General features: G+C 51.4%; 4 protein-coding genes, 1 long non-coding RNA gene and 1 other non-coding gene across 11 annotated transcripts in view; 2 read left to right on the top strand and 4 right to left on the bottom strand.

Moving 5' to 3' along the window:
• Window positions 1-5,946: 5,946 nt before the first annotated feature.
• On the bottom strand, window positions 5,947-14,645 carry NOP53 (NOP53 ribosome biogenesis factor). Of its 2 annotated transcripts, XM_017640859.3 has the most exons (13): window positions 14,395-14,645; window positions 13,874-13,938; window positions 12,311-12,419; window positions 11,409-11,608; window positions 10,938-11,008; window positions 9,770-9,865; window positions 8,345-8,449; window positions 8,070-8,258; window positions 7,530-7,705; window positions 7,281-7,347; window positions 6,513-6,589; window positions 6,357-6,413; window positions 5,947-6,007 (listed from the first exon to the last, which is right to left on the bottom strand). In XM_017640859.3, exons 1-13 carry the CDS (start codon window positions 14,616-14,618, stop codon window positions 6,001-6,003), a joined length of 1,443 nt encoding a protein of 480 aa, XP_017496348.3. In that variant the 5' UTR covers window positions 14,619-14,645; the 3' UTR covers window positions 5,947-6,000. The 2 variants fall into 2 exon arrangements, with proteins under 2 accessions (XP_017496348.3, XP_017496349.3); XM_017640860.3 differs by lacking the exon at window positions 5,947-6,007 and having other exon boundaries at window positions 6,353-6,413.
• Window positions 7,123-7,234, bottom strand: LOC118970127 (small nucleolar RNA SNORD23). The gene has a single exon (XR_005057934.2). It is a non-coding gene; the product is annotated as a small nucleolar RNA SNORD23 (small nucleolar RNA).
• A 1,553-nt stretch (window positions 14,646-16,198) lies between the features above and the next one.
• EHD2 (EH domain containing 2) lies at window positions 16,199-32,531 on the bottom strand. 2 transcript variants are annotated; one of them, XM_037005912.2, is made up of 6 exons: window positions 32,407-32,531; window positions 30,089-30,545; window positions 29,464-29,561; window positions 25,541-25,953; window positions 20,084-20,248; window positions 16,199-17,935 (listed from the first exon to the last, which is right to left on the bottom strand). In XM_037005912.2, exons 2-6 carry the CDS (start codon window positions 30,490-30,492, stop codon window positions 17,384-17,386), a joined length of 1,632 nt encoding a protein of 543 aa, XP_036861807.2. In that variant the 5' UTR covers window positions 30,493-30,545; window positions 32,407-32,531; the 3' UTR covers window positions 16,199-17,383. The 2 variants fall into 2 exon arrangements, with proteins under 2 accessions (XP_036861807.2, XP_036861808.2); XM_037005913.2 differs by having other exon boundaries at window positions 30,089-30,579; window positions 32,407-32,519.
• Window positions 32,532-38,401: 5,870 nt separating this feature from the next.
• BICRA (BRD4 interacting chromatin remodeling complex associated protein) lies at window positions 38,402-109,696 on the bottom strand. 4 transcript variants are annotated; one of them, XM_037005922.2, is made up of 15 exons: window positions 109,491-109,695; window positions 62,857-62,957; window positions 60,837-60,882; window positions 60,705-60,747; window positions 58,683-58,748; window positions 54,818-56,773; window positions 54,079-54,255; window positions 44,281-44,910; window positions 43,953-44,133; window positions 43,568-43,677; window positions 42,549-42,610; window positions 41,444-41,592; window positions 41,251-41,345; window positions 40,964-41,066; window positions 38,402-40,416 (listed from the first exon to the last, which is right to left on the bottom strand). In XM_037005922.2, the coding sequence occupies exons 3-15, from the start codon at window positions 60,875-60,877 to the stop codon at window positions 39,320-39,322; spliced, it is 4,710 nt and encodes a 1,569-aa protein (XP_036861817.2). In that variant the 5' UTR covers window positions 60,878-60,882; window positions 62,857-62,957; window positions 109,491-109,695; the 3' UTR covers window positions 38,402-39,319. The 4 variants fall into 4 exon arrangements, with proteins under 4 accessions (XP_036861817.2, XP_036861818.2, XP_036861820.2 ...); XM_037005923.2 differs by lacking the exon at window positions 58,683-58,748 and having other exon boundaries at window positions 109,491-109,696; XM_037005925.2 differs by lacking the exon at window positions 54,079-54,255 and having other exon boundaries at window positions 109,491-109,696.
• On the top strand, window positions 101,654-110,730 carry LOC140847221 (uncharacterized). Its single transcript, XR_012126981.1, has 2 exons — window positions 101,654-108,675; window positions 109,425-110,730. It is a non-coding gene; the product is annotated as an uncharacterized lncRNA (long non-coding RNA).
• A 30,386-nt stretch (window positions 110,731-141,116) lies between these two features.
• ZNF541 (zinc finger protein 541) overlaps window positions 141,117-141,759 on the top strand; it is a 38,377-nt gene continuing 37,734 nt past the window's right edge. The window contains exon 1 of the mRNA XM_073225839.1: window positions 141,117-141,369. The gene's annotated coding sequence lies outside the window, so the exon portion shown is untranslated. The remainder of the gene's footprint in view (window positions 141,370-141,759) is intronic.

Genomic DNA, 141,759 nt, shown 5'->3' on the forward strand with positions numbered 1-141,759 from the left:
TCCCCTTCCCAGGGGGCCCGACTTCTCTTTTAGTCGGCTCCCTCATGTACAAGCCATGTCCGATAAACTCTGCCTGCTTTCTTTCCCTCGAGGTCAGTGTTCATTTCTGTAACATTGAAACTCAAGAACCTGGTCTTTGGGAGTCCCGGTAACGGATAGATCCATCCATTGATGGATGAATGGGTGAAATGATGCCTGCGCGCCCATAGGGGTTCTGGGTAAGGCCTCAGCTTGGCAAGATAAGGTCTGGGTAAGGTCTTTCTTGGGGGAAGGCATAAGGCAGTGAAGCCAGGGGGATGGATAAAGTGACCCTGACACCCCTTGTCTACTGCAAAGTGACAAGGACCTGGACAGCAACGGTCCCTGCATCTTCTAGCCTCGCCCCACAGTGACCTACACACGTCTCTCGGGGGATGGGATCCTTGGCCTCTTAACCCTCCCCGCTGACTCTCACCCTGTAATTCCCCCCTACCCCCCAACTCTCCAAATCCCAGTCCCCTGCTCTTCGCCGCTCCGCCACTCCACCAGGGCGAGGTCCTCGTCCAAGCTGAGAGGAGGGAGTTTGTCACCAGAGTGGGCATACTCATCAAGTCCCATCGACTGGCCTGGATCTTCAAGTACCATCCTGCAGCCCCCCGACCCCAGAAGCCCCTCAGACCAGGCCTAGAGAGGCTCCTCCTCAGATCTGCTCCGCCCCCCAGGTCTAGCTTTTGTCCTGCGTGCTGCAGGGTAGCCCTTCGAGAGGTCCCGAGCAGGGGTGGCTGCCAGTCAGGGTTGCGCGGGAACCCCTCCTCCTCCCCGCGCTGCCCGCACGTTCCGGGAGCGGCTCTCGGCGCCCCCTGGTGGCCACTGTCTCTCCCGCATCTCTCCCGCTTCCCCTTGAACTCGGGAGACGCTGCATTTGATGGTCCCCACGGCACACGCTCAGACTCACGGGGACATTAGTGTTCAAGCAGGACCACTCCAGGCACGGTCGCCAGGGGCGTCCGTGTCCTAGGTCCCCGGGAAGTTCCCAGCCATCCATGCCCGGACCCGCCCCCCTGGCCACCATTGCTTCTGGGGGTACTTCCCAGCCTTGCGGGATCAGGGTGGTTCATCCGCCCCCCGGCTGCTTCTGCTGAGACCCCTTTGCTGTCCTCCTTCCCGTCCTCCCTCTGCCACCTCCCTCTCTTTTCTCCTCCCGCTTGTGTCTACACTCCGCCAGCACCCACCCCTGCTGCTTCAACCACCACCGGCAGCCGCACAATGCCCACTCCAGTCCCTCCCCGACCGGTCCCGCGCTCCAGCTCCCGAGTCCAGCCACTTCCACCACGTCACCATTTAGAAGCCCAATAGGCAGTTCAGCCTTAATTCAGCCGAAGTCCTGTCGAAACTTCTCTGCCAGGCCCACTCCCGCTTGAGTTGTCTCCATCTCAGTTGACCTGATTTTGACTCTTGCGCCCTCCACTCTTTTATTCAGTTTTCACCCATTGTCTGCCTCCCTCTGTAGTTCCCCACCAGCCAAAGACGTTAGAGATTTACTTTCTGGAATTTGTTTCCAAAACCATCTATGCCCCGTCTCAGTAGAGGACACCTCCATCCATCCAAATGTTTTGCCCAGAGTATCCTTGGGGCCATCCTTGACCCCCGCCCCCAACCCACTCACACCCGCAGCGCTTAGCCTGTCTGTGCCCCACCCTCACAACGCCCCTCCCGCCCTGGTCCAGCACCACCACCACCCGCCTGGGCTGCTGCCCCGGCCTGCTTGCTGGGTTCCCCTCCTCATCTCTTACCCCCTACACTCTGTTCCCCACCTGCACCATCTGGTCCCAGGTTGCCTCCTGGGCCTCGCCTCCCACACTCTCACACTCTCTGATTCATTTGGCTGCAGGCACCCAGGTCTCCCTTGCTCTTCCTGAAGTTCTCAAACCCAGGGCCTTAGCGCTAGCTCACCTCTCTACCTGAAACATTTTTGCTGGGAGGAATACATGGTGTTGCCAGGTTCCAGCCTGGAGGACATATGGGAGCACCGTCTGGAGTTTGAGTCACTGGAGGATTTTCAATCCTCAGTCAGCATGCTCCCCCACCCCCACCTGGGAACACGTGGGGCAGGTAAGGCACAAGGGGTGGAAGCGTTCTCAGCCATCTGTCGTCTGTCTGTGCCTCCTTCATGGAAGGCTGGGCTCTCCGAGTGGAATGGAGAAAGTCCTGGCTGAACCCTAACTCTCAGCAAGTCTGTGTGGCCTTGGTTAAGCGTCTTGCCCTCTCTGGGTCATCTCTTTTGCTGACACAGCAAACATGTCAACTTTGCATGCAGACCTTGGAAAGCTCTTAGAATCTGTTTTTGAAACGATTTTTCTAAGTGTAAGAACAATGCATGATTACCTCCGGCAGGGACTGCAGACTGAGTAGAAACCTCTCCAGTTTTAAGCAGGAAGGGACTTAGGCTACATCCGGCATCCAGCTGCGAGGACGTCTGGGAGATGCAGCTGCTGCCTCCTGCCTGCGCTGCCTGCTCGGGGCGGTCAGCCGGGCCCACCCGGCACCTGCGCGGTGAACACGGGAGGCCGCGGGGAAGGCACAGAAAAGCGGACGTGGGGAAGGAAAGCAAGCTCCTCCGCGGCTCACCGCCCGAGGGCAGCCCCCTGCCCGGCGCTCCTCACACTGGGTCCTCCCTGAGGCTGACCCCAAGTGTTCCCCACATCCTCCAAAGTCCTGCCTAAAGCGGCCTTCTCAGAAACGGTGGTGAAAGATCCGAGTGTTGACAGCCCACTGGCAAAATCCCACTTTGTGTTCTACATTTGGACACTTTCTATTGCTGGTTTACGTATTCTGAGGAATCGTCCAATTTGAATTCCTATTTTAAAAAGTTCTCTCCATTATAGAAAATAAGGAGAAGTTGGAAAAAGCGAGAGAATCCTTTGGAATCCGCTGTCCAGGTGGCTGTGGTGGGCGCGGGGTTTGTGAGACAAGCTCCAGCGCGGATGGCGGCAGGTTCCTGTTTGCTGTTTTCCACAAAGGATCAGAACGCTAAACACGTCCCGGTTACCACACGTGCGTCCCACCCCTCGCTTGGCCGTGGAGGCCTCCCTACCCCGAGGCCAGGCCTGCCCACGTCCATTACCTCGTTTCCTCCCATTCTGCACAGACCCCAATGGGTCTGCCTTACATTATGCGCTTCCTCAAACTTCCGGCCATTTTCCTTAGCGCACATTCCCAAGGGTGCAATCCGTGGGTCAGAGGTAAGAGCAGTTGTGAGGAATCATTGGCACAGACTCCAAGTTTCCACACTTTTGTTTCAAAAAACCATTTTTGTTTTCCTAACATTGTTATACTAGCAAACTCTCATCTGGGGCTTACTCTGCGCCAGGACCCGTTCTGCGTACTCACATGTGCCGACTCAATCCCTGGAATAATTCAGTGAGGTAGGCGCTATCGCATGTCCACTTTGCCGATGGGAATTCTGAGGCACCAAGAGGTTGAGTAACCTTCACAAGGTCACGCCTAGTATGTATGCAACAGGGCTGGGATTTGAAATCAGGATACCAACTACCAAGCCAATGCTTTTAACAAATTTAGGCTGCTGCCTACAAATGGCCTCCAGCCTTCTGAACAGTCAAGTCATGCTCATTCGGTAGTACAGACATACATCATTTTTCAGCCATTACTTATCTGGTAAGTACATTTTAACCATCACAACCAGAGGCAGAGCTGCATTTTTTAGTGCTTGAAGCTTTTACAATTTGAGAGATCTGCCTTGGGGAAAATAGTAAATTAAAAACTCAAAAGGGTCTTGGAAGGGACCTTATTTACCACAGCAAATCCCAAATGTGCCATATTCCCCTTATTAGGAAAATTTTCAAACAGTGAAGTCAGTTTTCCACATGCCCCACCACCTAGATCCTACCACCCACATTCGCTGTATTTGTTTTGAGATGCATCTGGGCATCTGTCCATTAATCCACCCCATTGTTTACGCATTTCAAAGGAAGACGGAGACATCACTACACCACTTCAGCTTGCAAGTCCTCAGGGTTCAGCATTTCTTTTTCCCTTTTGATGTTAAAATTCAGATGTGAGACGTAATTTCTGTAAAAAATGTGCCTTTGCCAGACACCCTCCCCCCAACCTTTTGCACACTTGGGAAACTTGGAACAGACGCATTTCCCTAAGCAATGAAAGCAGCACAAACTTCCTGGGGGCTCCCGTGGTCCTGGCGGCAGGATTTGCCCTGGAGTAGCTGTGACTGCCCCCACCCCCTGGGAGCTGTGTATCTGAGAGGCGCTGACGGCCACCTCTGGGCATTACGTGTCCTGCTCTTCACGCAGGCTCCTTCAGGCGCTCGCCCCAGAATGGACTCAGTGGATCAGAGGCAGGGGCTTAGGGCTCTTCAGCAGGCTGTGGCTTTCCTTTTCACCTCCACCTACTGTGCCCTGCCCCCTCCCTCACACACATACACAAAGAGCCATTTTCTTGTCTGTACAACAATCCTTTTTAAGATGGGAGGAGGGAGGAAGATGAGGAGCAGTTCCTTAAAGTCATGATTTACCGGATGTGGGGGAAAGGGAGAGGCTCTGACGTGACTCTTTCCCTTCATCCACTTTTATAAACTGCCTGCTCTATTTTTTATAAATCCTTTGTCCTACAACAACTTTCCCAAAGGACACAATAAAAAATAGATAAAGACTAACACAGAATTAAAAACACTGAACTCTTCTGACAAAAGATACCATCTATCAAGTCAAAAAGTAACAACCTGGGAAGAACATTTGTATCATGTATGACAGACTTAAGAGCTATACAAAAATAAAGAGCTGCTACAAATAAACAAGAAAATGCTATACACAGCCCAAAGGAAAATGATCAAAAGGGTGGAACTGGCATATAAGAAATTAGCAGTCATCTCATGAACCAACCTCACTAGTAATCAGGCACAATAAAATAAAAACACATTTCGTAGGAAAGCTATGAGCAAACAAGTGGGCTCCCATGATGTTAGAGGGGAAACAGCAGAACCTACACGGAGTTTGGCTGAATACATCTAATGACCTTCTACATACACCTTCCCTTTGACCTAGACATTCACTTCCAGCTACTTGTCCCACCTGATACATGTGATTGACAGATAGATATTCCCTTCAGCTTCCTTAGAAGGACCACGATGGGACTACGTGAGATGACAGCACCCATATGGTGGATCTAATGAAGCTGTGAAAATGAGGGAATGAATGCCCTCCAAGATGCACTAAACAGCACCTTACAGAACTAATCCTTAGGCAGAGATCAATTCTCACATGTACCTGTGTATAATACAGACTCGCACACAGAACACAATGGAATCATTCTCACTGAGCTGCAGTGACAGCTACTCAATAGAGAAGGGAGTGGGTTTGAATGGAGGGCAAATGCCAAGGGGGACAGTAATGGTGTTTTGGTATCTTTCTGTACTGTATTCATGACTTTCGATGAGAACAAAGTCCTTCATTACTTCAGAATAAAGGTTTAAAAAATCCTTTTTAAATAGGTATGGGGGAGGAAAATTAACCTCCTTTGATGTCCCTGTCCCCTCCTCTTTTTAACACAATCCTAGCTCTCCTGAGGGCTCAATGCAAATCCACCTGCTTAAGAGCACAGTCAGTGCTCACCACCAATGTGACTTGGTCACACCACCGCTGTAACCAAGAACTGCGCCTGTCACCTGGGGCAGAAAGAAGGGGGCTCTTTTCCCTGGAGTTGACCCCCACCCCGCCCCAGCAATCAGTCCACAAGTATCTCCTCTGCCTGAGGGAGACCCTCCTCAGTCCGGGGATGGCCGCCCACCTTGCCACGGCCGGAAGGGGCCTCTGCCTCACCCTGTGTCCTCAGCAGGCTTTGGTGGAGATGAAGGTCCTGGTACCCACACCCTCGTGTGCTGGGGGAACAGAAAAGCTGTTTGCAGGAGGGAGAAAAGGCACACAGGGCTCAGGGTGTTGGTCAGAAGGTGCTTTATTGAAGGCTGGGGATTCCGGTGTCCCACAGTGGCTATAACCTGAGGACAGAGGAAAGGGGGCTGAGGGTGCAGGTGGGGAGTAGGGCCCAAGTCCTCACCCACCTGACACCCTCGTTCTGGTTTGGGCCCTTCCATTTCCCTATAGGGGCCTCCCCACCTAACTCTGGGTTCAGGTGACCTGGCTGGCTGCCCTTCTCCTGCATCTGGCCAAGGGAGCATCCATTGCTCAGCCGCTGGCCAGTTCCTGGGTTTGGGATGGGCCCTGGGACTGGCAGATACCACCAGGAAGAAGAGCTTGTTTCTTTTTGCTTAAGGTCAGAGTCGTGCTTCTGTCACAGCCAAAAGATCAACGCGCCTGGCAGGGGAAGGGGAAGGGAGGGCCACTCACTGGATCTCACGGAAGGCCCGCTTCTCCACAAGCTTCACTTTGTACTTGCGCTTGAACCTGGGGACGGGAATGCAGGGGTCAGCGACCAGCAAGCCCACGGTGGGCAGAAAGGCTCCCCATACCCTCACACCCACAGCAGCCCCAGGGGCCTCTTACTTGGCTCTCTCACGAGGCTCAATCATATTTCTCCTCTGGAAGCTCTTGAAACGGTCTCGAAGGACGTTGCCTTCAGGCTGTGGAACAGACGTGGAGGCCTCAGCAGGGCCCTAACTTCTCCAGGGGTCCAGCCAGGATCAAGCAGGAGCTCAGCCCCCTGCAGGCTCCCGGCCAGCCAAGCCCTCATGCGCACCAGGGGCTCAGCCTGGCACCAGGCTTGTGGGGGTGGTAGATAGTGACCCACAGGCCACTCTGGAGCTGGGTGTGGAGTGAACAGGAAGGAGGCTGGTGCAGAAGGGGCAAAGGGCCAAGGGAGCAGCAGAGGCAAGGGCCGGGGTCACAGGATGAAGGGTGCATGGCTGGCTCCCCAGTGAAGCACAGCTGGCTGGAGACCCTAGACCGGCCAGACCACACAGGGCCTGTGGCTGTGGTGAGGAGTGGGGCTTCCTGCCAGGAGTGCTCGGGAGCCACAGCAGGTCCTGAGCTTTAGGGAGACCCATTTGGGTCTGAGAGAGTAGATGGAGCTGGGATCTGGCAGCAGGGAAAGGCCTTCTGAGGGTCACAGGCTCCAACCACCACATCACCTGGCCCCTCACCCATGAGGACCCTGTGCCCTCAGCCCCCCAGGCATCAGCCCAACTGGCCAAGCCTGGAGGCAGCCATGATGTCGCCCATAGCCCCTAGGGGGCACGGGGTGCAAGGATGGAGGTCATCACTGGGCACCAGGCTCTCCCCAAAAGCATCACATCACCCTAGATGGGCAAGTACCTTCAGGGTCCTGAGTGAGTCGGACAGCTCTGAGCTCAGCTGCACGTCAATGTCGGGGGCCTGATACCTAGAGAACACAGGGGCAGTGCATTCAGGTCAGCTGGCCCAGGGCAGAGTTCAAAGGCCCCTCGTGCAGAAGAGCATGCTAAGCAGTGGGCCTTCGGGGGGAAGAGACGGTCCTCAGGAGGAGGCCAGGCTGAGTGAAGGTAGGAAGGGGCCAGATGGGGGACCCCTCCAGCTGGGCCTCACTTGAGTCGCCCCAGCCTGCGGGGCTTGTCTGCCTCGGCCAGCCGCCGTGCCTGCCGCCGCTCTCGCCGCCGCGCCAGCTCTGTCAGCCGCTGCGCCACCTGGGCCTTGATCCCTCGCAGCCTGAAGAGCTCCTGGTGCCGGAGCCGGGCGGCCCGCACTGCAGCCTGCTGTACTCGCTGCAGGGACAGGCAAGGCCAGGGCTCAGCCCGGCGCCACCCCTGGCCAATCCCATGCCACCACCTGGCAGCTGCTCGTCTTCACAGCAGCTGTTCTCTGAACTGACCTTCCTTATCCATTTGTCTTGGTCTGTGGTCCAGATGCCCACCCCCAAACACGAGCCCCCGGGCAGCAGGAACTTGACCTGGCGTGTTCCCTGCTGCATCCTCTGAGCCCAGAGGGCGGTGGACACAGGCCCCAGCTGACACAGCAGCTCCAAGGATCCCGACAGCGCAGAGCAGCAGGCCAGAGCAAAAGCAGCCGAAGAGGGGAGAAAGCAGGCTTCGGGAGCAGGGAAAGCGGGCCAGAGCCCGCGGTGCTCACCAGAGTCCTGGCGGCCTTTTCCCGCCTTCGCTGCTGCTCCGTCTTCTTCTCCACGGTGGCCAGGCGCACAGGCGTGGCAGAAGCCTTGGCTCCCCCAGCCTCGAGCCCCTCATCCTGGTCCTCGCCCGGCTCCTCCTCCACATCGGACTCCTCCAGCAGCCCCTGGCACTGCTCCCTGAAGGCAGACTCCTGGCGGGGAGGGGGCCAGGTGAGTGAGGGGCCAGGGCTGGGCAGGCCAGGGGGTGGGGCAGCCCGGAGGGCGGGGCGGGGCTCACCTGGGTGGCGACCTGCTCCACCGGAGGCAGGGCCAGCTGCCGCTCCAGCCTCCCGGCCTCCTTCTGCCTCTGCAGCTCCACCTCGTGGGCTGCACGGAGCAGGGTCTGGGAGGGGGTGGGGAAGGGGTGAGCAGCCAGGCCCAGGGTCGTCCCCTGGGGAGTTACAGCCTCGGCCCTCCTCCCTCCCATCTGCCCCCACCCCAGCGCCCAGTCCGGGCCCCTCTTCTCCCTGGCCTCCCAGCCACAGCCTCACCCCACCCACTGCAAAGCAGCCGGACAGGGCTTTCAAATCCTTAACCTCCTATCTGCTCTGCCAATTCTCTCAGGGGACAGTCTGGTCTTTACACAGACTGCTCAGCTTCATTTGCATAGAACATGCAGAAGCAGCAAATCCACTGAAACAGGAGAGTTATGGCTGCACACGACTAGGAGGGACGGGGAATCGGGGTGTGATGGCTGCTGGGCATGTAGTTCAGAGGTCATGGAAACACTCCGAGAGTGACGGTGGGGACGGCCGCACAGCTCTGAGGACACCATGAGCCATGCATGTAAATGGGAAAATCACATGACAAATCCTACCACCTCTGTAAAGCAAGTGAAAAAAAAAAGATAACTGGTCTTTCAGCACCCATGCTGCCCGCGCCAGTCCCGTGGGGACACACAGCAGCTAGCAGCCTCCTCTGCTGCAGCCAACCTCCCCCTCTGACACTCAGCATCCCAGCACCGCTGCTGCAGACCCTGGCTATCGGCTGCCTTCTCTTCCCGGGGGGCTCAGAGACCACCCATCCTAAACGGTGCCAAGCAGCACTCACTCAGGTGTCCTGCATCTACGCAATGACCTTGATTTCTCTCCAGGAACCTGGGCTTCATGAAGCAGGGAGCTTGTCCCCCTGTTCACACCTGTGCTTAACAGATGTCTGTGAAACAAACACAGGGACTCTCACAGCCAGGTCTTCCCACTGCTGAACTCTCTGCTGCCCTCACTTGGCCCGCTAAGAGTTCATTAAGGCCCTCTGCATATAGGTCCCATGGACTTCCTGAAAAGTAGCATGGTCTCATTCACCTCTGGGCCTTTGCACATACTGTTCCCCTGCCTAGAACATCTGCTCCCTTTTTCCCAGAGCACACTCCTCCTCACACCTTCAGTCTCAGCTCTGACGTCCCCTTCTCCAGGATGCCCTGACGACCAAGGCTGGGTTGGATGACCCCCGAGTTTCCCAGCCCAGCCCTGCCCACCCTGGTCATCTCTCTCTGGGAACGGGTCTATCTCCCCAACTGCACCACGAGCCCCAGAAGAGCAGGCCCAGGGCTGTCTCGGGTAGTGCTGAGTCTCCAGCACCGGGTGGGCGTGGAGGAAGTGCCTGGAGAAGACACGCCGACCAAGTGGCCAGGTGGCCACCGAGAGGCCTGCTCAGGGCCATGTACCTGGTGGTCCTCAAAGGATGGATTGTAGGAGGCTCCAGCAGGTGTCACCTCCACGGCTGGCACCTGGGAGGGCTTGGTGTGGAGATGCAGTGGCCGCTGGAAGAGGACAAGACCACAGCAGGGTGAGGCCCAGGAGCCCCACCATTCAGGCTCCCAGACTCAGTACCTGGACACCAGGACAGGGAGGCAGCAGAGGCCTGGGTGTAGCCCACATTCTTCCTGCTGGGAGGTGCCCCTGGGATCCAGCATTTGGAACAATGGCACCTGCTGGCCCCCCACCCCCACCCCGGGGCATGTCCAGGACAGGCAAGCTTCCTACAGGCAGGACTCAGCTGCCTTTCCTGAGAAGGGTCTCTGTGAGCCCACATGGGACAGTGGGTCTTGGTTTTAGTCACCAGCCTGTCCCTCTGAAGTCTGCAGTGTCTGGCAGAGGTTTTCTGTCTGGCAGAGCAGGACACAGATGACAAAGGGCTGACACATCACAGTGTGGCCCTCTATGCCCTTGGGAGTGCCCGAGAAACACAGAATCCCAGGTCCACCCGGGCCAACACATCAGCATGGGCATGTGAACAAGACCCTGGGGGATTCCAGCGCACGCTCAGGTCTGGGCGGCCCAGCCTGCAGCACCTCTGCTTCCGGCCTTTCCTCGTCCCTGCCCGGCTGGCCACCACCTCGGCAAAGGCCCTCAGTCTCCAGCAGAAGCCCAGGGGTCACCCAGGATGCCCCCTGCCACTCCCCACACCCAACACCTGCCAGTCCCAGAGCTTCTGCCCAAGGACTCTGTCCTGGGTCACCCACCTTCTGTCCCACGCTGCTGTGCCTGCCCCCCCCGTAATCCCACCTCTTCACCAGCAAGACCACATGGCTTGTCAGTGCAAACACACTCAGAATCAAACTCCAAAATCAGCTCTGTGGGGACTTCTCCCACCTCTCCCCCCGGGCCGGCCCCACACCACAGCCTTGCCCAGAGGGCTCTTTTGCCTGGAGGCTCTCCCTCCCATCTCTGAAGCCCAGCAGTTAAGTGCTTCTCTTCAGTAACGTGTCCTTGACCTCCCCAAAGCACGCCCACCAACCCGCTACCACCGGCTCTCTCTCCCTCCCCGGCACCAGCCGCTGCCTGGCCCCCACTCGTGTGGTCTGGGCCGCAGGCCCCCTGACTCAGTCTCACCTTCACGCCCTTCTTCTTGGTCTGCTCCAGGAAAAAGCTGTCCTGGCCAGCCAAGGGCCGGTCCAGAGGGTCTGTGACGGCAGAGAGGGCGGCTGCTGGGGGCTCCCCCGCACGGCCCGCAGGACCCTCGGCTCCCTCCCACTTTCATGGGCAGCACCGAAGCACAGGCGAGGGAAGGACTGACGCTTAGACCCCAAGGGGCTTTGAATGCCAGGCAACAGAGCACCTGGACGGGGTCCAGAAAGCAGAAGAGACCCTGGGCTGAGGGTCAGAAGCTGGCCCTCAGGAAAGCCCACTCGGAAAAGGGGGGCATGAAGGGGAAAGAGCCACTGCAAGATGCCTAACTGCCGAAGATCATCAAAGCAACATTCACGGGGCACCCCCCAGACACAGAGCTTGTGTAGTACGCGACAGGCACAACTGCCCGTGGCAGCCCTGTCCCCAGCCACAGGTGACAGCTAGAGCACTCACTGTCTTTGGCCCAGAGGTCATAGAAGGGCTGCTCAATGGTGTCCTGGGGTGTAGGCTTGGCTTTGGGTGGGGGAGGGTTGAGGAGCCGGACCTGTGCACGGCGCACCTCCCGGGGCAGCTCGCCCTGCTTTGCCAGCCTCTCCCATAGCTGCTTCTTCCGCCTGAGCTTCTTGGCATTGGGGACCTGGTGGGCAAGGATGCTGGGTCGGGGAGAAGCGGCACAGATGACGTGGGTGAGGGAGAGGCCTGAGAAAGCCCCCCGCTCCTCCCAGTCGGCTCCCCTCTCACGCATCCCCAGCACCTTCTCTCCCAAGCACCCCGGGCAAACTTCCTCCCAGCCCCGCCTGCTCCGCACTCGGTCCAACAGCCCAGCAACCACATCCCCAGGTCCATCGCCAACCCCGGCCTCTCCTGAGCCCCACACCCAACAATACAACAGCTCTGGGGCGCTTGCACCAAGCATCTCCCAGGCATCCCATGCACCACTTCAAAGCCAACCTCAGCTTCACCGTGAAAAGCCACTGCTCCTCCCATGTTTACCCCATCACCCACCTAACCTCCGCCCATCCGGGGGTCAGTCATTCAGCCCCCGCCTGACGGCAGCTCCTCCCCACCTCATCTCCATTGTCAGGGCTCAGGGTCAGGGCCAGGCCCAAGCCCCACGCCTGCAGGCCTCAGCCAGAACACCCTGGTCCCCCACTGCCCCCCACTGCTCTCCCTCCTGTCTGCTCCACAAAGCCGGGATCTGACCCCATCCCTCCCTTCTGAGCAACCCACACCTACCACGCTACCTCCCCAGAAACTCCATTAGGACCAAGAAATGAGTGGGGGCTGCCACAGAGAAAAGGCATGAGGCTGGCGTCCAGCAGAAAAGAAGGGGCCGGGGACGGCAGGACACTCACTCTTTGGGGACAGGGATTTTGGATGTATTCTCTAGGATGAGGTCAACCCGAAGGGGTTTCTTGAGAAGCAGTGACCTCTTCCGGCCTTTGGCCCTCTTCTTGCTCAGCCCTGGGAGTGGGACAAAGGAGAGGAATCAAGCCTCAGGCCTCCTCAGTTTCCAGGACTAAGTCCCAACCCCCTCACTTCAGACCCACAACCCAGGCTGCCCCCAGGTTCCTACCTGAAGGAAGAGGCCCCCAAAGTCCTGCGTCCAAGTGCCCCAGCCCCCACCCTCCCCCCCACACCCACTTCCTGGGCCAGCTGGAGGCAGCCCCGTGTGGGGGACAAAGTCAGACCCACACAGGCCTGCACATGAGGAGTTTCCAAAGCCAGAAAATGGCTACAGAACCAGTAACGCCAACAAGAAAGCAGGCATCTCGGCAACACGAGCCCCAGGATCTGCACTCAGGATCCAAGACAGCTGATTCGCAGAGGGTTTTCTGCTTTTTACTTCTAAAGCCTGATAGTAAACAGCAAGAACTTGAGGGCAAAACACCCCGGGACAGAATCTGTATCCTTCCATTTGCTATGGGGCCTCGCGAAAGTGACTCTGCTCCTCTGTGGGTCTGTGTTGAGAACATTAATGCCTAATCCACAGGTTCACAGTGAAGGTGGAATTTTTTCAAGTGCATAAAGCACCATGATCACACAGTCACTGTTACCTTTTCGCTTATGAGCAGAATCCATAAACTGCCTCTCTTCCACTCCCCAGGGGACTTCACGGAGGCGAAGAGGCCTTCACTTGTTCCTTACCTGCTCACTAAATAGGTCCCAGACTTCCCCTTTTGGCTTACATACCACATCTACTCACTTCTGTGAAAGTTGACCACTTTAATAATCAGGCCTTTCCTACTCCTCAAAGTCCCCTATTTCTCAAAGCAAGTTCTTTCACTCTTTTTCTGCTAAAACAGGTCCTCTCATTTTTGTTAGAACAGACTCAACTGATTTCAAACATGTTCCTTAAGGGTGTCCTGGTGTTGAAGCAATAACCTTTTCCACTAAAGCAGACCCCGTGGCTTTGTTGCTACCCCTCATTAAAGCAGACTGTCTATGTTTTTTTACATATCGACATAAATCCTGCTACTCACTGAAGCACTTCTTCACCCTGCATTTTAGTAAATTAAAGCAAGCAGGTTAAGATGAATTTACTACTCATTAAAGTGAACCACCTTGTTCTTATCAAAGCATATATTAACTAAAACAGATAAGACTTCTTAATGCATGCCCTTAACTTGTTTCTCTGCAAGTTATTAGGACACATGCTAATAATCTATGTCTAATCTACTCAAAGCAGAAGAACTAGTTGGTTCTAGCTTTTCTGTTCATTGAGATTTCTGATAACAAGAAAATCTGACTTCTTCAAATTCCTCTTTAGTCTGCTGTTTGTTCATTCCAAGCCCTCTTGCTTACAGTAAAGACCGTTTTTAGCAGGTATATGACATCCAAGCCTCGTCATTAATGCAGACCCTCTCCAAGCGTGAGGTGGGCTAGTGTCCAGTCCCACCACCACAAAAGCTCTTCACCTTTATTCTTGGAGCCTGTGTCCACGAAGAAGAGTTTCTCATTCGGGGCCTCTGATACCAAGCCACTGCAAGACGCAAATGCAGAACGTCAGCCTAAGATGTTGGGGAGGGTGCAAGATGCTGTGGAGCGAGATTTACCCGCTCGGAGCCCAACTTTCCTCTTATGCTCATTCGAGCACGCTCTACCCGCCATGGACCACTCCAGGTTACGGCCCCTCCCCGAAGGTTTACAAAGCTTAATACTTAAAATGCACTGAACTCGGGGGGCTGCGTGGGATGTATGGATACCAGAAGGGCATTCACTGTTTACCTTAACTTAATTTAACTGGAGCTCTACATCTGGTAACCTACCAAGTCCCCCAGCCTCCCACCCTGGGTCTCTAGCCTATCCTTCGGCTTCCCCGCCGGTGCCCGGGACAGGTGGTCCCGGCCGACCAGAAGCCCCCCGCCCCCAAGCATTCTCGGCTTCGCACCCGGCCCGACAGAACACGACCCGGCTGCCGGGAGTCCCGCCCACTCACCCGCTCGTGCGCTCCTGCAGCCGCACGTCCTCCAGGTACTGATCCACCTCCAGCCCCAGCGGCTCCTGAGCGAGGCGCCGCCAGCCTCTCTTCTTATTTCTTGGGCCTCGCCGTCGCCGCCTCAGCGCCGGGTCCACCGAAGTGGACCGCAGCCCCAGAAAGCCGGAATCGGCTTCGCTTTTCGAGCGGTCCTCGCCACCACCACTGCTGCTCCCCGCCGCCATCTTGCCAAAGAAAGTGTTCCGTCGCCGGCGCCTTGAGACCCAGTTTGAGGCATGCGCACGCAGATCCCCCGCCTTCTCCGTTACCCACTTCCGGTAGTCGCCATCTTGGTAAGGTGGCGGGAATCGCAAAGGGCCGGGAACTGCCATATTGATAAAGGGTAAACGTCCCCTCCTCTCTCTGCGGATTCCTCTCGGCTGCGGGTTGTGGGTTTTCTGCCCTAACCTTAGGCGAACACTTTTCCTGGCCACCCAGAAATTTTCTTTTAATCCGAGTATTATTTTTCATTTTTCATTTACTGATTATCTTTTAATTTGTTTTTTGTAGATAAATCAGAACCGATAGTGACAGATTCAGCAGACACGCTCCAATCTCATATAACGTTTAGCCCCTCAAAGTCACAATCCTAAAATCTTGGAAATCAGAGCTTTCCGAATATCTAGGTAGGAAGCACAGGACATTGTATGCGAGGAACGTTAGACGCACAGTATTAGAACCCTGGAGAAGCGCAGCCTCGGAATCATTAATCTTGGGCAAGCTACTTAGCTGTGCCTCAGTTTCCTCATCTGTAAAATGGGGATGACAATGGTACATATGCCTTATAAATTATTCAGAAGATTAAGAGGGATAATATACATAAAACATTTAAGATTGTGCCTGGCATCTAAATGTTAGCTATTGTAACTGCCTCGTTCCCCTGAGATTTCATACTAGAATCAACTCATCTTCGCTGTTTACAGATAAGGAAGTAAGCTCAGAGGCCCTCGAGAGCTGGCAACTATCCATAGGGATCCCACTTTCCACTCAAAAAAGAAAAAAGTAAAGAGGGACGGTGCCACGCAGGGTGACACCGCGCGGAACTCAGTTGGATCCTTGCGCAGAGCACTGGGAAGGTGACAGGCACTGGGGACCTGAGCACCGACCACCTCCCACAGAGGTTGCAGAGACCAGCTCGCTTAGTTCCTGAGTGCCCGCCAGGGGGCGCCGGGAGCCGCCGGTCCGACGCGCATGGGCGGGAAGAGCGCTGCCCTTGGTCCCGGGGCGCCGTGGGCGTGGCCGGTGGGACCGCGAGCGGGTCGCTGCAGAGCGTGGGTCGGGAGTTCCCGGGATGTGAGCGCGCGCGTGCGCACGCTTGGTGGTCCCTGTGGGCAGTGTCCCCTCCTCCCCTGGAGGAGCCCGTTCGTCCCTGGCGTTACGTGTGAGGAGTTGTGTGCCCCGGTTGTGTGGGGGTGCGTTGGCGGGCGGGGACACGTTGTGCCCGAGCCCGCACACACCACCCCACTTGGTTGGTTCCCAGGGCTTGGTTCCCAGGCCCCCGCGGCGGGAGGTGGGAGGGAGGGATGTCCCGGAGGGAGGGCCTCAGAGTAACTTTTCTTCGGAAAATATGTCGGTCTGGGCCCCAGCGCAGGCCTGAGTCATCAGGCTGCGCTACATTGAGTCATGCCACCCCCCCACCCCCCACCCCTGAGCTTGGAGGGGCCCCCCCCCACCAGTACTTCCCAGAGGTCCAGGGCAGAGTGGGACTGGGGAAGGGAGTGATTTCCCCCCCGAAAGCCCATCCCAAGACAGCCTGACTCCTATGTGGAAAGAAGCTTTGGCTTTATTTGCTCTGTGGGGACACTATTCCATTCACAGGCCCTCTGAGGTGGGGGATGGTGGGGGTGGGAATCCCAGCGAGCACCCTGGAGGGGGGCATGGTCCCCACCTGCTCACTCTTCCCCATCTTTTCCGTGGGGCCCCCCACCAGGGTTAGGCACTGATATGTGATGAAGGCAGGAAAAGGTGGGTGGGTGGGGTATGAGGTTCCTTTAGGGAAGAGGAGGGAGGGCTGTAGCACCAAGAACCCCTTCCCCCACGACATCCCTGAAAAGGGGACTAAAAGCCCTGAAGCCTTTATATCTGGTAGGCCCTCCACTTAAAAATACCACCTAATGGTGGGCAGAGGAGGCTGGGCTTCACTGTCTGCATATCACCAGCTGCTGGGAGCCTGGGGTGGAGGGCACAGGCTGGGCTTTCAATCCAGGGCAGGTGGGAGGACAGAAATACCTAAAAGTGGGTGCAGTTAGGAGGACCGAGGACCAAGGGACTTTTTTTCTAAGGAGACTTACTGAAGAAAGGGGTGTGGCCAGAGCTGGGGGAGATGCTGAGGAGGCGTCTATCTGAGGAAGCAGGGGGTTATACCCCCTCTAAGATCCCGAGTGGTCCTTAGACCTGAGAGTGTGATGGGGCGGGGCGTCCTGGCCTGGCTGGAGAAGAGGAAATAGGGCAAGGGTCCTGTCTGCTGGTTATTTCAACTGCATGGCCACTCACAGGGAGAGGCGAGGGGTCCTGCTCAGAGGGAGGGGCCAGCTGGTAGGGTAGGGTGTGTGTCTGTGTGTGTGTGACGACTGAATGTGGGCAGATAATGTGTCTCTTTTCCTCTTTGCTGTAATCCGCAGCGCCTAGAAAGAGCTCGAACATCCAAACATAGGAGGTGCTGAATAAATATTTGAATGACTCGTAAATGAACGGATGCCGCTGTGTTAGTGTCAGTGTGCTGTGCCTAAGTGTGCATGAGGGTAGAGGTGCAAGGAGGGGCAGCAAAGCCTTGCCTCGTCTCTGGTCCCCACTGTCTTGTGGTGGGGGGATGGAGAGACCCCCATCCATACAGCTGGGAGAGTGGGCAGATGGGGTGCAAGAGGACCAAAGTGGGAGCGTGCATGCAGTCAACCGAGCTGGGGAGCCACAGCAGGGCAATGGGAGGAAGGGCCAGCAGGCAATGGCTGGCTCACTCGGCGGAGCCCTTGTGACGCCGCTTGGAGGGTGGCACGAGGCGGCGGGGCAGGTTGGTGGGCAGCCCGTGGCCCTCGAGCTTGGCCTCGATGAGGTGGCTGGCCAGGGCAAACTCCTCGTCGTCCAGCATACCATCCCGGTCAACATCACTCAGCTTCCAGATGCGCCCCAGCACCGAGTTGGGGAGCTTGGTACCCACCATCCAGGTCTTGACCTTGGTGCCGCTCAGCTTGCCGTCGGCCGGCGCCAGGTTATAGAAGATCTCATCGTATTTGGATTTGTCCTTGGTCACCACCCACTCGGCCTCGTCATCTGAGCCCTCCTCCCCGTCCTCCAGGCTCTCGTCAGGCCCCCGCTCCACAAACGGGCCCATGTGGGTGCCTTCAAAAGCGCCCCCCTGCACGCCCGCCTCCGTGCTCTCCAGCTCCTCCTGCCGCAGCAGGGGCATGAGCTTGGCGATGTCGTGTGTCAGCATCTCGTCAAGCGCCTCCAGCAGCTTCGGCTTCAAGGAGTGGAACTTGGTGAAATCGTGAGCCATCAGCAGCTCCTGTCGGGGGGAGGGCAGAGAGGGGAGAGGTGAGGGGGCACCATCCCTGGGGCCTCCCATCTCCCTGGTGGCACCAGGCCACTTGGGCCACGCAAGGAGCAGTTCTTTACCCAGAGGTGCAGAAGTATGTGAGCATCTGCACAACCTGTTCCACAGGGACACCCACTGCTCAGAAGAGACCTGTCCAACACAGTTTCGGAGGCCCCCGCCCCGTGCCAGGCATGCCCTCAGAATCGCTGGGTGCTAAGGATGTTGGGGTCCCTCCAGTGACTCAGAGCAGCAGCCATTTACACGTGGTAGAGGAAGATTTCAGTATTTGGACATCAGCTACAGCTTTTCCAGAGCACACCCATCGGCCCCGGGCTCTGCACCTCTTCTATGGCACACCAGCTGCCCACAGCTGTGTGCTTCTCACACAGGCAGCTCTCAGTCGCCTGTGCCTGGAGAGTTACAGCAAAGATGGATCCATTTCACAGCCTCACATGAATTTCCAGAGTCAAGGCGAAGAGGCCCACTGATCAGGACATAAAAGGGCAGGGACTCCAGGTCCTGGCTGCCTGGGTTCCAACCCAGTGCTGCACTTAGGAGCTGTGTGTTCTTGGGCAAGTGACTTCACCTCTCTGGGCCTCGGTTTCCACATTTATAAAATGGATTAGTAACATTAGCACCTCCCATATTTGTTGGGGGGAGGGGTGGCAAGGCTAAATGAGTTCACCTGGTGAAGTGCTCAATAAACGTCAGCTTAGTATTAGCAGCTGCTTTTACCTAGCCTGGCAGTTCTCAGCCAGCCCAGTGAACCTTCAGCAAGATCGAGACATTTTTGATGGTCACAACTTGGGGGTGCTGCTGGCATCTAGTGCATAGCGTCCAGGGATGCTGCTGAACATGCTGTGGTCCACAGGACAGTCCCCCTACAACAAAGAAGCTGGCCCCCAGTGTCAGTAGTGCCAAGGTTGGGAACCCTCAAGCTCACCCGAGCTCTACACCACACACCGTTCTAAGGGCACTGCAAACGCTCCCTGAGGCAGCACCCAGGGAAGTCGGTCAATTCTATCATGATGCCTGTTTTCCCAGTTGAAGAAACTAAGGCTCAGAAAAGGTGAGTGACTTGACCAGATTCACAGAGCTATTAAGTGCCCAGTTGAAATTCACTCTATCATAGTCCCTCAGGCTAGAAACATCACAGACCCAAAGGGCACAGGCCTTGAGTATCAGCCTAATGCAATCTCAGGACAGGTCCCCACCTCCATGCCTGGGCCTGGACCTCAGTCCCCGTAGCCATTTGGTCACTACTACCAGAAGCTTTTCATTACCCCAGACTGCCACACCCAGACACAATGCTTTCCCCAGCACTGTCCTAGGCCTGGATGTGCAAGGAGCCTCCCAGCAGTCCCCCAGTATCCACTTGTCCCTTCTTCCTCACTACTGGACCCCTTGAACATTACCTGGGCACTTGGCCACTTAGAGAATAGACTACACTTCCCAGCTTGCCTTGCAGCTAACCCTAGCCACGTGGCTAATTTCTGGACAACTGGAGATCGGCACAAGTTGCGTGTGCAACTCAAACTGCCCATTCAATATAGTAGCCACATGTTGTGATTAAATTTAAATTAAACAAAACCTAAACTTTGCAGTCTTAATGTGGCTAGTGGCTACCATATTGGACAGCACATCATAGAACATTTCCATCATTGTAGGAAGTATGATTGGACAGCACTGCTTTAGAAAGTGTCCTTAAAGAGAGAGACTGTACCATCCCCCACACCCCCTTCTTGGTGGCTGGAATGCAGACACAATGGCTGGAGTTTCTGCAGCCATTTTATACCATGAGGGATTCTTGGGACTGGAAGCCAGACCTAGAGGAAAACTAAGACAGAAGGGGACTGGGTCCCTGGCTCTGTAAAGCACCAACCAGCCCTGGACCAACTTCCAAGGCTTTTATGGAGGCCATAAAAAATTTCCATCTTAATTAAACCATAGGTATTTGAGTTTTCTCTTCACTTCCTTATCCTAACCTATAAAACCATGGTCCCAGGGAACTATTTCAAGAGGTGCTTTCCAGGACCCACCATCCCTCCCGCTTGTGAGGCACCATCTAAGCACCCACCAAAGCTGACCCCCTCCACCTCCCTCCTGGCAGTCCCGCACCTGCATCTTCTGGCACTCCGGGAAGTCACCGGGAGATATGTGATGCTCCAGCTGAATCTTAGCAAAGATGACAGGCAGCTTGAGGATCAGCTGCTTCTTCTTGTTCTCCTTCCCAAACACAGAGGGCATCTCCTTCTTCAGGTAGCTGATGATGTATGCGTGAACCTGCGGGAGGCGAGGGCTTGCCTGAGCCTGTGTCAGTCAGCCTGCGGGCTGGTAAAACACAGGTTGTGCTCCCCATGCCCAGAGTTTCTGATTCATGTGGTCCAGGGTGGGGCCTAAGAATTTGCATTTCTAATAATTCCAGGTGCGCTGTTTCTGCAGCTGCTGCCAGGCTGGAAGGGCTCGGCCTCTCCTGGGCAATCTCAAATCCATGGCTTCCCTCTCCCAAGTCTCCATACCAGCCTAAGCCTCTCCTGCGAACTCGGACACGGAGCTGATCTCCTCCTCAACATTCCTGGACAGCCCCACCTTCCACCGCCCTCAGTGGAATTTGGCCTCAGCCCCCAGAGCCGCATCACTCTCCCTGCAAGCACCTCTGGACACAGATGGTACCTCCACCTCTGCCTCCCCATGTGAGGCCAGAAATCTGGAAATCCTGGTTTGCTCCTCTCACCCCCTAGCTGCATCCTATCCATCAGCGAGTCCTTTTCTTTGTGCCTCCTAAATCTCTCCCCTAACTTTTTCATTTCCCTCCACCTCGGTTGCCATCACCCCTATCCTGGTTGTCACCATCTCACCTGGGGAGACACATTAGTCACCCCACTGGTCTCCTGGTTTCCCCTCTGGCCTCTACAGTCCCATCTCCATGCGGCAGAGCCAGGTTTTTTGTTTGTCTGTTTAAGAGCAAACGCCAGCCTATGAGACACTGCTCCAAAGTCTCAGTTTTCTTCTTATCCAAGTACAAAATTCCTACCATAGTTGACAAAGCTCTACAGCAGCAATGCTCAAAGTGTGGTCCAGGGAACCCCAAGGGGTCCCAGAGACCCTTTCAGTTTGTACAATCAAAACTATTTTAATAATAATATTAAGGTGCTATTTGTCATTTTTCACCCTCACTTCCTCTTGAGTGGGCAGTGGAGTCTTTAGTCTACGAGACATGTGATACTGTAACTGACTGAATGCAGGAACAGATATGCAAATCCAGATGTCTCTTCTGAGACCAGACATTAGAGAGATTTGCAAAAATGTGAAACAATCATGTCTCTCCCTAATATTTTTTGTTTGGAAAATAGTTAATTTTCATAAAACATATGTGATGTAGGTTCTTGTTATTTTAAATGACAATTTAGTTATCAGTATTTATATAAATTATTGATAACTCATTGTAACATTTATCATTAGATGCTACATATTAAGTTATATAATTATTGTTGGTTAATTGATATTATGAGATAAATATTAAACATTTGCTCAGTTTTAACTGCTAGTATGGTTAATATAGACAGATTTAATCCATGTACAAATTCTTTGGGGTGCTCAATAATTTTTAAGAGTGTAATGAGGTCCTGAGACTGAAAGGTTTGAGAACCACCGCTCTACATGATTCAGTTCATCCAACTTTCTCTCTCCCCACCAACTCCTCCAGCTTCCTCTCCTGCCTTCCTTCTTCTACCAGCATGCCAACCTTCTTGGAACCTCAGGGCCTTTGCATGTGCCACTCTGCCCGGAACTCTGCCCAGGTCCCCTGAGAGCTACCTCAGTTCTTTGTATTGTCTCCTCCTCACAGAGCCCATCCTATGTGAAGCAGGTGCCCTAACCACCACCACCCAATTATTTTCTATCTTCACTTTTATTGTTTTGTTCACAATGTTTATCGCAATTCATCATTACTTTATTTAACACTTCTCCTGTCTCCGTCCATCGGAATGTGAGCTCTAGGAGGGCGGGGACCTTACCTCTTCCCTCTGTCCCCAGTTCTGGCACCACACACACAGAAAGCACTCAAGAAATATTTGTGGAATAAGCCAATGAACTTGGGAGCTAATATCCTAAATTATCAAAAAACAAAAGAAGGGGAGCAGAATAATGAGTATTTGTATGTCCTACTTTTTAATAGGAAGCTCAGTAATTCACTGTACATGATTAAGTAAAAACAGAAACATCTGGAAAAAAACAAAAGAAACTACAAATAGGGGTTGCCTCTAGGGAATAGGACCTGAGAGCTGCTGGGGTCAGGGCTGGGCGGGAGCGGGTTTGACAGAGCTTGAATGCTTTACCATGAGACGGTCTTAAATCTTCCATCAAAAGCACTCATTAAAAAGGTCTTTTCATGATTCATAGGTTTAGAATGCTAAAAATTCTGGTGACCACTGGCTGGTTCTGAATCTTCATCTCCTCCCACTTCCACCACCGTGAACTCCTTGTTCAAGCATATCCCTGCCTCAGGACCTTTGCACTTGCTGTTCCCTCTCTGCCTGGTAGTGTCTCCCCCAGAGCTCACTCCTTCAGGTCTCTTCTCGAATACAGCCTCCTCTAGGAGACCCTCCCTGATGTCCCTAAAATAGCTCCTCACCAGTCTCCCTTTCCTCTGCTTCATTTTTCTTCATAATCCTTACCACATAAAATATATTACTACAGATTCATTTCTTTAATACCCACTTCCCCCATTAAAAGTAATTCCACAAGGGAAGAAAATTTTACCTGGTTTGTTCCCTGCGGTATCCCCAGGGCCTAGGACAGCACAGGAGCGTGTTGTAGACACACAGTAACTGTTTGTTGAAGGAACGTCATTGTGCCGCCTCTAAGCAGCTCGGTGTGAAGGTTCAGGGCATCCTGGCCTCCTTAGAATCGGACCCTCCCAAGACCTTGGCCTCCAGCATTACAGCATGGTGAAATCGCCCCTTATGTCAGCTATCGCTTTCACAAAGGGCAGAGCCAAAAGACTCATCCACACCCTGCACTGTACAGACGGGGAAACTGAGGCACAGAAGGGCAGTTACAAGAATGCAGAAATGGCTGGTAGTTTGGGGGGAGAGCACATGGGGAGGTAAAGTGTGGGCTGTTGTTTGATGGCTGGACCAAGTGTGGCAGAGGTCATCGTGAGGGATGAGCAGGTGACAGGCAAAGGGCAGGGAGGCTGATCCCAGTGGACCATAGGCCTTGAGCGGTAATGGGGAGCCATAGATGGGTCTGCGAGAGGAAGGGGAAGGAGTGGTCTGTCAGCCTGAGGGGCCAATCAGTGCAGGGGTGTGGTCGGGCTTGTGGGCGGGGCGTGCGAGGGCAGACCAATGGGGCGAGAGGGCGGGGCCTGAGGGCTCCTCCGTGGGGACCCAGAAGAAGGGAGGCCGGAGGGCGCTGATGGCTTTTCCAGAGAGGAAGCGGGGGAAGGTGCCAGGAAGAGATAAGGTGGGAGGCGGGCTGGGCCGGGGCGCGGGTCCCGGACTCCGGGGTTTGTCCGGGTTTCCGGAGCCACCTCCTGCCGGGCGGGGGCTCCAGGTGTCCGGCCGCCGCCGCCCCCCGGCCCCGGGCCCCGGCTCCCGCCGCTGGCTGCCTCCTCCAAGGGGCCTGAGGAGCCGGGGTCCGTGGGGACCAGGGTGCGCCGGGGGTAGGCTGAGAGAGCCGGGGGGCGGGGTGGGGAGACAGAGAGGGAGGGACAGAGGTGGGGGAAGAGAGGGAGAAACGGAGGGACAGAGAGTAAGGGAGGGTGAACGGGCGTGCGGAGAGATGGAGAGATGGAGAGAGCGAGCGCAGGAAAGAACGGGAGGAGACGGGCGCCGAGGAAGGGGTGCAGGTGAGGGGACGGAGGCGCAGACAGGGACAGTCGGAGCCGGGCAGAGGTGGGTTCCTCTCTGAAGGCCTCAGAGAGGCCACTCCCTCGCACGGAGGGTGCCTGGCGGGGGGGGCTCTGACTCACCCCCTCTCGGCTGCTCCTTAAACAGACGCCCCAGGCTCCTCCACCCCGCACAGCCTTCTCGGCCCGCCCAGCTTCCTGCCCCACCTCCACGCTGGCAGCCTCCCCTGTGAATGTTCCGTTCGGCCTCCAAAACCGCTCTGAAACCAGTGCTGCCCTCCCCGCCCCGAGGCCCTGTCCCGGGCCCGGCTCCTCCTTGCCGCTCTGCCCTCGGCCTCCTCTCTGGTCTCCAGCCCCAGTCTCAAGGCCTTTGAATCCACCCAACGGAGGGTGGCTGCACTCTGTGACTCGGTCCCTCCCCTGCCCTGAACCCTTCCGTGGCTCCCCGTTCTCGAGACAAAACCCAGATTCCTGGCTGCACCTCTGGGTCTGACCCCAATGCACCTCCCCAGCCTAATCACACTGTCTACACGGGGTTCAACACTGACGTGTTTCCTCTTCCTTGAATTGGCCATGGCTTCACCTCCATTCCAGGCACTTGCTGGTCCCACTATCTAAAATCCCTTCCCCTCCTTGTTCTCTTCATCCTCCAGTTTGCAGCTCAGATGCCCTCTCCTCCAAGAAGCCCTCCCTGATTCCCCCTGGGCTCCCCAGTCCCAGCCCTTACCACCCTGGGTTATCACTGTCTGAGGATGGGTTTGTCTCCTCCCCTGGACTGCCTTGGTTGCTACTGTGTCCCCAGCACCACCTGGCACAGGGCCAGCCACAGAGATTTTGTTGAATGGGTGTGTTTGTTCAGTGTCATGTGTTCAGTAAATATTTACTGAGCACTAGCTCTGTTCCAGGTGCAGGAGATACAGCAATGAACAAATTCAAACAAACATCCCGGATTCTTTGGAACATAAATGAGAATGGAGACAGGCAGAAACACAGACACCCAGTGGATGGATAACATAAGGCCAGGCAGTGATGAAAGCGATGAAGAGAAGCACAACAGAGATGAAGCAGGGTACAGGTTCTGGAGTGCGGGTTGGTGGGGAATATAGTCACAAAAAGGGAGGATAGGGAAGCCTTTCTGATGGTTGACATTTGTATTAAGACATGAGGGAGGTGAGCAGTGAGCCCTGTGGATAGCCAGGTGGGAGAGGAGCCAAGAGGGGAAGTGTCCAGGGAGCGGGAACAGCAAGGGCAAAGGCCCTGAGGTAGGGCTGAGGAGGCCAGCTGTAAAGGCAGGGAGGGAAGGAAGAGGAAAGCAAGGAGGCAGATAGAGGATGGAAGGGGACGGCCATGGGCCACACGGAGGGCTTGGTTTCTGCTGAGTGAGCCAGGAGTCCTGCTTGGGGTGTGAGCAGAGGAGGACATGATACAGCCTGATTGGTGGTGGGAGATGAATGACAGAGTAACAGGACAGAAAAGAGACAGGGAGACGGGAACAGAAAGAAATGCAGCGGCAAAGGAACAATTTTCCATGTAATTCTGCTCCCCAGCCCCCCCACCTTCTGCCAGAATGGCCCAGCTTGGAGAACACTCTTAGATTAGAGAACGAACTAATCAGAGAGCTGATAAGTCAGTGACCGTAGCCAAGTAGCGGAGGCCCAGAGGACAGGCCAGAGCTGCCCTGCCTCCCACCCTGCATCATGCTGGGCTGCCCCACCCCTGCTCACCCGCACCAGCCGGGCCCTCTTCACCAGGTCGTTGAGCTTGCGCAGGGCAGCGTGGCGTGGCAGGCCCTGGATGTCACGAAAGAGGTCCTGCTCCTCCAGCTCAAAGAGGCGCCGGTTGTCGGGCACAAGGAGGGGCTGGGACCAGAAGGAGCCGATGTAGACGCGCAGCACCTCGGGCGTGCCCACCACCTTGCCTAGCGCCCACATGAGCGCCCCATAGACGCGCATCAGCTGCTGCGTCTCCACCATGTCTGCCTTGTTGAGCACCACGCGGATCTTGTCCTCATGGCCCCGCAGGGCGCCAATGGCCTCTGAGAATTCATCAGAGATCTCCAACTTGTGCGCATCGAAGAGCAGGATGATGAGGTCCACACGCTCCGCGAACCAGCGCAGCACGGCTGGGAAGTCATAGCCTGGACACGAAGAGCAGAGGTCAGCCCCCAGCCTCCTGCCCTCTGGAAGCAGCCAGTCCTTTGCACTGATATTGGACTGTATAGATGGGCAGGTTGTCCTATCGAAATCCTTGTCTATGCAGAATAGTCAAGACCCAAGTGTATCCACTGCTTTGGACCCCAACCCTCGGAATCCTTCCTCCCCTTTTCCATTCATTCACCAGGCAGGTATCAGCGGTGTGCATTATCCCGGATCTACAGCTTGTTAAAATACTGAAGTTTTCACAGACTCCTTGTGCTTCTATGGCTTCCCCAGTCCTCCAAATGCCTCCACCACCCTGGCCTCTCCCCAGGACCTGCGGGGTGTCCCCACAGTGCAGCAACTAAAGAGATCACATTGGCCCTGGCTATGCTTTTGACGTAGCAGGTGTTAAACATTTTTAGTTTATTTAACAATATTTACTGAGAGCTTTCTGTGCCCCAGGCCTCACCTCAGAGAACACAAATAAGGTCCTGGCCTTTGGGGAGCACCCATCCCAACAACTGGCTCCTGAATTCATTCATTCATTCCTTTCCTAATATATTCATGCATACAATTCACCCTTTTGCTTGTTTGTTCATTCATTCATTTATTCACTCATTAACGAGTGATGCCTGGGAGAGCACAGAGGAATGGTTGAGACCCCCTAACTTGGCAGTCTGGAAAACCTGGGTTTGAATCCCAGCTTTGTGACCCTAAGTAGGAAACCTCTCTGAACCTCTGTTTCCTCTTCTGTAAAACAGAAACCCTGACAGACCTACTTCCTAGAACAACTGTGAAGATTAAAATAATATAAATTGAGCTAATACATAAAGAGTTAAAACAGTCCCTGGACTCAACTATGCACACTTAAAATGAGTTTTAGGCATATAAATTATACCTCAATAAAACTGTTTAAAAAGAAAACAGTGCTGGGTGTGTGGTAAGTGCTCAAAGAGTATTAGTCATGGTGCAACCATCCACAGAGCAGCCTGCACTGTACTAGGACACATGGTGGCTCAGGCAGCCCAGTCCTGTCCTGACTGGGCTCACCTTCCTCTGGGGACACAGCCATCCCCAGAGTAGTCGGGCTGGGACTGCGGAGCCCAGGGCGCTGCAGGAGCTGAGACGGGGCACCTGCCCAGCCTGGGGGAGCAGGAAGGGCAACTGTGCGGAGGCAATGTAGAGTGGCTCCCGGGGGGGGAGGGGTTAGCTGGCTGATTCACCTGACATCACTGCATGCTCTCCCTGATGCAACTTGTTGAATCTTCAAAACAACCCCCAGGAAACAGGAACTTTTATTACCCCCATTTCCAGATGAGGAAACTGAGGCACAGAGTAGTCAAGGGATCCACTCAAGACACATCGGTGGGGGTGCTGGTGCTGGGCCTGTCCTGCCAAGGAGAAAGCAGGCTCCTTGTGGACCCTGGGGACTGGACGAGGAGGGGGTGAGGGACATTGTTTGGGGGGGACGAAGGGCTGCGTTACCAGGGGAACGGCAGCTGGGGCCTCTTCCTCACTCAGTGTCTACACAAACACACACACCAGCCAGGATTCGGAAAGTGTGTCTCATGCAGGGAGGGACTGAGGGAGGGAGCTTGAGTCAGCGTGGGGATGGGAACGTGGCAGAGAGGAACCCAGGTGCACGGAGGCACTCAGACAGGAAAAGTGGTCTTTGCTAGCAGTTACTTAGCTCCTACCATGTGCCACACGTTGTTTTGATTGCTTTGCAAGTCTTGACATTTAATTTTAACCCTCAGGGCAACCTATGGGGCTGATATTGTTATTCTCATTTTACAGATGAGGAAACTGAGGCACAGAGAAGTTCACTGGCTTGCCCAAAGTCAGGCAGTTTAAAAACAGCAGAGCCCAGATTTGAACCCTGCCAAAGGGCCCCACTATGCTACCATCACACACATGGCTGTCACAGATACTACCCAAGAAGACAGCCACACATTCCTCACACACACACACTCAGAGCCACACGTACAAGATGCAATGCACACTCCCAGACACACTTGCCACCTGGAGATATTGGCGGTCACACAATCACAAAGACACCAAGACCTACACAAAGTAACAGTCAGACACCAACATAAACACACAAGTTCAGAAGCACTCCTGCCCGCCTGCAGACACGATTTACACACACAACTCCAACCACCTTCCAGATCCAAGGGAGCCCACACAGACACAGTCACAATGCCACAGAAGATACACTCCTGCGTGTGCGCGCACTCTCTCACTTGCACACCAAGCGCACAACTGTACACAGAGTTCCAATCACATGCAGTCACACACACAATCCAACAAAATCCCCTCAATCCCATACAATCTGACATGGCCCCACGAAGCACACATAGGTACACCGCAAGCAGAGCCCCGACACACACAGACACATAGCTACAGAGTCACACCCACACTTACACACTTTCCCAGACACACACTGAATTACCCACACAGTTACACCAAGGACTCCCTTACACACACACACACATGCACATTTAACAATACAGCCGCACACAGAGACACAATGCACGGTTCTCCAGCCTACCGGGTCCTTCGGAGCCACACAGAATCCTCCCAGCCGCGACCCCAGGACAGACTCCCAGACGCCAGGCACAGGCCTCCTCTTCCTCTACCCCCACTGCCACGGAAGGAGAACCCGTTCTCCACTCCGTCCCCTCCGCACTGCCTTGGGGCCCCCTGCCCAGGCTTGGAGACCCGGTGCCCTCCTGCTCTCCCAGGCCCAGCCCTGGGGCTGCGTCCCGGGAACACCCACCCACAGCCTCCTGCCTCCCCGGGGCTGGAGCCGTCCCCCCACCAACCACTGCTTTTCTCCCAGCGGGGGCGCAGCCAGGGACACCGTCAGGCCCTGGCGCGCTTGCCCCGCGCGAGGCTCAGCCTCCAGTCCCCTCTGCCCCGCGCTGCAGTTTCCTTTGCCCCAGTAGCTGGCCTCGGAGGCCCTGCGGGGCGGGACGCAGTGCTGGCCTGGGGGTGGGGGTGGGGGCGCAGCTGCTGAGCGGGCTGGGCCAGCTCCCTCGGAGGCCCGCTGGAATTCACCCCCCACTGCTCCCCCTGCACGGCTGTTTATAAATTCCAGGCCAGCCTTGGCCCCCGCCCAGATTCCCTTCCCAACCCCTTCTCAGCCCCGTCTGTGGCCCAGACTTGGAGCTAGGAGCTCGCCTGGGGCCCGGGGCCTCCCTCTGGCCCAGCCTCCTCTCTGGGTCTCGCGTCTCTCAGTCTCGCTGTCTCTGACTTTGTGCATCTCTCTCTGTCTCTTTCCTGATCTCTCCTTCTCCAATCTTCAGACCTGCCCAGACATGCAGACGCGCAGCAGCGACCCACTCACACGTGTTTGCCCCCATGCCCCCCCATGCCCCCACCGGAATCACAGCTTCTATCACCTCCCTTCTGCTCCCAGGCAGCTCAGGGCCAGCTGACCCAGGGCCCGGCCAGAGCAGAGGCCTTGGGCTGCCCCCCTCCGGGCCCGGCAGTGGGGCCTCACTCACCGCGGCTCACTCTCTGTTTAGCGCCTGACAGGATGCCCGGCGTGTCGATGATACTAATGCTCTCCAAGACCTGATTGGGGAGCTGGGCACACATGAACCTGGGGCAGAGGGAAGGTCAGGGGTCAGTGCAGGGAGAGGCAGGGGGACAGGGCACATAGAAGGGAACAGGATGGAGAGGGTGAATCAGATACAGAGAAGGGAAGAACCCTGAAAGAGACAAGGAGCAATAGGACAGAGAATAATAACTATGAAAGTCAGAGCTGATGTTGACTGAGCACTTACTTTGTGCCATGTGCTATTCTAAGCACATTATACGGATTCATTTAGCTCTCAAATCCCTATGGAGTGGGGACTATGCTTATACCCATTTTCCAAATGAGGATAAGAGAGGCACAGAGAGGTTAGGTCATTTGCCCACGGCCACCCAGCTAGACAGGAGTTGAACCCAGGCAGGCCGGCTCAGGCTTACCTGCTCCCCTAGAGAAGGCAGGAGAGTAGAGGCAGGAAGGGGAAAGGTCAGGTAGACATAAGGGAACTGGGCTGAGAAAGAGAGAAACACAAGCCGGGATGAGACAGAGATGGGGTCCCGGGACAGGAAGATGCATCCCTGGCTGGCACCACACACCTGTTGAGGAAGGTGTTCCCGAAGGGGTTGAGTTTGCGGAAGGGCTTGTCTGGGTCAACAACAAGGGCGTTGCCTGGCACGGTGCCCTCCGTGTCCCCATGCATGACGGCCACGAAGCAGTCGGTGGTGGGCTCGGGTCCCACGCGGGAGCCTGGCACCTCCTGCTCCAGCAGGTACTGGATGAAGCTGGTCTTGCCTGTGCTGTACTGGCCGGCCACCAGCACCATGGGCTTGCCGTCAAAGTCGGCGTCCTCCAGGGCGGGCGAGTGGAAGGCCCCGAAGCGGTAGTGCTCCTCAAGAGGCAGCAGTTTGTCCCGGTACAGCTCCTTGAGGGCCGAGGTCACCGTGCGGATGGCCTCGGGCTGCTGGCCCTGGGCCCCGCCCCGCTTCAACCAGCTGAACATGGCTGCACGCGGCCTGCTGGGTTGGCTGGGGGAGATGCCAGGGGGAGAGGTGCCTGCAGGGGGACAGACAGTGTTGACAGGAACGGCCTGGCAGAAGAGGAGGAGGAGAAGGAAAAGAAGTGGCAGGTGGAACAGTGCGGCCAGAGGAGGGGCGAGAGCATCGATGGTGGGGGCCAGGAGGTGGGGACTCATGGGGGAGGAGGGGGATTATTCCCGCTAGAGGAAGAAGAGAAGGAGATGAACAGTGGAATGGTTGAGGAAGGGAGCCTAGTGGTGGAAGGCCACGGGATGGACAGACGAAAGGATGCAGAGGCCGCCTGTATTCCTTCATTCATGTCTTCATTCATTTCTCCCTCTTTTCCCTGCTTCCATCATTTCACACATTTTCACTGAAATCACTCCATGCATCAGGAGCAACAGACAGAGAAACGGGCCAGAGACCAGCCCTCACCCACTCAGAGCCCCCGGCGAGGAGAGGGCCTGGGCACCAAGCAGTCAGTCACGCCTGGAAAATGACACACAGTGAACCTGTGGGCACCAGTGGGAACATAATGAACTGACCACAGCATCAGCAAAGCTCCGGGTGGGTTAACTTTTGAGTTGCTCCCTGAATATTTGGCACAAAAAGGGCATTTAGGCAAAGTGGATGGTATGTGCAAATAATGCCTGGAGCTGTGAAATGTATGGATGAACACGGCTTAGACTCAGTTGACCTTAGTAACAACCCTGTAAGGTAGGGCTGGTATTACCCCCACTTTTCTGACAAGGAAATGGAGGCTCAAGAAGATGGCAGCAGTTTGCCCAAGATCACTTAGCTAGGAAATGCTCCCTCTGGGACTCCACAGCCTGTGCCCACATCATAGGTCTAAGGAGTTGGGGGGGGGGGACTCCCAGCACAGGCTGTGTTCTCTATGTCCCCTTACTAGTCTTTCATTTGCTGTAGGACCTGTAGTGATGTCCTCTCTCGTATTCCTGATGTCAATCATTTGTGTCTTTTTCTTTTTCTTCCTTGATCAGTCTAAGTAGATGCTTATAATTATATCCATCTTTTCATAGATCGAACTTTGGACAGCTAGAGTCTCTAAATGCCATTTTCCACTAAAAGAAACTGGGGCTTCTTGGAGAAATGGCTGGTTAGGTATGCAAGGCGGGGAAAGAACAAGTGAGCTTGGATTATTTAGTGGGGAAGTGCTCAGAGATGGATGGGGCATGCATGTCACAGGGACACAGGACCTGGCTTGAAGGGACTCCCACTGGTCAAAAATGCTTCTTTACGCATCAAAAATAACTGCAAATCAAATACGTTAAAATCTATAAAATCAAAATGGTAACTCTAAAAAAGAGGAAAAGATGAAACAGAGTGGGGAAGGAGTGCTGGAGTGGTAAAGGAGGGGTAAGAGGTGGGACCTGGGATGTATGAAGAGGGAGGGAGCCCTGGGTGGTGGCTTAGGCAGGGAGGGGTCGGGGTGACATCTGCAGAGAGGATGTTTGGGGGAACTGGGGTTGGTGAGCCAGGGGAGGAGCTCTTGGGTGGGAGAAAGAATGAAGCAGGCCAGAGATGTACAAGGGTGGTGGAGGGAAACCCCGAGGGGACCTCCTCTGGCTGGCAGACAGGAGGGGCAGAGGAGGGGTTGGGGGCTAGTGGTTCAGATTGGAGGAGTGTGGGGAACACGGCAGGCCTGTGGGGGACAAGGAGAGCGGAGGGCACAGCTGCGACTGGGGGGGGTGCCGGGAGCAGTGCGAGAGACAGGGAAGTTTGGGGAGTTACTGGGGACACCGGGGAGACCTTTACACATCGCAGGGGGTGAGGACTGAGGGTCTTCGGGAAGCAGGGGCATAGTCGGGAGCCAGGGCTGGCGCTAGGGCTCCGCGGGCGGGGGTTGGGAGGTGACAGCTGCGGTCGAGGCCACTCACCGGTGGGGCGTGCAGGCGGCTGGGTCGGGCTGGGCGGGGGTCCCGCGGGGATCCGTGGCACCCGCGGAGCGGCCTGTGCTCACGGTCTCGTCCGGAGCGCTGTGAGCCGGGTGGGGCCGGGAGCCGAGAAGAGGGAAGGGAGGGGCGGGGGGGCGGGACGAGGCCCCCCCACCCCCAAACCGGGCGCCCGGCCTCCGGCGCCCCCTGGTGGAGAGTGGCAGGACGCCTTCGAGAGATGGAGAGAACGCGGGCTTCCGAACCCCGGTGCAAATTCCGCCTCCACCTGGGGCATTGGGCCACGCCCCTCTCTCTTTTCCCTTTTTAACATGGGAATAATACTAGCAGAAACAAAAGCAATAATAATACTAATAATTTGAAAAATTAAGGGAGTTCATAAAATTCCTCCGCTCACAACACCCTGAACCCTCTCTAGAACTAAGTAAAAGCCAAAGCCCTTGCCAGGGCCCACCAGGCGCTGCCGGATCTGCCTTCCCTCTGCCCTCGCCTACCTCCTCCTTACCCTCGCTTACTCTGCTCTAGCCACACTGGCGCCCTTGCTGCTCCTCCAACGCACCAACAAACTTCCAGCCTCAGGGCCTTTGCACTTGCTGTCCCTCTGCCTAGAACACCCTCCCCCCAGACATCCAAATAGTTTGCTCCCTCCCCTCCTTCAGGTCTCTGCTCGAATGTCACCTCCTCGGAGAAGCCCTCCTTGACCTCCCTGTTTAATGCATCATCTATCCATTATTGCTGCTTTACCACAGTTCTTATCGGCACTCAACATACTCTGCATTTCTTGCTTAAGTGACTCATTTCCTCTCAAGAACAGGGTTTTCCCACTGGGTGGTTTCCCACTGTGTCCCCAGCCTAGCACAGTGTCTGTCACACCAAAGGGGCTGGAAAAAGATTTGTTGAATTAATCCTCAACGTTTTCCTATAGGCAGGCACCGTTCTAAGCGCTTTACACATATTAGCTTCCTGAGTTATAAGAATATCTCCGAGAAGTAGGTATTGTTATCCCCATTTTACACAGAGAGATTGTTCCAGGCTTAGCACCGCACCTAGCCCATAGCAGGTGCTTGCGAAACATACTCAGCATCCAGGTCCGAGCCAGGGTTTTTCCCCAGCAGGGGCCTCAGAGCTCACAAGGCCTTGAATATCAAACCCAGCCCTGCAACTAGCTTGCTAGAGAACCTCCGAGAAGCGACAGTGCCTCAGTTTCCTGATCTGTCTTGCTTCACAGAGCCACTCCCCTTGGGTCTTTGTGCCCTACCCCATGACCCTTCTGCCCTATCACTCCTCCCTCACTTCATTTTTGTTTTAGCCCTTATCACTGTCAGCCACAATACCTATGCCCCTTATTTTTACTTCTTTAAAAAATATATTTTTTTAGCATTTATTTTTAATGTAACTTGTCTGCAAGAATGTCAGCTCCTGGAGGGCAGGGACTCAGGACGGTTTTGTTCACTGTTGCTGCCCCGGTGCCCAGAACGGTGCCTGGTGGCACAACAGGCACTCAGAAAATATTTAATTGGTTGAATGCAACAGTGTCTGGAATTGGGTGATGAAAATGTTTTATGACAGAATGTGGTGATAGTTGTAAATATACCTCTGCAAATATACTGAAGCCATTGAATTGCACACCTTTCATGGGTGAACAGTATGGCTTGTGAAATACCTCCATAAAGCCAATATATATATATATATATAATTATTATATATATTATATATAAAGTGGTATATGTATATAATGTTTGGTATATGTAATTATAATATATAATGGCATATATAGTACATACACAATAAGAGGCTGAGAGCTTGGCGATAACTCATGTCATTACTGCTCGGAGCCAGGCCCTATTTTAAAAGCTTGCCATGTGTTGAAAGGAAGGAGCGACACACAGCAGCAATTCACCGGAGAATTCCACTTTATTGGGGAAAAGTACTAGGTTATATAGGGAGGGACATAAGCTGACTGAGGTATCACTTCAACGGGGCTGGTGGCTATTGGCCAGGTGCTGGGATTGGGTGGGGGGTCGAGAGGTGATTGGGCCTCAGGTGGCGCCGGTGGGAACCGAAGACCCAGAAGAGAAGCAGGGAGTTCTCCATCTTACGGGTGGGGGCTCTTCATGTATCACCTCCCTTTCCCCTAGGAGGCAAGGTCCTGTTATGATTGTTGTCACCGTTGTGAACCCCATTTCTTAGATGGGGAAGTTGAGGTACAGGGAAGCAGAGTCTCTCTGGCCCAAGGAGTGGAAGAACATGGAGTTGAGCTGGGCTGCCTGACAGCAGAGCTTTGCTGTCACTTCTACCCCGGGGCTCCTCAGCCTGCTGTGTGTCGTCACGAAAATCAGGAGGAACTGTGAACTTGGATGGAAAAAAAGTGACATCTGGATTTTCCACTGAGATTTCATTGTTTCTGTCAACCATGAACAGGAGCAACGAAACATGATAGTATCAGCAGGACTGTATCACTGTCACCAGGCAGGACTGTAGACGTTTTCAGCACATGGCTGTTGTTTGGAGATTTGCAGTGATTGTGTCCATACTGCTGGCCAGCCCACCACCTCTTTCTAATTAACACCTTGGAGCAGCAGGCCCTGTCCATTGTCAGAGACATGTGGGGGCTTTTTTAAGACATTGATAACTGTATTTAAATATCATTGGTTTCCTTTGTATTCCTGCGGGTTTAATTTGATGCATTTAAAAACATTATTCCAGGTAGGGGTCAGAGGACTGAAGAAGCTCCTGGTCGCCACTACCCTGCCGCACTAAATATGCTGTGAGCCCTTGGGAACTGGGGCTGCCGTCTCATCTCGCTGGCTTGCTGCTCCCAGAACCAGGAGTCTCTGTGATCTGTCCTCATGCCATCCAACCTCCCTAAGGCCCTCACAGTCCCTGGAGCTCCCTCCCCGAGGCAAAAGCTCAGATCCGCCTCGCCCCCCACCAGCTTCCTTCTTCCCCATTTGTCAAAACCGGATGGAGAAATTCTGGCACGTTCTACATCATGAATGAAACTTTGGAGACATGAAGCCAAGTGAAACAAGCCAGTCACAAACGAACAGATACTGTAGGATTCCACTCCTAGGAGGCGCTTAGAGCAGTCACACTCAGGGAGCCAGAAAGGGGAATGGTGGCTGGGGGAGGAGGGGCGGGCAGGGGGAGTTAGGGTGTCATGGGGACAGAGCTGCAGCTCTGCAAGATGAAAGAAGTTCTCAGGGTGGATGGTGGTGACGGCTGCACAATGTGAATGTCCTTAATGCCACTGAACTGTATACTTGAAAGCGGCTAAAATGGTAAATTTTATGTTATGTGTATTTTATCGCAGTTCTAAAAACCAAAAAGCAGATGGAGGTGGCGGCCAGTGGGCCTGGTCGTCAGTGGTGAGCTTTGGATGCTGTCCGTCTTGGGTTCCAGTCCTGCTCAGTGCCCAGGTGACTTGGGTCTCGAGGTAACCTCTGGGCCTCCCTCTTTTCCCAGATGCCTCAGCTGTGGAAAAGCCATTGCTTCCGAGGATCTGGGAGCTGGCATCTATGAAGTTTGGTCCTGAGGGCTAACTTTGCAGGAGGTGGAACAGTTTTGGTCTCCTCCCCAGCTTCCAGGGGCGTGGGAAAGAGGTGGAGGATCTCTGGCTCCCTCATGGCCCTTTAGGAAAAGCCTTGCTGTTGAGCCCCACTCCCTGGGAGCTGAGTGTGCAGAGGCCACCATCATGGACTGGCAGACAGACTGCCTGCCACTTACTGCATTCCTCCAGGCCTCAGTTTTCCCATCTTGCAGACGGGGTTATCAATTCCTGTACAGGGGCTTCTGTGAAGACCAAGTAAAATACGCCAGGGGAAGGGCTCGGAACAGTGCCCACGGTAAGTGTTCGGTAAACATTAATCATGGCTGTCCCTCTGCTCAGGCTGCACGCAGCCGGCCTCCCAGAACTGAGGCCTGAGCCCGCAGCGCAGCCGCGTGGGGTCTTCCAGCCTGGTCCGGGGTGCGGGGGCGGCCCCTCTCTCGGATACCCCACACATCAGCTTCCCCAACACAAATACCTCCAGAGGCCTGCAGAGATACAGGGAGCGTCACCCCGCTCCAGCCGCGGCTCGTTGCACGCAAGCAATGGCCGTCGCCTCCGCGTTGGGCTCGGTTCAGCACCCTCCGTCTGTTGCACCACAGGGCCGCCAGGGGGCACCCAGGAACCCTAAATCAGTTCAAGCCCTCTGCCCAGGGCCTACCTGTGGCTCCGCCTCACTCGGTAAGAGCGCTCCTCACCCGTGGAGCACGTGGGCCTAACCAGAGGCTCCCGTTATTCCCTCTGACCTCACCTTTTGTTCCCCACCCCAGACTCCAGCCACAGGGGCCTCCTTGCTGTCCCTGAACACTCCTGGCATGTTCCTGCCTCAGGGCCTTTGCATTGGCGGTACTTTCTGCCCTCCGTGCTTTTCTCCGATTTCCCTGTGGCTCCCTCCCTCATTTCATGCCCGTCTCTGCTCAGATGTCACCTCCTCAAAGAAGTCTACCCTTCTCACCTGATCCCAAGTGCCCTGACGTGCAGCCATACAGGTTGCTCACAGCACAAAGCGCTCACTGAATGGGTGAGAGGAAGCTGGAAACCAGCTCACACTCCGCTCTTCAAACTCTGGTGCCCAGGAGAAGAGGGTGCTGCTTTCTAGTCCACACAAAGGCGTCCTAGGGACTAGCAGTGCCTCATCCACTCCTCTATCCAGCGTTAGGGACTGAGTTGTGTCCCCACAAAAGACAAGCTGCTGTCCTACGGCAGGCCCAGCAGCGTATCTTATATGGAAATAGGATCATTGCAGATGTAAGCAAGTTAAGACAAGGTCAGACTGGAGCTGGGTGGACTTATAGTCCAAATGGTTTCCTTACAAAAACAGGAGAGACACGGGCTTGGAGGGAAAATGGCCATGTGAGGACAGAAGCAGGAAATGGAGAGATGGGGCTGCAGGCAGGGAGCACAGCTGGGAACACCACAAAGTGACGAGATCAGGAAGGAGACTCCCCAGGAGTCTCTGGAGGGTGCACAGCCCGGCCCCCACCTTTATTTGGGACTTCTAGGCTCCAGAGCTGTGAAGCTGTCCTTCTAAGCCACCTGACTTGTGGTGCTTTGTTACAGCAGCCATAGGAAACTAATACACTCTGCTTGATTTTTCTTCCTAGCTCCATCAGACACTGGGCCCATGGATAGGGAATCCTTTTTGTTTGCAGATTCCATGTTTGTGAATTTGTCTACTTGTTAAACTTTGTAAGTAACCCCAAAACTTGCAGCCATTTTGAGGACAGGTGCTGAGTGGCAAAACATTTCAAGTCACCCACCAGGCATGTTTTCAACTGAAGTTGAGCAAAGGCGACACTGCCTTGTTTCCGAGCTCATACTGACAAGTCAAGGTCTATTTGGCGGCACGTTTTCCACATGTCTGGACTTCCTTACTCAATTTAATATGCCCTGGGCGTGGCGTGGTGCTGACGTTCTGGCCAGTGTTCCTGGGATGTGCCTTACAGAGAGAATGTGTTAGAGCAGCTCTGTTCAGGCGTGAATTACGGTGCTCTTGGCCGTGATCTTGCGGGAATGAATCAGCAATACATATTAATAAGGTGTCTTTACAGGAACACACATATAACAAGGTTATGTACTGGTTAGTTGACAAAAACGTGATCAGAGGCTGGAAGGAAGCTAACCCTGTAGTTCCTCTAGAAGCAACGGCTCAGTAGGTGCTGATTCTGCTTGCTGGGTCCATGCAGCCTTACTGGGAATGACAGCAGTCACCTGCTTTAGCTTTTACTATCTGCGAGCGAGTCGGCGCCACTTCAGCAGGAGCTTCCACCTGCCTTGTTCAGCTGCACCCCTGTGCCTAGAACAGGGCCTGGCACCCAGTGGGCGCTCACCAAGTATATGTTGAATAAGCCCTCCCCATCCAGGTCTCACCCCAACGGCGTCTCCAAAGGGCCCCCCGAAGACCCAAAAGCAATAGGGCCAAGGGGGCATCAGTACAGTTTTAAAAAAAGGATCAATTTTTAATTTACAAGAGTTCTAAATGTACAGAATTCTCCTTTAAAAAAATTGTTATACACAATAAATACAGTACAAAAAAAATTATCTTACAGTACTAGTTTTGTCTCCGAGATTTCAAAATCTGGCGCGGGTGGCTGGCAGCAGGAAGAACAGAGGGAAGACTGGCGGGGGGAGAGGGGGGTGCAGTGGGTGTGGAGGGTTGGAAGGAAGACCCCGGTTTCCTGTTTTGGAGGTGCTCGGATTTCAGTCGAGGGACTAGAGGTTCGAAATCTTTCTCACTTGAGCACACCAACCGGGACATAGGACACGGGGCTGGACGTGCACACACACAGATGTGACACAGGTGCCCACAGGCACAGCTCTCCAAGTTGGGGGTCCTTGGGGACCCGCGAGATGCTAGCTCAGGCCGCCCCTTCCCTGCATTTCCTTCTACAGCCTGTGGGGAGAGGCTGAGTACGGCTCCCCAGGACCGTCCCAGCTCTGAGCCCTTGGCGCATGGATTGAAGCCACACACTCAAACCTGGAGCTGGACATGTGTGAGCAGTGGGACCGGCCTCCATCCCTGGCACGCGCACACACGGCCCCTGGACGGAGGGGTGGAGTGTGGCAGGAAGCGGGGAGAAATAGGAATTGACACACCAGGATTTCCCCCTCCTTTGTTGGGGGGACACTTTACATTACAGCCCCCTCCCCTAACCCACAAGCCCCACCCAACAACCCGGCTGAAGCAGGAGGCGGGAAAGGAGGCCTTCGTGACTCAAATAACTTAGGCAATAAAGACTGTCAGGGGATCCCTGGCTCGTGTCCCCTAGGAGGCTGAGGTTGGGCACCCCGCTGCCCCTCTGCCTCCACGTGGTGGAGCGAGGGGACCGGGAAGGGAAGACCAGCCCGGTGTTATCTGTTCAACGTCCTGGTGCTGAGGCCACCATTGTGACTGGAGGGCGGGTAGGCCTCTGGCCTGTGCAGGGGTGATGGGGAGGCGGGCGTGACGGCTGCCGGGGCAGCGTGGGCGTATGGGGGTGCAGGTGTCCGGCCTGGGGCCTGCTGGAGGTTCAGGATGCTGTCGATGGCGCTCTGCAGGTGTTCCGTGAGCGTGTCGTCCTGCGGGCTGTCGCTGGAGAAGCTGGCCTGGTCCACATCTGGCGATTCGGACTTGCGCCGCTTGGTGGGAGGCAGCGGGGGTGCCTCCCAGCCGGGATCCCTGCTGCCACCGCCCTGCCCAGCCCCGGCCCCGGGCTCCGGCGGGGCCCCCTTCAGCATGCGCTGGTACAGCTCGTCCTCCACCGCAGCCAGCTCGCGGATGAGCCCGCTGGTGGCCTCGTCCACCTTGGTGGGCAGCAGCACTGGGCTGCTGCCCCGGGCTCTGCCGGTCCCGGGCCCCTCTGCCGCCCCGCCGCCCAGGGCCTCCACGTTCTCGCGGTATGTCTTCCGCAGGGGCAGGCGGGGGCAGTGCGGGGCCAGTGCCGGCGGCTTGCGGTCGGTGGCGGCCGGGGGCGGGTGGTCCACAGTGCCGTTCATCTGGCCGGCGGCGGGGGGCAGCGGTGGTGGCCGGGGCGGGGGCTCGGCGGCCTTGAGCGCGGCGGGCGGCGGGGGCTGGTGCACAGGGTCCAGGGCCGTGTTGTGGACGACCTTGCTGAGCCCGGCTTCCTGCTTGATCTTGAGCTTGAGGCCAATGCGGCTTCGGGCCTCATAGGTCTTGATGGGTGGGCGGCTGCGGGAGGGCATCGGGCCGTCCTCGTCGGCATCGAGGGAGGCGGCGGCGGAGGACGAGGAGGAGGACAGTGAGGAAGACGACGCTCGGGCCCAGGTCACGGAGGGGGAGCCGCCCGCCCCGCCGTGCCGGATCACCAGCTTGGTGGGCAGGTGCAGCGGGGGCTGCGCGGGGGCCCCGGACGCCGAGGATGGTGGTGGGCCGTGGCCCGGCAGCCGGTGTCCCTCGGAAGAGGCGGCGACGGAGAGGCCGAGAGAGCGCGAGGAAGACACGTACTCATCTGCAGAACCGGGGAGCCAGGAAAACCCATGGGGGTCAGGGAAAGGCCAGCGGGGCAGCGCGAAGAGGAGCGGGCGTGCAGGGAACACCCGCTATCCGCCAGGCCCCGGGCTAAGCCCCTGACTCGTCAAACCCTCGGGACACACTGCTGGGTATGACCCTCCTCAGGAATTCCCACATCCCCCTAATGTGAAGGCAGGGATTAGAACCTGGGAGTCACCTTAAATTCTGCAACCCGGCCACCTTGCTGGTTTCCCCCTAGCCCTGGCTCTCTCTGCTCTCCTGCTTCCCCTAGGGGTGGCAGGGCGTTCCCTCCATGCCAGGGTGGAGGGGGTGAAATGGTACACGGTGATGGAGGGAGACAGTCTCAGTTCTCATGGTCTCCGAGCAGGAAGGCCAGGGGAGACCCAGCCACAGGACGGGGGGCTCGGGCGCCGCCTGGTGGTGGAGAAGGTAAGGCGAGGCACCGCTCTCCGCGCCCCCGCGTCTAATTCCGCGGCTGGGTAGGAGTTGGGGGCACCTTTCTTTCCCTTCTGGGCCCCTCTCACCAGGCTTCTCCTTGGCTAGCTGTTTGTCCAAGGCAAGGGTGGTCTTCTCCTCCTGAATGAACATTCGGTCTATCATGACCATCTCGGCGGAGGGGCTCACCCTCTGGGGGGGAGAAGGCGGGCAGGTGAAGCAGCAGGAGGGAGAGGAGAGAGCAACCGGGTGGACGCGGGGTGGATGGGGCCCGATGCAGACCGCCCCTGTCATTTGACCACCGGCCTCCCTCCGTCCCTCCGAGGCTTCTGAGGGTGGCAGGGTCCCCAGGGGAAGGAGGTGACGGCCAGCCTACCCGGGATTCCTCCAGGAGCAGGAGGCGGTATTTATTGAGCATGGCCTGGGTGCGTTTCAGCAGCTGAGTGGAGACTGTCTCGAACTCCTCGTCCACTGCAGAGGAAGAGAAGAGGGCCAGGGGCACAGACATTGAGGGTGGAAGGCTCGCGGGCACCTGCAGCTCCGGTGGGGAGATCCCGAGGAGGCCTCACCTTTGTGGTAGTCGCTGGGGGAGGGGAGGGCGCCCTGGTAGACGTGGTAGGGCAGGAGGCGGTGCAGGGCGTCCTCGAAGGAGGGGAAGGCTGTCTTGTAGTCAGGGTGCAGGACAGAGCCCTGATGTTTGTGCAAATGCTCCAGGAAACTGGGGTGGGGCGGGAGAGACCACACACTGAGAACTGGTGGTGAGGGCCGGAGAGCGGATCCCCGACCCCGGCCCCGGCCCCAAGGCAGACAACGGGAAGGCGAAGGCTAGCAGGGGGGCGGGAACGCGCTCGTTCCGGCTCACGGACGCGCTGGCGGCAGGCAAAGGAAGCAGGTGCTGCCGTCACCCCCGCGTTACAAGCCAGGGAACAGAGGCCCGGAGAGAAGCCCTCCAGCCCCAGGCCACCGAGCTGCGAGAGGGCGGGCAGGGCAGGCCCCATCCTGCTATCCTGCCTCCTGCCACCTGGGGTCAGCATGTCCCAGCCGACCCGGGCCCACCGCGACCCGCGGAAGGCGGGGAGGGAGGCTGCGCGGCCCTTCTGCTGGGAAGGTCCTGTTCTCTCAGCCAGCTGTTTTCTACCACAGCACGTGTCATCGTGGGTAACTCATGCGATCTTTATTGTGTGGCTGTCCCCTCCCCCAGACATGCTCGTCTCCACCCTGCGCTGAAGACCAGCGGCCCCCACGCAGTCTGGGGGGCGAGGACTAGGACTGTCTCATGTGTCCGGAACCCAGCACAGGACAGGGCACTGGGTGAGGACCGATAAACACTTGCAGTGGCGGGAGGGCAGGAGAGAGGGAGAGAAGGCAGGCAAGCTTCCAGCACGTAGCCATTTGCCCACCCAGGCATCCTTCTGCCCAGCCAGACCCCCAGACCCCTATTCGTCCATCCAATTATCTACCACCCACCCAGATCCCCAGCCTTTGTAACAGTCTAATCAAATCCTTGTCCTTCACTCTATTATCACTATTACCACCCCATTTTCTAGAGAGGGGAACAGAGGGTCCTTGAGGGAAACAGTATTGCCTCAAACCACACAGCTAATGAGGGGGAGCAGGGATTTGTACTCGGGCTGAAGGGTGGTCCCTGATCCCACTCCCGGGTGCTGAGCTCACCAGGCTTCTTTGCTGGGCTGAAGCGCCGGCACCTTCTTCAGGCCACTCAGCTTGTTCTCATACTGCAGGGGGGCAAGAGGCGAGGGACACTGACGGTGGGCGACGCAGAGGCCTCCCCCCAGCACCCGGGGCCTCCCAGCCCAGACAGAGATGGGAGGGTGCCGGCACGTCCCGATGGGGTCCTGGCCCCAGGCAGGGACACAGCGTGGGAGGGCGATGAACAGGCCTGAGCCCCGATGCCCTCCACCCGTGCCCCTCCCCTCTGCCGCGTGGGTCCGAGCCGCTGGCTGACTCCTGGTGTGGACACCGGGCGCTTCCAGAGTCTCTCTCCATGTCGTCAGCCGGCGGAGGGCCTCGGACTCCACACTCACCACCCAGGGACCCGGTCGGGTCTGCCTCCCATGCCCTCTCTGCTCGGCCTCTGCGAATCTCGTCCCTGAAGCCTCTTCCAACCCCTGGGTCCTGGTCTCCTACCTGCCTGTCACCTGCGGTGCCTTCCCTGATGTCCTCTCACCTCCCCGCTCCCCCACTCCCAGCAGGTCTCTGCCCCAGTCCCCGGACCCCACCACACTGCCCCTCTCCCAGTCTGGCTAGCTGGCCTACATCTCCCACACCAGCTCCCCTCCACCCTGTGTGACCATCACCCTGCCCCCACCTCTGTCCAGGGTCTCACCCCACCTGTCCTGACACCACACAGTCTCACCCTGCTCCTCTGCCTACGGTCTCAACCTCTCACTGGCTCCTGTCCCAGGTGCCCCTTTGGGGTCTCACTCAGACCCCCTCTCGTCACCCTATCCTTTTGGTGTCTGTGGATCTCTGTCCAGCTGCCTCTGTCTCTCCCGTGCCCCCTGCCTGGGCTGTCCTGGTGCTTCACCCACCGCTTGTCTCATTTGCCCATCTGACTGTGCCTGTCAGCCTCCGCTGCCCCTTTCTGCACCCACCTGCCCCCCACAGGCCCCTTGCCCAGCACTCTGGACACGCAGCTCTGGGCCCAGCCCCCTATTCTGGCGGCCTCTTACCTGCAGCCCGGAGGACTTCCCTGGCCCAGGCGCCGCGGCCTTGACCACACTCAGGGTGGGCAGGTTGCTGGCAAAAGCTTTGCTCTCGGCAGGAAGCAGAGGAGGGAGGCCTGGGGCGGGGGGTGGGGTCACTGGTCTAAAGGGCCCCCGAAAACATGACCCCCAAACTTGCACCTCACCCTCCTCTGGCCCAGCCTCATACTGAGTGCCGCTCAGCCCAGGGGAGACAGCCCTTCCTCCCCCACCCTCCCTGTCCCATGCCGTCCGGGTGACCCACCGGGCTCACACACCCACAGCTCCTCCCCACCCGTGCTCCCCAGTGCACAGCCCCCTCCTACCCACCTTCAGGCCCCCCGTTTTCCCGCGTGGGCTGCCTCTCCCCTACCTGCTGTGGCCATGGGTGCTGGGGCAGTGGGATGGCTGGGGACGGTGGGGGTCCCAGACGGGGCCTGCCCGCTGACCAGCACAGACGCAGTGGGGCTGCTGAGGGGCCCCAGGCTAGCAGAGGTCTGTGGGGCAGCAGGGGCCCCCCCAGCCTTGTTCTGGAGGATGATTCCGGATGGTACCTGAGGAGGGGGACAGGTGGTTGAGGTGGGGGAGACACACTAGGAGTGGGGGGCTACCAGGCCCCAGGGCTGGGGGTGAAGAGAAAGCCACAAAGGGGGAGGAAGGGACTCCCAATCAGACTGTAAGGGGCTTCTGCCTCTGCTCACCTGGTGAAACCTCTCAAGGAGAGCCTTCGGCTGGGGCAGCGCCGGGAAGGGAGTGGTCACCATCTGGAAGGTCCGAGGAGGCGCTGGAGGGGGCGCTGCGGGCTCAGGGACTAGGTGGAGGGTTGGGGGGGTTGTGGGGGACCTGTGGGGCCCCTGGCCAGGAGGGAACTGGAGCTGGAAGTCGGGTGGTGTGGGGGCTGGCAGCCTGCTGGACGTCTCGGAGGCCACCATGGAGGAGGTGGAGGCCGGAGGGAGGTGAGGGGCTTGGGGCAGCGGCCCCTCTGGGGGCTGGGACGGGGGCCGTAAAGAGGGCTGGGGTGGGCCTGAGACAGTGGGAGCTGGGGTGCTGGCAGGTGGGGGGATGCCTAGTTGGTTCTGGATGACGAAGATGCCAGGCAGAGTTGGGGGTGCCGGGGGGGGGGGGCACGGGTGCAGGGCAGGCTCTGAGGGTGGGCGGGACAAGCTCTGGGGCTGGGAGGGAGGGCGGGAGTGGGGCCGGGAGGGCGGCCGGGAAGGGGGCCGTGTGGGGTGTGGGGAGGGCAGGTGGGGGCTGTCTCCCAGAGGGGCCTGGTGAGGTAGCGAAGGGGACGAGGAGGGGCCTGGGCCCTTCAGCGGAGCCGCTGCCGGGATCTGGGCAGGGAGGGAGGGAGAGGGGTGGAGGCGGGGGTCAGACCGACTTTGGCTCCCACTGTGCCGAGGCACTGCAGACCCCCGTGGCTCCCACCACAAGCACCCCCTTTGAGCCACGCCTGGTCCGGAGAGAAAGGACCCCACCAGGGCCCTCCTTTCCACCTCTGGTTTCTGAACTCCCCACGTCATGCCTCAACCTCTGCCCCATCTCCCTTCACCCCTGCACCTGTCTACCCTTACCCCTCCCTGTCCCCAATGCCTGCACCCTCTGCCCCCCACCCACTCACCCTTCTATATCTCTGGCCTCTGATTTCAGCTCCTTCCCCATATGCCCCACCCCCCAATACCCCAGACAAAGTTGAGCTCTGCAGGGTTTGGGGGCAGCAGAGGAAGCGGGCGGGGGACACCACACCAGCTGCCCAGCGGGAGGTGGGGGGGCCAGGGAGCGCGAGCACAGCAGCAAGTGGGGAAGAGGTGGCCGGGTGGAGACCGCGTCCCAGCCGCCAGCCCTGGCCTCACTGTCCAGCTAACTGGGAGGACACCTGCGTGGATGTGCAGTTGCATACCGGGGGCTGATGGCTGCGGAGGGAACAGGGACGGAGGACCCCAGGGAAGCTGAGGGTAAGGATGGTAACTGAGGGGCAGGTCCAGGCCTGGGAGTCATAGGCCCCCTTCTAAGTACTGGACCTCTGCCTCCACACACCTGTCTGGCCGTGGCTATAGGCCTATCTGGGTGCCACGTGAGCCTACAGGTATGGGTGGTGTGTGCATGCATAAATCAGACTTGCACACGTGACGTGGGCACTAGTCTGTCACATGCCTGAAATATGCCTTAGTCGGAGCTCCTGGCCACTCAGCACTCTCCTCCTGGCGCATCACAGCCTCGGCAGCCAGTGACTAACCAGTGAGCACCGGCTATACACCAACAGTGTGCTGGGGCCTTCCCACTCATGGTCACAGAACCTGCAGCCCAGGGACAGCTCACACTGATCCAGCATGAACCTGTACCCATTCATGTGGCCTCTCCACAGCCCTGAGAACAGTGATAATAGTGGTCCCATTTCACAGATGAGAAACTGAGGCCAGGGAGCCGAAATGACTGGTCCGGAGTCTCCTGCCTTATCACCACCCAGTGACTTCAAGGTGACGAAGGAGGACTCAGGTTCAAGGGGCTTTGCCCAAGGCCACCCAACACAGCCACGCTCCAAAGCCAGGGGTTCTTTGTGTTGAGCCCCCAAAGTGGACCAACTCACAATTCAGAGTTATAACTTGTTTTATGGCTTTATGACAAGCCCCTGGACTCTGCTAACATCCATTCTGAGCTTGGCCCTGAATAACTTCTAACAATTCAACAACAAAAACCAAGGAAAAAATCAATCTACTCATCTATTCCCAAAGTCCTGCAGCCTCTAAGGAGAGATCAGAGAGGCCCTTGGCTCAGAAGGGGTTGGGGAGACTGTCACCTGGACACCCTATATGGAAGACAATTTGGTCTGGTGACTTCAAAAGGGCCACAACCTTTGGCCTGGTACTGCCCTTCCAGGAATCTGTGATAAGGAGCATTCAGGCACCTGTTCACAGGGCTACCTGCTGTGGGAGTATTTACAACAGAGAAAACAGAACCACCTAGATGGCTGGCAGCAGGTGAGCCGCCGAGTGAGCAGGGAAGCTGGCCACTCCACACTACCCCTACACACATGCTCTGCAGGCTCTGTGCCACGGCCAACACAGACATGCTAGAATGCCAGGTTAAATAAGGCGAGTAAGACCTGACCTGGTCGCTGGACAACTGGCTAATTGCATTACGGACAGTGGGTTTGATAATGGCATTGTCTCAAAGCTAAATTTGCTGAATTTGATAACTCTACTGTGGTCAAGTAAGAGAATGTTCTTGTTCTCAAAGGCTGAAATATTAAGGAGTAAAGGAGTATGTCTGCAGTGTACTTTCAGATAATTAAAAATAAAAAGTGTATATACCAAGAGCTAGGGATAAGGTGAATGTAACAAAATATTTATAGTGGGTAAATCTGGTGCAGCAGCCAGCTTCCAAGACAGCTGCCAGTGATTCCTACCTCATCATATTCGGTCTCTTCCACATTGTACCAGGGTTGGTCTCCGGGATCCACAGAATTTGGCAGAAGTGATCATATGCCACTTCCAAGATCAGTTTATCAAAAAGACTGTGGCTTTCATTGTGCATACACTTTCCTCTTTCCACTGGGTCATTCACCTTGGGAGAAGTGAACTTCAGAGCATGCTGTAAGGTGCCTTTTGGAGAGGCCCACATGGGCAGGAGCTGAGGCTGCCTGCCAACAGTCCCAGGAGTGAACCGCCTTGGAAGTGGATTCCCCAGCCCAGTCCAGCCTTCAGATGACTACGGCCCTGGGTGACATGTGAACTATTACCTCGTGAGGGATTCTGAACCAGAGCCCTCCAGCTAACTTGCCTCAAGACTTAGAAACTATGTAAGATAAGTTAAAGCTTGTTGTTTTAAGCTGCTAAATTTTAGGGTGATTTGTTACACAGCAAGATGTATTTGTTACTAATACATCTAGATAAAAAGTAAAGAACTCCCATGAGTTCTCTGTACTATTTTTACAACTCTGCTATATGTTTGAAATTATTTAAAAATGAAAAGTGTAAAACTAAAAAAAATTAAATTTTTTTATCTGATCCTTAAAAATACAGAGATAAACACACAAATACACACACACCAAGTCAAAAACCAAATGATTTTCTGGGGGGAAATATCTGCAATCCATAGCACAAAGCTCTTATCTCTCATATATAAAGAGCCTCTAGAAATCACTAAGAAATAACTTGAGACATGATGAGCCTCTAAGCGTAACAACCAGTCAGAAAAGGGGGCAAACGATATGATTAGACAGCACACAGAAAAGGAAACACTAAAGGCTTAAGTATTTCAAGAGATGTTCAACCTCACTTGTAAGAAAAGAAATGCAAACCAAAAGCACCCTATGGAACCATTTTTACTCATCACATTAGGAATAGCCCATGTCTCATAAAAACACTTGATATATTGTCCTTGAGGGTCTAAACTGGCACAATTTGCTACAATGCCAGAAGAACCCAATTCAGCAGTAGCTATGCAAATTATCACTGCACATTTGCTTTGATCCAGCAAAGAGGACTGCAGAAAGTGACAAGATATACCTGCAAATGTGGGAAATGACACATGACGAGTTGTTTACTACAGCTCTTTGTGGAGGGCCTCAGCCTGGACATGGTCTAATGTGCATCAATACTGAATTTACTGGGAAGATGAATGACAGCTCATCCCTATCTGTATGAAGGATCTAGGAAACTCTAGACTCTAACAGAGGACCAAGGAAGACTCCCCACGTGCTACCAAAATAAGCATATACTGAGCTACCTTCCAAGTAGGGACAACAGCAGAGGAACGTAAATCCATATTTGCACTAGGCTGTGTAATGCACAAAAAACTTGAAGAATACATAGAACATAAGTTACTGTCGCTATCTGGAGGGGTAACATGGGCTGGAAAGGAAGGCATGGGGAGGGGACGCTTTTTCTCTGTAGTTTTTAAAATGCTTTTTGATGGCTGAAGCAGATGAATACCCAACAAAAATCAATCACATCTGAATGGCTGGGAAGAAAAAAAAAAGGCTTAAAGAAAACTTCATACTAAAAAATGTCACCAGCGGCTTCTGCGTGGTGATATTTGAAGTGACCTATTTTTCCTCTTTGTTCTCTGTATTTTCTAAATTTGCTAAATGAGCATGGAATTATTTTCACATTCACCTTTGTAAAACTACCACAGGAATGGACTGTTCACCAGGAGATTCCAACTGCTCGAGTACGGATGGCAAGACCCCACGACTGCAAGCAGAATTAGGGGTGGGTGGGTGGCATTTTCCAGCCTAGTGGGGAACAAGCCCGTTGCTGGTCCAGGGCTGCTGAAGCTGCTGAAGGAAACCTACACTGGCACAAACTTCATGGAGATGCAACCAGTTTAGTGCCTTCCATAAAATGCTTGGAAAGCACATGTACCCTCTGACCCAGGAATTCTGTTTCTAGAAATCTTCCCTACTACAGGTATTTTCACACGTATGTGCAAACCTGGGTACATGAATATTTACAGGAGTGTTGTTTGCTAATAATTACACAGGAAACCACCTTGAGAATCCATGAATAGAGGACTGCTTAATAAATCATGGTGTGTCCATATAGTGCAACACAGTAAAAACACGACCAACTACAGCCCACAAGCTAGATCTGGCCTGCCGCCTGGCTCGGCCTACCGTTTCACATGGCCAACAAGGTAAAAACAGTTTTTACATTTTTAAATGGTTGACAAGATATCAAAACGGAGATTATTTCGTGACTTGTGAAAATGGTATGAAATACAAACTTCCCATGAAGTTTTATTAGAATATGCCTGTGTTCGTTCACTTATGCATGATCTCTAGTGGTTTTTGTGCTACAGCGACAGACAGACACCCACAAAGCCTACTGTGTTTACTGTCTGGCCCTTTATGGAACGCTTGCCTGGCTTCTGTTCCCTAGCAGCACTTTCAACACGCCGGACCCTCTTTGAACCCTTTAGGTATATTCATCTATTTATCCCTCACAAAACCCTACAAAACAGATGCTGTTATTACTATCCTCATTTTACAGGTAAGGCAACTGAGGCACAGAGAGGTAAGTGACTTGCCTAAGGTCACAGGGGCCTGTAAGGGGCTGAGTCAGGATTCTGGAGTCCCTGTTCCTGTCTGCTGCCCCACAACAATGCTCCTGCACAGCGGTTTTCAAACCACACCAAGTACCTGTTAGCAAGGGCTCAAGTCTGTCTGGTGGGCCGTGACCAATGTTTTAAAAAAAACAGAGGAAACAGACAATATCAGCACGCATCACCCACAGAGACACCCCAGGTATTATCCTGTGAAACTTTTGTTTCAGCAGCATGATCCGTATGTGTGTCCCGGACGGGGCTATAAAATTAATTCTTACTCAGGGTGGCGATCAAAAAATCGCCTGCAAGTCAGTGGTCCAAGAGATATTGTTAAATGAGCAAAGCCAAGATGCAGAAGAGCGAATATGCGTAAAACACAGGGCAGGGCGCACACACTCTGGCAATCAAATCCCTCCAGCGTGAGCTCAGGCAGTGAGGGATTCCCGCATATGCACAGAACAGTGTTCTCTACCCAGGAGATTCTGACTCCCATGCCACTCTTGGCGACCTCTGGAGATCTTGATGGCTGTCGTGACAGGGGCCTGGGTGCTGTCAGCATCTGGCGGGTAGAGGCGAGGTGCTGCCCATACGCCACGGCTGACAGGTTGGCCCAAAGGACCATGCACAAACCCAAATGGCAACAGTGCCAGAGCCGAGAAATCCCACTCAACAGTGATACCGTGGCGCTCAGCACAGAAACTGGGTGGTTGTCTCTGGGGAGAAGGCCAGAAAGTCCAGGAAAAGGGAGACTTACTTTACCTGTAGACCCTTTCCTCTTTGTAAACTGCAATTTTTTTTTCTAACCATAAAGTTCTTTTTAAGCTTACTGTGAACAATAGGTAGCAGGCCTGGAGTTTCCTCAGCACAGTGGTCAATGCTCTCCCTGGAAACCCGGTCAGAGCCTCCCGAGGGACAATTTTAAGAGCCAGGATATTGACAAAAATCAGTCCCCAGACTGTGAGGCCCATGAGGACAGGGCCAGGCGCTGGCTCGCCTGTGCCATCCTGCCCAAGGCTGGGCACAGCGCAGGCACCCGGGGGCTGGGGCTGAGTGCATGACCCACTTGCCTGCAGCCTCCTAGTCTGAGGGCGGCTCTCAGCACACACACAGACATCTGTTCCAAGACAGTATGTTTCTGATGTTCACGCCCGACATTCATCAAGAACCTCCCATCGTGCCACACACTGCTATGGCACAAAACCTGCAGAGGGCCTGCGGTGTGACCAGCCCTATGCTGGCCTGTGTATGTGACTAGGAGTCGGCCCGTGTGCACAGCTGCCTGTGAACAGTGACCTTCCTGCTCAAAGGTCATCCACAGTATCGTTACTATCACCGCTGATAAGTACCTACCCACTGAGCGCCTGCTCTGTGCAGAGCCGTTGCGTGAGGCTGGTGGCCTTATTCCATTTTGCAGATCAGCAAACTTTTTGAGAGCCTGATAGGTAAGCAGAGCTGGGATGCATGCTCAGGCCTATCTTTCTCAAGACCTCAGGTGTCTCTGGCAACAAAGAACGAGGGCTTGGCTCTAGGCCCTACCAGCTGGGTAGCCTTGGGCAAGCTACTTAATCTCTCTGTGCCTCCATTTTCTCACCTGTGAAATGGGATACCACCACCTACCCGATGGAAGTTTAAATGAGATAATGCCTGTGAAGTGCTTGGGACGGCACCCAGAAATAACAGAAATGTTCTCCTTCGAGAGATAATCCCCTCTTCTGCATGCCTCTAATCCTCAAGCAAGTCCCAAACTGTCTCCTGAATCCTTCCTGTGGCCATCCTGTCCCGTGAGAACCTCTGGACTTCCACTCTAGTCTCCCACTGAACCACTCTCCAATGGCAGCCAGAGGGTTCACTGGAAGTCACAGGATCAGACCATGCCACAGCCCAGCCCAAAGCCCTCTGATGGTCTCTAGGTCTGAACTCCTCACTGCGGGCCACAGGTCCTGCCACCCTCTCCGGCCGCATCTCCCTTCACTCTCCCAGGACTGCTTGCCGTTCGGTGAGCATCCCGAGCTCCTCCCCACTTCAGGGCCCTTGCATATACTCTTCTCACAACTTGGGAAGGCTCCGGGCCCATCCTGAAGCAAGGGTGTTTCCTCTTTCTTTAGGCCTCAGCTTCAGTAATCCCCCACCCCCAAGCCTCTCCTGCCTTCTCTCCCTACAGTGGGTCCCTGACCTCTGTCTCCTCGTGGGCATCCTCTGTCACACTGTCTGCCACCATCAGCGCTTTTATCTACCGGCTGTTTACCTGCGGCTGTACCGCAGATGCTCCTAGAATGTTCTCTCCCTTTGATGTCACGGTGGTGTACCCCACACTGAGTCAGCACAGGGCAGGTGCCTGACAAACATCTGTGGCATGTACGCTGAAGCTGGCAGAGGACAAAAATGCTCTGGCCCAGCTCTCAGCCACAGTGCTCAGAGGAAAGGATTCTACACACCCCACGGTACATCTGGCCAGGGCTGGACTGGAGAGGGGAAGCCACTGCCGAAGGGACCCAAGGCTCCGATCTGAGCCCCTCTCCCCTTGTCCCTCCCCCACTTCTGCCTGTTTTTCTTCCTGGTGTAGAGATGACCTGATGCCGTCCTGGCTCCATGTCCCTCTGGATTGTGACTCTGGACTGGACTTATGCTCTAAACCCTTAACAACAATAAAATAATAACAGCAAATATTTATTGAGCGCTGACTTTGTGCTAAGCATATAGTAACAACTTTACTCCTCCTAATAGACCTGTAAGAAACTATGGTTCCCATTTTCCAGAATCAAGGCTCAGCAGTTACTCAGGAGGGAACTTGCTCAGCGTCAGCTCAAGGCCTGGCACACACTAAGCATCCTGCTTTCCCAAACATCTGTTGATGGAATGAAGAGACTGATTGCTTAAGGTCACACGGAAAGTAGCAGAGAGAATGAAACCATGGCCATTTAAGGCCAAAGACCGTGCCCATTTCTGCCCCCCTGGACCCTGTTGACACTATCCCCTCCTCTGCCTATCCACTGGGCCTTTTTGAATGAGTGCAACATCCAGCCCCTCAGAATAAAAGGTGGCCCTGCCTAAACTCTCATGAACTTATGACTCATGTGAGACAAATTAATTTTCTTAATATGTAAAGAGTTTCTACAAAACAATAAGAAAATGACCACTAACCTAATTTTCAAAATGGCAAAGAATAGACAATTCCATAAAAAACAAAAATAGTTCTAAATCTATGAAAACCTCCCCAATGTCATTCACAGAAGAAATGCAAACTAAAACACAACAAGGTACTATTTTTTACCTAGTAGATTGGCCAAGTTCAGTATGTTGTTGAGGCTGTGGGAAAATAGGCACAGATCATATACTGCTGATAAAGGTTAAACCGACTTACACTCCAGAGAGCAATTTGGCCATATCTGTCAAAACTACAAATGCATATGCCCTCCAACAAACCCATCACTTTCCTTTTTAAGAAATTACCCTACCAAGTGACATACGTAGAGTCATTCTTTACAGTATTGGTCATAGTAGCTAAATACTGGAAATGACCTAAGTGCCCAACAAGTCCTGGTTGAGTAAATGCCACCATCCCCATAGGATGGAATACAAGGCAGTAATAAAAGACCAAGTACAACCTCCAAAATGCAAGGTGCAACTGCACGCACAGTATGTTTTCATCATTTTTGTAAAAATGGGAGGAAAAGAATCCAGGTATGATTTTGTTTGTCTATGCACAGAAAAGGACACAAGAAACCACCTCAGGGAGGGAAAGCAGCAGGCAACAGTTCAAGGGACGGGGCTTTTCATCTACACCGATGTGGAGGGCTGGAAGTGAGGTCACCAGATCTGGTTGCCGGAAGTGACGTCACCGGAGTAAGAACACCAGAACCAGAAATGATGCCACCAGATGAGATGAGCCCAGAAGTGACATCATTATGAGCCTGTATACCTAAGCTGTGCTCAGAAAATAAACTGTATCACTTGTCTGCCACCAGCCATCGGTGTACCTCCTGATCCAACTTTGGTTTCTGTGTCTTTTTTGTATCTATTTCTGCATTTTCTTAATCTCCCATCCACCCCTCTTAGGTTCAAGTTTAGCTGGATTGCGGAGCTGGCCTCCACAGACCTTAGGGTATCTTTTGAAATGTGAGCTATCTTTAAGCTAGCTGTAAATAATTATTACTTATCCAGATACAAAAATGATAATTTTAGGAAATAATCAGTTTCCTCCTGCATGTATCTTGTGTCCCTGACTAGAGTGTGGGTTTTCCCCTGGACTGGCCCTGGTCTCAGGAGGCCACACAATTGTGTGACTGTTAGGAGACCCTCAGGAAATAGCTGGGGAGCCAAGGCAGTGCCGTTTCCCAAGCCAGCAAGACAGAGAGGCAGGCAGGACAGCCAGAGAGCAAGGAGAGGGAGCAGGGGGAGGGGACGCAGGGGCGAGGCTGCTCTGAGCTAGGACAGAGGCTGACGGGTTCCTCTACCTGGGGGGCCGGTGCCGGGGTGGCCTGGCTGTCGGGGGCCTGAGGGCCGAGGCCAGCTCCTTTGGCGATGGGGGTAGTCGGGGCTGGGTCTTGGGCGGGAGGCGGGGCGCTGACTATGACCGAGGCGGGCACGGAGAGGTGGGGGCCCTCTGTGGAGAGGGGCTGCTGGCTCCTCTCCTGAAATGGGCAGCCCACACAGGGTCAGAAGGCCACCCTGTGGGCCCCCAGCCTCCCAACCCTGAGACCCCCCCCACCAATGCTCCAGAGAAAGGGAGTGGTGGGGACTGGTGGGGACTGGCAGAGGGCTACCAAACGGCTGGGCGCAGAGGCCCAGGAGCTGGAACCCCCGGTGCCAGAGAGGCCACAACCCAGGCAGCTGGCGCCACTCAGTCCCTGTCAGCTGTCTTCTAGCTCCACCTCCCCGTCCTGCCCGTCTGTCCATCCAGTCTTGCCCACTCTCTGCAATCCCTCTCCTGGCCCATCAGTGGGTCTCTCCCCTTGTCTGTCAGTCTCTCTCCTGTCAATCTGTCAGTGGTCCCTCTCCCTGTCCATCTGTCTCCCTGTGATCCTCGGGCCTCCTCCCAGGGGATGCCCATACCCGGAGCAGGGCTGCCATCCCTGAGAAGCTCTCCCTGACCCACGAGAGCCTCGCCAGTGGCTGCCTCAGCCCATCGGTTCAGCTCCCGCCCGTCCACAGCACCCCTGCCCACCCGCCCCTCCTTCCCTGCCACGTGGTTACCTGGGGCAGGAGCATCTGCAGGGGGTCCTGAGTGAGGATGGCTGCGGTGGCCGCAGAGGGTGGCTGCCCCAGGACAATCTTCTCTGGGCTGGATGCCAGGCCTGGGCTGGGCTGTGGGGGGGTGGCCTGAGGCGGGGCAGCAGCCTGAGGGGTGGGGGCCTGCTGTGGCGGCTGCTGCACCTGTGGCTGCTGGAGGCCCAAAGGCAGCGGGGTGCTGACTGCTGGGGGTGCCTGGGGGGCCGTCTGCACCGTGAGGACAGGTGTGGCCTCCCCCGCGGCAGCAGCGGGCGCTGGCTGCACCAGACCGTCTGGGGTGTTGAGCATGGCCACAGCACTGGGGGGCAGGGTGACACCCTGGAGGACAGTCGTGGCGGCGGGCCCGGTGGGTGCGGGCTGGCTCTGCGTGGGCAGGCTGCCTGCTGCCAGCGACACGGGCATTTGGAAGAGCGCTGGCTGGCCCACCTGGATAGGTGCCGAGAGAATGTGGGCTGCACTGTGGGCCCCGGAGTGGGGGGCCAGCACAGGGCCCAGGCTCAGTGGGCCTGCCAGGTTCTGGTTGGTGAGGATTGGGTTTGCGATGAGCTGTCCACCCGTGTGGGGGGCCGCGGCCGCCAGGATCTGCCCGCCCACATTGGCCGGCAGGGCGGAGAGCGGCTGGGGGAGCTGGACTGCAGAGGCGCCCGGCAGCAGGAACTGGTTCTGGCCCGGCAGCATGTGCTGGGCGGGGATGACAATGCTGCTGCCCTGATTCAAGAGGTGGACGCTCATGGGCTTGCTCAGGGCCCCAGGGGGCTGCGGCGGGGCAGCCCCCGTTGTCGTGGCGGGCGGCTGCTTGAAGACGTTCGCCTGCAGGGCAGGCGCCGGGAAGCCGGACAGCACAACGTTCTGGCCTGCCTTGCCTGCTGCCATGAAAGTCAGGTTCTGGGGGGCCTTGGGCTGCTGCGGGAGGCCCCCTGCCTCACCCTGGATGGTGAGCGTGGCGCCCGCGGGGGCAAATGGCTTGGGTGTCAGCTGGTAGAGTTTGGGGGGCAGCACGCCAGGAGGCTTGGGCTGGATGGGTGTGGGTGTGCGATGTAGGATCACGTTGGGTGCTGGAACCAGTGGTGATGTGCCGAGGCCTGGGGCTACCGCCAGCGGCTGCCCCGCGGGTGCCCCGCTGGCCGCTGCTGTGGCAGCTCCCGCCCCTCCGAACACCGAGTTCCCATTGAGCGTGGTGGCCACAGCTGTTGGGAGGTTCTTCTGGATGACCAGGCCAGCCCCCTGGGGTGAGACGCCAGCTGACGCCAGGGTCACCGGCTCTGAGGGGCCAGCTGCTGAGGCCAGATAGCCGCTGACAGGCACCTGCTTGGCCAGGAGCTGGGAGGTGGGTGGGTTGAGGGCCATGACAGGCTGGCCCACCACCTGGATGGGTGCCAGGCCTAGTGTGGCCGCTGTGGCACCCCCAGGGCTGCCATTGGGTAGGCCCTGGAGGCCCGGGATGGGCTGTAGGGTCACATTGCCCAGGCCCACTGGCTGCAGGAAGGGCTGGACACTCAGGGCTTTGTTGACCACATCCTGAGGCGGCACCAGGGCCTGGTGGGTCAGCACAGTAGGCGGGGCCTGTAGCCCTAGCAGATCAGTGCCTCCTGGGAAGAGGGCCTGGGGCCCCGTGGCCACTGTGGCAGCACCTCCAGCTCCCGCTGGCCCAGCCCCACCATCGGCAGGCTGCAGGGTGGGCAGCTGGAAAGGGCCCAGGTCCAGCTCGGCCTCGGCCTCAAGTGTCTGCTCGGTGATGTTGGCCTCTTGGAGGCTCTGTTGGAGGATGTCGCAGGGCTGGTCAGCGCCGGTGCCCCCACTGCCACCCCCTGCTGCGGGCGAGCCCAGGATGTCATCCTCCAGGAAGTCTAAGTCCACGCTGGGGGCCGGCTGGCTGGGCTCTGGGTTCAAGTGGTTGCCAGAAGCTTCTCGCACGTGGAGCTGGAGGCCAGGCAAGGTGGGAAGGAAAGAGCTGAGGTTAGCAAGGGCCTGGGCTCAGGGCACAGAGGAAGGGAAGGACCTGCATTCTACACATCAGTAGAATGTAACAGACGCTGTTCTTTTAAACAGTCATATATGGCCCAGAATACTTATCTGCATTCCCAAACCCACTGGCCCTGAAAATTCCACCTTTTTGTAACTCTTGTGGCAGCAAAACCTGACCACACCTGGTATGGTGCTCTTGGGGAAAGGCACAATTTAGACTCATAGCGTGGCTCTTCCTAAGTCTGACTACAGGAAGGTAGGCGACATGTTATGTTATATTCTACACAGCCTTCCCAGAATCTGAAAAATTATGAATTCTGAAACACTCCTGGCTCCAAAGGTTCACACAGGATACTGTGGTTCCCTACAGGACAGCAACAAAAGCCATATGAGAGGCTTGCTTTGTGCTGACAGCACAGTGAGTTGATGTTTCTTAAATGCTTTCCGCACTGTACCGGATGGCAATCCAGCACACCGTATGTAATCAAAACACATATGCACATTCAAGCAAATCTCCCACAAGCACTAACTATGCCTACAGCGATCCCCACTGATATCTGACCAGCTGATGGATCCAAACCTGCACTTTGCAAGATTCCGAGTTAATCCACGTGGAGGGCTTACAGCAACATCCAGCACCTACCAGCTGTACGAGAAACACCATCCCTCACTATCATTGTTGTTATTATTGTTCACATTGTTGTTGATATTAACAGCCCCAGGAGGGTGGGTGGCGCTGCTCCCATCCTTGTTTCCCAGGTGGGGAGACTGCCCGGCCACCTGGCTGCTGAGTGGAGGGGACGGCCTGGCCGCTGGGGGCGCCCATGCAGCCCCAACCCAGAACCAAGCAGTTCTGAGTTCCTAACCACTAAATAGTCATAACCAAACCCGCCTCCTAGGAAGGTCAGGGAGGCTTAGCACCCAGCTGGGGACCGTGTGGGTATGTATGATAGCAATGATAAGACTAATGGTCACAAAATAAGAACACAGGCTCATCATGACTGGGTCTATAAATGTAATCACAACATGATGTTTATTGGTTGGGTTCTGGATTTAATCATTTATATTATGAAAAATAATTTATTTTGAAATGTGAGAATTAAAAATTATTGTTAATTCTGTAATTTTCAGTATATAATGCTATTATATAATACATAAAAAGTGTTCAGTACATGGACACTTTTTATATATTAGGAAGTTATATTGATAGTGATATTATTAAAAATTATATTAAGATTAATGTTAATAGTTATGATATTATGGTAAATAAATGATAGTTGTGATGACAAAGTAGGAGGGAAGAGGGGAGGAGGGAGGGAGAAGAACAACTAGCATTTGGTACTGAACCCAGAAGAGTCAGGTGCACAGCAGATGCTCAATAAATGTCTCTACTCCCAGCTTTGCTGATCACCCCTGCCCTCCTGTTGCGGTTGGAGACTGAGATCTGCATCAGCCAGTCCCCTTCCCCGGGGTCACTCCTGCCCACAGCTGAGCAGGGATCAGCCCCAGGCCCCCACGCTCCCTGCTCCCCAGAGGAGGGTGCCCTGATGAACCCCAGAGCTGGCTTCTGCCTCAACTCCCCAGAAACCCCTGGCACCAGCTGACCCCCAGGGCCCAGGCCAGGGAGGCAGGACCCTCCCCTCCTTCTCTGAGGCAGCAGCCAGGACGGGGCAGCAGCTGCCATCCCCCCCTACCCCACAGTGCTTACAGTGACTGCTCCAGCCCTCCTTCCTGCAGGGCTTCAAGGGGACGAGTGTGATGCCGTCCCTCCTGCCTTCAGGGCCTCCCTCCCACGAGCTGCCACCTCGGGCAACTTGGGCCATGACTAGGAGCTTGTGGCCCTCCCCGAGCCCAGGCCACTTACCCCAGGACCTTCATAGAAGGCACTTTGGGCCTCCCCGGGATTATCCAGGAGGTCATCACTGTCGAGCTGCAACAAGACCCGCCCCCACCCAAGGTCTAAGGTCAGCTGGGCAGTAGACAGGCCCATGCTCTAGAACAAAAGCCAGTTAAGGGTTACACAGGACAAAAAGACAAGGTGCGGGGGGCAAGTGGCAGAGGAAACTCCACCTCCAGAAAAGAGGTCCCAAGGAGAGGGGCAGCATGTTCAAACCCAAGTGCTGAGTCTGAAGCTCTCCTGACGTGCCTGCCTTGAACTCCAGAATCCTGCGTCCACGCATTTGATCAAGCTATGCCCCTTGCTATTCACCCTTCATCTCTTTGGTAAATACATCCTTCAGAACCTGCCATATACGCTACCTCCTTCCCACGACCACCTGTCCCTTCTTACTGTCACTCCCTTCTCTGTATAGTCCAAGTACCTGGCACATCCCACCATCCGGGCATCTGCCCCGTGGGGCTGTGCCTGTCTCTGGGCGGCAGGGACCTGATCCCCAGGAGCATCTCTAGTGCCAAGCACAGGGCTGGGCAGCCACGTAAGCACCCACTGAATGACTGTCCACGGCCTCCCTCATCTCTCCAGCTGGCTGTCTTTCCAGAACTCCAGACTGGTATATCCAACAGGCCCCCTGGACTGTTAGCATCCGCCCCAAACTGGCAACCGCAGAAAACAGGAACCCACCCAGCTGCTCAGGCCAAAATCTAGGAGGCATTCTGGAAACTCTCTTCCTGGACATCGTACTGCCAGCAAGTCTAGTTGACTCTGCCTCCCGGACAAATCCTGAAGCCAGCGCCTGGCCCCCCGTCCACTGCCTGCCCCGCAGCCCAGGCCTGCATCTCCCACTGCACCAAGGAGTAGCGTATACTCCTTCTTGCTCCGCGCGCCTCCCAGTGGCTGGGGACTTGAGTGGCTGCTTCTAGGGAATGCAGCGTCACATGACAGAAGTGATGGTGTATGACTTCGGAGACTAGGTCGTAAAAGGCACTGAGCACCCCCTGCACTCTCTCCCTTGGGTCACTTGCTGTGGGGGAGCCAGATGCCATGTCACGAGGACCCTCAAGCAGCCCTACGGAGAGGCCCCCATGTGAGGAGCTAAGGCCTACCAGCCAAAGCCTCAGGAATGAGTCGCCATGGAAGCACATCCCCCCACCAGCGGCCCCAGCGTAACACCCTGACTGCAACCTCAGGAGGGTCCCTGAGCCAGAAGCACCTAGCTAAGTCACTCCCCAGTTCCTGACACACAGGCACTGTGAGAGCTCTAAACATGCTCCCTAAGTCACAAGTATCAGGATCACTGGTCACACAGCCCTAGTAACTGACACAGCCCCTCATGGCTCAGCGCACTGCCACTCTCCCCTGCTTCATTCCACGCTCTGAGGGGCACAGCGGGCATGGCATTCCCCTGCTCAACGACCCATCGGGGCTGCCCGCCACGTTCAGAATGGGACCTGAACTCCTTGCCCAGGGTCCTCCAGGCCTTCAGGGCCCGTGCCTCGTCCACTGGTCTCCACTGGGGTCCATCCCCACCTGCCTTCTCTCTGTCCCTCGGACATGCCCAACTGTCCCGCTCCTCCACCCGCTCTTCCCCTGCCCAGAGGACTGTGGCACCTCCCTTCGATCCTTCAGGCTCACCCTCAGTATCACCTCCCTACCCTCACTAGCCAAAGAAGCGACGGCTCCCCATCCCCACTGCCATTTTCTTTTAAACCTCTCTTGCTGTACAACTGACTCGTTATTTCTTTTCCTACTCTGCACGGTACTTTCCACCATCATCTTTATAATCACTGGTTGCTGCGTTTACCAAGGAAATGTATATGGCGTGAGGGCAGGCATTTGTCGTCTCCTTTGCTCGCTGCTGTAACCCTGGGGCCGAGCTCGAGAAGGCACAGAGCAGGCAGATGTGCACGGAGTCGGGGGACAAGACTCTCAGCCCCCCAACCGCACAGCCCCCGCCCCCGGGGATGCCTCCCCTGCCCTCGCACTTACCTTCTCGGATCCATGTAAGAAGTCATTGAGGGCCTGAGGGTCACTGAAAGAGAGAAGGGGAGACACACTGAGGAGGCGAGGGGTGGGGAAGACGAGGGAGGGTGGGCGGGGCCGGGCGAGCCTGTTACTCACCAAATCACGTCTAGTAAGCATCTCCCATCCTCATCATCCATCGCCACTGGACAGGGTGGGGCGGGAAGAGGGCAAGGGAGACAGGTTAGACTTTGGCAGTGTGCCAGGACCTTCCCTTCTGGGACCATTTCCTGGGGTCAAGACCCCAGGGGGGAATCAGGGCTTCTGTCTGTTTGAGCCCATGGGAAAAGGTGGGGTGGGGTGGGGGCACCAAGGTGCCCCCATTCCAGCCAAAACCTTCTGACCAGAGATAGCTGCCTTTTCTCCCCCCAACCCCCAGGTAGCATCTGATTGATGACAACCGAGCCTCAGTGAGCCTTACTGGGGTACACGCCCCGTGCTAAGTGTTTTGTACACACTTAACTCATGGGACCCTCACAGCGTCCTGAGATGGGTCCTGCCCCCACTCTGCAGATGAGCAGTGGGGGTGCAGGGACTGTCTCCTGTCCCCCACCTCCCGGCTGGCACATGGCAGAGCCAGTCTTAAAATCCAGGGGGCTGGGCCCCCAAGCCTGGCTCTTCACTACCACACTGCCCTGCCTCCGCGAGCCAGCTCAGGGCCAGCTCAGGGCGGGCATGGCAGGGGTCTGTCCTCCACCCAAATGGGTGAAGGCAGGACAGGGGACGTGGACACAGCTGAAGGGTCTTACAGCCAAGGTTCTGGGTCCCCCTTGGGAGACAAATGCAGTGTGGCTCTCAGGGAAGGGAAGGGAGGAGGATGGAGAGGGCAGGTGGGGAGGACAGGGGCCCGCAGTCAGAGGAGCGCGGGGCTAGGCTGAGCCCGTTGGAATGATGAGGATGAGGATGGCTAACGTTTGTTGAGCGTTTACCACACGCTGGGCATGGCCGGTAGTGCTTTACAAACATTAGCTTGTTCGACCCCCAGGGAAGGGAAGGGATGTAACAGGATGTTACAGTGAGGAAACTGAGGGTCCCTGTGCTTGCCCATCCACCCCTACCCCCTGACCTTTCATCCCACCATATATTCCTGCAAGCTTCATACGCCCATCTCTCCAAACTTCCTTGCAACCATCCACCTTTCCCTTCTTGCAAACACACAAATTGGCCCATCCTTCCACCCGTTCATCTTTCCGTCACCCGACACATCCTTCCCTGCCTGTGACGCACATAGGACATGACAAGAAATTATACATGGTCCCTCAATGGTGTGAATTTGCAGCTCCTAGCTGTGGAGTTTGTAGCCCCCATTTCTGACTCCCGAATCCGTGAGGTGTGAGGACTGTTGTGCATTCCAACCCCAAGCCACTGGCACCCCCCACAGTCCAGCAGGGGCCCTGGCTAGTTCCTAACGCCGCCTCCCCCAGGGGCATTTCCTGCCCTCCCCTGCCCCTCCACAGGTGTCCCTCCCGTGACCCTCAGATGCTCTGTGATAGACAGTCTTGGGCAGGAACCTCAGAACTGGTTCAGGGTCTGCTCTGAACAGGGCCTCAGAGAATCTGATGAAACAAAAGACCCTCTTGCCAGAAATACGCATGTGGGCAAAAAACGTACTTCTTTCACATGTACTTCCCTAAGGTTCATGGGACACAGATGTATGCCCTTCACGGGCCCTGGCTCAGGAGCCCAGTCTAGAACAGGGCAGGCGGTGTGGACAGAAACACACATCCCCAGAGCTTCACACACCGGTCACTCTCCTTTCCAAAGCTGGCCATGGGGACTGTCCATGTCATCAGGTCTGTGGCCTACAAGCACCTGCCCTTCCCAAACAGCCCACAGCGGGCAAGGCCCAGCCAGGAGGTGAAAGGGCAATAGCTGTAGAGAATCTGGAGAGAAGGGGAAGGGGACAGGAAGATCCTGCCTACAGCTGACGTGAAGGCAGGGGGATGGCCCACATGACCCAGGTTGCCCAGGCTGGAGAGGGAGGGGCTGAAGGATGTCACTAAGCCAGCCTCTGCCAAGAAGGTATATTCCTTCTCGTCCAGGGGCCAAGATGGGCCCAGGGAGGTGGGATAAGGGACAACCGTGCCTCTGGGAATGGACCAGGAGTCTCACTGGTTACCTGCGCTACGAACGAATCATGAAGGGAAGGAGGGGGTGTCCACTCCAGGTCTACGCGGGGCCCCCGGCTGGGGAGTTGGGGAGTGTCCTTCTGGGGGCCAGCTGTGGAGAGAGAATGAGAGGGAGGCTGTGAGAAAATCAGTGACAAGGAGAAAGAAGGATTGAGAGAGAGAGAGGAAGGGTAGAAGAGATGATGTTAAAAGAGAAGTCAGAAAGAGGTCAAATGCAAGTTAAAATATGCATGATCATATGTCCAGTATGTGCACGTAGTGCAGGGTATATGCACGTATGTATATGTACACACTGCACAACAGTACCTCACATTACATGATGAAACCCATTGGCACTTCAAACTAACTTTGTTACCCGAGGCACTTATATTCTAGAGGCACCGGGAATGCCCAGTGGCGAGTGCTGAGACCCTGGGGTGCTCCTGGGGGCTGTCCGGGGTCAGTTTCCTGCAAGCCTCCGGCCCGTTGTCAACAGCCCACCAACACACAGCTTTGGTTTATTTGAGAGTTGTCTGAAGATACCTTACTTAGTATAAACTGTTGATTGAGTAACAGCGAGCCCAGGCGGACAGCACTGCTAGCTTGTGGCTGAAGGGCACTCACCCACCAGGTTCCCTCTTTTGGGTGCACCCCAGCCTTCCTGCGCTTAGAACGCTGGCCAACACCTCAGGCCGACACGGAAGCCATTTGTCACATCAAAACCTTCAATGAGTACAAAACGGCAAAAAGCAGCGGCACCAAGTAGGTCACAAAAAGGACACTTGTTACCGGAGAGGCCAGACCGAGAAGGCAGCGCTGCTCTAACCTCAAGCGCACAGGGAACACCACAGGGAACACCGGCTTGGGGCAACTCAAGATTCACATTGCTCTGCACGCAGCGAAAAGGAAAGCGCCGTGACTGATTCGCAGCCCATGTGTGTTAGTGAGCAGGCAGGTTTGCAGGTATGAAATCCATGAATATGGGGTCGACTGTGATGGTAATGAGGATGACCACAGGCCCACTGCGTGCCAGCCCTGGTCTTAGGTCTTCTATGTATGTATGCATTTCACCATCTCTAAATCCCTCCTGGGCAGGTGCTTTTATCAGCCCATTCTGCAGATGAGGAAAGTGAAGCTCAGAACAGTCGGCAATCTGCCCCAGATCCCCCAGGTAAGTGGGCAGGCTGGGGCGTGAGCCCAGGCCCTTAGCCACTACACAGACAGTGCTCTCATAGTTAAAATCTGAAGTAAATATTACAAAAATGTCAAGATAAGGTGAAATGGGATAACGGCCTTTGTTATCCTTTTATGAATGCCTGGAATGGTTCAGATTTGAGAGAGTGCTAAGGAGAATGGCCTAGAAGAGACTGGAGGAATGGGGGCATGGTGGGGCTTCCTCTCGTCCTTGAGAGCCCCAAGCCCTGGAAAGGTCTAGAAAGCACATGTCACGAGACCCTAGAGCAGAGGCTCCTGCCGGGGCCTGTTTGGGGCCCATTCGTGAGCGCTGAGGCTTTGCCAGGGCGGCCGGCTTCGGGCTGGTCCTCCCCGCCTCCCTGCCTCGAGTTCTGGGTGTGGCCCAAGCTCTGTGAATCCCGGAGCAGCAGAATTGGAACCAGGGAGGGAGTGTTTCCAGAACAGGCCTCTCTGATGGGCGAATGCCCAGTGGGAGGCTCCAGACTTCTCTGTGAGAATTTTTCGTATTAGTGTGTTTTCATTCTAATGGTAACATTAGAGAAATGAATGGGTGGGGGGAGCTGTCTGGGGAGGGGGAAACGCCCTGCATTGTGATGGGGCATCAGTTACCTGAAGGTTTAAAATTTAACAGCTCAGATTTGTGTGTGTAAATGCATGTAATTTCAACACACAAAAATTTTACCTTAAAAAAACTGTAAAAAATAATCACCATCAAGTGGGTGGCGGGGAGAGGTGAACCAGGTGTAGCAGAATGTTCCAGAATGTTCACCGTGAAAACTGGACAATGGATACCCGGGGGGCATATTTCTATATACTACTTACTTTGTATAATTTTATATATAATAAAAAGACAACAGTATGTCAATGACAGTTGGTCTCCCACTGGGCTGATACAAAAGAGGTCCAGCATGAGGTGACAGTCCTGGGGCTGGTCAGGGGTTCAAATCCCTGCTCAAGGGACTTCACCTCTCTGGGCCTCAATGTCCTCATCTGTAAAATGGGCATAATTGTAGTCTCTCTCTGTCTCTCGTAGAACAAGGCCTGGCCTGTGGTTTGTGCACAGCAAGCTGGTGTCAGTATTATAGGCATCGCTGTTACTGTTTCGTGAGTCCCACTAAAAGTTGCCAGTTAACAAGAGAAGGTCAGAGAAGGTCAGAGGTGCAGAGGCCTCTGGCTTCTACCCTCTGCCCCGTAGTCTCGTCCCCACAGTCTCACACTGATTCCCAGGACCTATTCTGGATCTAAAAGGTCAGAAATTGGGAGAGGGGCCAGAGTTGCTGCATTTTTTATAAATGCCCCAGATTCCAGCGCAGCCTGCATCTATGAGTCGCACCCGCAGCCCTCTGGGTGCAGCAGGAATCGAGTGCGTCCTGACTAAGGCAGGGTGGTGTGCATAAGGGCAGGCTCTGCAGCAGGCCTGCCACTTCCCAGCTGTGTGCCCTACCACAAGCGACTGATCCTGCCATGCTTCGGTTTTCCCATCTGGTATATGGGGCCCCCACAGGGCTGTTATATAGGAACACCTTTAATCCTCACACGCGGTGAGGTATTTTGTAGGCAGAACACACTGTTGTAATCATTTTAGCGGCCATTGTGAATATTACCTAGTGTGGCAACTCCCGAAGCTTTTTGGCCACGGCCCCATCAGGTTGGACAAGGTCCCCAGGCCCCAGCTTTCCCACCTGGTGCCATTTGCCAAAGGTCGTCCTGAGCACATTCAGAAAGGTTTATATACTGTCTGCGTCGACCAACGGGTTACACACATGCTTCAACACCTGTTAGTGCCCCTCATTTTTCAGGTGAGAGAAACAAGGCTAAACAGAGCACCCACGGGGGACTCCAGGCCTCACAAAGTTGGTGAAATGTGCTCGGCCAGCCGCCCGCACAGGGTCGACCTGAAACCCAGGGCTCTCAAGCCAGCAGCCAGAAGGAGCCTTAATAAGCCCACCGATTGTTGACAGAGAGAATCTGAGCACTGTCTGGGTATTTGACAAGACTAAGAAATTGTGATTGAGATTCTAGGTGTAACAAGGGCATCCTGGTCTCGTTTCTCTTTAGGGTCCTTACCTTTTAGAAATACATCCTGAAATATATCAGGAGGAAACAATAAAACGCCTGTGCCTTAATGCAAAATAGTTCAGCTGTGGGTGTTCAGGGGGCGTAGAGACCTGCACTGTCCAATAGAGTAGGCATTAGCTACGTGTGGATAGGTAGATTTAATTTCAAGCTAACTAAATGCAATTAGGGCAAAGGATTTGAATAGTTATTTCTCCAAAGGAAACTTAGAAGCGGCCATAAGCACATAAAAAAGATGCTCAACATCACTGATTATGAGGGAAAATGCGACTGAGCCACAGACACCACCTCACAGGCATTCGGGTGGCTACTACCAAAAACCCAGAAAACACCAAATCTTGCCAAGAATGCAGTGAAACCGGAACCTTTGTGCACTGTTGGGGAGAACGTAAAATGGTGCAGCTGCTGTGGAGAACAGTTTGGCGGTTCCTTAAAAAATTTAAAAATAGAAGTACCGTACAATCCAGCAACTCCACTTCTGGGTATATCCACAAAAGAACTGAAAGCAGAGACTCAAAGAGATATGTGCACACCCACGATTGCAGCAGCATTATTCACAACAGCAAAAAGGTGGAAGCAACCCAGGGGTCCACCAACACAGCAATGGATGAGCAAAATGGGGTTTATACTTAATAGTGGATGATTATTTAGGAAAGGAACTCTGACACAGGCTACAACGTGGACAACCCTTGGGGACAGTACTCAAAGTGAAATGACCCAGGTGCAAACAGCCAAATCCTTCAGCCTTCCACTTCTGACGGACATAGAGACAGAAAGCAGAATGGTGGCTGCCGGGGGCTGGGGGCCAGGGGAACGGAGGATTAGTGTTTAATGGGGGCAGCTTCAGTTCTGCAAGACAATGCGCTCTGGGGATGGATGGTGGTGATGGCTGCACAGCAGGGTGAATGTATTTAATGCCGCTGATCTGCACCCTTAAGAGGGTACATTTTTAAGTTAACACGTATTTTACCACCATAAAAGAAAAAAAAAGGATAGTTATGAATATCAAAGTTTTAAATAAAAAATATTTACATAAAAAATGCAGTGACATTACACACTTAGTTCTCAGTCATGCTGGCCACATCTCAACTGCACAGTAGCCACCTGTGGCTGATGGCTACCTACACGACAATGCAGAGAACATTTCCAGTGTGGCAGAGCTGGTCTGTAAGAATGGTAGAAACTGAAAATTGGTGGAGTTGGTTGATGGGGAAGAGGTTCATGTTTTACTAGCCTCTCTACTTTGTGCACATTTGGAATTTTCCATCATGAAAAATTTTTACTTAAAGATATTTGATTACTGAATATCATATGTCTGTCTGATTGTTTATTATGTGTCTCCTCCACCAAGGGCAGGGATTTTTGTCTGTTTTGTTCCCTGTGGGATGCCTAGTTGACTGCGCAGTACATAGCACATAGTAGGAGCTCACTAAATACTTGTAGAGTAATGAATAAATTTGCAGGGGAAGTTAAACAAATCCATTCATTTGTTCCAAGAGCAGCCCAGTGCAAAGGGCATTCATTAAGTGCCCACTATGTGTCGGGGTGTGGGAGAGCTAAGGATACCATAACAAACAAAAGCAGTCTCAGTCCTTGACCTTAGAGACCTTGACCATGGTTCTTAACCAGAGATACAACTGGACACCCTTCTCCTCAACACACGCATACTCAAAAGTTTTTGAAAAAGTAACCAGGGGTACACAATTTGTGCACAAAGATGCCAAACCAAAATTGTCCACATGGGAGTGGACATACTGTGCTCCATCAGGGCAGAAGTTTTAAGAGCCATCGCATGGTTCTGCCTGAAGACTGGAACACAGTGAACACGTGGACAGAGCCACAGACGGCCCACAAAGGGTACACGCGTGAGCGAGAAACAAGCCCTTGTTATTGTAAGCCACTGAGACCTGGGCTCCTTTGTTACTGCACATCAACCAGCTGAAACTGACGCATGCACTTTGAAGAGCCCACACTGCCCAGAGCTTCCTTCCCCAATTCAGGCCTTGTGCTAATTAATGCCTTGCCCACAGGTTCCTCCCAGTCCCCGGTGAGGCAGGAAGAATGCTGACTCACATTTCAGAGCTCAGAAACAGAGAGTCAGAGGGGTCGGGACACTTGCCCCTAATCATGCTGTGGGGCCACAGTTCTAACCCAGACCCTGTGATTCAGAGGACCTCGTTCTTTACCACCATGCTATAGAAAGCAGGAAAAGCCGGGCCTGAAACCAACAACCAGCTCAAAGAAAGGCAGTGACGCAACAATGACACACTGTCCTTCCAGGAGACTGTGTGAATTCCTCCTGCACTTGTCATGCACCCAGAGTTTTGCGTTGTCATCAGGAGTTGTGCGGAAGCCAGGCTGCCTGGCACGATTCGGAATTAAAAGTCTCCACTAAGCTTCAGAAACAGGCTAATTTTAATTTCCCAGTATGAGTTTTAGTAATCCTTGGGTTATTTTCAAGTCATAAAAATGAAAAGTCTACAGAAGTGTATCATTTGCTGACAGGAAACGATAGGAAGAGGAGACGATGTGGCCAGGTGCTTTCCCAAATGCCGTGTCCTCAGCCTCCTCTCGCCGTGCCCACCAGAGCCTGATGCTGCTCAAGGTAACACTCCTCAGTTCCAAGATACAAACAAAGGCTGTTCTGAGTCAGTCTTTTTCAAATCATGCATGGGTCATGCCTTTGAGGGTTGTGAAATCAGATGAGCAGGTTGTGACCAGGAATGTTTAAAAAGATGTAATAGCATAGAGTAAACCAGAATGGAACAGAATAGGAAATATTAAAAGGCATCATAAGTGGTGAGTGTCATCACACGTGGTTAAGTGTCAGCTTGTGAAACTGGTTTCATTATGTGTATTTGTATGTGTACTTATTTCCTACTGTAGGTTGTGGTCAAAACAGCTTTAAAATAGTTAGACTAAGCCAGTGGCATTCCTATCCCCTTTATCAGACATTCACTTTCCCAGGCCTCCTTGCAGCCAGGGTAGCCATAGTTCTGCAAATGGTAAAAGCCAAAGGACATGGACTTGGGTTCTGCTCAATGAGACTTTTGGGGAAGACTGTGAGAAACTGTGGGAAAGTTTTTCTTACAGAATAGAAAGACAGAGCTCCTCTAAGGAAAAAGCCTTCCATTCCCTGCTTCCAGCTTTGAATACAGTTGAGGTGACTGGTGCTGCGGCAGCCCTTCTGCAATCATGAGGCAAAAAACCTAGATAAGCCCACCTGCAGAGGGAAGCTGTTGGAAGGACAGAAAAAGGCTGGATTCTTCATAACTCCTCCTGGGCTCCCTGCTTCCAGACTTCTTAATCCTTATAGCTTAAACCACTATTATATTTCCCACTATTTGCAGCCAAACACTACCACAAATGAGCTTGCTCTTCTGCGTATCTTTGCAACCCATAGAAAATGGGAGAGGGCTGGTGGAAAGGGGATCTGAAAAAAAGATCACCATGGTTGATTGCAAAAGTAGCTTTTCCTCACTAGTCCCATACTCTTTGCAACTCCTCCTGTCAAGACATGGGGTCAATTACCCCCACACATTGAACTTGGGGCTCACCTTTTGACTTGCTTTAGCTAACAGAATGTGGCAGAAGTGATGGTGTGGGTGTTTCTCAGGCTATGCCTCAAGAGACCTGGCACACTTCCACTCTTGTCCCAGCTGCCATGGGAAGAAGCCCAGGCTAACCTGTTGGAGGACAAGAGACAAGATGGTGCCCATCATCTTCACTAGCCCAGCTCACAGCCAGCCGAGGCCTACAAGCAGAACCACCTAGCTGACCTACACCTGACCACAGATGCCCAGGCAGGACCAGAAGTACCCAGCGGTGGCCAGTCTAAATTCCAACCACTAGGATCATGGTTTTGTTTTAAGCCACTGTGGCATATCGTGACATCCGAAGATGGCTGTGATGAAGTCTCTTACCCCCATGATCTTCCACAGTGGGATCTTGCTACTTCCCTTGAATTGGAGAGTTTGTGACTACTTAACTAGTGTGACAGAAGTGCCACTATGGGACTTTGGAGTCCAGGTTATAAAAGACATTCAGTTTCCACCTTGTCTACCAGGACATTGACCTTGGGAGCCCTAATCCACCTTAATACAAGTCTGACTACTCTGAGGCTGCCATGCTATGGGGAAGCCCAATCTGGCCTGTGGAGAAACCATGTGTGGGTTAGGCTGATAGTCTTATCTTCAAGTTATTCCAGCCCAGGTGCCAAACATGTGTGTGAATGGCCACCAGCCTGACTTGCCCCAACCTCCCCTCAGACAGGAAGGTGGTCCAGGTCTGTCCCAGTGGCTGCCACCACTTCCTGCTTCATCACTGTCTTCATCATAACCTTGATTTTAGACTTTTGGTTTCTAGAACTGTGAGGGAGTAAATTTCTGTTATTTTAACCCACCACGTCTGTGGCATTTTTTAGAGCAGTCACAGAAAATGAACACAGTATGTAATTTTAGAAGATACACACATGTAATCCATGGCGGGTATGTAATATATACACACAAGCTACCATGTACAGTTGTGCAGGTTGATCACTGCACAAATGAATCCAGTCATGGGGACAAGTACGGCCTTAAATCCAGCCAAGGTCCTGCTCACAGAGAGAGCAACATAATACCCAGAGAAGGGCAACATCCACCTGCAGAGAAAACTTTCTTCTCCTAATTCCTAGGACTGTGCTCTCACAGGAAAGACCTCTTTCAATTCCATGGAAAGGCCCAGCAGCAGCTAGCCCAGCCCTGGATATGTAGCCACTGGCATGCTGTGTCTATTTCAAAGCCAGAAGAAGAAAACAGAAAAATATGTTGATTCCTCGCCCACTCCCATTTCTTTGGGGAAGACAGAGAAAGAGCAATTAAAATCTACACCATCTTTATTTTCGGTGACCTTTAGAATTCTAAAATCACTGAATTAGTTTTACAACATAAAAGCATGCCCTATAAAACTCAGACTGCTCATAAAGTGAGTGGTGTCTAGCTCCTAAAAGCCTAGTTTATACAGGTTGTTACACATTAGAAATGTTTCGTGCATTTTCCTCCCTTTTCTCCAGGCAATGCTGTTCTAAATGCAGCTATAAAGCTGCAGCCTTGCCAAGAAAATCAGGTATCTCAAAAGGTTTGGGATTTTTTTCTTAACACTGCCTTATAAACAAGGGAAACTCCGGGAAGGAGTAACAGGCAATGGGGTCGGGGGATGGGAACAGGAGGAGTGATTGCGTTGACTGGACACAGGGACTCCCACGGCGTCAGGCAAGAGAGCAAGCTTCGAGGTCAGGAAAAAGGGGAGCTAAGAGAAGCAAAGGGGAAACAGAGCATGGACAGCAACCCCCACATGTTTCCAACCACTGGATCCTAAACTTGAAAATGCACCAGAATCCCCTAGGGCTTTAAAATAAAGATCGGATGTCCGAGCCCAAAGGTCTGGAGTGGGGCCTGAGAATTTGCATTTCTACCAAGTTCCCAGGTGATACCGGTACTGCTAGTCTGGAGACCACAGTCTGAGAACCACTACTCTAGAAGCTTCTGTCTGTCTAATTTTCCTTCTGGGGCTCTTACTCTCATATGGAACATAGGTCACCAATTCCTAGCAAGTGTCCAGGTCCCTGACAAGGTGGCTACACAGCATCCTCCCTGGGGCTCAGGAGGGCTGGAGAAATTAACGAGGGTCTGTCATTCTCAGCCTAGCTGAACTTGGATTTGGTTTCATTCAACTCTGTACTCACTCAAGAGTATGAATCATGATGAGCATAGGTCTGTGCCCCTTTGTCAGAAACTTCCTTTCTCAGGCTCTGTTGCAGCCAAGTGTGGACAAGGGAAAGATTTTTATATTTGGGTAAGAGCCTTACATTGGGGAGATTATTTGCCCCTGCTTCTTTCTGCTTGAAAAGCTGATGACAATGGCTGGTGCTGCAGCAGCTACTTTGTACTCCTGAGGGCCAAAGAGCTAGAGAATCAGAGAGACACAGATCCAGTAGCCTGGGAATACTGAGCTGCCAAACACCCCTGAAATGGCATTCTACTACACATCTTGTTCCAGAAGAGAATTAAAAGCCTGGATTAACCAGAGTTAAACATGCATCTTCTCTATGACCCAGCAAGTGCACTCTAAGGTATATACTTAACAGAAGTGAAGTGTGTCTACAAAAATATCTGTACAAGAATTTTCATAGCAGCCTTATTCATAAAAGCCCCTAACTGGAAAGAGTGCAGATATACACTGACTGGTAAATGAATGAAACAAATCATGTTACATCCACATGATGAACTACAGCTCAACAATAAAAGGGAATAAACTACTGATACATGCAGCAGCATGAATGAATCTCAAATGCTTCATGCTGAGCAAAGGAAGCCAGACGCAAAAGACTACCCACTGTGTGATCCCCTTTATGTGAAGTTCTAGAACAGATGAAACTGATGGAAAAAAATTAGAGGTGCAGTTGCCTCAAGGGAGTGGGAGGAGGGGCAGAGGGAGGGAAGGTCATACTGACTAAGGAGGGTCGTGAGGGGATCTTCTGGGATGATAGAAACATTCTGCACATAGATCTGGGTAATGGTCACACAGCTAATATTTGTCAAATTCATCAAGCTGTGCACTCAAGACTATGCATTTTACTGTACATAAATAACATCCCAGTAAGGCACAGCTAGTTATTCACGGTAGTTATGCTCTATAAAGTTACCAGTAACACTGAATTAGGAAACACTGAACCTTTGCTCCTGGGGGAAATACAGCACTAGCCACCTGGGAGCATCTGGTCACAACATTTTCATCAACCCATCAATACATAACCTTGTTTTCTGTGTGTTTCTATTTAAAGACAACTGATTGATACGTATTGCTGATTCGGTCCCATTGAACTCATGACAAACAGCACGATACCACACCCGTGAAGGAAGCTGTCTAAGACACATATATTTTCTCCATAAGGCACATCCCAACCTTCTGGTGCTTAGGAACATTGAGTGGACAGCGCTCACTGACAGGTAATAGCAGAAAGCACAGTGGACTATGCTTGGGTGTGGGGGAGGGGCATTTTAAACAGTAAAATCACGAACAAAATGCACAAAAATGTGAAAAACATGGCACTCAACAGACACAAAAAGGGTACCCGTTCACTGTACGAGAGCTCAAACAGGAATGCTGAGAATCTGCTTTTTTGATCTCGGCTAGAAACGAGCACATAGGGAGACTCAAATTTTTTGCTGCTCTGCCTGCAAATGACTGAGACAGTGCTGGGAGTACTGGTTTCGGGGTTACTATGAAACTCAGCAAGTGGAGGAATTCAGTTCACAAATATGACAACAGCAAACAAGTAGGCCCACCCACCTGCATGGGGCAATATCTATCAAGATTAGAATCCATTTACCCCTTACCCAGCGATTTCACTCAGGGGAATGTATCTTACAAGTACAAGCAAAAGATACGTGCCAAATGATATATTCAGGAGGTTTATTGGCAAGCTTATAAGAGCCAGATACTTGGAACAAGCCACGGGCCATCAGTAGAAAACAGGTGAAATAAACTGGTCCATCTAAATGGGAAGATTATGCAGTTGTAAAAATGGACGACATGTACAAATGGCCCATAGGTCCATGAAGAGCAGATGCTCAAGTGTCATTAGCCATCAGGGAAGTGCAAATCACCACTATAAGATACTATCTCACACCCACTAGGATGGCTATAATAAACAAACAGACAATAACAAGTATTGGCAAGGATATGGAGAAATCAGAACCCTCATGCACTACTGTGGGTTGGAATGGAAAATAGTGCGGCCGCCATGGAAAAACAGTGGCAGTTCCTCAAACAATTAAAAGAGAATTCCCATATGATACAGCAATTTCACTCCTACATATCTACCCAAGAGAAATGAAAACGTATGTTCACACAAAAACGTGTACACGAATGTCCACAGCAGCATTATTCACAACACTCAGATGTCCATCGATGGATGATGGATAAATGAAATGTGGTACCTCAGTACAGTGGGATATTAGCCAGCCATAAAAAGGAAGTACAAACGTACCCTGCCACCCCACAGACGAACCCTGAAAACATCGTGCTGAGTGGAAGAAGCCAGACACAGAAGGCCGTATAGCGTATGATTCTATTTGTACGAAGGTCTAGAACAGATAAATTCAGGAGAGACAGGAAGTAGATTACTAGTTGCCAGGGACTGGGGGGAGGGAGGACTCTGAAGTAGCTATTTATGGGCACAGAGTTTCTTTTTGGTGGATGAAAATGTTCTGGAACTAGGCAGTGGTGATTGATGGCTGCACAGCTCTGTGAATACACTAAAAATACCAAACTGTACACTTGAGATGGATGAGTTTTATGGTATGTGAACTGCATGTAAAAAAACTTAAAACAATAAAAATAAAAAAAAGAACAAAGATGTTCTCTAAATACTGACAGGGAAAGATCTCCAGGATTATCACTCTGTGGAAAAGAAAAATGCAGAACAGTGTGTATAAAACATCACCATCTGCTTAAAAGAAGGTGAAGATATAAGAATACATATCCTAAATGCCTTTTAGGTCTGAAGAACTTCAAGAAGTACCTATATGGCACTAAATACATTGATTAACTATGAAGGAGACCTGGCAGACAGGACCAAAGAATAATCACTGTGTATTTTTCAAAATAATTCTCTTTTTTTTCAGCTGTGTGACTGTATTAACTATTCCAAAAAGTAAATTTAAAAAACATTGGTTAAAAAAGAGTTGTTGAAAAAAATGAGTATTATTTAAATCATTACTAGTCAGGTAAAGTGTCATTTGCAGTCAAATACACAAACTAAAAAGCTGTTCCGTGGAAAAAATAAGCACTGGGATTTGAACCCGCATCTCATGGGCACAAAAGCCTGGACCACCTTCCAAGACATCCCACTGCCTCATTTCTAATGTCCATGAAAACTCCAGAAAACCAAGCATCTGCCGGCATGGAGACAACCTTTCCTCCTTCACCCTTTCTCAGCAGAAACCCTTTTCTTCCTGGATTCAGCACAGCCTTTCTAATTACTGCCCACTTTCTCATCAGAGTGTGGCTGTCTTCTGGAACTAACTAACTCTGATAACTCTTGTTTCAGAATTTGTCCTGACCCCAAATTCTAAACAGGGTTTCCAAGCTAGTATCTGGCTTTGAACCCTTAAACTATTTTGGAATATATGGTGTGAGGTAGGGATCTGATGGATCTGATTTCATCTCTTTACATACGGATGACTATTAGACTATTATTTTTTTGGCACCAGCTCCATTAATTAAGAGTATCTTTTTACCCCACTGACTAACCAGCAGCCATTTCATCCCTACATGCCTGGCTCTTGTTCTGGGCTCTCTGTTCTATTCCACTGGTACCATATTTCTACTTATTCCCTAATCTCAGAGATAAAACAAACTCAGCTGAATAGGTAGTCAATACATAGATTAACACTGGGCAGAAGGTGAAGGACAGTCAGGGAATCCCGATGTCTCAGAGAAGGGCAGAAGATTTCACAAAGCAGGGACTGTTATGTCCTTTTGATGATACATTTCCGAGTAAGCTGACTTACATAGTTAACTGTCAACTTGTAACTAAATGAATCCTCAGAAAAGAGAGAGCATGAAAAGTGCTCACAAAGAAGCGAAAACATTAAAGATAATAATACAGAGATGCAAAAGGTCACATATTGTATGATTCCATTTATATGAAATGTCCAGAAAAGGTAAATCTATAGAGACAGAAAGCAAATTTGTGGTTGCGAGGGGTCAGGAGGAAGAAAATGAAGAATAACTGCTTGATGGGTGGAGAGTTTCTTTTTGGACGATGAAAGTGGTCTAGATAGACGGGTAGGTAGAAAACTAGACAGATGTGATGGGGCATGAAATTGTTAACATACTAAAAGCCACCAAACTGTACACTTTAAAATGGCTAATTTTATGTTATGTGAATTTTACCTCAAAAAAAAAAAAGAAAAGAAACTTAATGTAAGCAGAAAATTATAAATATAAAGACGATGGGTTTTTTTTCCTACATAAGCTCTTTCTAAGCCACATGTCAAAGTAAAGTCAGGGATATTTTCAACAGAACTGGCAAAAAGTTGGCTGCAGGTTTTTTTAATTATCAAGAACATTGTTCAACACAGACTTTAGTTTTTATCATGAGGGATAATCACTGAAGACCAGAATGTTATTTAAAATAGTTGGTTACCTCCCTCACTTGTTTTAAATTTCCATTATAGGAAAGTTTTAGAATATACCGAAGTGTAGTCATTGTACGTATGTACCTTATACTAAATGGATGACGGTTAAGGGTTCAGATCCCACCTCTGTCACTTAATTGATGTGTGACCGTAGGTGAGTCACTACAACCTCCCCATGCCTCAGTTTCCTCCTCTGTAAAATGAGGCTAAAAGTAGTGCCCACCTCATAGGCTCAGTGGGTTGCTGCATATGAAAATACGTCCATTAGGCACGTGCTTAGCATTTTTACTGCCCGCAGTGTACAATCAAAAGTAGTGTGTCCTCAGCAGGTGGTCAAGGTCAACCATCAACAGCAGTAAATCAAACAGTAAACCAACTGATAGTATGTGCCTTTGATATATGATGAGAAGAGCACTTTACCTCCATGGCCTTTCCGCCAAAACCCCCCAGCCCTAGTCTAATCATGAGAAAAACATCAGACAAGCAAACATCAGACATTCTCCAACAGGCCCAACCAGCACTCCTCAAATCCCAACAAGGCCACCAAAAGTTAGGAAAGTCTGAGAAACTGTCACAGCCAAGAGAGGCCTAAGGAGACATGATTACATGTAAGGTAGGATCCTGGAACAGAAAACCAACATGGGGAGGAACTAACGGAAGGTGAATAAATTCTGGAGTTGGTTGACAGTAAGGTACCGTGTCAGTTTCTTGGCTGTGACAAACACACAGGTAACGGTAAGATGTTACATTAGGGAAAACTGGGTGCAGGGTCTAAGAAAACTGTACTTTCTTTGCAACGTTTCTATAAACCTAAAATTACTCCAAAATAAAAACCTGACTACAAAAAACAACCCTCAACAGTCTTCAATGAGCCTTAAAAAAAATAGCGTTGGAGATGCGGCTCTGGCCTGCTTCCTGAGAAGCCTGCGCGGGCCGTGCAAGGGTCTGCTTGATGGGGTAGTCACGTCTCGGGGATCTGCCTGTCCCGCGTGGCTCCAAAGCAAGCCTGTGCAGTCCCTGGCCCTACTGTTCTGTTCCCTCTGCCCCTGATTCTGCCCGGTTTCCTATAATCTGATCCCCACACAGCAGCCAAAGGGACTGTATCAGAGCCCAAGTCAGCTCGTGCCCCTCCTCTGCTCAGGCCCTCCTGTGGCTCCCGCCTCACTTAGTAGAAGCCCAAGTCCCCAGCACAGCCCAGCAGGCCCTGCCCCACCTGCCCCAGCCCTCTCCGCAGTCATCTCCCAGCCTCTCTCCCTCCCAGGCACACGCTCGCCTCAGGACCTTTGCACATGCTGCTCCCTGTCTGGTATGTTTTTGCTCTTAGCCTCTTTTCTCTACCCTTACCAGGCCAGTGAGGTCTAACCTAATTCTGTCCATGTCTGCAATCACTACCCTGGCCCCCAGTACTTCCACCCCCTTCTCTTTGCTTTCCTTCAAAGCACTGATTACTATCTGATCTGCCTGAAATGTAAATGTGATTTATCTTATCTACTGCCTGCCTGGCCAGTAGGGGGTGAGTGCAAGGGCTCAGTTGTCTTCACTTTGTGTAAACACTGACTAATGACTGAAGGCGGCCATTCTCTATGGCCACAGCTCATGCTGAATACTGTGGGCACCTGACCCAAGACTGAGCAGGGTTGGGGGAGGGCACGTGGGGACACAGGCTCAGGCTGATCAGAGATCCACAGGGCTGGGCTGAGAATGGGGGACTGGCCACTCGGAAGGGACAGAAGCAGCCTGTCAGTGGAGGGGGGAGAAGGTGAAAGGTCATGGACTGCTGGTCACAGCTGGGGTGCCCACTGTGGGCTCAGACAAGCCCCATCTATGGGGCAGGGGGTGACACTGCGCCTCGGCACAGAAAGCTGCTCAGAGGAGGGGTAACTGGGCACAAGTACTGCCGGGCAGGGACACCACAAAGGAAAGAGCAGTTCAGAGAGACAAGAGGATGGAGACGTCTTGGGAGAAGGGGGCTCGTCTCCACAGCACGGTGCGGGACTCGCCACAGGCCTCATCTGCCCTCTCCAACACGGCACACCAACCAGGAGGCAAATGAATCCAGTCTGCATCCAAGTTCCTGCCTGCTCAATGCCAGGGGCCACCCCAACGGCAGGCAATCCAAACCTCAGGCAGGTGTGCAGAATGCCCCCTAGGGGGCGACACTGGCCCTGTGAGCCCTGCGGAGCCCAAGGGAACACCCTCTCAGGGGGGCCAGCAGCCTGGGCAGCCCCTCCACGTCTGCACTGACCACACGGACATCTCGTTTACAGCCGTGGAAGGGAACGTTCTGAAGTCCCCAGAACAAGAGTTAAAGAGCTAAAACCAGCAGCCGGGGCTGTGCTGATGGCTGCCAGTCGTCGCCCAGGAAGGGTTCTAGGAGAACATGAGGAGGGACAGGAGTATGTCAAGAAGGAAGGGGAGCCCAAGAGAATCCCTACCCAGCATCACGCGGAGCCTGGGGCTGCTCGCTGTGCCGGCCAGATGTGGATGAAAGGGCACCCTCCAGGCTGTTCATGGCACCTTGAATGAGAACAGCCCAGGGTCCGTCAACGGGAGTGGCCACGGAAATGCTGTGGTCCGGCCATGACGTGGAATACGACTCCACCATGGAAAAGGACCAGGTACTGATAGACACAACTTGGAAGACTCAAAAACCTCATAGTGAGTGAAAGCGAACACCACTGCAGGATTTCACATGGAAAGTCCAAACCCGGGCAACATGCGCCCATGGAGTCAGAATCAGGCCACTGGTTCCTTGCAAAGGTCAGAGGTATGGGGCCAGGAAAGGGCATGTGGGAGCTGGTCACACGGATGTGTCCAATCTGTGACAATGCATCCAGCTAGACACTTACGAGCCATGGGCTTTTCGGTATGATTCAACAGAAAGCTCCCCAAAAGGGGAAGAAAACAATAAAAAAGAGTAACTGGGCCCCTCGTCTGCTGTTGGTAGAATGCAAACAGTGTGACCACATGACAGGGGCCTGGCAGTTCCTCAAAAGGCTAACCACAGAGCCACCCACACCCGGCAATTCCACTCCCGGGAGACACTGAGTAGGAGCAGAAACACACATCCACGTAAAGATTTGTACACAAATGCTCAGAGCAGTTCGAAAGGTGGTCTACCCGCACAGTGGAACATTAATCGGCCGTAAAGAGGAATGAAGCCCGGAAGCAGGCGGCAGCGTGGGTGAACCTCACAAACATTATGCTGACCTGGGATGGCATGTACAGTGTGATAACTATATTAATAAATAGGGTGTTGTATATTTGAAAGTTGCTAAGAGTAGGTCTTAAAGGTTCCCACCACGAGAAAAAAAATAACTATGTCTGGTGATGGATATTAACTAGATGTACTGTGGTGATCATTTCTCAATATGTACAAATACCATTATGTTTTACACCTGAAACTAATGTGTCCAATATACCTCAATTTAAAACAAATACGGAGTAACTATGTATGAGGGTATTAGTTCACAATTGCTGGACGGAACATTCATATTTTAAACTTTTCTGTATGAATCCATTATTTCACAATTAAAAAAAAAGGAAGAGTGGCAAATATGTACTGACCACACTAAGGCACTTGATTACCCGCGTTTGACCTTGGGAGGCTGAGGTGACAGCTCCCTGGGCATGCCCTGGGCCACAGAGCGGGTCTCCCAGAAGCCCGACCCCTAGCTGTCATGTTGCTGTGTCCTCCCGGGGGATGGCTGAGACACACCGTCCCGCCCTCTCCCTTGCACCTCTGCTTTGGCAAACGAGCCCATCTGCTTTGCTGAACTCATTTGTTCATTCAGTCAAAATTAATCAGTATTTCCTGAAACCACATTCTGCCCGAATTTCTTCATCAGCCCCCTCACTGGTCTCTCCACCCCCACCCTACTTAGAACCTGAGTCAGCTCGTGTCCCTCCTCTGCTCAGAACCCTCTCCAGGTTCCTGTCTCGCTCAGACTCAAAGCTAAGGCCTCACTATGGCCCACAAGGCCCCACACGGTCTGCCCCTGTGCCCTCTGCCCCCATCCCCTGCCCTCTCCCCTTTGCTGGCTCAGCTTTGGCTACAAGGGCCTCGTCAATATTCTCCCACCACACCAGGCCTGGTCCTGCCTCAGGGTTTTTGCACTGGCTGTTCCCTCTGCTGGAACACTCTTCCCCAAATACCCAGAAGGCCTATCCCCTCATTGTCCTCAGGTCTCCACTCAAAGGTCATCTCCTCAGAGACCTCGCCTTCCCTGACCACTCTATGTAAAAGTACAGCTCCAATTGCTGTACCTCGAGGCCCCGTATCCTGCTTTATCTTTGTGAGGAACACTTACCAACATCGGACATGGTAAATGTTTCGCTGACTGATCTTGTTTATTGTCTGTCTCTGTAGTAGACACTTGAGAAATATTTGCTGAACACCAGGCAACGGTGTACTGCTGTGCAGGCTGTACCCTGCACAAGCCGGTCGGGGTGGGGAGGGCATGCCCATCTTAGCGCTCCGCAGATCTGCGTGCATGCCCACAACTCTCTGGCAGATGGCAGGAAAGGGTCATGAGAAAGAGGCATCTGTTTTTAGTTACACAAAAGCGCCACATGGGCTCGTGGAGGCCACAGTTAAATAAACAGGCAAACTGCTTCTTCAGATGCAGCCAGAAAGTCCGCCACACACACCCAGACCGCCCGGGTTCCAGGCCCACTCCCATCCTTAGAACCTGACTGCCCTTGGGCAAGTTACTTCTCTCTGCACCTCAGTTTCCACTTCTGATAGGAACCAAACCCCTCCCTGGTATTGCTATGAGGATTAAATGAATCAGTACGAGTAAAGCACATGACCTGGGGCTCAGGAGATGTGCTAGAGTAGCTAGCTGGCACTCTGATCAGTCACAGCTATTGTTCCCAAATCCCCAGGCTCAGACTTCCAAAAATAAAGGGGAAGACTGTTCTCAGGCACAATGGTCCTCAGCCGGTAACTGCTGGGCCGAGCTGTGTCCCTCCCCACCCCCAGGGCTTTGGGTTCTGAGCCGGGGGAGTGGCTCAGGAGATCTAGGGATACTTGGAGCAGGGACCCAGCCCGACTCACTGAGAAGAGCAGGCTCTGGGTCCCGCCCAGGGACGAGCCCTCAGCGGGCTCCCCAACGGGGACCGGCCCTCCTGGCCAGGTCCCAAACACCCCTGGACTGAGCCTGACCTGAGGTTTCCTCTGGTCTTAGCTCTCAAAATTCGTCACTCACGTCAACAGTGCAAGAATGAGTGCCCCAAGGGCAAGGGGAGAGTAATGAACGGGGAGGAAATTTGCCAAGACAGTACCCTGAGCTACCCCGGTGACAGAATTCCGACTCACTTCTGGGTCCCGGTGTTTCTGGAACCTGGTATATTCCATCATGCCCCCTTTTCCCCCCTTTTGTTCCTTCTAACAATCTTATTGACTTTTTTCATGTTAAGAGACTGTTTCTCTTTAACTTTTTATTGATGGGGCATGCCCCCCAAATGCACATAGAAGATTGTCACAAACCGGAGCCGCCAGCCACAGGACAGGAGCAAGGAGACGCCAGCCCGCCACAGTGCTCCTTTGAAAGGGGTACTCTCCACGTTATCGAGAGCGCGGGTTCTGAAACTTCCAGCCTGAGGAGGCGTGACCTGAGTCTCACTAAGCAGCACCTTCAGTCCCAGGCAAAAGAGGGGTATCTCGCAGAATGACCGGTCTGCACCCTTCGCAAAGGCCAACGTCTCAAAACACAAAGAAAGGCTAAGGACACACTCCAGTGAGGGAACGAGAGACAAGACAATTATATGCCAAGCATGACCCCAAACCAGGGCCTGTACTGGGCAGAGAGGACCCAGTCTAACCAGGACAATTGGCCAAACCAGAACACAAAGGGCGACCAGATTACAGAGCTGGGTCAACGTTCAACCAGGTGTGTTTGGGAACCATCCTGGCGTTACATAAGAGAGGACCTTTGTTCTCTGGAAGTACATCCCCAAGGGTTCAAAGGCCAGAACAGCACCAGTACGGTTCCTATTCTCACGTGGTTTAGGAAGAATCGTGTGTGAAGGTCAGGTGTGACCGGCCCACTGTCCAGTTGAGGAAACTGAGACTTGCAGACAGAGACCGTTTGCTCCACGGGCCCACAGACAGGAAAAAAAGAATGAAAAAAGGAAATGTGGTAAAATATTAAAAGTTGGTGAACCTTCATAAAGGTTTCTTTCTCTATTAGGTTTGCCCCTTTTGTAGGAATTTGAAATTTTTCCAAAATTTAAAGTTCGACTGGCTCTGGGGCCACACTGCCTGGATTTGCCCAGAGCTCTGTCCCTCCTGGCTGTGCAACCTGGAGTGAGTGACTTCCCCTCTCTGTGGCTCAGTTTCTGTGTCTATAAAACAGACTTGGGGATAAGAACCACACTTCGCAGGCTGGTGTTGTTCGGCCTGCACATGCGCACAGGTGTTTCACAGCCCATGTGGGTTCTGATGGGGCTTAAATATTCTCAACATCACCCCTGCCATGGGTGATGTTAGTCCACGTGCCTAACTCATCAAATACTTACTCATTGTTAGCTGTTACTACTGCCATGAGGAAACCCAAACCATGAAAATGTATGCCTCATTTTGCCAGCTAATGTAGGGGCTGCATGAAGCCAAAGAACATGGCTGCTCACCCTCCCGTATGTCCACCGAACAGGGCGCTGGTTCCCAGCTTATCACAGCCTATGTGATGCTGGGGACCTTGATGTGCGTGGCCCCAGGGACACTCAGACAGGGCCCTATGTCTCAGGAAGCAGGTATCCCTCCAGGGCCTGGACTGAGCCGCTGTACTAGGCAGCAAGAGTCACGTTCTAACCTGTCACTCTGACAGAGAGACAGCAACCCAGAAGTCAGGTATGTTTGAGTTGGTCTGCATAGAGTTACTTTGGCGAGCCAAATTTTAGAAACCCAGAGGAATTCTTTTTTTTAAAGATTCTGGGGTCCCAGGTTTTTCTTGAAAAAACTGGCATGTCCATCCTATAACAAGAATTGAGCAGCAACTGACCCCTTTTGACACAGGATGTGAATTCAGAATATATACAGAAATCCTACAACTCATTAAGAACATAAACAACCCAGTTGAAAAACCAGCATAAGAAGGCCTAGCTAGAAATGGCCCACAAACCAGAGATGTTCAACACTTTCAGTCATCAGGGAAATTACAATTAAGACCTTAATGAGACAGTGCTACATACCCATTAGAATGTGTGAACTTCAAAAAAATGACACTACCAAGTGGTGGTGAGGATGTGGAGCAACTGGAACTTTTATACGTTGCTGGGGGTAATGTAAAACGTTACAGCCACTCTGAAAAATGGTTTGGCAGCTTCTAATAAAGTTAAACACATCCTTATCTGACCCGGCCATTCCACTCCTAGGTATTTACCCAAGAGAAATGATAGCATATGCCTACACAAAGATCAGGACACAGATGTTCACAGCAGCTTTGTTTGTAATGGCCAAACAGTGGAAACAACTCAAATGTCCACCAACAGGTGAATGGATAAACAAATTGTGATATATCTGCATGAGGGAAACCTGCTCAGCAACAAACAGAAATAAACCACGAATATATGCAATGTAGATGACTCTCAGAATCCTTATCCTGAGTGGTAGAAGCCAGACACAAACGTACATGCTGTGTGATTCTCTTTATATGAAACTCTGGAGAAGACAAATCAAACTTATAGTTAAAGAAGGCAGATTTTATTGCCTGAGGCCAGGAGGTAGAGAGGACTGACTGCAAAAGGCATGAGGGACTGTTTTGGGCATGGAAATGTTCTGTGTCTTGATTGTGGTGGTGGTTACATTACGGTACTGTTCGCCCAAATACATCCAATAGTGGTCTTAAAATAGATATATTGCATCATACATAAATTATATCTCAATAAAGTTCATTAAAAAAAAAAAAACTGCACTGGACTCCGAATCTAGCCTGCCTGGTTCAAATGTTTCTACCGCTTACTGGCTGTGACTTGGGGCAAGTGTCTTCACTTCCCTGTCCCAGGGCCTTTGCACTTGCTGTTCTCTGCCAGGAACACTCTCCCTGCAGACAGAAACAGGGCTTGCCCCATCACCTTCCTCACATCTTTGCTCAAACGTCACCCTTCTAGCAAGGGCTGGTTAAAATTAACACCCTACCACCAACCCCCTCCCACCCACTTCCCCTCTCTCCTTTCTCCCCAGCACTCAGCACCTTCTGATGAGTCCCATCACGGGTCTCCCCAGCCAGCAGCCAGCTCTCGGGGCAGAGATCATTGTCCTGTTCCCGGCATATCCCTTCCTGTGACACAAAGCCTGACACACACCAGGTGCTTAGTAAAGAACTGCTGAATAAATGAACAAAGGGATACACGTCACTCCCATTTTGGGATGTGAGTTACAGAGACACTCAGTATGTGTCTGATAAAGGAAGGAAGGAGAAAGGCCAAGGGAAGACAGAAAGAAATGGACTTCAAGACTATCCTGTGAAGGAACTGAGGCTCAGAGAGGTGAAGGCTCTGGCCCCAGGTCACATGACAAGTAAGGAGCAGAGCTGGGGCTCCCACCAGGTGGGACACTGTCAGGGCCTGTACCGTCTGCTGCCGCGGAGGGACGGTAGGAAGCAAGGGCCACCAGGAGACCCAGACTTCACCTCCTCAATCCCCAGGGCCCAGTGGGGCTGGAGGCCTCAGTATGGGAAGACTACTCAGGCAAGACTGAGAACCACGGCATCGAGAAACCAGGGCCAGAGAAAACAGTCAGGGAGGGAGAGTGTCCCGGGGACAAACAAGACAATCAGTAACAGTGGTGCCATCCTTCATCTGAAAACATAATCAGAATTTAAAATGCCCAACACCCCATGAAAAGAGGCTCAACATCTTTAGCCGTCAGGGAAATGCACGTCTAAACCAATGAGACACTACTTCACACCCACTAGGATGGTTATGATAAAAAGGACAGAGAACTGGGGTCCTCCAACACTGCTGACGGGAATGTAAAATGGCGAAGCCGCCAAAGAACAGTCTGGAGGTTCCTCAGTAAGTTAACAGAGTTCCCACATGCCCCAGCAATCCCACTCCAGGCATATACATGAGGAAAATTAAAATACACACCCACACAAGCACTTATCCATGAATGTGCGTGGCAGGATTGTTCATAACAGCCCCAAAGTGGAAATGACACACATGCTCATTAACTGACAAACGGAAAAACAAAAGGTGGGAGAGCCAGACAATGGAATATTATTCAGCTATACAAAGGCATGAATGCACCGACAGGCTGCAACGTGGATGAACCCTGAAAACACTGTGCAAAGTAAAAGACGCTGGACACATAACCACATGGTATAGGATTCCATTTATAAGAAATGTCTATAACAGAGGCAAATCCACAGAAATAAAAAGGTGATCAGTGGCTGCCAAGGGCTTATCATGGAGAAGAAGGACTTGGGGAACTGAGGAGGCTGCTAATGGGAATAGGATTTCTTTCTGGGGTGATGAAAATACACTGGAACCCAATTGTGGTGATGGTTACGCAAGCCGTGAATATACAAAAGCCCAATGAACTGTATGCTTTAAAAGGATTACTTAGATGGTATACAAATTATATCCCAATGAAAAAAATGTGAGTAAAAAAAGCACACCCCTTGATGGTACCAAACGACTTAATTTTCTTATGTTTGATAATGTCATTGTGGTTATGGAAGAAGATGCTTATTTTTGTTCTTGAAATACATACTTCAGTATGCAGAGTTAAAATGATAGGAGATCTGGGATTTGCTATAAAATATTTAAACAACAATAAGAAAGAGACCAAGAAAGCAACTGTGGCCAAACTGCGATATGCGTGGGACCCAGAGGTAAGTAACAGGAGTCCCCAAGGCTGCCACTCTCTCTACTCCTGTGTACACTTGGAAATTTCCATAATGTTTTTTTCAATGCACATACCAGTTAAAATCTGGGATTTTAACTTACAGCTCTACTCACATTTATGCAAATCAACAATTATACAGTTACTTGCAGCCTTGTCTGTAAGAGCCTGGAGCTAACCTAGGTGTCCAGCAAAGGGGTACTGGCTCACTACGTTAAGGTTCTCTAATGCAATACTAGGCAGCTGAGAAAGACACTGAAACTTGCTAAATCAGAACCTCCAGGAGATATTATTAAAAGGAAAAGGAAAAGGGCAGAATGGGGTTAGAATATGCTGTCATTAGTGCCTTAAAAAAGCGTGTGTGTGCGTGCGTGCGTGCGTGCGTGTGTGTGTGTGTGTGTGTGTGTAATGCTTACATATGCATAGAACATCTCTTAGGAAAGAGGACCAAACTATAACTATTTTACTCTGGGGAGAGAGGAAGGCTTTTCACTAGAAATCTTTGGTACCATCTGAGTTTTGCACTTGAGCTTGTGTTCCCTAGTCTGAAAAATAAATGAATACGTAAGTTTTTAAAAGCCTAAAGAAAAGTGGTTTCCTAAGTGTGGCCCTGTCCACACACATTTCCCCAGGGGCAGATCAGAAGGATCAGGTTGTCGCTGCTGCTCTCTCCGCTGGGGCGGGCATCCTGCATGAGATGCAGGCCGAAGCCTCCCTGTGGGGTCAGGAACATTCCACGGGCCTGCCTAGGGCTCCCTGGAAATGACTCCCAGACTCATACTCCTTTAGCTGAGGCTGGGGGAGAGGGAGATACCACACAGACAGAACTGGGGGAGGGAGGGCGGGAGGGAAGGAACGGAGGAGGAGGCCCACGCGCCTGAGGGAACAAAGCAACAACAGGCCTGGGCAGCAGCCACAGCTGAAGAACTAAGCCACCAAGTAGCTTTATTCAGAACTGACAAAAAGTGGGAACAACCCAAATGTCCACCAATGGATGAATGAATAAACAAAATGTGGTATATCCATACAATGGAATGTTATCTGGCCATAAAAAGGAAGTGCTGACGCATGCTGCAACACGGAGGAGCCTTGAAAACAACAGAGAAGGTGAAAGAAGGCAGACACAAAAGGCCACATGGTGTGGGACTCCATTTACATGAAAAGTCCAAGACGGGAAAATCCACAGACATGGGAAGCGGTGGTTAGTGGTTGCCAAGGGCTGGGGGAAAATAGGTACAGCGTTTCCCCTTGGGGTGATGAAAATGTTCTAGAACTAGATTGTGATGACAGTTGCACAACTTAGTGACTGTACGAAAAACCACTGAACAGTGGCACATAAATATCTCAATTTTTGGAAAGACAGAAAAAAAAAAAAGGAATGATGCATGGACACAGGCTACAACAGGGATGAACCTTGGAAACATACTGAGTGAAAGAAGCCAGTCACAAAAGGCCCCACGGTGGGTGACTCCACTTCCGTGAAATGTCCACAACAGGCAAACCCAGGAGAGAGCAAGCAGATCAATGGTTGCCAGGGGCTGGCGGTGGGGTCAGGGAGCGACTGCTCATGGGGATGGGTTTCTATTTTGGGTGATGAAGATGTTTTGGAACTAGACAGTGGTGAATATACTAAAAACCATTGAATTGCACACTTTAGATGGGTGAACTTTATGATGTGTGAATTATAGCTCAGGGAAGCTGTTTAGAATTTTAAGCAAGTTAAAGATGAGGAAAGAAACTGGTCATGTGGTCCACGACCCTGACCCGACCCAACCCCAAATCCCAACCAGCATCTCCCCACTGCAGGGCTGCCGCTCCCAAATACAGAGGACTGACCCAGAGGGACAGAGCCAGCAGCTCTGCCGCCAGGCCCAGCTCTACTTGCCGGTCCCCTCCATGATCTGGTGGGTCCCCCATGTCACCCTGGGCTGCCTCCCTCTGTGCCCACTGCTGACCTGGGGGGCACAGAGCTTTGGCCTCACATGCTGCGCACCATTTGCCCCATGTCCAAAGCCAAAAGTGGCTAAGATACAGAATCACAGAGTAATGTGAAATGTGCAGGGCCTGGAGAATTTCCTAAGCGCGTAAAGTGCTGATTTCAGAAGCATAAATACCTTTGTACTCTAAGATGAAACATACATGTTTTTACTGCATTAAAAAATAAAAAGACAACCATACATGGAAAACCAGACTTGAGGGACTCAAGGGACAGGACCGGATCCTGCCCTCCCGAAACACCGACTACATCACGGTGCCTCATGAGGTGAAGTTATCAAAAGGTGAGATTTAGGATTGGTTTTAAGCAGGGCACAGGGAACAACCTGCATTGTTCCTAAGCTTTTCTTTTATGAAATAATAATCTATAGACACATGTCCTTGTTTTAAGCAACCAAGCTATTCATTCCATAGAATTCCTGGGAATGGCTTTCCCGGCTCCAGTCCTCTCGCTCCCACCCCTCACCTGCTCCTCCAATACCACACTCGTCTGCCTGTGTTCTGAGGTCAGGGAAAACAAAACAAAATATTTTGATTTATTCACTCAGCAAATATTTTGTGCGTACCTACTATGAGCAGGCCCTGGGAGACCCCTCATGGAGCTGAATTCTCCATGGTAGCAGGTGCACACCATGAATTAGTAAACAGATTAATCTACAATGTACTGGTAACTAGTGGTAAGTAGCTAGGAGATCATAATGCAGGATAAGGGAGCGATGGGGAAAGGGAGGTTTCAATTTCAAATTAGGATGGTGCTTAGAGGCAACACTGAAGCAGAGACTGAAGAGAGAGGAGAGAGCCATGTAAATATGTGGGGGAAAAGCCTCCCAAGCAGGCTGCACAGTGAGTGCAAAGGCCCTGGGGCCAGGATGTGCCTGGCCGGTTTCAAGAACAACTAGATCCTTGTTGTGGGGTGAGTGGAAGGCACTGGAAATGATGTCAGGAAGGTAGAGGGGTTGGGGGACTGAGAGGCACGGGAGGCATGTGGATTATGGTCTAAGTGCTCTAACCTTCAGTATTGCCTCATCACCTCCAGCATGCTTCCAAAGTGGGGTTAGGATGCATGGGAAACTGGGGTGGTACTGTCAGGAGTCCAGAAGTCACCCATACAGTGAAAATTGCCTCCATTTCCATTTTCATTTTCAGTGTTTTTCAGATTGTAGGTTGCAATATTTGAGCACTAATGAATTCAGTGTACTAGGGTTTCAGCCCTATGTACTCAACAAATGACAGAAAAAGAAAAGCATAACAAAAACATATCACTGAATGACTCAAAGGCAATCATGCTTAGTGTTCCACAGACCTTTTGTTTCAGGTTATACGTGTGTATGTCTGTCCATCTGGATCAGGGTATAAAATGTATTTCCTATTGGTCCTTTTTGACTGCAAGTCAGAAAGTCAGGAAAATAACTAATCCAGACACCCCTGCGCCTAGACCTGAGTCCTTCCCACCTACTCCACTGGCTATGCGGTCTCTACAAATACATGCCCACAGTGGCAAAGACTGTTGTGAGTTTCCCCCAGATCATTTCCTTTTCCTCCCAGGCACACTGCTGGACTGCATTTCCCAGCGTCCCTGGTGGCTGCAGCCACGTGACCGGCCAATAGCACGTAGGACAGTGACGCATGTGTTTTCCAGGCCTGGCTCCTAAGGCATTCCTTCACTCCTCTCATCCATGGTGGACTCCACAGACTGAAGAGGAGAGCAGGGCCAAAAGAGGGAGGGTCTGGTTCCTCAGTGAGGTCACAGGAGACTGCCTAACCAGAAACACCCCCACGCGTCTGAATTGTACAAGAAAAAAAAATGCTTATCATGTTAAGTCACTGAGAATAAAGAGCTTATTTGTTACAGTGGCTAGTGTGACCCATGCTAACTCACCCGCCCACCAGCCTGCTGAATGAAGACCCCCTTTGGAGAAGTTCCAGAAGAGAACAGGGGAAACTGAGTCTCTGTATGCCTCAGAGCACAACAGGTGCACCCAACTTGGGAAAGCCTAGAAATATCAGGCCATGTCTAAGGCCTAAGATTTAGGGTCCACAAAACATTTTAAGTCATGTCACGTTCCTATCCTGAAAAGAAACCTGATCCATGTTCAAGGCTCAACCTGCAGCCCAGTACCACAAACGGAAAGAGCCCCCATTTGTAAATCACCATTACCGTAAACAAGGTACTGGGCTTTCGCAACAACCCCGCTGGCACCTTTCTCCCTACCTCACAATGAGGAAAGCTGAAGCCCACAGCAGCTCACCTGACAGCAGGAACTGCCATTCGCCACAGGCCAGCCTCCCTCCAGTTAGGCACTTAATTTACGTGGGCCCCAGAGGTGAGCACCTAGAACCTCAGTGAAGGCAAGGAGGTTGCCTACCTCTTCTACCACAGTGCCTGGCACACAGCAGGTGTGCAGGACACAGTTGTTGAATTAGTAAACAAACAGCTGTTATTTTCCCTTTTTACAGATGAGGCAATGAGACTCAGAGAGGGCGAGCCACTGACTTAAGGGCACCCAGCAAATGAATGAGGGAATCTGGTTTCAGGTCAAGAGTGAACCCACGAGCACTCACTCTGCCTGCTCGAACAGCCGGCTTGCCTGGTGCCCCTCACACCCACCCAGGGCTCAGTCAGAGCCCACTAAAAGCCGCAGGCCTTTACTCTGCTGTTCACTTCCCTCCCTCCACTCCCAGGACACTTTCTTTTGGCTCATTCACGTCCTCCTGGGCTCTTCATTTACTAAGTAGTAATCCATTCAGCAATTAAGGGCCAAGACACCTGCTGCATGGAGGCTCTGCTCTAGAAGCTGGGGCATGCCCGTGAACCAAAGAGGTCCCTCAAAGCTTAGTGTTTGAGGAGGCTAAGGATGCAGACAGAAAAGAACGGGAATATAACAAATTATACTATGTATTTACGTATATTTAATTTACATGCATTTACTGAATAAAAACTGCATTATAGATCATATGTATAAATATTAAAAGAGAAATGCTGTTACATACAGAATTATTTATAAATAGTAAACATATTTACAAATATAAAGTATTGATATATATGAAATCAATACAAATGTAAAATTGATGGTATGTCAGAAGTTGCTAAGTGCTATGGAGGAAAAGCAGTGAAAAAAGGCAAGGGTTTGAGATTTTTAATAGGGTGAAAAAGGCAGGCTTCGTTGAGGAGGGTGGGGAGGGAGTCATACAGCTGGGGAACAGCAAATGCAAATGCCCTGAGGTGGGCTTGTGTCTGACTTAAGGAAGGCGGCCAGTGCACCTGAAACAGAGTGAGTGAAGGCGGGAGACGAGATTAGATAGAAAGTCAGGGGCCAGAAGCCAGGGCATTAACAGTAGTAACAGCTAAAAGGGAGACATAACCCAAGTATCCATCAACGGATGAATGGATAAACAAATCGTGGTATATCCATACAACAAAGTATCATTGGGCCCTGGAAAGGAACGAAGTGCTGATATGTGCCACGACACAGAAGGCACGATGCTGAGTCAAATAATCCAGACACAAAAGGACAAAGATTGTACGATTCCACTTACATGAGGTGCCCACATTAGGAAAATTCATTAAGACAGAAAGTAGATCAGAGGCTATCAGGAGCTGGGAGGAGGGGAGAACTGGGGGCTAGTGTTGAATGCAACAGTCTCTGTTTGGAGTGATGAAAAAATTCTGGAAATGGATAAGGGTGATAGTTGTATCCAACACTGTGAATGCCCTTAGTGCTGCTGAATTGCACTTAAAAATGGTGAAAATGGTAAATTCTATGTTTTGCATATTTCACCACAATTAAAAATTGTGCTAATACTTTTGTGGTGCTTGATATACCAGGTGCTGTTCTAAAGGCTTTAACATGTTACCTCCCGTGCTCCCGTTGGCCCTGCAGGGGATGTACCTTCTAAACCAGTGTGTCTAACAGAACTACGATGTGAGCCACGCATGTCATTTCAAATCCAGTTTAAAAACTAGGGGAACTTACATATGTTATTTAAATAATATATTTCATGTAACCCGATATATGCAAACAGATCATTTCAATGGGCAATCAATACAAAAACGATTAATGAGGTGATTTACTTTTGCCCCCTTTGCTCTAAGTCTTGAAACCCAGTGTGTATTTTACACTCGGAGCTCACACAGTGCTCAGGGGCCACGTGTGGCTGGTGGCTACTGCACAGGACAGCGGGGTTCTGGGCCACCGCAAGGACCTGGCCTATCCACGGGAGGACTCGCAGCAGAGGAGGGCCGTGGGCTGACTCGGGGTATGACAGGGTCCCTCTGGCCGCGTGAGGGGAGCAGACTGGGGGGCTTCGGGTGGAGCCCAGGAGGAAGAGACCGCGACAGATGGGCTGGAGGAGGCAGAGGGGGCAGGGGGACAGGCCGGCCTCAGGAGACACTGTGCAGGCAGAGGCGGCAGGCAGCACCTTGGGACCGGTGGGAGGCAGGGGGCTGGAGGAAAAGGGGCATCAGCACAACCACAGGAATGTGATGAACACTCCTGAACTCACACTTAAAAAGGGTTCACACGGTAAATTTTATGTTACTTGTTGCTTATCAGAACAAAAGAAATTTTAATCTTAAAGAAAGAGAGAGTGTGTGTAGAGGAGGATGTCGAAGCTGCCAGCCCAGGCCCCTGGGGGGACGGGCTGCCACTGAGGGGGGTGGGGACACCCGGGGAGGAGCAGGCTGTTTTGGTTCGTTTGGGAGCCAGGGGAGCTCAGGGCCGGGAACGTCAGGTTGAGGGGCCTTATTAGACAACCCAGGGGAGAGTTCAGCAAGGCGGCATGGGCTGGACACAGAGGAAAGGGACCAAGAGGAAAGGGCCCCGGCCCGCACATCCAGAATTCCTCCACCTGACCGTGTACAGGGCCTGACCTCTCTCCTTGGTGCCCCACGAGGAGGGTCTGTGCCAAGGGCTGGCCCCGGTCTAACCCATTACCAAGGCACCCCGTCCTCCCTTACCACCAGTCACAGCCCAACCCAGACTCCAGGCGCCCCGCTTTCGGACAACAGGTTTCCAGAAGCTCTGCTGCTCACTCCTCGGCCCGCCCTGCTTCCTCGCCTTCAGAGCCCATCAAAGCTCGTCACCACTGCTCATTCTGAATCTTCTAGCAAGGAGTAGAGAATCTGGGTGGTAAATTCAACTGAACGGGGCGCTGGAAGACGCCAAACAGTGTGCGTGTACAGCGTGCAGTCTGGGATGTGTGAAAGGGGGAGACAGGATTGTACCTGAATAGGTTCCCGATCCTGGCTTCAAAGCCCTTGAGGGGAGGTGTTCCAAAATAGATGTTCTCCAGTTTTACAAGGTGGACAGGGGGTGCACGTGTCTATCACAGAACACCCCTGGCAGGCTCTGAGGCAAGAAACCTGTAATCAAACACTTAATACTTCTGCAGCTGAACATATGAATATTCATGTGGAGGCGAGAAAGACAAACTATAAATAACCTCGCTTCAGGTCGGGTCTTGTTGCCCATGAGTCACTGCGGGTGAGTGGCCAGGACCACTGCTGACGGTGGTGATGGTGTCTAGAGAGCATCTTGCTCACCAGCTGTTCTAAGAGTCTTTGTGTGCTAAACCTCAAGGCTCCCCAAGGACCCCCCAGGAGGAAGCTCACGAGCTCTGGGTTGTTTGGACAAACCTGGCTTTCAAAATCCCACCCTGCAGTTTTCTGACTCTGAGAAACTGACCTCATTTCTCTGGGTTTTCAGTCCTAGGGGATAAGGAAGGATCTGGCTGTTGCCCATAAGCCTTAAGTTAATAATAATGACAATGCAATAATAATAATAACAGCTAACCTTTATGAAGCCTTACTACGGCCGAGGGAGGTCCTGAGCTCTGCGGTTTCACATCACTGCCAACCCCTGTCACGCTCTGAGGCCGCTTCTACTGTTATTCATCCTACTTTAACAGAGGCCTGCAGCACCTTGCCACAGGAAGGGGTGAGCTGGGGCTCCAAGCCCAAGTGTGTCTGACATGGGCCCTAAACACTGCCCAAAACTTGGGTCAAGCCTGCCCCTCAGTCAGGTGGACCTGTACCAATGCTGATCCCCTCCTACCTCAGTGATGATTTAGTCAAACAACAACCCCTGTGCTCTCTGCCTTCTCGTGGAATCCTCCCAAACAAAGCCCCAAGAGGGAGGTACAATTATTTAACTCAGCTCTACCCTGACAGGACCCGCCCTGATGGGGATGGTTCCCGTGCGGTCCCCAGACCAGTGCAGTCCGCCTCCTGACCCAGCCGGCCCTCTGCCATTCGGCAAGTGGCAACCCTCCTTCCACCTGAATATCCTCTTGCCTCCTTTTCTGGTTCCTATGGAAGCTCTGCCTTCCTCTGAGCTCAGAGGCAGCTCCAGACGCTGCCCTGGACCTCAAGGATTGAGAGTTGTTTAAGCAGCAGGTCCTGAGCCAATTCTCATCTGTGTCCCTAGGGCCTGACACCAAGCAGCCACTCAGTAAATCCTGGATGCTGTTTTCAAGGGGTGAGAATACTAAAGCCTTTCTGGAATGCAATCTGGCAGGGCCTACCCACCTCTGAACACATGCTTCCCTTTGCTTAGCAATTCCTCTCCTAGGAATCTGGCTGGATGAAACACTCTTGCACAAGTCACTGAAGGTGCAGACACAAAAAATGTCAGGTGGGGTTACTCCCCAGCTCAAAAGCCTCCCGTGGCTCCCATCTCACTGAGAATCAAAGCCCAAGTCCAAGTCCAAGAAGAATGGAAACTGCACAGCAGCAAAGGGACTGCGTGAGTCAGCTACGAGCAGTAAGATGGAATGCAAAAATACTCATTTAACTGAAAGGAGATGGAAAACAAGAAAAAGAAAGGAACAAAGAACATAGGAGATAAACAGAAACAAATGGCAGGATGGAGATTTAAATGCTGCCACATCCCTAACAATAGTAAAGGGGGAAATAGTCAAAACCTGTGCTGTCCACACTGGGCAGCTTCACGTGACTGCCAAGCACAGGAAACACAGCTGGTCCAAATACAGATGCACTGTGAGTGTAAAATACACTCCAGATGTCCAAAACTCAGTGTGGAGAGAAAAAAAAAAAAGATTGTAACACAAGCGCTGGTGAGGATGTGGAAAAACTGGGGAGTCTTGTGCACTGCTGGTGGGATGTGAAATGGGGCCGCCGCTGAGGAAAATAACAGTTCTTCAAAAAGTTAAACACAGAGTTGCTATGTGACCCAGCATTTCCACTCCTATGTCTATGTCCAAAAGAATTAAAAGCAGGGACTCAAACAGATACTTGTACACCAACGTCCACGGCAGCATTATTCACAATAGCCAAAAGGTAGAAACAACTCAACCGTCAACCAACTGATGAAGGATAAACAAAATGTGCTATTTACAGACAATGAAATGATTCAGCCTTAAAAAGGAATGAAGCAGTGTTATATTCTACAAAGTGGATGAGCCTGGGAGACACTATGCTAAGTGAAATAAGCCCCACACAGAAGGCTGAATACCGTATAATTCCACTTCTGTGAGGTACCCGGAGCGGGCAATTCAGAGACAGTAAAATAGAGGTTACTAGCAGGTAGGGGAAGAGGGCATGTTTAACGGGGACAGGCTTTCTGTTTGGAATGCTGAACTAGTTCTGGAATTGGATAGCGGTGACCGTTACGCAACATTGCAAATATATTTGCCACTGAGTCATAAACTTAAAAATAATTAAAATAACAAATTTTTGTTACGCATATTTTATCACAATAAAAAGACTGAAATAATCTCATTAATGATTTCTATATTGATCACATGCTGATGTGAGAGTGTTTCGGATATACTAGGTTATGTAAAATATTTTCGCATGGATTTCCCGTGTCTAGTGTGGCTATTAGAAAATTTAAAACATTTGTTTCTATTGGCCAGCACTGGTCTCAACGGAGACTGTCGGACCACATGCCATCTGCAAGAGACACACTTTAAATATAAAGGCACATACAGGCTCATAGCAAAAATTGGAACTAATATGGAAAAAGCTATCCAAAGGATGAAGGTTAAATAATAATGTTTTCGAGTACTTTTCAGCTGCTAAAAGAATGGGGTTCTAGATTGTTGACATGGAAACAATTCTAAGACACTTGCTCACTGTTAAAAGTAAGGTGTAGAGAGCTCGTGTGTGTGTGTGTGTGATCGAAGGGGAAAAATGTACGCATAGGAAAGGAAGCTGGAAAAATCAACCCCAAACTCCTCATGGGGGGACGAGGTAGGGACAGTGAACAGACCTCTGTAGTGTTACTTGACTTTTTTAATTGTATAATAATGAATACAGACCTGCCCTCAAATTGGGAACCCCAAAAGCCACGACTTGAGGAATCTTCTTTCAGCCTCGGCGTCCGATGCCCTCCATTCCACTTGCAGAGCCCTTAAAGCAACTCAGAAACCACTGAACACCCCCTCTGCACCTTGCTACTCAGACGTGTGGGCCCCCTGCTGGGGGCAGCGGGCAGCCTCACCTGGGAGCTTCTCAGAAATGCAGAGTCTTGGGCCTACCCCAGCCCTACAGAATGAGAACCCACATTTTCACAGGATTTCCAAGGAATTCACGTGCACATTCATTCAAGTTTAGGAAACTGCTGATCCACAGCATGGTCCAATCTCTCCGCACCAGTAGGTACACATTACAGGCTGGTTAGTGATGATAACTGCGACAACCACGGTGGCAACAGCAACCAGCACTTACAACATGCCTATCATGTGCCAGTCACCATCTCAATTAAACTCCACAACAGTCCCACCAGGTAGATGATATTTAGGTCTGTGACCCCAAGGCTATATACAGTTCCATCCTCCCTAAATCTCTAAAAACCATTCTTTTTTTTTTCTGACAGATTTGGGGGTCAAAGCTGGCCTACGATGACTTATATTCTTAGCATCACAGCCACAGATGTAAAGCAGCAGTAATATTACTCGGCCTGTCTGGGGATCGGGGCTGCCCACCCTGCTTGGGGGTTTCACAGTTCATCCAGTGTGAGCTCTGGTCTGAAATATTCTGAATTTCCAAACACCTACAATGGCAGTTGTTGCCATAAATGCAGTGCTTCTGTTGACAGGTGAGGTCATCTACTGAACCTCCAGGAGGAGGGCACTAGGCCCCTCCCCGCTGAGGGGAAACTGAGGCTGAGATAGGAGGGGGCGTTTTTTTATTCCAAGCCTCACAGCTGGCTTCAAGCCAGATGGGCCCTTGGAGTCCTGCCCCCATCCTTGCAGGTCTTGCTGACTCACATCAGCTCGTCACCCACCTGTCACCCACCCATCACCCACCCAGTTTGCTCACAAGCTCACCAACACATCCGCTGTCTGGAGGAAGCTGGGGCAGCAGAGTTATGTTAATGAAGACACAAAGGAGGGTAAGAAAGGAAAGAGGGAGGAGTGTCACCCTGCTGAGCCTGGCCTCCAATCTCTCAGCTGAGACTCAAGTTGGACCCCAGGGCAAAGAGGGGGAGGTGGCTTTTGGACTGTGGGCCTTCTCACCTTGGCCCCCCTGCAAGGAAGCAGCAGTGAGGCCTGATGGCTAAAAGCCTGGGCTCGGGGGCCAGACTGCCTGGAGGGATTCCCTGCTCAGCCATTCAGCAGCCGTGTGATTCTTGTGATTCTTGGAAAGTCACTTAACTGCTCTGTGCCTCGGTTTCCTCATGTGTGAAATGGGGGTGCTCTCACTTACCTCAGAAGGTCCTTCTGTGAGTCAATGAATCAGTACTTGCAAAGGGCCTAGGCCAGTGCCCGGGGCAGGGTTGACTGTCATTAGTGCGGCTGGGGCCACAGTCTGTGTAAAGCTCTTAATGGGTCCACAGTCCTTCTGAAACCCTCTGCCAAATCTGGGGGTGGAGAGCCCCCTCCTATCTCAGCCTCAGTTTCCCCTCAGCGGGGAGGGGCCTAGTGCCCTCCTCCTGGAGGTTCAGTAGATGACCTCACCTGTCAACAGAAGCACTGCATTTATGGCAACAACTGCCATTGTAGGTGTTTGGAAATTCAGAATATTTCAGACCAGAGCTCACACTGGATGAACTGTGAAACCCCCAAGCAGGGTGGGCACTGTGTTTCTCGGGGGAAAGGTCTGTGGTTCCGAGCAGGTTCCCAAACGCATTCAAAGCTCCTTCCTCCAAACTTAAGAACCACTTCACGCTCTTAAGACCTTGGGCCCAAAGAGGTAAACAGCACCTCTCCCAGGTGGGATGAGATGGGGAGACGCGCCCCCCACCAGCTGGTAGTACCACGGGGCGCCCCACCCCCAGGCCGCCCTCCCGAGCTCCTTCCCAACGGCACAAAATCTTTCCTCTGCCTTCACACCTTCTCCTCCTGGCCTCCTGACCTGCGAGGGAACTTTACTCCTGAGCCCAACCCCGTACTACCCACTCCTGCCTCTTCTAGAATCTTCCTTCGTTCCTTGCTCTCCAAAACCTCTAAGCCTGCTCAGATCCTTCAAAAAAGGTCCTATGTGTTCTTCTCTTCACGATCTGGGTAAAGTCTCCCTGGCCCCACATTTGTGCAAAAAAATACCTACTATGGGGTTATTCCGAGTCAGGGCCTGGGGAAGAATCCTAACACGGAAATACAGTGAGGCGACGGGAGTCGGTCAGGGCTGTCAAGGCTTCCCGAGGAGCGGGTGTTTGCGCCGAGGCCCTAAGCCAAGCAGCGGGAGGCAGGAAGGAGTGGGGGCAGATCACTGCAGGCAGAGGACAAGCACGGGCGCGGGCGGGGGAGGCAGGAACAGGCCTGGGGCTGAGAAGGCGGGGTGAGAGGGCAGGAGAGGACGGCGGGGAGAGGAGCGCAGGCACCTGAAGTGGGGCTTTGCAGGGGGCGAGGTCAGACTTTCACCTGAGGGCACTAGGGAGGCATGAAGTGTAGCAAGATTTTTTTAAATCTCTAGCTGCCAAGCTCTCTGACTTCCTTCCTGCCATCTGCAAAGCCATCCTTCTCCTTCTCAAGTTCCTCACACATTTCAGTCTGGCCATCAAACTCAGCAGATCTTTGCTTCCAGAACAGCTGCATCCAAGCCAGGAAGACCTCCCTCAGGTCCATCTCAGCTAATCCTCCTAATCCTCCTCCCCTCTTCCTACTTCAGCCAAAGATTCTGCCACTACACGTGGGCAGCCACCCAGGCTGATTCTCTGCCCTCCCCGGTCCCCTCTCTCGGGAAACGGCCCCATCCTGGGCTTCAGCTCCCACTCAGCGTCATCATCTCTCACTCATGACCTATTCAGTTCACTCATTTTCCACTTCTCTCCCCCTGCATCCCTCCACCAGCCATGAGGGGGTCAGAGCTTTGCTCTCGGGGGTTTACATTCCCCAAGCCAGAGACACCTCCACTTGGTCTCAAGGACACCTGCCTCCACCCAGCTGTTCAGGCCAATGACCTTGGATCACCCTGGGCTCCTCTTTCTCTTACCTCCCACCAACAAAACCAAGGCACCCCACATCCAACGTCCTAGGCCCTCCTTCCCCATGAACCTTTAACTGGCCTTTGAGCAAAACATCCCAGCCTCTAGCAGCCACTGGGCCATCCCTCTGCTGGGAACAGCCTTGAGCCCAAAGCCTGTCCCCAGAAGCCCCCTCCTGCAGGAAGCCACCCTGATGCCCCACCACACCCCAAAAGCAACGCTTCCTCCTGACCTCCACCAGCCCAGCTGGCACGCCCGAGATACTGTCTCATGGCAGGGACGATGGGGGCGTTTCTGGCGTCCCTCCCTCCACTGCCCGTGAGGGCAGAGCTGAGGCCAGGCACAAACCCTTGCTCTGCCAGCAGCTAGCTGTGAGACCGTGGACAAGTCACTTTACCTCCTGCTGCTTCTCACAGGGAGGTGGTGGCGACCCGGGCACTGACCCTGGGGAGAACTTTAAGCAAACCGTGATGACAGCACCCCAGGGAGCACTACAGCTGGGGAAGCGACAAGAGGGACAAATGGCAGTGAGGGTGGGGGGCAGAAACAGGACAAATAAAGCAAGATCCTCTATATGAAGAAAAACACCACACAGAACAACCAACCTGCCAGGACAGTAGGACAAAAGGATACACACTGGATACAGGAGGCGGCCCAGGGGATCGTGGATGGGAATAAAAGGGAGTTTTATACACACGTGTTTAAATACATGTTTGTCTCTGTATATATTTATATATAATACATGCATTTATTACATTTCTATTATATTACATTTATTACATATCTATTAAATGCATATCTAATATATGCATTTATTACATATCTATTAAAATCATCATATAATGCATAACAATGTACATGTCTGTATTTGTTTTATTTTTTTTGTTAATAAAAAATATGACTTATGTTAGAAGCTGGTTAAATAAAACTCCCAAGTCTGCTACTGAGCCTGGCTAGGGGCTCAGCAGGCCCAGAGGCTGGCTTGGTGTCCCACTGTGGCAAACGGAGAGCTCCCAGCTGCTGACAGGCCTAAATGGCAAAACAGGACTGGGGAAGGGGTGGCCCTGAGGGAAGGGGACAGGCTGGGGACCTCTGCTCATCCAGCTAGAGAGACAGAAGTCTGACAAGAAGAAACAGCCCCTCACGCGACAGCTTTGAGACGAGGCGGCAAACAGGCCGCCGGAAGGGCCCCTGAAACCACGGGCAAGGACCGGATGGGGGCTTTCCCATGTTTTTATCAACTCTGAGACATGCATTTTCCCCCACTTTTCCATTTCTGAAAAGGGGGGTGCATTACAACCAACAGCTGTGTAGAGCTGACAGAATACGGTTTGGCTTCACTGCTGGCTGAGTGGTGAGGGCAGCACCTGAGCCCCACTGAGCCTCAGTTTCCCTGGTGAGCAGCTGGCATGCCAGTCCTGCCCCACAGGCTGACCCAGTCCCTCTGCCAAGCGCATAGTGGGTGCAGGGGAGGCAAAGAGGGCAGGATGGGTAACATCCACGGGGTGGGGTGTCAAGTGCAGCCCAATGAGGGGCCTGCAGGCAGGGCTGCACCTTTGGGGGGTGGGCTTCCTGAGCAAAGGAACAGCTCAGAGGCGCAGTTTGATAAAAATGCTGAGGGGATGGGCCCAGGGGAAGGAGGAAGGCAGCTGAGCCTGGCTGGGACCCTCACCGGCCCCACCAACCAGGACTCCCAGGATAAGTCTGGGAGGGACCTGGGGACTGGTATTTTTAACCTCTGGTGAGATGGAAACAGGCAGGTCACTTTCTCAAAAACAGAACAGGTGAACAGCATCGGCTGCACTCCCCTTTCTCCATCCCTATATGTCCATCAGTCAGTCTGTCAGCCAGTCAACAATCATCCACAGGGCTCCTGCTGCACACGGAGCTGAGAACACGGGGCACACTGTTTCTCTCCCACGGTTTAGAATCCAGTGAAGCAGCCAGGACTGAAGAGGAGCTCACAGGAGACCTACTATATCCCAGCAGGGCTACGAGGGTTGGACAGCGAGCCAGGAGGGCGTCCCTGGGCCAAAGTGGGCCCAGGATGGTGTTAAGAGGATGAGACTTCACAGGGTGGCAGTGGGGAGAAGATCTTTCTCTCCTGAGAGAAAGACAGAAAAACATTCTCAGGGCTGCTTGATGCCAGAAGGGAAGGTCCTCCTGGTACCCAAGCAACACAGCTGCATCTCACAGTGATGCTGAGCCAGAAGCCGGGACCATGGAAGGGGCGGGTGCTGACTGGCAGGGGGAACAAGGGGACTCTCTGGCCACGAGGTGAACATTCTGGATCTTGATAGGGGTGCAGGTCTATCAAGGTTTGTCAAGACTCATCGAAACGCACACTTAGAACTCTGTGCACTTTATTGTACATAAGTTACACTTCAGTAAGGTGATGTGGGGAGTCACACACACACATTCCGTGAAATTAGGGGCACTGTGCACAAGTGAGAGGTCACTGGGCACACTCTGTGGCGAGAAGACCTGCGTGGCAAGAGCTTGAGAGGCTGAAGGGAGCCCAGCAGGGGAGGGTAAAGAGCTAAGAACTCTTCTTGGCGGTCCCCACCCCCACCTAGCCTGGGGGCACGGCGTGTGAAGATGGCAGAGGTGCCATGAAGGGCAGGAGGGAAGTTAAGAGTCCAGCAAACTGTCACCACCACCCTGTGAGTCAGGGGCGGTGGGCATCCACCTGCCCAGCACCACACAGTGGACAAGAGGCAGCACCCACCCTCTGGAAAGGGGACTCCAGGGAGCTCTCGCTAGGGGGCAGCCTGGAGGAATGAGTCCCCCTTCACCTCCAAGCTACAGAGCCCACTGGGAGCTCCTTCCAGGGCCCCAGGGGTCATTAACAAGGGTCCTGCAGCTGCAGAATTCCCCCTCACAGTGCTGCCAAGGCTGCCAGGCTGGGGCAGAGGGGACACAGGAGGCGGGATGGGGGTCACCAAGAAGTCTGCCTCCCGCCTGCCGCTCCAAGCACAAGAAGCACTTCGAAGGGTTAGTAGAGAAGGACGGAGTGGGTGAGAAGAGGGGATGGCAGCTCCAGGGGCATCAGCCCTGCCTCCGACCCTCTTACCCACAAAAAGTGCATTTGGTTCCTTTCCCCTTGGAGCACACACTTAACACAGAACTGAGAACAACGACAGCCCCGAAGACTACCACCTCCTGCTGAGCGCTTACACTGAGCCAGGCACTCGCAAAACACTTGTCCACGCAGGACCTCACATGATTGACACAAAGGCTCTCGAAAGAAACATCTGTTACTATTCTTGTACTTCTGGTTCTCTAACCTGGGATAGAGAAGGGAAATAACTTGCCTCCACATCACAAGGTTAGAAGGGGCAGAAAGAAGACTGGAACCTGGGAGGCTGACCCAGGCACCCCTTACCTCTGGGGGTCATCCCATCCATCCCCCTACTGCTGGCCAAACTTCTCCAGCTCACCCTTTACCTGGACGATTTCTGCACAGAGCAGCAGCATCTACACCCACACTGAACACCGCAGGTGTTAAGTCCCCAAAGCCGTGTAATCAGAAACGGCCCCCGTGGTGCGAGGTTCTGGGTGGCCCAGACAGCAACCTCAGCAAGGTCCCAAAGAAGGGAGCACAGAGAAAGGGCAACCTGACCAAAACCCACTCCCTGCTGCCTCAGTTTCCCCGACTGTGATATGGTCTTAATGTCTTGTCTATCACAGAATATGACAGATCCTGGAGGTGGTGAAACAGCCTCTGGACTCCAGAACCAATACCATTAATATGCACAATAATAATACAGTTGAAATAGTCTGATGGCTGGAATTTGCTTTATGGTATCTACCAAGAGAAAAAAAGTGTGGGGTTGGGAGAGGGGTAACACAAAAAAGATCAGCAGAAAGCCAGTAATGGGTACACAGGGTTGATTATATATGCTATTCTCTCAACTCCTGGTGAGTGCTTTTAAATTTCCATGATAAAAAGTTAGTAATAATAATAACAATGAGCAAAGTGAACCCCCACTGCCAGCTCCCGGATCCACCCGGGCCACCTTCAAGACTTTCTGCGTCTGCACTCAATTCAGCCTCACAAAGAACCCCCGAGGGAAGTTCTGATACAGGGGAGGAAGCTGAAGCCCACAGGGTACTGCCTTGGACCCTGTCCTCTGTTTACAATGCCAACATTAATTGCCTAGGGTTTGGGGAAGGCAGTAAGGGCTTGGGGATGTGAGCCCATGGGAGCCTTCGCTAATGCGCTGATAATCACCACCACTCTCAGCATCACCACCCCACCACCCCCACCAAAGCCACTAATGTGACCAGCAGCACGGCCACCATCACCACGGCCACTAACATTTTCCTGAGCACCTGCTATATGCCAGGCACATGGTAAGCACTGAATATCCATGAGCACTTCTGAAGTGGGTTTCCTGTCATTCTCATTCCCCCAGTTGAGGAAACTTAGGCACAGAGTGGGGAAGCCCTGTCTGTTCCCAGAGTCACACCATCGCACTTGATGCCAGAGCAGTCTGCTGTGTGCCCTCTGCTGCCCTGTGGTTCAGAATGCCAACACTGTTCCCCATGTGCCTTTCGGGAAGGCAGTGGGGACCTTTGGAGTGGAGGAGTCAGCATGGGACCCTCGGAGAACAGTCATCACAATGAAAACAACAGCAACGTCAGTTGCAAGTTCCCAAAAGCCTACTGCAAGCCTGGCGTTGGGGAGACAGCACCGTCTCATTCCAGACCCTACAAGGGAGCCATCATGAGCCCATTTCACAGACAAGGAAACCGAGACCCAGAAAAGGGATCACTTATCAGGGTCACACTGCAATTAGGTGGAAAAGCCAGCATTACCTCCCATGTCTGCCAATTAGGGATTCACAGCCCTGAAACAGGGGGTTCCTGACCCCCTGAACTGTCAAACAGATCACAGCAACATTCGCAAGGCTGCTGGTGCATGTTATGGGTGTTATTTAAGCCTCACAATCGCCTTCCAAAATTGGTAGTGAGATGAACCCATTTAGTCGCGAGGAAAACTGAGGCCCAGAGCTCGCAAGCCCCTGGCCTGCAAGCCACTCAGCCAGCAGTGGCAGAGCCTGGATTTGGACCAACAAACAATTGGCTTCCAGAGCCCATGCTCTTGACCTCCACGCCAACTGGCAAGCACGATCCAGGCCACAGGCAGGAAGGAGGGGTGCAAGGAAATCACAATAGGGTAAAGACACTGGGACTGGCAGGTTGGCTGTGCTGAACAGGAGGGGAGCAACTTCCTTCAAGATGCAGCTGCAAAAGTACCAAGAAAGACCAAATGACCCAATGCAGGCTCTTGAACCAGCAATGCCACTTCCAGGAGTTTATCTCACAGACATACCCACTTCCCGATAAGATGTGGACGCGTACCTTCCAGCTCTGCACACCAGGAAACGCCTCCACACCCACGTTAAGTAAGAGAGGGTTCACCCACCCTGCAGAACACCATGCAGCCAAGAAAAAGACAGGGTGTGCAATACAGTCTCCCAGGGAGATGACCTGACAAAAGCGAGGTGCAGCACAATGGGCAGAGCGAGCTGGCCCGTGTGAACTGTTTCTGAAGACATACACAGTACATAAATGTGTGTGCACAGAACATTAGGACTGAGGTGCTGCCCCTCGGGAGGCAAACTGGGGGTGGGGGGCAGGGAGGCCAAGGGGGTGGAAGGAGAGACTTACTATGCTTGGGTTTGTAATTTGTACCACGTGCATGTAGGGCTTGGAAAACAAGAATGAGAGACAGAGAGAAAGAAGCTGCTTCCTCCTTGGAGCCCTCCAGACCACCCAGACAGAATTAATCATATCCCCCAGCAGCTAATCCAGCCCTGTGGACAATTTATTTCTAGCCTCCTCCTGGACTGGGTCCCAGTATCCTAACTGAGCCCCAGGGCCCTGGCACACAGTAGGCCCTCAGGAAGTTTAGGTGGGGAACGAGGGAAGAAACAATTCCCTGTCACTGTGAATACACAAACTTGTACACAAAACTAATTGCCACCAAACTAGGAAAATCTTAGAAAACTCTCTCCATTGGGGGATCTTGCATGTCACGGAGACGTGAAGGCTTCAGTCTGTGGGGACAAAACTCTAATGGTGGCAGGGAATTCAAGGGAAGGAATGAGGAGGGAATCCTTGGGGAAAATTCAACCAAACATTTCCCATGTGTCTCTAGTGTGACAGGTCCTACTCTGGGGAGCCGCCTCAGACAGGCCCTCTGACCTTAAAGAGGGGAGAAAAACTCAGATATGAACAGGAGAGTAAGTGGGGTGGGGAGGGATCACTCTGATGGGGGGGGCGGCTTACATCCATGGACCAGTAGCTCAGGCAACTGCTGTTTCCACCAAGAGGGAGGAGGGTGCCTGGGGAGGAAGGCCCAAAGGGGCAGGGCCAGACCACCGCAGCCCCCACCCTCTCCCCTGCTGTGGGACAGGGAGAAAGGAATGCCACGTTTTCCTGTTTCCAATTAACTTCCCCCCACCAGCAGCCTTCTGCATTCTTGAGACCAGGAGTCAAAACGGCCACAGGGGAAAGCTGGGACTGCTGGCGGGAACTCCACTGGTGGCTGGGCTGGGGGCTAGAAGGTGGCCCTCAGGACCCTGGGAGGGAGACCCCCTCACCCCAGCCAGGGCACCCTGGCCCTTCCACAGCCTCAGGGCAGGCGGTGTGAGAAGACCCCACATCCCCAGGGAAGGTTGGGAAGGCCCAGGAGGCCTCTGGGAAGGAAGTCAGCAGTGGGGGGCGGGGAGGGTACAGGCCTGACCCTGTGGGCCTTACTCATGCTTCCCCACTCGAAAAAACCAATCTCTACTTTCAGGAAACACTCACCCTCGAGATCTGTGTGTTTCCTAATGCCCATCTTCTCCAGCCCCCCACCCCACCCGCCCCCAGGAATTGTTATTACTTAAGCCTGTCATCTCAGGAGGGAAGATATTTGCACATCAAGAAAAGGGCAGCAGGGGAGGGGCAGCACCGGGGCTCCCTCAAAACACTGCCTCTCCAGCTCTGCTGACAAATACTGAGTCCCTGTCCTACTATGCCTGGGCCCTGCTATCTGGGTTGGAGTCCCCTCTCAGCCCTGGACTCAGTTTCTCATCTGTACAATGGCAAGATCATCTGTGTCACCTCCCTCACTGGGCCATCCCCAGCCACCCCCGCAAATGTTTATTTAACACCAGAAGTGCTGAAGGGGTAGGGGCCCGTTCAGAAAGCTGGAAGGCAGCCTATCACCAAAGTGGATTTATTCACAGTCTCCCCTTTGCCCCCCACCCCCACCCCAAAGCACAGGGAATTCCTCCAGGGTGCCTGCCATGGCTACTCCCCCTTAAATGCCCAGCACCCAACACTGCTCCCCGCCCCTACAGGCAGGCCATACCCCCTCTGCTGAATGAGAAATAAAAGTTAACATGCTTGGATAATACTTTCCCTACCTCAAGGTCCGTTAAAGGAACTCTAATTATGCCCAACTGCAGAGGACTAGTGAGGTCAATGGCCTGCCTAAGGTCACAGAGTGGGACAGGGGGTCTGACCCCCGGGCCAAGGGGAGAAAGCTCCCTGCCAGCCGCATCAGGTCACCGTGGAGGCTGACAGGGCAGAGTGACTGCAAAGGTCCCCCACAGTTCAGCCGCCCTCCCAGCAGCAGCAAGCCGGGCCAGGTTCCAGCTCAAGTGGAAAAGGAGGATGACAGTGGGGCTGCTCCCAGGTGCCCCCAGTGCCCTGCTCGGCCAAGCCTGGGGCCCTCCTTTCCCTGACTCTCCACCTCCAGCTCCCAGGTTCTGTTGGCAAACACTCTGCTCCAACCCCAGGGGCAACGATCCTGCCCTCAGCCAAGCTTCCAGGTCCTCCTTACCCCTTCCCAAAACCAGCATTCAGGAGGGAAAAAAAATCCAACACCTTTTCCAGGTATTATCCATATTCGAGACCCATGTCAACAAAATCAAAAGGGACAAAATGCCACAGAGAACCTGACAGTTTGAGCTGAGCTGGAGAAACTTGAGAAGGTGAAAATGGGAGCTGTGTGACCCCAGGCAAGTCATACAGCCTCTCTGAGCCTCCATTAGCCTGTCTGAAAAATGGGAATAACTGTCCTTCTTCCTCCTTGGGCTGGGGCCACTCATAAGGCACGCAGCCATCAGCCAATCCATAAAGCTCCCTGGGTAGACAGATGTTGTTATTTCCGGCTTGTAGGAGTTGGGGAGCCAGGGAGGAGGGTGGGGTAGGTAAACATGCTCCTCAAGTCCCACTGGACAAGGGCACACGGGAAGGGATGGTTTCTGAGCTGTCCACTGTCCCCAATTCCCACCACCCGGTACGTCGGAGGTGCCTGCACCCCCCACCCCCAGTCCAGGTGAGAGACGAGACTGGAAGACCCAGAGCTCATCATAAATCTCAGGTCTTGGAGTCTTGGGTGGTCCCACAAACTGTTTCCCAACAAGCACCCTCGGAAAGGAGGTGTGAGCGCAAGGCCAACACATCCCCCAGTGCAGAAACAGCACCTCCCCAGACTGCTACTGCTCTGCTGGAGGGCTGTGCGACAAAAGCGGCTGATTGTCAGGACAGAAGGCTGGGCACAGACAGCAGCCCACGGGCTGGGAACACCAGAGGGCTGGGACCTGTCACCCCCGCCACCCGGACAGACGACACGGTGGCCTCTGACCCCACCTCCCAGGAAGTTCAGCTGCTTAGAACCACAAAGCAAAACAAAGGGGCGCGGAGGGGAAGGAGCCGCCGTGCCTTCCAATCACGGCTGGCTGCGGACCCAGAGCCAGCCCTCCCGCGGCTTGTCGCCCCGTTCTCCGCTGGCCGCGGACCAAGGCCTGGGCAACCCCCGCTCCCTTGTCTCCCCGCGGCCGCTCGTGACAGGAGCCGGGGAAGCAGCCGAAGGGCAGCCAGGGATGGGAAAACCAGATGGCTCCTTCCCGCCTCCCTCCTCCTCCATCCCTCCCTCCGGGAGCCCGCGGCCTGGCCGCCCTCCCCAGGGCCCTGGGGAGGCCGCGGGCCCGGCTCGTCCGGGCTCACCCCAGGGAAAGGGTTGCCTTTGTCTAAAGGTCACCACCCGAGCGCGGTGCCCGGGCTGGGCCTGGTACCTCCCATTCCCAGGCCGAGGGGGCGGAGATGGGGGGCCGCCCCAAGTCTCGGGAGGTGACAGGGGTAAGACTCACCTCCCTCCTTTTACCCCCACTCTCCCCCCGCGTAACGGCCCCCTCCGGGACTGGACAGCAAGCGGGGGAGGGGGCTCAACTCCTTTCAGTGCTGGGGAGTGGGGGACCAAGTCAGCTCCTTTCATTGTTTAGGGGCGGTGGGGAGGGGGAGACCCAGTAGCCTCCTTCCGCATCCATCCCTGCCCAGCCTGCCCGAGGCCCCGTTTCTCCCGGCACCCCCAGTAAGGATTTGGGGAGGGGGGCGCAGGGGACGGGCGAGAAGCGGAGATGAAGGCTCGCCACCTCCGGCCGGGAAATCACCATCCTCTGCCCCACTGCCCTCTTCTCCCCCGAAAGGCGGGGAGCACGGCGAGGGGAGGGGTCCCCGATCGGGGGAGGGGGGTCTCCCGCCCCTCCCCCCGTGGAACGTTAGGTCTCGTTTTTCCGCCGCTCCATTGTATCCCCGGCAGCCGGCGGGAGGGCCGGGGAGGCACCGGGCGCCGGGTTTGGGCAGGGGAGCAGGGGTGGGGTGTCCCCGCAGGTCGGGGCGGCGGTGGTGGTGGGAGAGACGCGGGAGGTGGGGGGGCTGCCGGGGGTGGTGGGCGCCGAGCGAAAAAGGAGGCAGCGGGAGCTGCGCCCCGGTTGGGGGGCTGAGTGTGTGAGTGTTGGGGGGGTGGGTTCGGCCCCGGCTCCGACCCCCCACACACACACCCTCGCCGCCAACCCCCACTCCCCCCTCGCTTTTGCGCCCTGTCACAGCCCCGACTCGCAGGTAGAGAGAGTTAAGAGATTTAAAGAGAAATTGCTACATTGTGAGAAACTCACCCTGATGTTTGAGCAGCCGTCGGCGCGGGGTCTCCGAGACGGCCCCGCACGGGCTGCAAAGGGAGGACCCAGAAGGGGCCGACCGGCCGGGCCGGTCAGCGCACTGCCTGATCGCATGGCGGCCGCCCGGCAGCCTCCAATAGGCCCCGCCGCCGCCCCGCGCCGCGGCCCGGCCGCCCCGGACCCGCGCCCGCCCCGGGGAGGACCCCTCGGGTTTGGAAAAAAAAATTTTTTTTTTTAATTAAATGCAAAAGAAAAAAAAACCTTACAGGTTTTGTGTTCCGCCCCCCCCTTCCGCCACCACCGCCTCCTCCTCCTCCCTCCGCCCTCGCCGGGGGACGGGCTTGGGGGGGAGGCCCCGCCCCGCGCTCCGCGCTCCAGCCCAGTCTCGGGACGCAGAGCGGCGGGCCCGCGAGCGAATGGGAGGCCGCGGACTCCCCGGGAGGGCGACCTCCGCGCCAGCACCGCCCCCTCCCCAGCCCCAGTCCCGGGGCTTTGGGGGAGCGCCTTCCAGGCTCCGGCGCAGTCTGTCGGCTGCGTGGAGCAGTGCTGCGGCTTGTGACGGGAACCAAAGGGCTTCGCGTTCTCGGATCCCGGGCGCCAGGCCCGGCAGGGGAGGGGGCTCCATGAGCCCTGGGCGCGGCCCTGACGCAGGGGATGGTCGCCGGGCGGGAGGACGTCCCCAGGGCGAGCGCCGAAGGTTCGCAAAGGTAGACGGAGGCGAGGATAGAGAAGAGGGGAGGCTTCGCAGGTGGGACCGCGAAGGAGCCGGAGTACGAGCCAAGAGGGGTAAAGGCGGTGGGGGCCTTGGGGCCACCGGCCCGGACACCCGGCGTGGCTTGATCACTCACCCCAGCCTGTCTTTGCCAAGCTGCGACGGCTCCGGAGAGGGCGCCGGGGACGGGGTCCGTTCTGCCTCCCGAGGCCTCTCGGGCCGCGCTGTTGGGATTCCCAGAAGCCCCGCGACGCCTCGGTGATGTGGGGTCCGTTTCCGCCCAGCCAGGCCGTGAACGGCCTGCGGGCGGGACGCTTGGTGGGTGCCGACTGTATGCCCTGCGCCTGTCTGGGAGCCCTGCGGGGATTCAGACGAGCAGGACCTGCGCTCCTTGGGCGCACAGACCGGGGCGATTTATATTCTGGTCTCTTACTATCATTTGTCTCTCCAGTGTCCTAGCAAAGCTATGTGCCTACAAAAACTGGTCAATAAATTTGTGTTGAATAAATGAGTGATTGAGACATATCTGCGTTTTAAAGTTTAGTATTTATCCTAGTATCTTGGTACAACTCATTATTTAAGAGACCACAAACGTAATACAGCGGGTAAATCTATAAGTTAGTGCTCATCCTCTGAAAGTATGTGACCCTTCAGGGAGCAGCAACATACACACAGACTTTTTTTTTAATGATTTTTCTTCGTTTGTTTTTTGTTTTTTTCGGCATCATTAATCTACAGTTACATAAAGAACATTGTTTACTAGACTCCCCCCTTCACCACGTCCCCCCCACATACCCCTTCACAGTCACTGTTCATCAGCGACACAGACTTTTTTGAGTTGCCTTTCCAGTTGCTACGATTGAGCCTAGGCTTTGGGTATTCATTATCTAATGACAAGCGCAATGTTGCCCATCCTCAGTACTGCCCACTGGCGAGAGACCACTAGTAACCCCATCTCACAGTGCAGAGAACTGTACCGGCTGAGAGGAAGTGCTTTGCCCAAGGTCACGCAACCAGGAAGTGGGGCCTGATCTGAGCTGGATGGCACTGTGTCTGCCATAACCAGCTCAGGGGAAATCAGAACTTGAGGACTCAACTGGTTCAAAGCAGATTTGAGGCATAGATATGTGTGGGGGTAGAGGAAGGTGACTGTCCAAGTTTATCCATTCATACAGGAAGTATTGAGTAGTGTGTGCCAGGAATATAGTAGTGAATAAGAGCACCCTGGTTCTTGCTCCTGCACCCCTTCACAGTCTATTAGGGACACAGTATCTAGTAAACAAATAAGCCACTTACCCTGTTGCCCCCATGCCCTCCATGGCAGGTCCCAAGTCTCTGGAGCACTGTGATATCCTCCACCCCTAGAACAGTGCCTGGCATTTGAATGCGTGTTCAAGAAAGGTATGCTGGACAAAGAAGTAATACCCACCCTCTCACAGGCACACGGGACCTTTTAGGAAGGTGGTCCTCAAGCTGTGCCATTTGGAATAGGCCTGGCTGGGTGTAAAGGAAGCCAGCAAAAGGCCAGCCCCAAACCTAGCCAGGCCTGGCAAGGCTCTGGGAGTTAAGTGGCCAAGGCCAGTGTAGGGATCAGCATGGGCCCAAATGGAAAGAGACCTGCTGTCCTTTGGCGGTGGCATATCTCTTCCCTTTGGGAAACATGAATATTGTTTCAGGTAAAGAACTGAGTTGCCAGAGAGATCAGGTAGCTTCAGCAACTTGCCCCAGGGCGGCCAGGGTGAGGACTAAACCCATTACACCCAGTATTTTGTCACCAGTTTTATTTCTGAGTCACCAGATAACCTGGGGCAAGTCACTTGTTTTTCAGCTCCTCCATTTCCTCATCTGTCCAATAGGAGTGTGTCATCAGATACCAAAATCCATTCCCCCCGTAACATTTTTTATGAAAAATTTCAAACATGGAAAATACAGAAATCAGTAAACACCTAAATACCCACCACCTACATTTGCCATCGGCATGTTACTCTTGCTTTACTCCGCATCTATGCATCTCCATCAAAACCATCTTATTTCTTGATTTGTTGCAGATAATCTGTTTACCACCTCCGGAACACATCATTAACCATAACCAGGTAATCCTCACTGTATCTCGGCTATAATAAGGGCCCCCTGGGATAGGCACTGGCTCTCAATTAAAACCCAATTCTTTTTTTTTTTTTTTTTTGTGAAAGAGTAAGGGACAGAGAGGGAAAGAGGGAAGAAACCAGAGCTAGGTCACACAAAGATTCAAATCCAGCTCCTTCTGTCCCCAGAGTCCAGACTTTGAAGACTATAGAGAGGATGAAATGAACAATAGCCATGGAAGATCTTTGGGGACAGTGACAAAGCAGCAGACAAATGTTGAGATAACAGGACCAGAGAAGATGTACCCATCTTTCCTCAACCAGAAAATACGTTGCACCCCTGTGTTCATCTGGGCTCCTGGTAATTGGGTCGTTGCCTGCCAGTTTGGGACTTAATCCCAAATGGGTCATACATAGTATTTCCTCTTTCCTAACATAGGGACGGTGATGGACACCTCCCAGACACTTGCTGAATGAATAAAGGGACCCAAAAAAGCATGCTACCAGGCAAATGGCTTCTACAGGCCCCTGCAGCCATTCAATAGCAAGGGTAGCCATAGGCATCAGGCCTGGGGTTTTGAAAACCCCATACCCCCAACATGAGCTTGGATTTCTGGGTCCCTCATTTCAACGTTTAATGGCCTGTTTTAATTATAACCGTGCAGCTGAAAAGGAACATCAGGAAATTCCCTATATGCTGTGGAAGGGTGCAGTACATTGGGCAACTAACCTGCACTCTCCCAGGGGCCTGCTTTCAGAGCACTGTTTCCAAATCCCTCTTACCCTCCCAGCCCTCAGGCCAGACAGCTCCCCTCCACCCCGGTATAGTAGCATTTTTCTACCCGCCCACGCACATTTCCACTCCTCTCTCACCGCACCCCCAGCTCTCCTAACCCAATTCTAATCCCCTTCTCCTCCTAGACCTGCGCTTCCTACCCAGCCCAGTTGCCAAGCTCCTACAGCTCCTACACTTACAAAGGTCTAACCTGATTGCCATCTCTCCACAGAGGGGGTGGTTCCCCTATTTCCTTTTTAAAATAAGTGGTTTGTACCTCTGAAAGTCAAAACAACGCCCATCACTGCTCCTCCCTTCCACTAGCAGCTGCAAAACCGAATACTTTGCCAACCCAAGTTCTGTGTCTTGAGCTGGTGCTACGGTTCTTAGTTTTCAGTCGAGCAGTACACTCATGATCCGTGCACTTTTATGCTTGCCTGTCACACTTCAATAACACGACGGGACAAAACAAGAAAAAGCCTCGCCCAACCCTAAAATATCCCTGCATCCCTCCAAGTTTCCTTCAATGGGACGTAAGGGGAAAAACTTCCATCAAAGACCTTTCCGGGATCCGAGTTTTAGCCGCTGGACGGGGGAAACACGTAGGGCACTGACTCCGAATGACCTCCGCCCTCACTGCTCCCTTAAAATATGGCTCGTACAGAGGCCGGGCGCTGCCCTAGCTCCCTTCCTGGCTGCCCCGCCGCGAGGGCAGAGACTGAGCAGCAACGAAATCAGGCAGCTGCGAGCCCAGCCCGGCCTCGGGTCCTCGGCGTGCAAGTGCGGGGGGCGGGGTCTGCCTGCCCATTGGTCCAAACTTGGGGGCGGGGCAATGCTCCATTCCGCCCCCACCCCCCTCCGAGTTAAATGGGCCTTTTTCAGACTTTTGGAATTATTCATCGGTGGGTGGGGCCTGAGTTTGTTTACACGCTGCCATTGGCTGGATTTGAATCGGCTCGACTGCGGGCAGGCCGCGGGGCGGGTCTCCAGAGGGCTGTGGCCGGCGGCTGACAGCTTCTCGGCTGAAGGGCCTACGCTGTAGGCGCTACCAGAACCGTGGGACACGGGCCTGGGGGGACTCTGGGCGGAAGCAGGTAGCGGGGACGGGCCGGTTGACCTTTCCGTCCGTCTTTGATAAATGTTAATCAAAGGGTAAGGTGGGAAGCGTTGTTTTTGTTTTCATAAAAATGTGTAAGGAAAACCAAACCCGAAACAACCTAGCTGCCCACGGATGGGGGACTCTTTAAATAAGCTGCGGTCCGCCGGACAAGAGGGACACGAAGTAACCGTATAATGAGGAAGTAATACAAGAACTGACACGGAATGAGCTCTATATGTATCTAGCCAAGGGAAAAAAGCAAAAGAGGGAGCGAAGTATATAATTTAAAAGTCTGGGGTGGGGGGGGTGTAGTGAAAAACAAGCTTTTGCTTATTAAATGTATAAAGCATCTTTGAAAGCAGAAACAAACAGGTAACAGCAGTTACCTGTGTGGAGGGAGCCCCGAGGGACTGAGATGGAGGGTACCTCTTTTTGTACTTTTGAGAAGTTTGAGTCTTGTATTCACCCAAAGAAATACGTACATGCACATAAAAATACTGAGTTCTGAGAATTCCCCCACTGCAGCCACATGCCTTGCCGCTACGGCCCGTAGGAAAACTTTTGGCTCTGGAGTCCATGGAGCCCGACCTGCGCCACCTGCACCGTGCAGTGGCGTCGGGATGGGGACACGCTGGGAATGAGTTTCTTCACCTACTCTTGCTCCATCAGACGTCCAGACCCAACCAAGGAAGTGGTTTTGTTTATTTGTTGATTTAAGCAATTTAGTGATCACCGCCGCATTTAACATCCTAGCTGCGCGGAGGGGAAGCTTCCTTAGTGCTGTTTGGGGGAGGAGGAGGAAGAGGAGGAGAAGCAAGCCGAGCTCAGACAAGCCCTTTAAGGAAAAAGAAGAGAAAATCAAAACTAGGAGAGGCCCCTTTAAGAGGGGAAGCCTGCCTTCTCCGGAAAACGACGTGAGGCTGGGAGTGGATGGGCAAAGCGGAGAGTTGTTCGGGTTTCGACTTTTACGATTAACTCTCTTCTGGGAGATCTGAAGAAAAGGATGAAAACGACTTTCTGCAGCCAATGAGTTTTGGCCTCTTAGAAGGCTATGAAAGCCACCCGTGCCTAGAGTGAAAATTTGCCAGGCTGGAAGGTGATGCAGTTACAAGTGGCTGCTTAACCGAGCTGGCGCTGCCAGTGGGGTACATACACAGATAAACTCAATGAATGGGCCAACGTTCCCAGCAGGTAGGAGGTTCTGACATCTTCCCTGGTTTACAGATGTGGAAACCAAGTCACAGAGCGGTTATAGAATTGTGAAAAGCAGGTGTCACAAGGATTTGAACCCGGACAGCTTTGCTGCAAATTTCATACTTTTAAACACTATACACTTGCCCCTAAAGACTTTCCTTATGATGCATTGTTTTAAAATCTATAAGGAGCTTAATATAGTCTCTTAATGAGGGGGAACCATTATTTTCTGCAGTAGAGTTGTGTATTATTTTAAATAAAATAATTTCTAAATTTTTTCCTAAAATCCTATACCGGGGTGAACTGTTTGATTTTTTTAAGTACCTGTCACAGAGGAGAAGTCTTGCCCTTGGCACTCCTACTCATCTGCATAATCACTGATCTGATGTTTCCTGTGTGCCAGGCACACTTCTAAGCCTTTTATATACCTTCACTCATTAAATCGTTTCATCAACCCCTGCTGTCAAAACTGTTATCATTCTCATCTCACAGCGGAAGAGATGAGGCACAAAGAAATTAAATATCTGGCCCAAGTTCACACATCTCCGTCCAGAGAAAGAAGAGGAAAACCAAAAATGGGCAGGTCAAGGCTGGAGAGGAGGGAAGGTGAAAGAGAGAAAAGAATGCGAATTAAGATAAACCATCAGGTTAGTGAAAGTGGAGAAAATGGCTTTAGGGAGATGTGGGGTGGTAGTGGCGTGTGGGGGGCAAGGCTGAGGTCAGCTTGCAAAAGGTGGTGAGAAAATAGCCAACGAGCACATGAAAAGATGCTCAAGGTTGTTAGTCATCAGGAAAGTGCAGATTAAAATCACAGTGATAAACTAATTCACACTCACTAGAATGGCCATAATCAAAAAAAGGGGAAAATAACAAATGTTGGGCACAATGTGGAGCAAAGAGAACCCTTATACACTGCTGGTGGGTACCATGGAGTGGCTGAAATGGAAAACTTTGGTGTTTCCTCAATAAGTTGCTCCTAGAATTAATATATGACCACTTGTAGACATACACCCAAAATAACTGAAAACAGGTATTCAAACAAAAACTTGTACACAAATGTTCATAGCAGCACTATTCATAACAGCTGAAAGGTGGAAACAACCCAACTGTCCATCAACTGATGAATGAATAAAGAAAATGTGTTATAGCCATACAGTGGAATATTATTTAGCCATACAAAGGAACAAAGTTCTGATAAATGCTACAACGTGGAACCCTGGAAACATGCTGTGTCAGAAGCTACATACCAAAAGGCCATGTATTGTACAAGTCCATGTACAAGGCCATATATCCTACAATTCCATTTATATGAAATGTCCAGAGTAGGCAAATCCAGAGAGAGAAAGCAAGTTAGGAGCTGGGGGGAGGAAAAAGGAATGGAGAGTGAGCACAAAATGAATATGTGGGTTTCCTTTTGGAGTTACGGAGAAGTTTTGCATTTAGATAGTGGTGACTTTTATAAAACCATCAAACAAAAACTTGTACAACTAACTTTGTGAATGTGCTTACTGCCACTGAATTGTACATTTTTAAATGGTCAAGGTGGTAAATTTTATGGTATGAAATTTCTTAACTAAAAAAATGGTGGTGAGAAAGAGAGGTGTTGAGCAAGTGGGATTTAAAAATTAATACATATCGCAGTGTATACAAGGAGAGGAGCTGAAAATAGCTGGCGAGGCAAAGAGTGGGGAGTCTGAGGAGATGGCGGCAAGGTAGGGTCCGGCCAATGCACCTGCTCCGGAGGGTTACAGAAAGCCCAGGGCGGACCTCAGGGAGGAACTTTCACAGGTCTCTGGGGGGTCCAGACCCACTCCCCAGGGTAGGAAGGGCTGGGATAGGGGAGGCAGGGTACTGTGCGTGCCCCCAGCAGCTGCCTGACCCATCCTGTGGTTCGGGAAGACCTCCTGGAGGAGGAAAAAGAGGAGTTTCATAGGAAAAGGTAGTACGGGAAAGAATGTTGATTTTCTGGGTCCAGAGTAGAAGTGAGCCTGGAGTTTCTAAAGCTCAACCTTGACACTCCCCTGATTGAAACCCTCCTACGGCTCCTTAGTGCCCTTGGGAGAAAGTCCACACTCTGCAGCAGCTCTGCAGCAGCACATTCAACATTCCCTGAGCACCCGCTCTGTGCCCCACCCTGTGTGGGCAATGCTGGGGACACAGCAGTGACAGAGACAGGCCCAGCCCTGCCCTCACCCGGCTCACACCTCAGTGGGGGAGACAGACATAAAACAAAGCATTCCCGTGTGGTAGATACAAGCCTGGTGGCAGCTTTGGGAGGTCACGCAGAGTTAACCCAGCCCCACCGAGCCTTCTCAACTTCCATTATTCCTCAAGGACTACTCCCCAGTTCCTGAAGAGTACTGCCTCTACTGTGTGTGCCTACAATTTGTTCTTTCAAGCAGCTTTTTTTTTGTTTTCCCTTAAATGGGTTCCCATGGGGCCACTTTAGGTGCATCCTAAGCAGGGAGAGTCATGAAATTACAGGTGCGATGGGCTGGTTACTTTTTTTCCTAACACGCATTAAAATAAATGCATAACCATTAAAATAAGTCACCTGGAAATGATTTCAAATGCTACTTTTTGCAGAGGGTATCTGTGACCTAGACTCTGGGGATTAGGGGAGACCTTTCTGAAGGAAATCACTTGGAAGCGAAGACGTGTAAGATGAACAGTTAGTAGACAAGGATGGAGGGAAAGTGTGCAAAGGCCCAGAGGTGGCAGCGTCAGGGAAGGTAGGCAGTCCAGGCTGCTAGAGGGACAGGAGCTTGGCTAAGAGAATGGGTGCCCTTGCAGGGACACCAAGGCTTGGGGTTTAATCCCAAGGGTAATACACAGTCATTGAAGGGTTTGTTCTCATCATTGTTTACCTTTAACTGCTATGCAATTCACATACCATAAAACTCACTCATTTCAAGTGTGCCATTCAGTGATGGTTTTCGTATATTCAGAGTGTCGTGCAACCTTCACCACCATCTATTCCAGAACATCTTCATCACCCCAACAAGAAAGCCTGTACCCACGGGCAATCACTCAGCATTTCCCTGTCCCTCCCAACCCCAGGCAACCATCTGTCTGCTTCCTATCTCTATATAGACATGTCTTTTCTGGACATTTCATGTAAATGGAACCACACAGTATGTGGCCTCATGTGTCTGACTTCTTTTATTGAGCATGATGTCGTCACGTAGTGTGGATCAATGCTTCCTTCCTTTTTATGAATGACATTCCACCATCTGATTACCCCACAGTGGGTTCATCCACGAACCACTGGATGGACATTTCTTTCTACATTTTGGCCTTGTGAACAAATGCTGCTTCATACATGTGTGTACAAGCTTTTGTGCAGACATAGGTTTTCATTTCTCTTGGGTATCAACCAAGGAGTGATGAAGGGTTTGTTTTCATTTTGTTTTCGACCTGAAATAAGATCAAACTACAGAAAACTAGCAAGAAGGGTAAAGAGAACTCCACTTGCCTAGATTCATCAGTCAGTTAACATTTTGCCACATTTGCTCTATGTCACTCTTCCAAACATTCGAGAGGCACTTGTAGACTTTGCGTCCTCTGATCCTATACCTGCTTCAGAACGGGGCCACAGAACAAAGAGGGTCCTTCCCAAACCCCAGGACAGCTATCAAAATCAGGAAATGTAACACAGATACAATAATCCTATTGTTTCATCCACAAATTCAAATCTCTCAGTTCATCTCAAAGATATCCTCTGTAGCGATAGGTTCCCCAGTCAGGATCCCATCCCCAGTTGCACATTGTATTGAATCATGTTGCAAAAGGATCTTAGGAAGGCAGAAGTTTGGTCAGCTTTTCCCCTTCTTGGCACGTGGGAGAAGAAACTGGAGCAGCGAGAATAGGGGAAGCAGGGAGACCTGCAAGAAGCTGTGTTCACAGTCAGAAAGAGAAATAGGAACCAGAAGTGTCTGAACCTCTCTGTTTGATCAGAAAAATCAATGGGACTAAACTCTAAGCTTGCTGGGAGGACCACTGACATAATGAGCTCATACACAGCACACGGGATGGAATCAGTCCCCTCTACCACCCTATTATTTCGCTATTTATTTCCGTTGGTTATCAGCACCCAGAAGTCCCAACTGCTTCAGATGCTCCCAAGAGGCATCATTATAAGCAGGTATTGTTACCACCCCCACTTTATAGAGGAGGTGTCTGAGGCCATTTGGGTGGCTATGACAGAAGACCACAGACTGGGTGGCTCATAAACAACAGGAATTTACTTCTCACGGTTCTGGAGGCTGGGAAGGCCAGACCAAAGCGCCGGCAGATTCAGTGTCTGGGCCCACTTCCCGGTCCGCAGATGGCTGTCTTCCCGCTGCGTCCTTGTAAGGCAGGAGGGGTGAGGGAGCTCTCTGGGGTCTCTTTCATAAGGGCACTAATCCCATTCATGAGGGCCTCACCCTCATGACCTATCACCTCTCAGAGGCCCCCACCCCCAGACACCATCATACTGGGGAGTAGGATTTTAACATACGAATTTTGGAGAGACACAGTCAGTCTACAGCAGAAAAATGACTTTACACAGAGATGTACAGTCACTCCCCTGAGGCCACCCAGCTAGCTAATCAATGGCAGAACAGAATTAAAACCCGGCCTCCACCCCACCCCAGCCCCACCTGTATGTATGGTTGTTGTTAGTCCAGTGAGAGAGGCTGGTGGCCTGGCCCAGGGTGGAGCTGTGGGGATGGAAACAAGAGGACTGACCCACAGGGAGGAAGGACGGCAACGGACCAGGAAGGGGGCTGAGAAAAAGTAGCAGAGATCTGGGTTGAGCCCCTCATAACAAGAAACAGTTCCTTGCAGGAGATGGAAGGCATAAAAAAGAGGTATAGAAGCTGGAATAGGCCTCCACTCCGTGGTGGGAGGAGGTGGAGTCAGGGGCTGGGCGTGAGGAATCGGGTAGAGTCCCCAGAAGATACCAAACGAACCCACAGGAAGACGCAAAGATGGAACTCAGAACACAGGAATGCCGATCTACCCCTCTCTGTGTGCGGGCCCTTTGCCCTGTGACTTTGTAGCTCCTCCCATGAAACAGTGGCGTTTATTTCCCCACCCCCCAGAACTGGAAATCGCAACTTGCTTGGGTCAGTAGAAGGCAGCAGAAGTGCTGGTCTGCAAGTTCCTAGACTAGGTCTTAAGGGGCTCTGTGTATTTCTCTTCTCTCTCTTGCTTCTCCGCCTCCTTCTTAAGAACGTGTCTGGGCTAGTGTGCCGAACGGATGCGAGGGAAAGGTAGAGAGGAGCTGAGTTATCCCAGCTGAAGTCATTCAAAACCAGCCCCTAGGTAACTAACCCACCAGAAGATGGCCAATTCATGAGGGAGCCCAGCCAAGGTCAGCCGAGCCTGGCCCAGTTCACAGAACTATCCAAATTACCCAGATATATGGGAGAAAAAAACAGTGGTCGGTGTTTTAAGCCACTAAGTTTCAAGGTAGTTTATTACACAGCTGTAACTAACTGATACAAAGGAGACACTGAGAGCTAAGATCAATGTGTGGGTATCCCCAACACCTAGTACTTTAGTGTTTATTGAATAAAAAGGAAAGCCCAAATCCTCTTCCGTCTTTCCTTCACCAACCCCCACTTAAAACTCTTATTCCAATCCCTAGATCCGAGCTTGCTGCTGCCAATACAATGTATACCCCTTCCGGGGGTGCTGGATTTGCACTCTGAGGTAGAGAATGGCACAGCTCTGGAGAGTGGGCCATTTATTAGCTGCCAGCTATTATCATTTAGGTAAAGGAACAATGATCTTAATTTCAGGGGAACTGATGATCTTGCTGAATTTCAGGAAATGAGGGGTTAGGCACTGGTAGAAGGGAGAAAAGCACCACCTCAGCCACCTATGTCTCCTGAGCTAAGATGGCTTTGACCCACCTTGCCTTTGTTACATCCTTTCTTTTCCAGATTGCACGTGGGAAACCCGCAAGGACTTTGGTAAGGATGGGAGGGTAGCTGTGAACCTGGATCCTTCTGTGAGGAAAAAACAGTCCTCTTTCTGGCGAGCAGGCACCAGAGCCACAGAGAGCATGACCTGGGTCCATTTGAAGTCCGTGGTTTCTCCGACTCAGGTCAAACTCGTTGGGCGGGTTCGGTGGTTTCCTCCTGCTGTGTGCACCTGGCAGGGAGAAGGCAGATGGCTGGTGTTTGGCTAGGTGTGTGCTCCGGAGGATAAGAGGGCGAGGAATCTGAGAGTGCTTGAAGGAGGTGATTCGAAAGATGAATCATGAAAAGTGGGCTGAGCAAAGTGACGAAGTGAGGAAAGGGTGGTGGAGAGAAGAAACCCGTGGCCACAGTGGACCCCTCCCTCCTCTGAGGAGCATCTTTTCCCCTAGCTGCACTGGGCCTTCCCTTTTCATGGATTTCCTTCCCCTTCTCTGATTCCTCTTTTTCAGTGTCCTCACCGATTGACTTCTCCTCAAATGCTTACTTTTCTGAGTGCAAATCTGGATCCCCATTGCCTCTCCTTTTCTGCCTGGTCTTCCTAAGCACACATGCCGTCCAAGGGTTCTGTGACCACAGATGCCTTGATCCCAGCGTGTGAAGCACGGTCCCAACCTAAGGAGAAGATCAGGTGGTCTGCCTGCAGGCGAGGCAGTGGTGGGAGGCAGAGAAGACCAAGGGGGCAGCTTCACCCAACGACGTCCCAGGGAGACCGTGGTGAGCATGTGACTCCCAAGACATGATCGGCCACAGCAGGGATTCCCAAACCTGGCTGCACACTGTGATCACTTTTAAACAAAACAATTCCGGGGTCACAGGAGACCTGGCTGGTGGGCCCCAGGATAGCACACTGGCCAGCACATGATTCCATCTGGGGTCGGTTGTGTGCGATCTGGTTACACCAAGAGGAAAGCTTTACCAGATGGTGAATTTGGCACCCTTAACAGATTCTCCTTTGCAATTACATATAATGAGCCCCTGTGACAGCTCTAATTGTTACCTGGAATAGTCTTGCTATTAACATTAGTAAGGTGAGGTATTTGGAAGACAGGGAAATCTGAATTTGAACTGTTTGATAAAATATTTGATAAAAATCATGGACGAGGATACAAAATTAATACACAGAAATCTGTTGCATTCCTATACACTAACGATGAACTAGCAGAAAGAGAAATCCAGAAAACAATTCCATTCACAACGGCATTAAAAAGAATAAAATACCTAGGAATAAACCTAACCAAGGAAGTGAAAGACCTAACCCCTGAAAACTACAAGACATTCTTAATAGAAATTAAAGAGGACACTAATAAATGGAAATTCATCCCATGCTTTTGGGTAGGAAGAATTAATGTTGCAAAAATGGCCATTCTGCCTAAAGCAATCTACAGATTCAATGCAATCACTATCAAAATACAAACAGCATTCTTCAATGAACTGCAACAAATAGTTCTAAAATTCATATAGAATGGCAAAAGACCCCAAATAGCCAAAGCAATCCTGAGAAGGAATAAAGCAGGGGATATCTCGCTTCCTAACTTCAAGCTCTACTACAAAGCCACAGTAATCAAGACACTTTGGTAATGGCACAAGAACAGACCCATAGACCAGTGGAACAGAATAGAGAGTCCAGACATTAACCCAAGCATATATGGTCAATTAATATATGATAAAGGAGCCATGGACGGAAAGGGGAAATGACAGCCTCTTCAACAGCTGGTGTTGGCAAAACTGGACAGCTACATGTAAGAGAATGAAAGTGGATTACTGTCTAACTCCATACACAAAAGTAAACTCAAAATGGATCAAAGACCTGAATGTAAGTAATGAAACCATAAAACTCTTAAAAAATATATAGGCAAAACTCTCTTGAATATAAACATGAGCAACTTCTTCATGAACATATCTCCTTGGGCAAAGGAAATAAAAGTAAAAATGAACAAGTGGGACTACATCAAACTAAAAAGCTTCTGTACAGCAAAGGACACCATCAGTAGAACAAAAAGGCATCCTACAGTACGGGAGAATATATTCATAAATGACATATCCAATAAGGGGTTGACATCCAAAATATACAAAGAGCTCACACACCTCAGCAAACAAAAAGCAAATAAGCCAATTAAAAAATGGGCAGAGGAGCTGAACAGACACTTCTCCAAAGAAGAAATTCAGATGGCCAACAGGCACATGAAAAGATGCTCCACATCACTAATCATTAGAGAAATGCAAATTAAAACCACAGGGAAATATCACCTCACACCAGTTAGGATGGCCACCATCCAAAAGACAAACAACAGCAAATGCTAGTGAGGATGTGGAGAAAGGGGAACCCTCCTACACTGCTGGTGGGAATGTAAATTAGTTCAGCCATTGTGGAAAGCAGTATGGAGGTTCCTCAAAAAATTCAAAATAGAAATACCATTTGACCCAGGAATTCCACTCCTAGGAATTTACCCTAGGAATTCAGGATCCCAATTTCAAAAAGACATGTGCACCCCTATGTTTATCACAGCACTATTTATAATAGCCAAGATATGGAAGCAACCTAAATGTCCATCAGTAGATGAATGGACAAAGATGTGGTACACATATACAATGGAATATTATTCAGCCATATGAAGAAAACAAATTCTACTATTTGCAACAACATGGATGGAGCTAGAGGGTCTTATGCTCAGTGAAATAAGCCAGGCGGAGAAAGACAAGTATCAGATGATTTCACTCATCTGTGGAGCATAAGAACAAAGCAAAAACTGAAGGAACAAAACAGCAGCAGAATCACAGAACCCAAGAATGGACTAACAGTTACCAAAGGGAAAGGGACTGGGGAGGATGGGTGGGAAGGGAGGGATAAGGGGGAAAAGGGGCATTACGATTAGCACACAAAATGTAGGGGGGTGACACAGGAAAGGCAGTATAGCACAAAGACAAGTAGTGACTCTTTAGCATCCGACTATGCTGATGGACAGTGACTGTAATGGAGTATGTGGTGGGGACTTGATAATGGGGAGAATCTAGTAACCATATGTTGCTTATGTGATTTTATATTAATGGTACCAAAAAAAATAAAATCACGAAAGAATTTTACATTGTGTGGTTTTCTCTTCTGGCCACGCCTAACCCAGAACCATATATTAAAGGGTATTCTGAGAAATGTGGTGCCAGCTTAGCTAGGTTGTTGCAACATGAAGCCATCGTAGGCCCAGAGGCATGTTTTTGTAAATGTCAATCAGATCGTGTCCCTCCCTTGCATTTGGCCCTTCAGTGGAGTCCACTGATTTTACATGCTATCCGTACTCCTTTTGGGGGCCCACCAGGCTTCTAACTTCCTGACTTCAGCCAGTACCCCCAGCTCTCATACCCTGTCCACACTGGTCCTCTTCAAGCTCCTCAGACCTCTGCCTGGTATTGTAATATTTGTCCTTGAAGTTCTCTTTGCCTAGAATTCTTGCTCCAGACCTCTGAATGACTGTGTGACTCCCAACTACCAGGTGTTAGTTCAAATGCCACCTCCTTCGAGGCCTTGATGGGTCACGCTATCTAAGGTTGTGCCTCTCAACTTTCAAGGTGCCCTATGGGAACCTCACTAAAAATGCAAACCCTTCTGGAATAGGACGTCTGAGATGGGCAGAAACTTGGGCATTTCAAACAAGCTGCTGATCGTGTGGCACCATGCTCTGAATGGCAAACATCTACAGCACCCAGGTCCTATCACACCATCGTGTTTCTTTCTTTCACAGCCCTCATCTCACTTCAGAATTAGCTTACTTTTTCCTTATGGATTTCTGTCTGCCACCCAAGAATGTAAATTCCACGAGACCAGGGACATTGCCTGTTCACCGCCGTATCCTGGCACAGAGCAGGTGCTCAATATTTGCTAAATGTCTAACTGCAGGAGACTCAAAGATAAACAGAGGTGGTCCCCAACCAGAGGACGCTGAAGGGTAAACACGCACTTGTATTAAGATAACACGGGTGTGGCAGAGTACGGCAGAGGCTTACCTAGATATGCTCTTTTTAATGAAGGCTAATTCTTTGTTCTTTATGATTTTATGTGTCTCTTTTTATCTCTGCAGGCTCTCAAGCCATCATGAAGTCAGTAAGGGTGCCAACTGTGGCAAAATCATGACTAATTAATACATGACTCTGTGGTTTTTGAGGCAAAGGCATAAAAAGGCAATATGGTGTCTCGTTAGCTCTCTTGGGACATTGCCTTTGGGGCCCTGAGCTGCCCTGTAAGAAGTCCCAGTGCCCTGAGGCTGCCATATTGGGGGGAAGCCCAGAGCACACAGAGAGGCCATGCATTGGTGTTCTGGCCCACAGTCCTCGCTGAGGTCCTGGTCAATACCAGCATCAAACCCCAGATAGTGAGTGAAGATGCCTTTGAGATGATTCCAGCTCACTCATAACCTAACTGCAGCTGTCTGAGAGGCCCTGAACCTGAAACCAATCAACCCCCAGATTTGTGAACAGAATAAATGATTGTTGTTATTACTGAAGCCACCATTTTAGGGCAGTTTGTTATGTGGCAATAGATAGTCCCAACCCTGGGTAACTCCTACACATCCTTTATATCTCAACTCAGCTATCTCTTGACTAAGCCAATCTTTCCTGACTCTCCAGGCCTCACCAGATTCTCAGGGCACACTCTCTTATTGGTCCTCAGCATCTCCTTGTAGCACTTGGCATCATTATTATCAGTTGCATAACTGTTTAATGTCTGTCTCCCCTAAAGACTAAGTGGGCATTTTCTGGCATACTCAATTATATATAACTCCAGGACCTTGGTTCATCAGGTCCAAACATATCTAAAACCCAGCTTGTCACTGTCCTCCACTCTTCCATCTATCCATTCCCCACCTCCTGCTGCTGCGCCCATCCCTGTGACTGGTACTGCCACCTATTCGCTCAATTGCTTGGCTTGAAAGTTTTGCCATCAGCTTTGATTCATCCCATTCTCTCCTCAGCAAATCATCTTCCCTCAAAATCAGTCCTCCTTCACAAGTTAAGCATAGAAGTGCCGTATGACCCAGCAATTCCATGCTTAGGTATACACCCAAAAGGGTGAATACAGGTAGGTATTCAAACAAAAACTTGTACGTGAATGTTCATAGCAGCGTTATTCATCATAGCCCCAAAGGCAGAAAAACCCATTGTTTTCAAGATGCATCCATATTGTAAGTTTGTGTCAGAACTTCATTTCTTTTTATTGTTGAGTAATATCCCATTGTATGGATATACCACATTTTGTTATCCACTTACAGCTGATGGAAATTTGGGTTGTTTCCACCTTTTGGCTGTGATGAAGTAATGCTGCTCTGAACATTTACATACACAGTTTTTGTGTGGGCATTACTAGGAGATTTTAAACCGGTCAAAGTGACAAAGAGACCTACCTGTTGCACCTCACTTTATTACACTTTGCAGGTAGTGCATTTTTTACAAATTGAAAGCTTTGTGGCTACCCAACACCGAGCAAATCTGTCAGCGCCATTTGTCCAAAAGCATTTGCTCATTTCATGTCTGCGTGTCACATTTTGGTAATTCTCTCAATGTTTCAAGTTTTCATTATCATATTTGTTACGGTGATCAGCAATCTTTGGGGTTACCACTGTAATTGTTTTGGAGCACCATGAACTGCACCCATAAAATATAGTAAATTTAATAAGTGCTGTGTGTATTCTGACTGCTCCACCCGTTGGCCGTTGCCCTGTCTCTCTCCCTCTCCTCGAGCCTCCCTATTCCTTGAGATACAACAATATTGAAATTACACCAATTAATAATCCTACAATGGTTTCTAAGCATTGAAGTGAAAGGAAGATTCACACATCTCTGCCACATGCCTGGAGCAGGTAGAGGCTAAGGGTGAGGCTACGCAGACGCCCCCAGGCCTGTTAGACAAGAGTCCAAACTGCTCCACCCATCACATTCTGTTAAAAGCCTCCTCTTCTGTGAAATGATGTATTAGTACTACACTGAGGGCTTGTTGTAAGGATTAAGTGAGATTGTGCAGGTAGAATATTTAGAAGAGGACTTGGTGTATGATGCGCTGTTGAAGTGTTGTTTCCTATTATGATTGCTGCTGCCACTTGTGTTATTGTTTCATCAATCTTGGGGCATCAGTCTGCCTCCCCTAGATCTAACTCTGGCCCACATCTGAAATCCCAGGTTCACTTTCCCTTTCTAAACCTTTGTTCAGGGAGATTCTGCCCAATCCACACACTCCAACCATACTTCTTAGCAAAGCGTCTGGCATGTGGTGAGCACCTAACGCCACTGGGCTGCAGGACTCCAACATATACTCGTCCTTTAAGATGCAGATTAAGTCTGAAGCTTTTTTTTGTCTGCTCCAGTCCTCAAAACCTTCTTCTTCCCCCTGTGTAGTCCAGGGAAGTTACACTCCTCCTTTAGTAGTTAACCAATGCTGCTGGTGTTCTCCAAATATTCGGGGCTATGTAATTTCACATTGATTTGCTATGTGCCAGATGCTGCAGACACAAGGATGAGTAAGAGGGTCTTGTTTCTTTGACTAGATTTTATGGTCAAATACTAAGGTACAGTGGGCCCTCAAACAACATGGGTTTGAACTGTGTGTGGGGGGTCCACTTAGATGCAGATTTTCTTCAGTTAAATACATTGGAGAATTTTTTTGGAGATTTGTGACAATTTGAAAAAACATTTTTTCTAGCTTTATTGTAAGAATACAGCATATCATACATGTAACATACAAAATATGTGTTAACTGACTGTTAGTGGTAAGGCTTCTGGTCAAGAGTAAGCTATTACTTAAGATCTGGGGGAGTCAAAAGTCATACACAGATTTTCCACTGTACCCCTGGGTCATTCAAGGGTCAACTGTACTATTCTTAATCTACTTATTCAATCAACAAATATTGACTGAACACCCATGCTGGTAAAGAGGTGGGCTTATTCCCACCTCTGCCCCTTCCTAGCTGTGTAGCCTTGAGAAGGTTACTTAACCTCTCTGAGAGGGTTTCCTCATGTTTACAATAGGAATGATGGTTATATTCCTTTCTCATCAGGATGTTGTGAGGGGTGAGTTTGTAAATGGTTTCCATTTATATTACACAATATAATTAGGGTGACCAGCTGTCTTGATTTGCTTGGCAGGGAGGAGTTTCCAGGGACCTAGAGTTTTCAGTACTAAAACCATACAAGTTCTGGGCAAATTGGGAAGAGTTAGTCATCCTGACATAGTTATTTATTATTAATAAAAGCATTTATTTTTTATTATAGATGATAATGTCTTGCTAAGTGCTACAGGAGATAGACTGTTGAATGACGCCAGACCCTGTTTTCAGGGAGCATAGATTTTATCGGGTAGAAGAAGCAAAAGACTTACACAAATAACAAAAAATAGAAAATAGAATTGTGAAATACATTCCATAACATATAGTTAGAAAAGTTATTCTACAAGTAAATATATGCCCTAGGAGATAGGGTACTGCAATTCTCATATAGTGCCCCCGAGAGTATTGCTCACAGCAGACAGTCAAAAGGCGTTTGTTGAATGATTTGCAAAACAATAAAGCACAAATGGAACCGTGCTGTAGGAGAGTTTGGTACTTATCCAGTCGGAGGAACCGTTCCATTTCCTCCTCTCCATGATCTTCACCACTTACTGTTTATTCACCGAGCCAGAGAAATGGTATTCCACTTCTGGGGGCTTGGCATTTTCGTGGCTAAATATTAAGAAGCAGAGCCCTTCCCTCCCTCCCTCCCTCCCTCCCTCTCTCTCTCTCTCTCTCTCTCTCTCTCTCTCTCTTTCTTTCCTTGGAATCAGGGTGGTTCAAATCCTAATTTCAATCAGAAGCATCCTGACAATGTCTCTGGATATCATATTTTAAGGTAGGGGACAGCCAGTAATTTTTATTGTACAACAAACATGCCACTGATTCATTCATCCCACAAAGGTGAATGCGTGCTGTGTTCAGACCACGGCGATGAGTTGGGGTGGGCAGGTGGGGGACCACCACCCTTCCCTTGAGAGAGTCTAACAGAGCACCCCTAAGCTGCAGGAGATCACAAAGAACAGTGATTCTCAAAATGTGGTGTCTGGTCCAGGGACAGCCCCACCGCCTGAGAACTCATTGCAAATGCAGAGTCCCAGGCCCCTGTCAGACCTCCGCAGTCAGGCCTTCAGGTGATGCTTGCGCAGACTCAGTTTTGAGAACCACTGTGCTAGAGAAAGTCAAAGACCTTCCTCTACAGAAGATGTAGTGGTGCCTGGTTACCCTCAAAAGTTTAAAAACACTTGAGTTTTTAAAGATGAATGTTTTTATTGAGGTAAAATTCAGATAACATAAAAGTTAACCATTTAAATGTATACAATTCAGTGACAGTCACATTGTTGTATGGCCATTGCTGTTTTCTAGTTCCAGGACATTTTCATCACCCCAAAAGGGAACCCCGTACTTATTAAATAGTCACTCCCCATTCTCTGACCTGCCCACCACCCCTGGGCAACCACTAATCTGCTTTCTGTCTCTGTGGACTCACCTAGTCTGGATATTTCCTACAAATGGAATCATAAGATATGTAACCTTTCGTGTCGGGCTTCTTTCTCTTTGTATAACGTTTTCAAGGTTCATATCATGGCACGTACCAGTGCTGCATTCCAATAACATTCCGTTGTCTGGATGCGCCACATTTTGCTTATCCTTTGTCAGTTGGTGGGCATTTGGTTGTTTCCACCCTTTGGCTATCATGATTAGTGCTGTGTGGAGCTTTTAAAGGCATTTTTATCTGGAAAGGCTGACAGGATGGCAACTTCCCTTCCACACACAAACCTCATAAATATGTCTCCACTTGGAAGTCAGGGCAAAGGGCCATTTGCACAGAGGCCAGCACCTCCAGACAGAGAGAGCACAGCCATTCTGAGGCTGGCTCTGATGACCTTCCTCCTTCCCACTTGTGTCCTCTGCCAGGTATCTTCAGGAATCGGAGACGTCTGACCCTCACGAGACTGTAAGCTCTCCAAAAGGGGGGACTTCTTAGTCTGCACTGGGCACAGAGTAGGTACTTAGCAACCAATACGTGACAGTGAAGCAAGGACACGACTCCTTTTGAAATCTCCCAGCTTTTACTTTGCTCCTTGCATTTTCTTTGTCATCTCCAGCAGAAGCTCTGAGCAGAAGACAGACTCACTTAATACGTCTTAAACTCTATTAAAGAAATGCAAGCTGTCCTAGAATTTCAGTCCCATCCTGCTAAGTGGACTGACATCTCCCTTGACCAGGGTCCCCTCCTTCCTGAATTTTGGCATCTTCATAGAAAAGGGCCCACCTGTTATTGGTTTAGGATACTCTTTGCTTGAGGGAAGGAATAGCATGTTATTGAATCATTCCAGCAGTTAAGTCCTACTTCCTGTAAGTAGATTCTCCATGGCCAGGTCTCTGTCTCCTTATTTTCTTGTCTGCCCAGCTCAGGCGTGGCACACAGGGAAGGCCTCAGTATTTCCTAATGTTTGCTAAATAAGGAAAGGAACAGATGCCTTTAAAACTGTTCCCAGGATTTAACTCCTGCCTAACTGGACTGCTGTCTCCCTATAACCAGCGTCCCCTCTTCATTTCTTGTAACTCCTTCAAAGAACACCACCAGGTTTTCAAGGTTTGAGAAGGGATGGAAGGAACTGCCTGAATTGTTTCAGAGGCCAAAGTCTTTGCTCCCCAGCTAGATGCTAATTTCCCTCTTAAAACATTTTTTGTTTTTAACTAAATATGGAGTAGAAAGTTAAACAATCAAATGTATATTTAAGATATAAAGAATATGAACCAAATGAACACCTGTGGGCTCACCAAATTTAAGAAAAACCCCCCAGCAAATCTGGCTTCCTTGTGAGCCCTTCTCCTCATTTCTTTCCCTCACCCCTCAGAGATAAGTACTTTGCTAACCTTCTTGTTTCCCTCATTTAAAAAAAATAAAAATAATCTACAGTCTCTAAACTGGATATTATTTAGTTCTGCCTGTGTTTTGAAACTTTATGAGTAGATGGAAGCACAGCTGTATTGTTGTAACTGAAATTGACTGAGTTTCACTGCTTACAATATTTCATTGAATAAATATACCGCAATTTATCCAGTCTCCTGTAAACAGACATTTTTTTCTTTTTTTCCTAAACCTTTGATTTTGGAATCATTTCAGTTCTATAGGAAAGTTTGGGAGACATACTCCTCCATATACCCCTCACTGAGTTTTCTCTAATGTCAGCATCTCTTATGTTATTTCACTACATTTGTCAAAAGCATGAAAGCAACGTTGATACATTACTACTAACTGAACTCCTGTCTTTGTTGATTTCACTAGTGTTTCTGCTAATGTCCTTTTTCTGTTCAGGATGATCCAATCCTGGTGTTTTGAGGGCTATTACAAACGTTGTTGCTTAGGACTATTCTACATCGAGTGTATATGTGCAAAAGTTTCTCTACACTCAATCCCTGGGTTTGCTGGGGTACGGGATACATTACAACTTTCATTTGATACAAGAAGTCAGATTTTTTCTCCAATGTGACTGCACCAACTTCACCCACTACCAGTCCTGTATGAGCTCGCCTTGCACCACTTGATAGAAAAAAATTTTTAATTGCCAAACTGGTGGGTGGGACATGCTCTCTGTAGTTTTAATTTGCATTTCATTGTTATTGTGGTTATGCCTCTTTTCATATGTTTCCTTTTGTATGAAGTGCCACTTCATATGTTTTGTCTTTTTATTGGGCTGTCACATTAATTTGTAGTCTTCTAAAATAACTTCAGAAAGCTAAATCTTATTGTTATGTCTTGCAAATATCTTTTGTCTCTGTCTATAAAGTGCTCAATGTTTGTCGAAGGACAGAAAGATGTCAATTTATTTCAGGAGCTTCTTAAGTCCTGTTCTTTAAATTCTCATCTACCCAGTGGCCAGGGTCCTCATTTCCTCCATCCAGGGGATAGATGACACAGCTGAAACTCAATAGTTCTTAATATTTGATAAATGAATGAAGAATCCCTCCTAAATTGAAGGGAGATGTTTAATTCCTGTCTTTGCATAACCTAGAAGGCCTATGTGATCTGCCCCTAGTTCAACCCCTTTACTCACACAGTTCTAGCCACACTGGTCTCTGCTGATCTTCAAGTGAATTCCATATCTTTCAGCCTCAGGGCCTTTGCACTTGTTCTTCCCCCAGATGGTTTTAGGGCTTCCTTCCTAATTTCCTTCAGGTCCTTGTTCCGTGTAACTTCACCAGAGAGGCCTTTACTGACCAGTATAAAACAGAATCTTCTGGAGGATTCAAGATGGTGGCATGAGAGGTGAGACAGAGAACTCCTCCCAAAACCACAAATAATACAAAAATATAGTTAATACACCTAACCCTAAAACAGCAACAGGAAAGAAGGATGAACCAGACTGCAAACAGACCTCACAAACAGAGCAGACCTCACGAAACAGGGTAATGTACCAAAGCCTTGATCCAGTGGGACCCAAGCCCTTGCCCCACCCCAGCTCACCGGCGGGAGGAAGAGAAATGGAGCAGGGAGGGGGTGGAAGCCTGGGACTGCTGAACACCTAGCCCTGGAGATGTACTTTGTGAGCAGAAACCTACATTGTGTGGTGCTCTGGAGGCTGGGGAGCTGGGACAGGCAGAGTGCTTGAGAGACTGAGATTCCGGCCATTTGGGGAGGACGGGATCCACATCCGGCTGCTCTGGGACAAAGGAAAGGCAGGTGGTCTGAGAGGCTTCCTAGCAGTGAGAGGGCTGCTGAAGGGGCGGGGTTTGCACGGGGCTTGCTGTGTGGGGGAAGGGAGAGCTGGACAAGGTTGGCTGGGTGCGCTCTGCCCAGCAGGTTGGGAACTTTGAGGAGCTTCAGGCACTCCATCCCCCTGGCTGGCTGCTCAGCTCTAAGACCCCCACTGTGACACACAGCCTGTGGAGCCTTCCTCCTGGCCTGATGGCACCGGCTCGCAAACTGGCAGTCACAGCGCTGGCATCAGGCCAGCCAGAGGGAGACCCCGCCTACAACAGCTAGAGACACAGAGCACAGAGGCTCACACCTGTGTGCTCAGCCCACTGGCTCTGACACTGGAGACAGGCACTGTAGCAGGGAATCAGGAAGCAGCTCCTTCCTCCCCCCAGGCTCCAGCACCACTCCCCTACCACCCCCAACCTCACTCTAGGGGCTGAGCAGATCCAGAGACTGGAGCTTCTGGGCCCTAGAGGGCACCACATAGAAATATGAAATATCAAAGGAACCTGGTTCAGACCCAAATCTCACAAACCCCAGAAAAAGAGCCAGATGAAACTGAACTCACTAGTCTTCCTGAAAGAGAGTTCAAAATAAAAATCATAAGCATGCTTCTGTAGGTACAGAAAAATATTCAAGAACTCAGGGATGAATTAAAGATGGAGATTCAATCATTACAAAAATTCCATACCTGAAATGAAACATACAATGGAGGGATTTAAAAGCATATTAGATGTAGTAGAAGAGATGGTAAATGGAACAGAAATTAGAGAAAAGGAATACAAAGAAGCGGAGGCACAGAGAGAAAAAAGAATCTCTAAGAATGAAAGAATATTGAGAAAACTGTATGACCAACCCAAATGGAACAATATTTGCATTATAGGGGTACCAGAAGAAGAACAGAGAGAAAAAGGGATAGAAAGTGTCATGGAGGAGGTAATTGCAGAAAACTGCCCCAATCTGGGGAAGGAGATAGTCTCTCAAGCCATGGAGGTGCATAGATCTCCCAACACAAGGGACCCAAGGAAGATAACATCAAGACATATAATAATTAAAATGGCAAAGATCAAGGATGAAGACAGACTTAAAAGCAGCTAGAGAGAGAAAAAAGATCATATACAAAGGAAAACGCATCAGGCTATCATTAGATTTCTCAACAGAAACCTTACAGGCCAGAAGATATATTTAATGCAATGAATATATTTAATGCAATGAAGCAGAAGGGCCTAGAACCAAGAATACTCTACATGGCAAGGTTATCATTTAAATTTGAAGGAGGAATTAAGCAATTTTCAGATAAGCAAAAGTTGAGAGAATTTGCCTCCCACAAACCACCTCTTGGGTGCATTTTGGAGGGACTGCTATAGATGGAAGTGTTCCTGAGGCTAAATAGATGTCACCCAAGGGATAGACAAAGAGTACAGAATATGATTCATAACATACAAGGAATGGAGGAGGAAGAAAAAGGAGGAAAAAAATAAAAGAACCTTTAGGTTGTGCTTGTAATAGCACACAAAGTGAGTTATATTAGACTGTAAGATATTAAGGGAATTACCCTTGAACCTTTGGTAAACACAAATCTAAAGCCTGCAATGGCAATAAGTACATACCTGTCGATAATCACCCTAAAGGTAAATGGTTTGAATGCACCAATCAAAAGACACAGTCACCGAATGGATAAAAAAGCAAGACCCATCTATAAGTTGCCTACAAGAGACTTACTTCAAACCCAAAGACATACACAGACTGAAAGTAAAGGGATGGAAAAAGATATTCCATGCAACTAATAGAAAAAAGCAGGAGTTGCATTACTTGTATCAGACAAAATAGACTTCAAAACAAAGAAAGTAACAAGAGACAAAGAAAGACATTACATAATGATAAAGGGGTCAGTCCAACAAGAGGAAATAACTATTATAAATATCTATGCACCCAATATAGGATCACCTACATATGTGAAATAAATACTAACAGAATTAAAAGAGGAAATAGAATGCAATGCATTCATTTTAGGAGACTTCAACACATCACTCACTCCAAAGAACAGATCAACCAGACAGAAAATAAGTAAAGAGGCAGAGGCACTGAACAATGTATTAGAACAGATGGACCTAACAGACATCTACAGAACACTCCATCCAAAAGCAACAGGATACACATTCTTCTCAAGTGCACATGGAACATTTTCAAGAATAGATTATATACTAGGCCACAAAAAGAACCTCAGTAAATTAAAAAAGATTGAAATTGTACCAACCAGCTTCTCAGATCACAAAGCTATGAAACTAGAAATAAATCACACAAAGAAAATGAAAAAGACCACAAACACATGGAGGTTTAATAACATGCTCCTAAATAATCAATGGATCAATGACCAAATAAGAACAGAGATCAAGCAATATATGGAGACAAATGACAACAATAATTCAACACTGCAAAATCTGTGGGGTGCAGCAAAGGCCATGCTAAGAGGGAAATATATTGCAATACAGGCCTACCTAAGGAAAGAAGAATAATGCCAAATGAACAGTCTAAACTCACAATTAATGAAATTAGAAAAGGAAGAACAAATGAGGCCCAAAGTCAGTAGAAGGAGGGATATAATAAAGATTAAAACAGAAATAAATTAAATTGAGAAGAATAAAACAATAGAAAGAATCAATGAAAGTAGGAGCTGGTTCTTCAAGAAAAAAAACAAAATAGATAAACCCCTAGCCAGACTTATCAAGAAAAAAGGAGAGTCTACATACATAAACAGAAGCAGAAATGAGAAAGGAAAAATCACTACAAACACCACAGAAATACAAAGAATTATGAGAGTATACTATGAAAAATTATATGGTAACAAACTGGATAACCTAGAAGAAATGGACAACTTTCTAGAAAAATACAACCTTCCAAAGGCTGACCCAGGAAGAAACAGAAAATCTGAATGGACCAATTACCAGCAAAGAAATTGAATTGGTAATCAAAAAACTACCTAACAATAAAACTCCTAGACCAGATGGTTTCACTGCTGAATTTTATAAAACATTTAGTGAGGACCTAATACCCATCCTCCTTAAAGTTTTCCAAAATGCAGAAGAGGAGGGAATACTCCCAAACTCATTCTATGAGGCTAGCATCACTCTAATACCAAAACAGGCAAAGACACCACAAAAAAATAAAATTACAGACCAATATCCCTGATGAACACAGACGCAAAAATACTCAATAAAATATTAGCAAACTGAATTAAAAAATACATCAAAAAGATCATCCATCATGATCAAGTGGGATTCATTCCAGGGATACAAGGATGGAACATTTGAAAATCCATCAACAAAAAGGACAAAAACCACACGATCATCTCCAAAGATGCTGAAAAAGCATTCGACAAAATTCAACATCCATTCATGATAAAAAATCTCAACAAAATGGGTGTAGAGGGCAAGTACCTCAACATAATAAAGGCCATATATGACAAACCCACAGCCAACATCATACTTAACAGTGAGAAGCTGAAAGCTTTTCCTTTAAGATCAGGAACAAGACAAGGATGCCCACTCTCCCCACTTTTATTCAACATAGTACTGGAGGTCCTAGCCACGGCAATTAGACAAAAAAAAGAAATACAAGGAATCCAAATTGGTAAAGAAGAAGTTAAACTGTCACTATTTGCAGATGACATGATATTGTACATAAAAAACCCTAAAGACTCCACTCCAAAACTACTGGAACTGATATCGGAATTCAGCGAAGTTGCAGGATACAAAATTAATACACAGAAATCTGTTGCATTCCTATACACTAAGGATGAACTAGCAGAAAGATAAATCAGGAAAACAATTCCATTCACAAATGCATCAAAAAGAATAAAATCCCTAGGAATAAACCTAACCAAGGAAGTGAAAGACTTATACTCTGAAAACTACAAGACACTCATGAGAGAAATTAAGGAAGAAACCAATAAATGGAAACACATCCTGTGCTCATGGATAGGAAGATTTAATATTGTCAAAATGGCCATCCTGCCTAAAGCAATCTACAGATTCAATGAAATCCCTATCAAAATACCAACAGCATTTTTCAATGAGCTAGAGCAAATAGTTCTAAAATTCATATGGAACCACAAAAGACCCCGAATAGCCAAAGCAATCCTGAGAAGGAAGAATAAAGTGCGGTGGTGGGGGGGATTATGCTCCCTGACTTCAAGCTCTACTACAAAGCCACAGTAATCAAGACAATTTGGTACTGGCACAAGAACAGACCCATAGACCAATGGAACAGACTAGAGAGCCCAGATATAAACCCAAGCATATATGGTCAATTAATATATGATAAAGGAGCCATGGAAATACAGTGGGGAAATGACAGCCTCTTCAACAGCTGGTGTTGGCAAAACTGGATAGATACATGCAAAAGAATGAAACTAGATTCTTGTCTAACCCCATACACAAAAGTAAACTTGAAATGGATCAAAGACCTGAATGTAAGTCATGAAACCATAAAACTCTTAGAAAAAAATATAGGAAAAAATCTCTTGGACATAAATATGAGCAACTTCTTCATGAACATATCTCCCCAGGCAAGGGAAACAAAAGCAAAAATGAACAAGTGGGACTATATCAAACTAAAAAGCTTCTGTACAGCAAAGGACACCATCAGTAAAACAAAAAGACATCCTACAATATGGGAGAATATATTCATCAATGACACATCCAATAAGGGGTTGACATCCAAATTATATAAAGAGCTCAGGCACCTCAACAAACAAAAAGCAAATAAGCCAATTAAAAAATGGGCAGAAGAGCTGAACAGACACTTCTCCAAGGAAATTCAGATGGCCAACAGGCACATGAAAAGATGCTTCACATCACTAATCATCAGGGAAATGCAAATTAAAACCACATTGAGATAACATGTCACACCAGTTAGGATGGCCAACATCCAAAAGACAAACAACAACAAGTGTTGGCAAGGATGTGAAGAAAGGGGAACCCTCCTACACTGCTGGTGGGAATGTAAATAGTTCAACCATTGTGGAAAGCAGTATGGAGGTTCCTCAAAAAATTCAAAATAGAAATACACCCAGGAATTCCACTTCTAGGAATTTACCCTAAGAATGCAGAAGCCCTGTCTGAAAAAGACATATGCACCACTATGTTTACCGCAGCACTATTTACAATAGCCAAGAAATGGAAACAACCTAAGTGTCCATCAGTAGATGAATGGATAAAGAAGATGTGGTACATATACACAATGGAATATTACTCAGCCATAAGAAGAAAACAAATCCTACCATTTGCAACAACATGGATGGAGCTAGAGGATATTATGCTCAGTGAAATAAGGCAGGTGGAGAAAGACAAATATCAAATGATTTCACTCATCTGTGGAGTGTAAGAACAAAGAAAAAACTGAAGGAACAAAACAGCAGCAGACTCACAGAACCCAAGAATGGACTAACAGTTACCAAAGGGAAAGGGACTGGGGAGGATGGGTGGGAAGGGAGGGATAAGGCAGAAAAGGGGCATTATGATTAGCACACATAATGTAGGGGGGGTCACGGGGAAGGCAGGATAGCACAGAGAAGACAAGTAGTGATTCTATAGCATCTTACTACACTGATGGACAGTGACTGTAATGGGGTATGTGGCATGGACTTGATAAAAGGGGGAGTCTAGTAACCATAATGTTGTTCAAGTAACTGTACATTAACGATACCAAAAAAAAAAAAAAAAACCAGTATACTCTGACACTCTATCCTCTTTCCTTATTTTTTTTAAAGTATAACCATATTATATTCATAAGGTATTGGTCTGTCCCCCACTAGAGGTATGCTGTGGAGTACCAGAGCCACCAGCTATATGTGGCTATGATGTGGCTAGTCCAAACTGAGACGTCCTGTGAATGTAAATATACACCAGGTTTTAAAGAATCCAAAATAAGTAAATTATCTCATTAAAATTTTCATATTGATTACATGTTGAAATAACATTGCAGGTTGAATTGTTGATTAAAGTTGATTTCACCTTTTTTGTAACCTTTGTTTTAAAAAATGATTACTAGGAAATGTAAAATTGTGTCTGACACTCGGGGATTGTATTTCTTTTGGGCGGTGATGTTCTGGAATATAAGCCTAGGCAGGAACGTTTGTTTCTGAGGTACAGACACTGCTGTACCTCAGCGGAGAGCAGAAACTCAGTAAGCAGTATTTGCTGAATTAAGGAATCTGAAAGTAGAATGCCAGTCCTTTTTGTTGTCTATCCCAGGGATCCATTTTTAAAAAATAACAAAACTTTGAAGCATCATTTCCATAAAAATCACCCATTTTAGGTGTATAATCCAACAATTGAGTGAATTCACCACATTGTACAACCATGACCGTCCCTTTTAGAATATTTGCATCTCCCCAATCGGATCCCCTCATGTCCTTTACAGCCCATCCCCATCCCATCCCAAGGCAACCACTGTGCGTGGTCTCAGTACATTTTCTGTGTTGGATTTCTAAGGAATGAATCACTGTGTCCCTGACCAGACCGGGCCATTGCTCCTCCCGTTTCTGTCTGTCTCTCAACGCTGCTGAGCACAGGGCCAGACCCACACATGGCTCAGGGTTTGCTCAAGGGAGGCGGGTGAGCTCGCGCCCGGCACCCTTAGGGGTTCTCAGCCCCGCGCCTTCCCAAGGCCCCGAAGGGCAGGCCTGGGGGCTCGTGGTCCGCTGCCGCCTCCTGAAGAGCACGTGGGGCCGCCTCGCCGAGCCCCACAGCCCTGCGGGAGGGGCGCCTACTCCCCAAGCCCTCCTCGCGGGGACGGGGACTGCGGCTCCCAGCGGCCCGCACGGGCGCGAGCTCCGCATCAGCGCGTCCCGGGGCGTCCCCCGGCGGCTCCTAACCCTGCAATGCCTTCTCACTACCCACCCCCAACTGCCCTCCTCGCAAAATGGCGACCAACCGCCTCTCTTCCCGTCCGCCGCGGGCGCCTAACCGCGCTGAGCCCCGCCCCGCGCGTGGCCACGCCCGGGCCACGCCCCTCGGCGTTGGACGAATAGCCGCCGAGGCCGCTCCGTCGGGCCGCACGCGCTGGGAGCCCGGGCGTCGCAAGGTGCCCGCGAGGATGCTCCGGGCTGCGCAAGGCGGCTGGGGCCGCGCACGCGTGCCCGCGTCGCGGGTGAGCTCACAAGATGCCCCGGGGGCAGGCCCGGCTGCGCGAGCCCCAGAAGCGGGTAAAACCCGGTTGCTGCCGCCCCGGCCGCCTCTCTTCCTCCCTATCCCCATTCCCGCTCCTGCGTCATTTTCAGTCTCACCCCTTTCAAATCTAATTTGTTCATACATTTCTTTTTGAGGGGGCCCATCTCCCTTTCGAAGGGCGCCCCTCGCCCCGCGTCACGCACGCACTGTCGGCCGTCCCAGCAGCTCCAGGCCTCGCTGCACCCCTGCAGCCCCTTCTCCCCTGGATAAGACTCAGCGGCCGCTGGCCACTGCACCCCTTTTCTTACCTACGCCGCCCCCCAGGCCCCAACTGCCCCCTCGCACCTCTCCAGCTCGTACCTCGGGCCCTGCCCGACCTCCGCATTTTCTGCATCTTGACCTTGGATTCGCCGCCCCCCACTTCCAGGTTCGTTGTGCTAAAAATTCTCTTTCCTCCTGAAGAGTCCTCCTCACCTTGGGGACCCAGGTTTGTTTCTTTTTAGGATCTTCCAGCAAAAGCAAAACTTGACTGCACCCCTCCCCCTCCTTTTAGGAACTTATAGCAAAAAATATCTTCTTCACAGATTTTTTTTTCCGTCCAGGATTGCTTTGCAGCAAAAAGCTTTCCTTTCCACCAAGGATTTTTTTGGTATATCTTTCCAACTCATTAACAAACCATTCATTCCTAGTTTCTGTCTCGTCTGATTTTATTTTCCCAACCCTCCGACAAAAGTCTCTCTTGATCACCAGTTCTACCCAGTTAGGCTTGTCCCAGCGAAATCCCCAGGTCCCTCCCCAGAAAGGGGGGATAGGAAAGGAGGACAAAACAACTTTTTCTTAACAACAAAACCCTTTCTCCCACCTAGTCTCTCCCGTTTGCTATTGCTTCCTTTCTTCTAAAAGCTGCCATCTCCTCCAATTTCTCAGCAGTGTCCTGGCTTCCTTGGGGACCCAAGTTCTGAATTGTCCCCTTCCTTTCCAGCACCTGCTCTTCAGGACAGAAGAAGTTGGACGAATCCTGAATTTCCCACCCGGCGTTCCAGGAGGCAGTACCCAGTGGTCTGACCGTTGCTGTCCCTGTGGGTCCTGACCTGGGCCCTCCTGTTCCCTGGAGGATCCCTCACTTGCTCTTCCGGTGAGTTTCGGCCCTTCCTCGGTGGATTCCTTTCTTTCTTGGAAGTGTTTTTAATCCCTCCAAAAATCTCTGTACCAGTGGTGAGTTTATTACAAAATTGCTGTTTGGGAAATCAGATAAGGAAAGGGGTTATTTATTGTGCATGTTGACCTCTCTGGAGGAATGCAGACATTTATTAGACTGGCTTATGTTCCCTTGCTTATTGCAGAAATGCCTTTTCCCTCTCTAGCCCAGGCTAGCAGCTTAAGATACCGACAGGCCCTGAGTGTGATCAACCAGACTGCGCCCTAAGCGACGCCAGTCAATGCAAATGGCCGTGTAGAAATGCCAAGACAGTGTTGCAAGAACTTAATTTTTTTTAAATTAAAGTATTGTTAGTATACAATCTTA

The sequence above is a fragment of the Manis javanica genome, chromosome 17, assembly GCF_040802235.1.
Source record: "Manis javanica isolate MJ-LG chromosome 17, MJ_LKY, whole genome shotgun sequence".
Classification (NCBI taxonomy): Eukaryota; Metazoa; Chordata; class Mammalia; order Pholidota; family Manidae; genus Manis; species Manis javanica.

Bases quoted from the DNA above. Each gene is read 5' to 3' on its own strand.
- NOP53 (XM_017640859.3), bottom strand. From the start codon at position 14,618: ATGGCGGCGGGGAGCAGCAGTGGTGGTGGCGAGGACCGCTCGAAAAGC. The intron at 12,420-13,873 runs GTGAAGAGCTTT...TCCCACTCCCAG, and splicing joins CACAGGCTCCAAGAATAAAG to GGCTGAGCAAGAAGAGGGCC. The intron at 6,590-7,280 runs GTACTTGCCCAT...TCTGTTCCACAG, and splicing joins ACTCACTCAGGACCCTGAAG to CCTGAAGGCAACGTCCTTCG.
- EHD2 (XM_037005912.2), bottom strand. From the start codon at position 30,492: ATGTTCAGCTGGTTGAAGCGGGGCGGGGCCCAGGGCCAGCAGCCCGAG. The intron at 20,249-25,540 runs GTGAGCAGGGGT...CGCCTCCCGCAG, and splicing joins AGAGGGCCCGGCTGGTGCGG to GTTCACGCATACATCATCAG. The intron at 17,936-20,083 runs GTGCGGGACTGC...TCCCCCCGACAG, and splicing joins CGGAGTGCCAGAAGATGCAG to GAGCTGCTGATGGCTCACGA.
- BICRA (XM_037005922.2), bottom strand. From the start codon at position 60,877: ATGGATGATGAGGATGGGAGATGCTTACTAGACGTGATTTG. The intron at 58,749-60,704 runs GTAAGTGCGAGG...GTCTTGTTGCAG, and splicing joins TCTTACATGGATCCGAGAAG to CTCGACAGTGATGACCTCCT. The intron at 43,678-43,952 runs GTAGGGGAGAGG...CCCCCGCCCCAG, and splicing joins AGCACCCATGGCCACAGCAG to GCCTCCCTCCTCTGCTTCCT.